This window comes from Chenopodium album, chromosome 17, assembly GCF_948465745.1.
Source record: "Chenopodium album chromosome 17, dcCheAlbu1.1, whole genome shotgun sequence".
NCBI lineage: Eukaryota > Viridiplantae > Streptophyta > Magnoliopsida > Caryophyllales > Amaranthaceae > Chenopodium > Chenopodium album.
This window is the reverse complement of record NC_137850.1, coordinates 48,601,958-48,745,406: the sequence shown is the minus strand read 5'-3', so window position 1 is coordinate 48,745,406 and position 143,449 is coordinate 48,601,958. Positions and strand designations below refer to the sequence as shown.

The 143,449-nt window shown below is 35.2% G+C and overlaps 13 protein-coding genes and 2 pseudogenes across 18 annotated transcripts; 7 read left to right on the top strand and 8 right to left on the bottom strand.

Moving 5' to 3' along the window:
* Positions 1-231: 231 nt before the first annotated feature.
* On the bottom strand, positions 232-4,844 carry LOC145588346 (basic leucine zipper 23-like). Of its 2 annotated transcripts, none has more exons than XM_081644987.1 (3): positions 4,418-4,844; positions 3,177-4,031; positions 232-630 (listed from the first exon to the last, which is right to left on the bottom strand). In XM_081644987.1, exons 2-3 carry the CDS (start codon positions 4,015-4,017, stop codon positions 575-577), a joined length of 897 nt encoding a protein of 298 aa, XP_081501113.1. In that variant the 5' UTR covers positions 4,018-4,031; positions 4,418-4,844; the 3' UTR covers positions 232-574. The 2 variants fall into 2 exon arrangements, with proteins under 2 accessions (XP_081501113.1, XP_081501114.1); XM_081644988.1 differs by having other exon boundaries at positions 3,158-4,031; positions 4,418-4,841.
* Positions 4,845-10,001: 5,157 nt separating this feature from the next.
* LOC145588345 (protein kinase STUNTED-like) lies at positions 10,002-14,360 on the bottom strand. 2 transcript variants are annotated; one of them, XM_081644985.1, is made up of 10 exons: positions 13,874-14,360; positions 13,709-13,782; positions 13,504-13,622; positions 13,170-13,288; positions 12,438-13,052; positions 12,071-12,319; positions 11,808-11,971; positions 11,278-11,499; positions 10,978-11,130; positions 10,002-10,486 (listed from the first exon to the last, which is right to left on the bottom strand). In XM_081644985.1, the coding sequence occupies exons 1-10, from the start codon at positions 14,031-14,033 to the stop codon at positions 10,220-10,222; spliced, it is 2,142 nt and encodes a 713-aa protein (XP_081501111.1). In that variant the 5' UTR covers positions 14,034-14,360; the 3' UTR covers positions 10,002-10,219. The 2 variants fall into 2 exon arrangements, with proteins under 2 accessions (XP_081501111.1, XP_081501112.1); XM_081644986.1 differs by lacking the exons at positions 13,709-13,782; positions 13,874-14,360 and having other exon boundaries at positions 13,170-13,302; positions 13,504-13,611.
* Positions 14,361-23,390: 9,030 nt separating this feature from the next.
* Positions 23,391-26,286, top strand: LOC145589224 (uncharacterized). Its single transcript, XM_081645769.1, has 7 exons — positions 23,391-24,385; positions 24,497-24,556; positions 24,646-24,687; positions 24,770-24,841; positions 25,503-25,632; positions 25,774-26,008; positions 26,132-26,286. The coding sequence occupies exons 2-7, from the start codon at positions 24,510-24,512 to the stop codon at positions 26,284-26,286; spliced, it is 681 nt and encodes a 226-aa protein (XP_081501895.1). The 5' UTR covers positions 23,391-24,385; positions 24,497-24,509.
* A 6,146-nt stretch (positions 26,287-32,432) lies between these two features.
* Positions 32,433-37,848, bottom strand: LOC145589223 (uncharacterized). The gene is made up of 10 exons (XM_081645768.1): positions 37,405-37,848; positions 36,675-37,241; positions 36,457-36,490; positions 35,301-36,364; positions 35,084-35,135; positions 34,977-35,038; positions 34,776-34,883; positions 34,191-34,733; positions 33,260-34,142; positions 32,433-32,911 (listed from the first exon to the last, which is right to left on the bottom strand). Exons 1-10 carry the CDS (start codon positions 37,846-37,848, stop codon positions 32,433-32,435), a joined length of 4,236 nt encoding a protein of 1,411 aa, XP_081501894.1.
* Positions 37,849-59,419: 21,571 nt separating this feature from the next.
* LOC145590048 (ubiquitin-conjugating enzyme E2-17 kDa-like) lies at positions 59,420-61,749 on the bottom strand. Its single transcript, XM_081646782.1, has 4 exons — positions 61,487-61,749; positions 61,247-61,374; positions 60,968-61,072; positions 59,420-60,083 (listed from the first exon to the last, which is right to left on the bottom strand). Exons 1-4 carry the CDS (start codon positions 61,554-61,556, stop codon positions 59,940-59,942), a joined length of 447 nt encoding a protein of 148 aa, XP_081502908.1. The 5' UTR covers positions 61,557-61,749; the 3' UTR covers positions 59,420-59,939.
* Positions 61,750-62,641: 892 nt separating this feature from the next.
* LOC145590047 (rac-like GTP-binding protein 5) lies at positions 62,642-68,593 on the bottom strand. Of its 3 annotated transcripts, none has more exons than XM_081646780.1 (8): positions 68,499-68,593; positions 68,140-68,354; positions 66,639-66,726; positions 66,448-66,557; positions 66,291-66,354; positions 63,457-63,521; positions 63,295-63,360; positions 62,642-63,207 (listed from the first exon to the last, which is right to left on the bottom strand). In XM_081646780.1, the coding sequence occupies exons 2-8, from the start codon at positions 68,236-68,238 to the stop codon at positions 63,103-63,105; spliced, it is 597 nt and encodes a 198-aa protein (XP_081502906.1). In that variant the 5' UTR covers positions 68,239-68,354; positions 68,499-68,593; the 3' UTR covers positions 62,642-63,102. The 3 variants fall into 3 exon arrangements, with proteins under 3 accessions (XP_081502906.1, XP_081502907.1, XP_081502905.1); XM_081646781.1 differs by having other exon boundaries at positions 68,140-68,311; positions 68,499-68,519; XM_081646779.1 differs by lacking the exon at positions 68,499-68,593 and having other exon boundaries at positions 68,140-68,492.
* A 1,803-nt stretch (positions 68,594-70,396) lies between these two features.
* Positions 70,397-72,007, top strand: LOC145589222 (uncharacterized). Its single transcript, XM_081645767.1, has one exon. It carries the CDS (start codon positions 70,397-70,399, stop codon positions 72,005-72,007), a length of 1,611 nt encoding a protein of 536 aa, XP_081501893.1.
* A 3,410-nt stretch (positions 72,008-75,417) lies between these two features.
* Positions 75,418-79,020, bottom strand: LOC145588344 (uncharacterized). The gene is made up of 11 exons (XM_081644983.1): positions 78,772-79,020; positions 78,355-78,535; positions 78,166-78,240; positions 77,835-78,072; positions 77,623-77,747; positions 76,998-77,031; positions 76,858-76,904; positions 76,334-76,471; positions 75,985-76,049; positions 75,822-75,894; positions 75,418-75,722 (listed from the first exon to the last, which is right to left on the bottom strand). Exons 1-11 carry the CDS (start codon positions 78,875-78,877, stop codon positions 75,548-75,550), a joined length of 1,257 nt encoding a protein of 418 aa, XP_081501109.1. The 5' UTR covers positions 78,878-79,020; the 3' UTR covers positions 75,418-75,547.
* A 1,288-nt stretch (positions 79,021-80,308) lies between these two features.
* LOC145589221 (beta-galactosidase 14-like) lies at positions 80,309-92,508 on the top strand. The gene is made up of 19 exons (XM_081645766.1): positions 80,309-80,521; positions 80,622-80,717; positions 80,936-81,048; positions 81,159-81,225; positions 81,347-81,439; positions 81,631-81,774; positions 81,870-81,964; positions 82,058-82,163; positions 82,371-82,455; positions 82,570-82,688; positions 82,869-83,030; positions 83,136-83,308; positions 83,561-83,670; positions 83,948-84,057; positions 84,170-84,223; positions 88,187-88,282; positions 88,460-88,605; positions 88,891-89,236; positions 92,386-92,508. Exons 1-19 carry the CDS (start codon positions 80,309-80,311, stop codon positions 92,506-92,508), a joined length of 2,451 nt encoding a protein of 816 aa, XP_081501892.1.
* LOC145590178 (uncharacterized) lies at positions 90,035-91,848 on the top strand. Its single transcript, XM_081646934.1, has 4 exons — positions 90,035-90,067; positions 91,157-91,330; positions 91,408-91,502; positions 91,588-91,848. Exons 1-4 carry the CDS (start codon positions 90,035-90,037, stop codon positions 91,646-91,648), a joined length of 363 nt encoding a protein of 120 aa, XP_081503060.1. The 3' UTR covers positions 91,649-91,848.
* Positions 92,509-95,305: 2,797 nt separating the features above from the next.
* Positions 95,306-100,963, bottom strand: LOC145589220 (beta-galactosidase 14-like; annotated as a pseudogene).
* Positions 100,964-101,806: 843 nt separating this feature from the next.
* Positions 101,807-108,741, top strand: LOC145589219 (beta-galactosidase 14-like; annotated as a pseudogene).
* Positions 108,419-119,246, bottom strand: LOC145590046 (E3 ubiquitin-protein ligase UPL3-like). Of its 2 annotated transcripts, XM_081646778.1 has the most exons (18): positions 119,121-119,222; positions 117,842-118,928; positions 116,912-117,022; positions 116,689-116,805; positions 116,401-116,571; positions 116,163-116,324; positions 115,277-115,525; positions 115,069-115,190; positions 113,536-114,964; positions 113,148-113,243; positions 111,249-112,811; positions 110,922-111,146; positions 110,721-110,825; positions 109,725-109,805; positions 109,568-109,636; positions 109,355-109,483; positions 109,150-109,269; positions 108,419-109,036 (listed from the first exon to the last, which is right to left on the bottom strand). In XM_081646778.1, exons 2-18 carry the CDS (start codon positions 118,661-118,663, stop codon positions 108,971-108,973), a joined length of 5,637 nt encoding a protein of 1,878 aa, XP_081502904.1. In that variant the 5' UTR covers positions 118,664-118,928; positions 119,121-119,222; the 3' UTR covers positions 108,419-108,970. The 2 variants fall into 2 exon arrangements, with proteins under 2 accessions (XP_081502904.1, XP_081502903.1); XM_081646777.1 differs by having other exon boundaries at positions 117,842-119,246.
* A 5,179-nt stretch (positions 119,247-124,425) lies between these two features.
* Positions 124,426-134,079, top strand: LOC145588343 (synaptotagmin-2-like). The gene is made up of 12 exons (XM_081644982.1): positions 124,426-124,930; positions 127,085-127,183; positions 127,280-127,330; positions 127,420-127,543; positions 129,243-129,361; positions 129,488-129,589; positions 130,205-130,279; positions 131,313-131,389; positions 131,491-131,737; positions 131,825-132,169; positions 132,660-132,788; positions 133,099-134,079. The coding sequence occupies exons 1-12, from the start codon at positions 124,799-124,801 to the stop codon at positions 133,237-133,239; spliced, it is 1,641 nt and encodes a 546-aa protein (XP_081501108.1). The 5' UTR covers positions 124,426-124,798; the 3' UTR covers positions 133,240-134,079.
* Positions 134,080-136,706: 2,627 nt separating this feature from the next.
* Positions 136,707-143,172, top strand: LOC145590045 (L-ascorbate peroxidase 3-like). The gene is made up of 9 exons (XM_081646775.1): positions 136,707-136,922; positions 136,998-137,122; positions 139,202-139,251; positions 140,537-140,602; positions 140,682-140,730; positions 141,496-141,578; positions 141,661-141,740; positions 141,862-141,964; positions 142,731-143,172. Exons 1-9 carry the CDS (start codon positions 136,810-136,812, stop codon positions 142,920-142,922), a joined length of 861 nt encoding a protein of 286 aa, XP_081502901.1. The 5' UTR covers positions 136,707-136,809; the 3' UTR covers positions 142,923-143,172.
* The last annotated feature ends 277 nt before the right edge of the window (positions 143,173-143,449 follow it).

The window sequence follows — 143,449 nt, the reverse complement described above, 5'->3', positions numbered from 1 at the left end:
GCTTCGTGATGAAGAGAGATACGACTCATAGCCCATTGTGATGAGGAGATAGATTGAACCCAAATCTAGCAAGTAATGTCACGACTTTTTTTGAGCATGGGACAGAGCCCAGGCATCAACTTTCAAACTAGAAACTCGGATTCACTCAAATTTATCAAGCTGCAAACCTTTCGCCAAAATGTGATCTTTGCGCATTCAAGGTAATCGCAAAACCTACAGGTCACAAAAGGATGAAAATCTTGGAACTTCTTGATAGATTATAAGTTCTAATCTCAAGTCATACAAACATATTATTCACGGAAGACATAAAGATATTATCAAAAGAAAAGGAAAAAAAAAACTGAACGAACCAGCAACTACGAGTCCTAAGCATTAAGTATGTTCTAAGATTACAAAAAAGGGTGGATAAACAACTCCACGAAACAAAAGAACATAGTACAGAAGATAGATCCACATGAACAGAAGAAAAGAGGATAATCAGAGAACAAGAGTGAGCTAAATATAGAGCTCTATTGAGCAATGAAAGCATTCCCAGCTCACCAACACGTGCTTTCATAAGATACATGTCTCAACTTCACATCTCCTTGGCATCAACAGTAACCAAATAGCTTGCAAGTGCGGCATGATTAGCTGTACAATGAACAAAGCAGTTCATGTTAGCCTCTGCAAAAATCATAATTTATAAATCAATAGTAGACAGCAGCAAACAATGCCATTAAAACAATTAACATGATAAGATACATGGTACCCTCATAAAAAGCATGAAAAGAATCCTGCATGCAGCAATCCTAAGAATATTATATCTCCAGTTGTCAATACAAGCATCCGAATCAAATGAGAACACATACAATAGTAATACAGTCATCTCAGTGGATAGCATCAAGCAAATATCAGTAACCACTGTTCAGCCACCCCTTCATTCCACACCCCACATTTAAAAGCTATTAAATCTAAGTTCTAAACTAAACACAGGAGCAACAAGTATTCAGAAATTAAAGCCAACAACCTTACAGATTTAGAGGATAAGAGGAGAGAAAAACGTGTGAGATATATCATACATAATATAAGCAACCAAGAATAAATGGCTTTAGTTCTCAGAACTATTTTTCAGTTTTCAATGTACCTGCTCCAACTGAAGTCTATTAAGTCCATACAAATGGCGAACAAACGTTAATACCAACTTAAAAAGAGTGAGAACAAGCCCAAAAAAAAAAAAAAAAAAAAAAAAAAAAAAAAAAAAAAACTTCCTTCATCCAGAATTAACAATCAGTTACACTATTTTGGGAATTCGCTCACGCTTCCTAGAAAAGAATAGTATGATCAGTTTCCCAAACATAAACCCTCATAAAAGGAGTAATGGAGAGAATATGAAAAGGAGATAGCTAATATTCAGAATATTTTAAGTAAATCATGATGAACGACAGGAGCGATATAATGATTAATTTGGGACAATAGAAATGTCAAAAATTAGATCATTGAAAGCTGAAACAAGTACATGGAAGAGAGAGAGTAGGGAAACTGTGAAATTGTTGGTCATCCTTTTATGGAAGAGAGAAAACGAAATACCAATGACCAAAAAATTGTTTGTCAAGCCAGTAACCCTTGCCTATGCTCTATAAGTCTATAGCTCTTAAGCCATCAATAAGTCACTAGCTCCTCATTTAGAAATTCTAAATAAAATGCTTATTCCCAAAATCCATCATGAGTCCACTAAGTTCATCATATCCAATTGTTAAGTCCTCCTTACTAAAGACATTCAATCATCAAACCTAACACTAGGGGTTGATACTTCAAACAACTCAATTTCCCTGGCTGCACTAATGTCAAACCTATATGGCCATATGGCCATTTCCAACACTCCATTCATGCACAATAGTATCAATGTATGATCCTTCAATATATCCAGAAATTGACACCCATCCCACTCATTTTCAGCATATTGGACACACTTCTCTGCCAAGAGCTTGGTATAAGAAACCATAATATAAACTTGTGTGTCACAAGTCTCAAAGGAAGTTCAACCTCAAATATGTGTATGAAGAGTGCAACAAGATTCTCTGCAGTCTGCCAAGAGCTTCGTATAAGAAATCATAAAATACACTTGTGTGTCACAAGTCTCAGAAGAAGTTCAACCTCAAATATGTGTATGAAGAGTGCAACACGATTAACATGCATATCAATGTAATGATCCAATGACCAATTACAAGTGAACTGGTAAGAAAATGGAGAGACTGAGATCAGAAATTAGAAGCAAGATAATAGTGGAGAGGGTGGAGAGAATAAATTTGCAAAGGAAAAAAAAAAAAAAAAAAAACAGTTTTATAGGTGAAAGAGGAAAGGAATTCTTGCTTGGATATTTTTCTATGCCACCCCCCCCCCCCCCTCCACCACAAAAAAAAAAACAAAAAAAAAAAAAAAAACTCCCCAACCCCGGTTGGTAGTTTGGTAAATGCAATTATGCCAAGTCAACACACACTTAAAACAACAATTCTTGTATTTGCATATTATTTCATCCTATCAGCACCATTTAGGTTGCATTACAAGATAATTTATTCTAATGGCAACTTTCACACATTAACCATTTCAAACTGCTAAATCAGCAGCAGCACAGCTATTACATTATGAGAGTACTTTTGCTTAATTCTGCACAAAGCATCACAATTTACACAAAGCACAGCATCAAACATAACAAAGGAGGGCAAAAATAACAAAAACCAGGTCACCAAATCTGATATCACTATAAATTGGTCAGTAGGATATAAGTAAATGTACTTCAATTAGACAAACATCATTGTGCAAACAGGAAACGCTTGCCTCAATACAACACCAGTAGATGTACATATAATCTAATTTCCTCTTACGGCTGAGTTGGATAAATCAGGGGTAATGGGGAATTGTTGATCATACATACGAGATGCAGAAATCAGGATATATCAGGGGAAATGGGGAATCGTCCATCATACATATGAGATGCAGAAATCAAATGACAATATGAATATTGGAAACCCAAGCAATGAATTCATGAAATTAACATCTTCACTGTACATATTAAAGATATAAAAAGCATGATAGAATCAAACCAAAGACTCTGCTAAAAGTTTGATTCAAGCAAAGAAACATTCAATCCCAAAAAAAAAAAAAAAAAAAAAAAAATCACCTTTTTCTCCTAGCATTACCAGATGAAACACCAGTGGATGTTACATTTGTTGTGCCACAACTTAAAAGGTCCTTTGGTGCAGATCCCAGGCTAGCCATGCAATTCTCATACTCACACTGAGCATCTATGTTTGCCCCTTCCCCAGATTTTCCATCGACACCTGGGTGGAGACAATAAATTTGATCACCACACTGAGCATTGCATGGAATCATGTACGAACCAGGAAAGTTATTATTGCTGGCAATATTCTGATACATATCCCCACTCTTGACTGGCCTTTGGTATGGAAAAGAGCCTATTTCCCCTTCAATTCTTCCCCTAATGTCAACAAGCAGACACTTAAGCCTGGCAATCTCAGCTTCCAATGCAGCCTGACCCTGTAACCTCTTTATCAATTGCTGGTTCAAAGCCCTCAATTTCACAACCTCGTCCTCCAACGAGGCTGCATGTGCTTTCTTCTTTTGCCGATACTTGCGAACAGCTTCTCTATTACCCCCTCTCTCCCTCCCACGTTTCCTAGATTTCTGTTCCCCGGATTCAGCAGAATCATCATTGTTCCCACTTTTCTCTTCACTAGAAGGGGGCAAGATTTTTGTGTGCACATGAAAACAGGTGTGCGTATGAGATAAATCAGGCCCGGGGGGATTACAGGTGTGGGTATGAGTACAAGCGTGAGTATCCCTCAGTAGTTCGTCAAAGAAACTATCCATTGATCCACTACTGGGAATCTCGCCAATGTTTGCACTAGAAAGGAGCTCTTGGTTTGAAAATTCAAGCTCTCCATCATCCATTAAAGGAACTCGATTGCTATTACTACTGTTATTGTTGTTGCAATTAATCTGGTTGGTACCTTCCATCATTGCCAAAATTCACCCTAGAAAAAGCCCAAATTGTAAAAATTCAATTCAATCCAGATGAAATTTCCCCACCAAGTATCCAAATTGAGCAAAAATTCACAAAAATTAATCAATATTACTCCAAACCCTAAAACCAAATTATCCAAATTGCCAAAACTAATCATTCAATGATCGCAAATTCAACTGACACCCAATTACATTAACCCAATTAAAAGACATAGTACATTAAGAAAACACACATACACTAATCAATTCCCCAAAAAAGAGCGCAAATTTACTCAACCTAAACACGAATTGCACCAAAACAGCACTATCAACCAAAATTAAAACAAACCCAAAAACAAAAATCATAAATCATACAGTAAAATTACAATAAAACGCAAAATTAAACAGCAATTCTTACCGACAATCAGGCAAGGAATCGTACTACTTCTGGGTAAAATGAACAATCTTCACCCTAAAAGAAACTGAATTGAAAACAAAAATTGAATGCTGACGACCGAACGAGAGGAGAGAGAAAGAGAAGAGTATCGCCGATGAGAAAAGGGGCGAAAAAACCCTAGAAGAGGAGAGAGAAAGTAATAAGGTTGTTTAAACGAAAATGGCAAGAAAATTGAGTGGAGGGGGCAGAAGTGAGGACATAGCCAGGCCAAATAGTTTGACGAGGCAATCGCAGAATCTATCACCTCTGGTTTTTCATTGAAATCACTTCAAGACCCTTTTCCTGGGAATTTGTACTTAATTCAAGGGCTTCCTTGCAATTTTTGATTAATTTTTTAGAATCTAATCATTTCATAATTTTGCACTCATCATCTTGTTTAGAATGTAGATGTTTACTCGTTGACACAAGTCATTAACTCATTCATATACCTAGTGCTCTGCCAAAAAAAACAAAAAAAAAAAAAAAAAGTCATTCTCCATAAAAAATCATAATTTCTATTTTTTTTTTTCTCTCCTTTTTATATCATTCTCCATAAATGATGGTTTTACTTTTAAGAGCGCATTTGCTAAATAATGTTATTGTATTAAATCATTCTTTTAAAAAAAAAACAGTTTCTTTCGGTACATATTGAAGTAGCGGTTTTCAGATTAATTAGTAACTAAGCCTATGTTTAAGAAAATATTAAATTGTTACTTCAAGTAGCAATTAAAAGATATAGTTCTCCTTATGTTTCGAAGGAATCTGCTACAAGAGAACTATGAACAAAGTGCTTTTCTCCCCTTTTTGCCCGACTCATTAGTCTAAAAAATGTTGATTTTAAGGTTTTAAAAATGGATGATTGCCCTTCCTCGACCCATACAACCCAACCTGGGAGTGCGCCCTTTTCCCATGCATTATTAAGGGAAAACATCGTGCTTTTGATATATATTCAATTTACACATTAAAATGTGAATCTAACAAATTTCATTTGATTATATTGATATAAATAGATGAAACTTTTTGAATAAAGTTTGACTAAAATTGAGTTGGGATGAGTAAAGTATGTTCAATAAATTAAAGTTTGACCAATATCAATTTTGGAGGAGTGAAGTATGCTTTTGTTTGAGTGTGGATAATGAACCACCTTAGCTATTTTGATTCATGAGTGATTCATTTTGATTTTAAATTAGATGAGATCATACATGAGTTTAATGACAATTACTCCATAACTTGTTATTTTTTGGTGTTTAGATAGTCATAAGAACGAATGATGAGACTCAATCTCAAGATTCTCTAAAATTGAAAGAGAAGCTCTAACCAACTAATATCTCTTACTCTTTCACCATCGAGATGTGATAACAATATAAATCATGTTAAGTTTTCGATTAGGAAGAAGCAATCTTAGTAACAGAAGATATTAAAGTTTCGTAATTCTAAACTATAACACAATTTGGATTATTCAAATAGTTGGGTACAAGTAGTAAAATTAGTCAAATATAGATTATTATTTATGTCTTTATTTTCATGATTTTAACATCACTTTCTCTCTATAAAAGTCAAACAATAACAATTACTTTGTCCAATTATATTGATTAAGATTTTAAATAGAATCATAAAACTATTTTTTTTCCCCTAGGGAATTCATAATACTAGTAATACTTCTGATTAAGGATATCAAATATATGATGCAATATTAGTTTATTGAAGAAGAATTGAAAAATGACACTGAGAGCATATTCATATTTATAAATGTATAAGAAATAAAGAGGAAGTAATAATTTGACATTGATGCTTGATCTAAATTATACATACTTCACTTATCACCAGTACAACTTACACATTACTCGTCCAAATACATAGGCAATCCGTACTCATTATTCTTCCATATTTTCCCAATGGAAAAGGATGTAATAAAGACTTTATATAAATGGAATATTTATTTCAGAATAAATTCAACCTGATAGGATATCAAATGTAAAACCTTTTTATTTATTTTTTTTGTAATTGTTTATCATTTATTTATTTTAGGCTTAGTCTTGTTTATTTTTTTATTATAGGAATCTCAACATGAAAATATACCGTACTTATAAAAAATTAAAAACGGATTTGTTTTGGACCACTTGATAAACCCCCAAAAATAATGTATTTTCATGCTAAGTCCTAATCTCAGAAGACTAGTCTCAAATTTAATTTATTAAAATTTATAAAATTAATAAATGAATGAATGGTTTTAAAATTTTAATTTACATATTAATACGCGGCAAGTTGTGAGTAGAGGTTTAGTTGTCTATCTTTTAATGTTCTGATTATATTCATATTATAAACAAAGAGATTCATTATTCTTTCTATACTTCATACATTGGTTTCAAAAACAGATTCATGATATAAAATGCTCAGGTTGCAAGAACTTTGGCTTTTGAAGAATTTGATTGGCCAAGTTGTTAGAAGGAGAAAATTAGATGTTTTGCCTATAAATATTAAAATAATATGTCACGTTTGACTTTAACACCATATAATCTTTTCGTTTTTCTAATTATTTTTCTGTATTAATATACGAAGTAGCAAATTTCAGTCTGCTAGTTTCTTTGATCCCACGTACTCGGTGTTCCTTTTCCATTTTCTGATAAGGAGATAAGTAATTAGCTAAAAATAAGTCTACTCTTTTTTATTTTTTGATTGAAATACTTTGTACACAATATATTAGAGGCATGGTGTTTTTGATATATTGAGTAGATTTGTAAATTAGCTAAAAATGAGAAGTTTTAGTTGTTATATAAAGAATAAAGTGATTTCCATTTTGTTTTAATTTTGGTTGTCATAAATATTGGATTTAAGTTTTTTTTATTTTTTTTAAAATTTTTTTTTTTAATTTTGGAAAAAATATTGGATTTAGTTTTTTGAGAAGAATGGGGGAGGGAGCATTTTTTTTTTTTTTTTCTCTTATTGGGTTTAGTTCAGATTACCTTAATATTTGTAATCATGATAAAGTCCAATAAATATAAATTTGTAACTATTCAATGTATATAGTACAATCACTTAGGGTCTGTTCACATTTATTGAATTGAGCTGAACTGAACTGAACTGAACTGATTGGAGCTGAATTGAACTGAACTGAAATGGATATTTTATGAGAAAAGGAAATTAGGCTTTGAACTGAATTGAAACGAACTGAAATTAAGTTGAAGTGAACAGACCCTAATGCAATCGAGGATAGTTTAGCCTAGTACTCCATGAGTCCTTGTTACTCGATATTTTTAACAAAAAATCCAGCATAATTCTGGGAAACACTAACAGAAATGTAAAATGTTGGAATGTAAAAGGTCGGAAATCATAGTTGGTTATTCTAATCTCAGAACTCAGAATAAGTTGAGATGTTGACAGTCATAGTCATACAATAGATGCTCCTAAAAGTAAAATTTGCGGAAGAACGTACGTGCATCTTCTGTTGGTCGAAATATATAGTATAAAATAATGTTTGGAATAAATACTCCAACTTTTATTTTGAGAAGAGAAGATGCATGTAACGCTTTTGGCACAATAGACGGTCAAGACGGACGCCTTTATTTTGAATGAATGATGGACCGCCTTACTTTACATTCTACTCTATTTTTTCCAATGGCCTATATTTCTTGGGTGAGCTAGAGTGAAAGTGACCTTAAGACACGTGTCAAGTGATGGACCTATTGGAATACTCCTTGTTATTATTACTTTCTCCGTTTTTTTACTTGACCTGTTTATTTTATCACGCTTGTCAATGTAAAACTCTAATTATCAATAACTTTAATTCTCCACAAGTAAAAATTATAAAAATTATATATTATGATAGTATTTATTGAGACGAATTCAAAAAGATCTCACATGAATATTTTTTTCCTTATGTATTATTCACAAAAGACGGTCAAAGGAGGGGTGGTGAATAGTGTAAAAATCAAAGCAGGTCAAGTAAAAAAGAACGAAGGAAGTATTAGTTACGAAGTACTAGTATTTGTTTTATTTTGCGTAATAATAATACAAAGTAATACTTGTGTTTTGTAATAATTGCAGTCGTTTGACTTTTACTTTATTCATACATTTATTTTGATTATATTTTTTTATTAATATAAAAAATCAATATTGGCAATTTGACATGTAAAATATTTTTGGATTAATCTTTATTCATATGTTTGCATATGTACTGTAACATATTTTTTTTTTTCACATATAGATACTACGGAGTATTATCTCTGAAAAAAGGGTATGATCTCCGATCTTTAAAAATGTCCTCACTTTCTTTACACTATGTGAAATTGTAAATACTAATGTCCCATGGAAACTAATAAAAATGAAATCCATCTCTTAAAATAGATACTCGTACAAGTATATATGAAAAGCGCTCTTCCCATTTCATATTTACAAGTAACATAACACTTTAACATACATTTGAAGGACAAAATTTGAGCGTGTAGACAATTAGATTAATCAAAATAACATTACCATCAATAACATATAATTTGTTTTTTGAAATACTTGTCAATTGCTTATTTGTAATACTCTATATGACTCTTCTCTAAATATAATTTCAAAATATCAATTTTTAAATGATTTTATTTATATTGATAATGAATACTTCATGCAATGAAAATTGTAAATAAATAAATAAACAAATCACATATGGTTTACATTTCAAACCATCAACTCAGCCAATTGGACTAGACTCACTAGAGGGTCCAGATTGCACATGGCCCTTTTAAATAAAAATCTTGAATGCCGCCGGATTGGGCCCATATGTCATATGTTAATATCAAGTTGATTTGCAAAAATCAATTATTCCGTACAAACTTTTAGTGATTGAGAAATCCTAATCTCTAAATTTTATCATCATAAAGTAAGTGGTAACTCTGGTAAGTACTCCCATTTACATGCTTAAATACTTCTTAATTTCCCACATGTGAGTACTATATGTTAATTTAGAAGTAAACATGCGAGAAAAATGCTTTCATACATCTACATAAAACTGATATAAAGTATAATTTAAGGCTGAATCAGACTATTAAAATATGGACAGTAACGAACATAGGTACTTATGTACTGACCCATACTCTGTATCTAGGAGTAGAAGAAATTTATCTGACCTAAACATAAAGATATTGGACTAGATCGAAACAGATCAAGCATAAGCCCTAAACAATAAAGATTACAGAGTACTACTCTAGTTAAGCCACACCCAAAAATAGAAGCTCAAATCTAGTCTAAGGGTATGTTCTCATTTACTGAACTGAACTGAGTTGAACTGAACTGAACTGTTTATGAGAGAAGGAAATTAGGAACTGAACTGAATTGAAATTAAGCTGAAGTGAACAGGCCCTTAGTCAAGCTAGGTCATACTCAACCGACTCTACGCGACTACCTTCAAAGTCTCAATGATATCCTTCAATTAAAACCATACCAATCAATTTGATACTGATCGAACTTATAATCATGCTCTACTAAAGGATAAATAATACACTTTGCATCATTGCATATACGAAGTATAATTTATAAAAAGTAAAAGCTGCATTAGGGTCATATATAATGAATAATTGCCACATTGAGAACAAGAAGCTAACTCGCCAAAAATGCTTTTAATCGCCTCAAATCTCAATAACATGCAATCATGCATGCATGATGCATATATATAGTGTACATTTATCCAAACCACCACATAAAACAAGGGGGTGCAAACTTAGACTTATAATTTCTCAAAACTATACAAAGGAAAATGTTAACTTAAGGATAATTACAAATGGAGGAAGGAAGACGTCCGTGCTAGTCGAAACTAGAGGACCTCCTGCAACTTCCAGTTAAGAAATCCCCTAGAGTATGAGGACTGTTGCTCCGGTCACCACTACTGCACGACGTGTGATCATCTTCTAAGTCTAGGAGTGCAAGACTTAAGTGTGATTTCTTAGCACTCGAGTTTTGGTAAAACTCTTCTTCATTACCATCAAAGTGTTCTTCTTCTTCTTGTTCATCATATACATGTGACTTTGCCCATGTATCCATAGTTTCCTCTCCTTTAAGAAGTTTTAGTATCTGGAAAAATTTAAAAGAAATGTCATATGCTTTGTCTATAATGGTATGGTTAGTCAAACAAGCCACGTCAATTAAGTAATAACTGATTGTCGATCAAACAAGACCATGGTTTTTAAAAGGTGTTACTGACACATTTCAATTAGTAGCTTTTTAAAACAACAAAATTTATACTCCAAAACTTTTTCTCAGTTAGATTTACAACTCAAGTTACTATGCAATAATACACATTATTGTTAAAGCTATTCAATTTTACCACATTAGTCAATTAACAAAAGTTAACTCAATCTAAAATCTAACTTGAGCCTAGCCAAAAACTTTAAACAGGAACTTGGAATAGAATAGTTTACAAAAAATTATAACTAATCCAAAATTAATCGATCCAAATCGATTTGCTTCGAATTTAAGTTAAAGTATTCGATTTAAAACCGACTTGACTACACTTTGGTAAGGGGGAGTAATATTCCATTTCGGGGTCCATGAAGCAAACATACCTGGTCCATATTAGGACGAAGCCTAGTTGCCCTTGTCAAGCAAAGTTTAGCTGCTAGGACCATTCTTTGCATTTGGGGCTCATCAACACTCCCCTCCAAACTAGGGTCTAGAATTCCTTTTATTAGCTTCCCACTTTGTAGCCTTGGTTTTGCCTGAAATTCATCAAACCCATACCAACATTTTACATGTTATAATCTCAATAAAGTAAATGACACGCAACATCAAAAGGTCGCATTCTTTTTTTGAATAATGCAGATGTCAATCAGTTACACGTATTAAAAAATCGAGGAAGTACTTACCCACATGACCAAGCTCTCTTGGCCTTTGGAAGAATTAATGGGCTTTCGTCCAGTAAGTAATTCAAGAAGCACCACCCCAAATGAGTAGACGTCTAACTTGTCGGTGACCTTACCATACATGAAATATTCGGGTGCTAGATATCCAAATGTGCCCACCACATCAGTGTAGGTCTCAACACTTTTTGCATTTGGACCCCATATTGCAAGCCCAAAATCAGACAACTACAGCCAAAATCAATCAAAAGATATCACATTAGAGTACTATTATTGGCCAAAACTCATCTTTATTGAAATGATTCAAAATTTTAAATTGTTACATTGCATGCACCATAGAAAAAAGAAGTAGGGGTGATACCAATTTTCTTTATCGAGGTCTTGTCCTCATCGATATTTATTATATTAAACTGATTGTTACAGGTCAATAATAAATAGATTTTTGCGGATTAAAACTGATTTTTTTTATTACGTATGCAAAATGAAGAAAACATGATCTAAATCGTTCTTTACTCGTTATGAGAGGGTAGGTATACCTGAGGTTCAAAGTTGTCTGACAAAAGAATATTGGAAGTTTTGACATCTCTATGAATAACAGGCCTTGAGCAACCTTGGTGCAAATAAACAAGGGCTTCTGCTATTCCAACTGCTACTGTAAACCTTGCATCCCATGACACCAAAGATTTTTCTCTGTTTTCAGCTGTTACAAACATAAATCACACAACAAAATCTTAATTCCCAATTACTCAATTAATTCAATCAAATGAAAATTGAAGCAGAATTAGGAGTTGGAGTTTACCATGCAAGTTGTCCTCTAAGCTGCCCTTGGACATGAACTCATAGACAGAGATTAGCTCGCTGTTGTCGATACAAACACCAAGCAACGTTGTAATGTTTTTGTGGCGCATTGTGGACATTATATTAACTTCTTGAGAGAAATCTTTCCATGTTTGTTTCGACGATTTTAGTACCTTTACAGCCACTTCCTTACCATCAAGAAAAGTTCCCTTGTAAACTTGGCTGCATCCTCCTTTGCCTATTAAGTTCCCTGCATATACATATACACAAACAGTTTTAATCAGTACGACAGGTTTGTAAAAATGAGGTGAAGTGAATAGAGCCTTATATCATTAACACGAAGTAAAAATGAAATAAATTGTAATAACCTGCAGAGAAATTAGATGTTGCGTGTCTCAAAACCTCGTAACTAAACCAAGTGAACTCCAAAAAATTCAATTCAAATGGAAGCCCGGGTTCCTGATCAAGGAACTCACTCCAAAGAGACTGACTGCTTTTGCTACTAAACGCGAAATTACTTGCATTATCATTTTCCCTTCCTAGGGGACTCTCGGACTTGGTAGAACTCGAGTCTACATTACTACTACCACAACTTTGAGGAGTATCAGGTGGTGAACGATCAGGGAAGTTCATAACCCATTGAACTACCGACATTTTCCTCGAGTCTAAAGCCTTCTGAGTCGGAAGGCTAGACCTTCGAAGCAAAGGCCAACCGGGTTTTTGCTCCGTTACATTATCCTCTTTGTTAAAACTAACTGTTCTTTGAGGAATTTTCTTACTGTCAATACAAGTATTTTTAGGAGTTTCAACTTCTGCAAGCTCTTCACAACTGATATCTGTTGTTGATTCAGATTCCGAGTTCTGACAGTTCTGTTTTGAGCTATTAGAATCCACTTCTGATACTTCTGAATCTCCAAAATCAGACTGATTTCCATTCGATTTTCCGGGTTTATGGAAGCTCGGCCTCGGATCTTCTTGAAGTCCTAGCATAAATTTCATACAATATCAAACAATTTAGCATACAGTAACAACAACCAAATGAAAGAAAAAATAAAATATAAAAATTCAAGCATTATTTATAAATAGATTAAGAAATTAACCTTGTATATGATCATCATTGGAGAGTCTTTGAAATACAACTTTGCCATTATGAACAGTGAAGATTTCAGTGGCTAAAGGCAATTGTTTTGCACAATATTTTGCAGTTGACATTCTACCCCTGAAATTAATTTACTGTTCACAGTAATCAGATAGAACGACTACACGGAATAATCAAATTTGGTTCATGTTAGCCGACCCCACTTTTGGGATTAAGGCTTTGATTGATTGATTGATTGATTGATTGAGTAATCAGATAGAACCAATGACATGTATAATTTAAATACAGAAATTTGAAATTACTATGATTTTAATAAATTAGTCAAAATTTCTTACCTAATAGAACCAGGTTTTGTTATTCCAACAATTACAGCAGCAGCACCACACCCTTTTGCTTCACTTACTAGACTTTTTCTTATTGATTTTCCTGTCAATATCTTTCCACTCAACTTTACCTGAAATTTATTTCACATAAAATTTAATTCATTAAAAAAAAAATCCTATATTTAAAAAAAAAAAATAAATAATAGAGGAAAGTTACCTTCTTGATATCACATAAATTCTTGAAAATATCTAGATAATCATCCAGCTGTTTCTTCTCCTTTGCTACATCATCTACATCATAAAGTAAAGTAATTACTAATAATTTGAAAATAACCCTAAATTTTTGAAAATAAAAAAAGTTTTTTTGTAAAAAATAGTGTACCTGAATTTCTGCAAACATGAAGAACAACAACATGATCAAGAGGCTCAGCAACCTTAACAATGGCCCAACCAAGAAGCTCTTTGCATTCGGTATCGAATCGAATTCCAACCAATACTTTTCTGGTTTGATCAATCCCCATTTCTTCTTTCTCAATCCTCATTTTTTTTTGAAAATATATATTTGCTTGGACTTCTGGTTGGGAAAAAAATTTCTCTTTCACCTTAAAAAAATATAAAATCTTCAAATGTTGATCATCTTTATCTCAAGAAAATTGAGCTCCAAAAGCAGAGCACCCTGATAAATTTAAAGAACTCTAATAAGAATTATTATACCCTACTTTTTAATTAGATAACAAAAAAGGGGCCTCCTTAGATTAGGTAATAATAATACTATGTGTGGTCAATTAAGAGAAAATAACAAAACATTAAGGGACAAAATATATTAACCTAAAACTTGTAAACAATAAAAATAATTTGAATCGATTGTAATAATAATAATAAAGCGTATATTCATAATCGCAAATTAGATCCTACACACGAAAGAAAACATGGTGTGTTTTATTTAAATGAAGAGAATGTACCGCCAAATACTCATTTGTGGATGAACTCCAACCACTTTTGCAACTAGAATTTGGACCCATTATGTATACCATCACTTTATTATATGATGTTGAAAAAGATGGCTTATTATATGATGATGATATCATTAAATGTAATTTAAAAAATAATAAAAATAATTTATTTGATTAATTAATTAATTTGTGTTGCTAGTTAAGTGTTGAAATGAAAGAAAGGGGGAAAAAATCGTCGGTAACGAAGAGGAGGAAAGACGAAGGAAACGGGCTAAAAGGTGGCGGGAAACCCATGATATCCGGTCACTGAGTACAGAAAAACACATGACAATTAAAACTGATACCGGCTGTTCAGGGTTGACACCCGATTTTTAAGAGTGAATTAAATTATGGAATTAGTAAAGAAAAATTAAAATTAACTGTGGGTTATTGGGAATTGAGAGAGAACAAGAAATCCATGGAACATGCCTTACGTAAAGGAGGGACCCTCAGTAAAATTAGGAAAAATAATTTTTGAGTTTTGACCCCCTTTTTAATAGGAGTGTTATTATTGATGAAGAATCTTAAGCCATTTTCTTAGGTGAAAGTTTGTTGACATTCAAACTTTTATTCAAATCCTACCTAAAATCATATCTTAATTAGCTGAGGTGTATGTATTTGTATTTCTTATATTCCTTGTTGAATTCAAAACATAATACATCTTACAAAAGTTTATGCTACTTTGATTGTGGAAATGGTTTCTTTAGGTACAGGTACACAATCAATCAATTTATTAACTTTATTTTTTTCCGTTTATATATCACTTAGATACTCACATAAGGTATTCATATAAGATATGCGTGCACGTAGAAGTGATAAGAGCGATACATGCACGCATGTCAAATCTCAAAGGTACATCGGGTAATCTCTTTATAATCGTTTCGTTGCAAATTTTCCTTTTTTTTAGTTGTGCGTTATAGATAAATGCTTGAAGATAATATGATGCATAATGAGGTAAGGTCATATATTCGGGCTATGATATATTTAAACGCATAATTCCATTCAAACTCAAGTAAAATCATGATGTTGACCAGCGGATTAGTAAAAGTTTGGCTCCTTAAAATGTGATTGAAAATTAAAAAGAAGAATAAGATTATATCTTTATTAGTCAAATTGTCTGCTACTTTTAGTCATCTGCAGTCGCAAACAACAAGTAAATGAGTCATGGTGCGCATCCTTTATCTCCCAATTGCATCATTTTGGAAAATTTTGGAAGTGGCTTATCTTTTAAATAAGTGCACCTAACATTGTACATTTGTACAGTACTATTTGCTTTCTCCATCAAAATTATCTCATTAATTGCATCATTATCCATCCAAAACTTTGTAAATATTTTGGCTGACGCAAAATTTATCTTTTGTGAGTAGGTTTTTTTTAGGACTACGTAATTCTTAGCATGCTATGAATACAACTATACGGAGTACAAGTAAAACAAGGTTAGTGAGATCATGCCATTCTATGAAATTTATCAATGGTGAGACACTTGGGATCTGTTCTTTTCAGCTTAATTTCAGATTAGTTCAGATCAATTCAGTGCAATTTAGTTCCAATCAGTTCAGTTCCTAATTTTCATCTCTTATAAACAACTCATTTCAACTCTATATATTTAATTCAGTTCAGTTCAGTTCCAATCAGTCTAGTTCAGTTCAGTAAATCAGAACAAGCCATAAGACTCATACAAGAGTAAAGAGTTGTGTTACCGGTTTAATTATTGTTGTACGGAGTATATAATATGGGAAATTTATTATAGCACACCCTTAGTTGATTTTAGCACATCTCTATATGAGAAGAGCATAGAAAGCTGTACTCTCACATAGAAGTGTGTCAAAATCATTTCCCATAATATGTTGTAATTGTAGAAATAGAAGAATGTATGAAGTATAAAAAATGAGGAAAATGATATAAATAATTTTAAGAGTTTCATATAAAATGTCAAAATTGATCAATTAATCATGGTAGTCAATTAACACGTAATTTTATCATGTATTTTCAAATCAATCAAGAATGTAATGCTTTTCTCCTTTTATTGCCCATAATAATTAGACAAATTAGTGTGGAAACCTACATCAGTAAGGTAGTTGAGTACCCGCCAGTTTTGTTAGTAGGTTGCAAAACAAATTAAAATGCTTTTCCCGCATTTATGTAAACTTTTTGAAATAGGTGCCCTTTAGTTTCAAGGTCATGTGGAAGTCCTAATTGCATCTTCAATTAAGCTCTATTTTCTATACTTAACACTTTGACAAGCACGTGACCACATTTACATCTTAATTATTACGGCATTCATCACAACCGTAATCAACCTGAGCCTTGAATTCCTCACTGCTATGTTGAAGCTTCTTTCTCCCCTCCTCCCGGTTTTCCCGACAAATAAAAAGTGTCACTTTATATTGCCGCAAATTCTATCATACACACACGGTTAAACAATAAAAAAAAAACTTACACTATAATTTCAGTTCAGTTTAGTTCTGTTCGGTTTCAATCAGTTCAGTGAGTTCAGCTCCTAATTTCTTTCTCTCATAAAATATTCGTTTCAGCTCTATTCAGTTCAGTTCAGCTCCAATTAGTTCAGTTCAGTTTAACCCAACTCAATTCAGTAAATATCAACAGGTGCTAAGTGCAATGACTTCTCTCACACTGATTAAGATGATCGGAGGAACAAAAAATATCTAGTGGAATATTTTACGTATTATTTTGACATAGTAGATCGACGCATGTTGTGAAGTTGTCCCCCATTTGGCAAAATGCAATGAGTGAACTGAAATAATAACATAGTTTTTCATACCATATTATGTAAATGTTTTGGTTACAAACAATGAGATAAAAGTAACAGGAGACAAGGTTTAATTAAGTAAGCAATGGAATATATTGGTAAATTAAAATATAGCCTTTAAATTGTTTAGCGGCGGGCAATCCGTCAAATATGCGAAGTAAATATTAAGGGAATGGAACAAGTGGATATTATAGTAATTTCTTACGGAATGAGTTAATATCTTCCTACATATAGTAGTTAGTCATTGTCGGCAGCGTGCAGGGAATTAAGGATATATCATCAAATTAAATTATGTGATAATCGTTCATGATAGTCTGTAATTCTTAAACTACGGAGTAGATCTATCTGTAGAGTATGGACTATATAAATAAAGATAGTTATAACTTATAATGTACTACGGAGTACATATCCGATTATATCGATCATATGAATTAGAGGCCACATTTGAATTTATCTTAAATTTAGAAACTAAATTTTTTCTAAGGTGAGATTTCACGGTAGCAAGTTAGGTTGACCTATGAAAAAACATAGATTTGAGATGAGTCATCTCCTTAATATTCAAAACAGAGTTATTATAAAGATTAGATAGTAAATTACATACGGAGTACTACGAAAAAGGATGCATAATGTGGATTTTAGTCAATGACTAACTTATTTATGACTTAATACTGTTTATCTATGACGACTTAGGCCCTATTCTTTTGAGCTTCTGAGCAGAGCAGAGCAGATTTCAGCAGAGCAGAGCAGAGCAGAGCAGAGCAGATTGAAGCAGAGCAGAGCAGAGCCGAGCAGATATTATTATTATTATTATTATTAGTTATAAGTATTATAATTACTATTATTATCATTATTATAATTACTATTATTATTAAATATTAATTATTATAATATTATTATTAATTATTAAATATTAATTATTATTATTATTAAATATTATATATTATTATTATTAAATATTAATTATTATTATTAAAATATTAGTTAGTTATTATTAAATATTAATTATTTATTATTATTATTTTTATTAAATATTAATAATAATAACAATTATTATTATTAAATATTAATTAATTATTATTATTATTATTATTAAAAATTAATTATTATTAAATATTAATTATTATTATTAAATATTAATTATTTATTATTATTAAATAGTAATTATTATTATTATTATTAAAAATTAATTATTATTAAATATTAATTATTATTATTAAATATTAAAAATTAATTATTAAATATTATTTATTTATTATTATTATTATTAAAAATTAATTATTATTAAATATTAATTATTTATTATTATTATTAAATATTAATTATTATTATTATTATTAAATATTAATTATTATTATTAAATATCAATTATTATTATTATTAAATATTAAATATTAATTATTATTATTAAATATTAATTATTATTATTAAATATCAATTATTATTATTATTAAATATTAAATATTAATTATTATTATTAAATATTAATTATTATTATTAAATATCAATTATTATTATTATTAAATATTAAATATTAATTATTATTATTAAATATTAATTATTATTATTAAATATCAATTATTATTATTATTAAATATTAAATATTAATTATTATTATTATTATTGAATATTAATTATTATCATTATTAAATATTAATTATTATTATTATTAAACATTAATTATTATTATTATTAAATATTAATTATTTATTATTATTAAATATTATTTATTTATTATTATTATTATTAAATATTAATTATTATTATTATAATAATTCAATATTAAGTATTAATTTTAAGCAGAGCAGGGCAGAGCAGAGCAGAGTAGATTGAAGCAGAGCAGAGCAAATTTCAGCAGAGCAGAGCAGAACAAAGCAAAGCAGAGCAGATTTCAGCAGAGCAGAGCAAAGCAAAGCAGCTCTAAAGAACGGGGCCTTAGTAATTAAATGGTAAAGTTTTATTCTTACCGCCTTAAACTTTTAATTTCCTTGAAATTCACGACCTACGCGTGATGTTATGTTTTCATATATATTCTTTGAAATTTGTTGGCATAATTGCAATTAATATCTGAATTAGGAATACCTAATATCCATAGAGGCATAGAGGGACAAAGAGTCCAAGCCTTTTAGGTTGTGAGAAGTAATAATATTTTTTCATGGCCATTTATCGTTCAAATGTCTTATTCGAAAATTTTGTAGACCCATATGCAATCATGTCACCATATCATATTACATGCTGATATTTTTTTAACATGAAATAAAGAAGGATCTTTGTTCATTTGACACGTGTCAATTTTCTTCTGACAAATTCATAAATATTAGAAGTTCATGGGTCTATTTCTTTGTGCGCAGGGTCAATATTGTATGTAATGCATTATTGCATAAAGCTTCTTCTACCAATTATATTCAGATTTATGCATGGTTGTTAACTAGATTTAGGAAGTTTTGTGTAATATTATTATTTCTATAATTATTGAATGAGATGGGAAAAATTAATGGCCCCACTCATATTTCGATCTACATATTAAACTATAAAGTATTACGTAGTATATAATAAGGCGTGTTGTATGATAAACAATACCTCCAAGAAACATTTTAGCAGTGTTTCAATAAAATATCAGAATAATGAGAGTGAGGGATAACTCAAGTGGTTAAAGCTTCCTTCCCGATTCCAGAAGATCCTGGAATCGATTCTCACCCCCGCCCTTGTGGCTCTCTAAACACCAAAAAAATAAAATATTGGAATAATTAGTGAATCAATGACGGTACAATTTGTTGAATTCTTCCTTTTTGTTCAATAAGTATTGCTTAAAAACTATTGTAAGTCACTACAATTCAATAACGGACCAAAAAACTATTATAGAAGAGCAATCCCATAATAATAACTAGGTTAGTATCGTGCGATGCACGATTTAATATTTGTTTTGCTTATTTATTTGTATGTAATACATATTTAAGAAAAACACTAATGAATCGTGTGTCTTCTTATTAGATTAAATTGAGCTATTACGAAAGATATTATGTTAAATATAGAGTATTATAATCATATATTATACTATATGCTTCGTAATTTAAATAAAATTTAAAACTTATTTATAAGATGTTAGCATTAATTCATTGGTTTATCTTTCATTAACTTTTTTTTTTATTTTTTTTTTAAAGAACTAATAAGGAATGGAAATACCAAAAACAACACTATAAATGTATAAAGTAGGGGGAGATAAAATGTTTCTAGAAAAATGAAATAGTCCAACCACTAACTTTTAATTTTAATCCATGGAAAAATTGTATAGTTAGTCAATTTTAGCATAAAATATTTTAGGAAATGTGCAATTAATTTACTATTTCCAAACATTTTTTTTATCTTGAAAAAAAAAAAAAGATAATGTTCCAAAATTTTGGAAGGAAAATTTTGTATAAGAAGTTGACACTTGTAAATGATGATGCCAGCGGTTATTTCTTTAGTTATATTTATAGAAGATTAATTAATTGCAATGCAAAGATGTAAGGATGTCACAATGATAACAAGACAAACAGAAAATTTGCTATTCTAGTAAACCAGAACAGTAAACAATTTTTTACAGTGACAAGTAAAGTTTTTATGTAAAGCAGATTAGATTATCAATCCAATTGACCGACCAAAATTCACATTAAAAGGAAGAGCGTAAAAAATGTTGCAAAAGTTGTGATGCCACTTGTTTTTTTCCCCTCAAATTATGAGACCACTTGATTAGGTTAAGGCTAATAAAGAATACTAAGAGTACTATCGTTACTGTACAATGTTGGTGTCAATGACTGTTTATGCATCATAATCATAATTAAGAGGGATCTTTTGTTGTGTTCAACAAGGTAGTATACATATAACACTTCACGTGAGAGATCATTTGTTACATCTTTAATGATGGCCCTCAGATCAGGGTTAACAAATGTGTTGATTACGAATTATAGTTGGTTAAATTTAAGGTCTTAAGGAAGAGATCATTTGTTACGTCTTTAACGTTAGAGCGAGGTTAGATGTGTTGGAAACATTGATATGTAGTGATTGGAGCGAGGAATGGAGAAAAAGAAAAAATGATAGGATTAATAAATAATAATTCTGTATGATGGAGCTGTATGATAATAAATAATAATCCTGTACGACGGAGCTGTATGATAATAAGACTAAAAGAGGTTAATACACCTACCCTAAACTTCTAGTGATTAAATTTAATTATAAACAGTAGTATATCTGCTACAAGAATTAGATAATGCATGCTTTTTGTTCCATATCATTGTATCAACTTTCCACCGTGATAAAATTTGAGTCACGGATGACACACTAACCATATTTAAAAAAAAAAAAAAAAAAAAAAAAAAAAGGATTAGTATTTTGGTGAGAAACGTGAAGGGCTTGCTCACCTGCTTGAGGATCCATTCACGGCAAGTTCCACAATATGTGAATGTTGATATTTATAATACAAAGGTGTTGTTGCTTTTAATGAAATATGTTATCTAATACGGAGTAATAGAGAAGTTAAACCACAACTATTCAAAACCTCTATTTTCAAAAACTATACACATATTCACACTAAATTTAAAGCTGTACGTCTTTAAAGCTATATACGGAGTACTCCGTATACATTAACATGAATACGAATATATGACCTAGTGTCGTATCAAATAAAATTTATGAAACCTTAAGAAAAAGGAGTCTATTACTTCCGTACGGAGTATTAGATTTGGCATACTTTTCCCAATTGTAAACTAACGCCTTTACTCCATATTATATTACTCGAGCAGCGCATGTGGTTCAAGTATGGCATATACATTTCGATGTTAGTATAGTGTACAATACCTCCTCATATAAATGGAACAACAATAAAATACGCGGTTGTATTCTAAGATAACAATTGTCACAATTGAATTTATTTATTGTACCAATTTTGATTTTATCCTCACAAATATATGCTAATAAATTTCAGCAAGATATGTACTATACTATAGATTGATATGATGAGGACCAAGCAAATCTTTAATTTGGCCGGTGATATGTCTAGGACATACAATATATTGGGAGTACGTATGAAGCATTGACGACGTAATAATTGCAATTGAAGTGTAAGTTGAATAATTTGTTGATATTACTTTTGTTCAAGTGGATGAAATCTCACGTAATGCTGCATTTACATTTATTTATATGCATGCTTGTTAAAGGATTGGAAATAATTGTATTGATTGATGAGTGTGAGGCCATAATTCGTTAACTCCTCAATTTGAAGTAAGATCAACTAACGTAAGAATCTCAACGTGTTAAGAATTGGAAATTTTTGTGTAATTATATCGAAGCTAAGGTAAGTTTCACTCTCTATTCTATTGATCTTTCCTTTCACCTTCAATCTCCAAGGTAAGTTTTATGAGTTAAGTATAAATTTGGGGACTAACCTTTTTATTTTTTCACCTTTTGAGACCTCTCACTTTTTTTTTTCACCTTTTTAGACCTCTAGTTAAGTTTCCGGCCATTTAGCCCAACTTAAACTCACCTGAGCAAAAGTCAGTCCCCTATTTTAATTTTTATCCAAAAAAAGTTAGTCCCCTCATTGGAATTTGTACGAAATAAGTGAGTCCCTTCATTGGTTTAAGCATGCATATCCAAAACATGAGTATATTAACCAAATATTAAACTGAAAATTAATTCCCAAAAATTAAAGCTGCAGCATTAACTAGCCGTTTAAATTCAAAAAAATTAAAATCCATAACAACAGCAGCAACAGCTAGCCTTCAGCCCTTCAAATCTCTTCTCCAATCTAAATTAATGTACACAACTATGAACACATCCGACATCTAAATTCAACATAAATTTGCATAACTGAAGCAATAAGAAAAAAAAAATTACCATATTTGGGAGCCACCAAAGATGAAGAATATTCAGAAGAAGAGGGAATTTGCAGAGCTTTAGCAGGGAAGTAAAATGAGAAAATGGCGCCTAAAATGAGTAAATACCCACAAGATTCCAAACGCTGTGTTTGGTTTCTTTTATTTTTATTTTTAAATTCGGTTTTTAATTTGGACCACTCATTTACAAACCTTGCAGCAGAAGTTTTGCCTTTCCCGTGCACACGTGTCTGTCATTTACATGCCCCCATCCAATCATTCTCAAAAGCATTAAATAGGGGACTAACTTATTTGAGGGGATTTTATTTCTTTTGTCACTTTTTAAGGGAGTAACTTTTTAACCCAAGGGACTCACTTATTTAACCCAAGGGACAAACTTTTTGGCCGGATTTTTCCCATGAGGTCCCAAACGGTTGAAAAAAAGGTAGGAGGTCCCAAAAGGTGAAAAAATGAAAAGGTTAGTCCCCATCTTATACTTAACTCATTTTGATTATTATTATAATCTGGAAATTTTGACAATTATCACCTACTATTGTTTCCATTTTAGCAATTATCACATACTATTATTTTTTTTTGAAAATTACCATTTTCTTTTTTTCTGAAACACCAAAAAATTATTTGAATTTTGAACAACCCATTTGTGTTAGTTTTTTTTTTTTTTTTTTTTTTTTTTTTTTTTTTTGAGCCAAGTTAGCCAACGGGACAACCCTGATCCAACTACACACCAATTTACGGGTTAAGTGAGTCCGGGTCAAAGGTTAAAATTTAAAAATTGTGTTGAAAACGAAAGAATGGGTCGGGATTCGGGAGTCCAGTTTGATAGGTCTGTCTAGGTCGCCGGGATAAAAATCCTTAATTAAATGGATTGGGAACGAAAGAAGTATGAACAAGTACGGAGTGCTACGTATTCCAGATCAAGATGCAGTAGGGCAAAAGAAAACCCTAGAAAAGCAACTTTCCCTAAACAACCCATTTTACCTCTCTGTCTTTTTTTTTTTTTTTTTTTTGAGGAAAAGCTCCGAAGGAGCAACTATCTTTCATTCATCGGGAGATCATTGTTCAAAAGAGATACAATACATGACGGGAAATCTGTTAACCAAAAACTACTACCAATCTCCCATGGCAAACGATGAGCTAGACCATGGGCGACTTTATTTCCTTCCCTCCGAATAAAGCTCCACGAAACATCATTAAGAAACGAACACACATGATAAATATCATTGCTTCTTCCCCGCTCTGTCTTATTTTCTTTTTCAATCTCCAAGGTAATTTTGATTCTTATATTAATTAATTAATTAATTAATTAATTACTTCTTTACTCTACGTGGATTAAATAATAATTAATTAGAGATTAAATTGTTGTTTTTTTCTTTCAGATATCCGATTCCAATGGCGGAGGTGCCTCGATCTAGTTCATCAGAAGGAGATCGTCAAAGGTAAACTGTCAAAAAAATACAAGTAATAATTTGTATGTTTTCCCGAACTTTATTAATCTAATAAGGTGAAATCTTTAATTTTGTATTAGGCCTGCTACTCCTAAACATGGATCGTCTTTTAAGCGTCTAAGGTAAATTGTTTCTTTGTATTATAAATTAATTAATTATTTTTAAATATAATTTTTCTAATTTTTTTATTTTTAATATAAATAGATTTGGAAGTGATCTGGCTCCTGAAGAAGAAACCGCCTTCAGCCTTCCAGATGATGATAAGGGTAGTACAAGGTAAATTCTTTGTTATAATCTGTTTACCAAATCAAACCAAAATTAAACAATAATCTGTTTTTTTATTATATAATTGATCTTCAACTGATATATGATTTTACATGGATTTGTTTTTTTTTTTTTTAATTTTTTATTTATTGATTTGTTAATATTGTAGTAAACACTAAACAACAACGCTGCTGTTCTATTGTTTCCATACCATTGATTTAAATTGTCTTATTATTGACTTTTTATGTGTTCTGTACTTGAATAACTTTGATTAAATTTAATATTATGTTCTATGCTATGGTATTGCGTTGAATAGAGAGTTATGTTATTGAAAATAAAAACGAGAATAATAATAGCTAAGTTGACTAAAACATTCTAATAACAATAAAATTAATGAAATTTGATATTAGTAGATTCATGTATATTCATATATCGAATAACTATTCATGTGATGAAATGCAAACAAAAATTGTAGACAATCAATTAAGGCTTTTTGTTTCAAAAATAGCATTTAGAGTGAACGACATGAATTTTTGCATTTGCTGTTGTGATTTTGCTTCACCTGTGTTTTGTGTTTTGTTTGGCTCGCATAGGAGTTGAAATTTTGCTAACTATTATTCATAACAATTATAGTCATAGTAATAGTAATGTGAAATCTCCAATTGTGTATCAGTTTTGACTTTACTCCATCGGTTTGGTTTGAGCCGGATGCGATTAATGACAACAAAGTAGTTTTAGAGGTGACGGAGAACGATCATCGTTTCAGATGTCAAGACGTTTTGAATCATTACAGAGATACCAAGGTCTTTATTTTATATTTTTTGCAAACACAATTTTATTTATCTTGAAATATGCATTCAATTTTTTTGTTCCATTCAATTCCACTGATGTGTATGTAATCTCTTTCTTTTGGTTTTTGTATTGTTGGTGTGGTTGATTTTAAGGGGCCTGATTATGATTATGAACTGGTGGAGCTTATCAAGCATATGGATTTCCCCATTTTGCCCCGGAAACACTTTCATTACAACTTTAAGGCTAAGAAAAGAGAGAGAGATGATGATGATGATGATGATGATGGTTCACCAAAGTTATTCTATGCTGATGTCATTGAAGAAGACTATGGTACATACCGGCTTATATCCGTGATTCAGTGCGATATTCTGGATCCTTCTGGCCCTGGTAAGGATTGGTTTGTGTTTTTACATTGAATCTTGAATCTTGATTGCTTGCAAACTAACTACAAGTTGATATGTATATTTATATCTAGCATAAAACTGACAATTGGGTGCATTTCTGTCGCAGTGGGAAATTGTCGAGGTTGTACGAATGGTGTTCTTCACCCAACAGATTTGGTCTACTGTTATGAACCTTCTATTTGGATGCACGTGGGTCCATTACCATATTTCAATGTTCCTTCTCTTACCGAGACAGACTTGGAGAATGCACCCGGGGTTTAGTTTGCAAGGTTATTAATATATATATATATATATATATATATATATATATATATATATATATATATATATATATATATATATATATATATGTATGTATGTATGTATGTATGTATGTATGTATTTTGGAGACCTGGAATTGGCTGTGTTAAGCACCAGTGCTAACATTATAGCTAGGTCAGATCAACCATCCCGAGACAGACTTGGTGAATGCACCCGGGGTTAGTTTATATATGTATTTTGGAGACTTTGAATTGGCTGTGTTAAGCACCCCATGTTAGTGTTTAAGGTTATTAATATATATATTATATATGTATGTATTTTGGAGACTTGGAATTGGACGTGTTAAGCACCAGTGCTAACATGTTAGCAAGGTCAGATCAACCATCGGATTGTTGGAGAATGTGTGTTCGTTTTCAACAATTTTAGTTTTCCTATTGTTTCTGTCTGAATCTGATTTCCCCAAGAACTCGGACCTGAGATCCTGATACTCCTATCGGCAAGCTGAGAACCTACACAATGATAAGAAGTTAGCTAACCCCGGGGTGGTTCGGGGATAACCACTCCGATGACAAAGTCAGAAAGTGTTTAAGAGAAGAAGATAAGTAAGAGAGAGAAAGTAGAGAGAGAGAGAGTAATTTATGGCCTCATTAATGAGGTCTTACCTACTATTTATAATAATCCACCTTGACAGGTGGCTCTCATCCATGCAAAGCCTCCTGCGCCAAGTGTCGAGCTTCTGTTGCCACGTGCCGAATTCCGACAAGCCGATATGTTTGCTTTCTGGCGCATATCGGCGCCTTCTCACAATTGTTCAGAGTTTGGTCACGTGCTTTTACAAGATATCGGTCATACCCAGATATCATCCCATACAATTAGCCCCCCAAGTGAGGACGCATGATCATACATCATCGTTCTCAGTTAATGTAGCCAACAAACTTAACCTAACTAGACAAACTTTGGGTTCCACTTCTCATTCTTCAAATTTTACCTTATGTTCGAAGTTTCATGTGATAACGTTTCTGGTACTCTGTCAAGCACTGTGCATTAACAAAACTTTATTGCCGACCTTGCCGTTGCTGCAGTTCGTTATACCCGCTTGGCTTATACTCAAACACTGCATCGGATGAAGCTTGAGGATACCTCAGAGACTCACATCTTTTGCTGAGAAGATTTGCCTCTATTTTTAAGCTCTATATTCTTTTACTGAGAAGATTTATTTTAATTTATTATTATTAATTTTTTGTTGTAACTTTCAGGACAACTTTTGTATAGTATTATAATCCCATATTGTATTCATTTGCATTATCTTTGGCATTAGCTCTTAAATTTATACTTTTTATACCTCCTCGACGCATTACTCTGTTATGTTCTAGTGACTCCTTTTGTTCCCCCCCCAAGTGACCTTGTGTGCTGATAGCAGACAAGGTGTACTTGTTACGAAATATATGGGAGCGAAAAACTCCGTTTTCCCCCCCAAGTGACCTTGTGTGCTGATAGCAGACAAGGTGTACTTGTTACGAAATATATGGGAGCGAAAAACTCCGTTTTCCCCCCCAAGTGACCTTGTGTGCCGATAGCAGACAAGGTCCACTTGTTACAAAATATATGGGAGCGAAAAACTCCGTTTCCCCCCCAAGTGACCTTGTGTGCCGATAGCAGACAAGGTCCACTTGTTACAAAATACATGGGAGCGAAAAACTTCGTTTTCTCCCCCAAGTGACCTTGTGTGCCGATAGCAGACAAGGTCCACTTGTTACAAAATACATGGGAACGAAAAACTCCGTTTTCCCCCCCAAGTGACCTTGTGTGCCGATAGCAGACAAGGTCCACTTTTTACAAAATATATGGAAGCGTAACCGTTTTTTTTTTTTTTTTTTTGAAGCGGGAAAATTAGTACACGTGTCATAAATCCTACCGCTACTTTTTGAAATTGGTTGTCGATTCAGGGCCGTTGGATTTCTGAACCGCCTTTCTCCTCAACTGACTTTTCAGTTTCTTCTTTTAGATCAAAATTCCGCCATTTTTCGTTTCATTTCTCATTTTTCCAAAGCTTTTTCTCAGTCTCAATTGTTTTTCAACCAAAGGTTTACTTTTCTGACTTTTCTCGATTTCGGTCTGCACTTCTCAGTATATTAGGCGTGCTTTTCTTCTTCGTCACTTCTCACCTTTAGGTACATCGTATCAGCGACTTTCGTCGAAGGTATTGCCGCTCCCTAACCCCTGATTTTGCATGTTTATTTTATTTTCTCGTTTTTGAATTAAATGTCTGAAGATAGTGTCGAAGAGAATTTCCCTAACCTTAGTACTGCTAGGCGTCGTTTAATTAGGCAATCCCTAGGCAAAGAAATCGGTAGTAATCAGGGTAATTCATCTTCCTTTTCTGATAATATTGATTATCCATTTGAGACGTTATCTTCTGAAGAAGAGAAACGTGCTTTTATGCTACATAGGACTATTGCCCACCGCGAACGTGCCTATTATCCCACTAACCCTGATATTTCTGCCGATACTGAAATTCTTGACGTTGAGCCTGTTAGTGTTCGTTATCACTTACGCAGCTTTGCTGGGAAACGCTATTTTAATCAATACGGCACTAACGTTGGCAATATAGGTATAAACACCATGCCAAGGGTAAAGAGTACCAGTTATCAGCCTCGAGCTGCTGCCCGTGAGGCTGCTGAGGCCGCCAAAGCAGCTAAGGCAGCCGAGGCCGCTAAGGCAGCTGAATCCAGCAAAAGACCTGGGCAAGGTCAGGTTGTGAGTTCTTCCGAAGAAGAACCAGTGGCTGATATCCCTGCAAACCCCCAGGAAGGTCCGTCATCCCCCGTTCATGATTCAGCCGTCAACTCGGTTTTAGGAGATGACGAGACTCAAGAAGGTAGTATCAATAATGAGAGCAGGGAAGACATTGTTGACATGACGGCAGAGGTTATCCAGGAAGAGAATCTGGACGAGGGATATAACTCTGAAACTGACGGAGCTGAATTCCGACAACCCATTACCCTTGCCAGAGATGGAAAAGTGGCCAAGGCAAAAATAAATGACGATTTTAGGAAAACGGCAATTGAAAAAGATTACTGCCGTCGCGCTAAGAAATTTTTCAACTTACCTGACGGGTATGAGCTGTCAATTCCCCCTTCTGGAACCTCGGTATTAGATTGCCCAGCAGGTTCCGTGGCCGTTTATATGAAGCATTTAGACTTCAGCCTCCGCTTTCCTTTACATCCCTTTGTGGCAAAAATCCTGAGGGCCTGGAACGTCTATTTAGTTCAGGTTACTCCTCCCACTATTCGGGCCGTTATTGCCACCATCTGGGTCATGCTATATCGAAACTATCCCCTAACCCTTAACGTTTTTACACGACTGATTACTCTGAAGAGAGACGGTCAGTCGGATGGATGGTGGTCTTTGTATACCCAACCTCACAAATATACTGTCCACCCCAAACTGACAAGTTGTAAGGGCTGACAAGTGAGGTTCTTTTTCATGTCGGTTCCTGAGGACTTTCCTCTAAGAAGAACCTTTTACCAGCCTCATCCTCGCTTTGACTCAGTTCCCGAGAGGGATCTCGGTAAACATGAAGAGAGAGTCGTCAATCATTTTGACGTCTCAGAATTTGATGAAGGTGACGGCAAGGTCCGCATAGTTTCTAAGGTGTGGGTGCCGAATGTGAGTTACATTCTGGGCAACGCGCCGTTGTCTCGTGTCGGTCTCTGTTGGACTGACCATTATGGTACTGTTTATTTTATTGAATTTCTCTTTCTTTTTTTTTTCTTTTTTTTTTTTTTAAAATTATCTGTACCTAGCTGATTGAACTTACATTCTTTGCTCTCAGGTATTGACAAGTTGGACAATAGGCAACTCGGCTTATCTTCCGACAGGAGAAGAGTTCTCAGACGTTGCCCTAAAGCTTCAAGCCCCTACGATACTCTTGCTACCGTTTGCGGCCGCGCTCCAGCTATCAGTGCTAAAAGAAGAGCTGAGATCATGGCCGATGACAATTCCAAGAAGAGAAAGACGACATCTCTGGCCAATCGGCGAGGTGAAATTGTGATCTCCAGCCCTAGACAATCTGAAGGGCGTGGTGGGAAGAAGAAGGACCAATCGGAGTCCGAGAAGACTCCACCCATCACCAAAACTAAGAGCCCTGAGGCCATTGTGAAGAAGGTTATTCAGGGGATTGAGATCGAAGATCTCACTTCCGCCGAGTCCCCTCGTCAGCTTCAGCCAACCGTCACAGTTGCCCCTACTACGGTTGGCTCTGATTCAAGTATTCCGGCCCTGACGTATCGGTCCAATCAATGGATTGAACGAGTCTCTGGAAGGTTTCCAGACGAAGTTCTGAAGGGTTTCGCCGTCCCTACTGGTCATTCCGGAGACCGTTGGCAACCCAACATGGATGTCGGCCAGAATGAGTCTATGATTACCGATGACCCAATGCAAGGTGGGAATCTCGGTTATCGGCTTTTGAGCAATCTCACTCTGCCGATGGACAGGCCTGCTGGTCCAATCGGCCCCCTTGCTGCTACTCACATGCATAACATGATGAAGGTACCCTAACTCTTCCTTTATATATTTTTACATTTGGTGTACGGCTTCGATATAGACTTATTCTGTTTATCTTATTCTTAACTGTTCATATATTTTTTTTAAGGCTGTCATGTCTGGTACAGAGCTCGTTGAGATGTACCGTTATTATCAGGAGAAACATCATCAGGCCTCTTCCAGCCAAAGTGCCATGCAGGAAATAATCAATAATGCTGAAAGAGCCTTAGATGACTTGAAGAAAATAAAAGAGAGATATGACAAGGAGATGTCGGAGCTGAAGGTTAAGGCGGAGAAGGTCGCCAGTCTTGAGCTAGAGGTGCAGAGTCTGAAGACTCAGATCACCGAGAAGAATAAGGCCATTGAGCGCCTTCCCTCGGTTGAAAAAGATCTCCGCGATGCCATAGTTAAAATTAAGAGCCTTGAAGAAAAGGTTCAAAAAATGGAAGCTGACAAACCTGGTATTCGTCAGAGAGCGGTTGGCCGTTATATAGCTTCCAATGAGTTTTGCTCCAAGCTCCAAGATCGTTTCGATGGAGGTTGGACAGCTGCTCAGAGATGTGTCGCCCACGTTGCCGGTTGGAAGAAGGAAGATTGGGCTAAGGTTGAAAAGACTTTCAACGAGGAAGCCTACAAGATCCCTTCCGGCTTCGAGGCACATCAATTCTCTGAAGAGGACTTGTTCAATCTGGTGCCAAGTGCTGATGACGGCCCCAAAGATCCCAGCATTTTGGATTCCCCAGTGCCTGAGAATGCACAAGCTTGAAGGGGCGGGCAGTCATCACCGACATCTTCTTGTGGGTCTTGTATTATTGGACCTTATCAGCTATAACTCCCCTTTTATCGTCTTTTGTATGTTTCAACATTTATTTCGACAATGCTGTTTTATCGGCATATACCCCTTTTTTGTGGTGATGCCTGTCGATTGTCAACTTTGTTGTTATGTAAACTTAGCTCATTTTCATTATATTCTGTCATTTATCAGTTGTTTACAAATTTAAACATCTCTTATCATACTAATTAGGGATAAAATACATAAAACAATTCACAAAAGATAGGAATTTACTTGACACCCAACAGAGAGTTGTCTGATATCTGACAACTTCCAGCAATTATCAAACTTGACAATATCATAATCATACTACAACGGCCTTAACAACTATCACGTAAAAATTACCAAAGCATGATATCTATCTCATTCCTTACTCCCCCAGTGTACATAGTTTGTATTAGAACTATGTATACTAAGTAGTAATCATTTGTTGCTGGTCCAGATTATAACATTGGTCACCTACTGCTTTGTTGTTTCAGCCAGTTAGGTATCCTCTCGGCGATCTCTTTCTGAGCTACGCCTCATATCGGCGTATACTCGAATTGATTTTGCCGGTATTATATTTTGAACCAACAACCTCGTGAGTTAACGTATACAGCTGATCAGGTTGTATATCTATTAACTTCACGGAAGCGGTTTTGAGCTGTCCGTCCCATTTAACGTTGTTCTGTTAAATGGAGGATGCCTATTTCCAACACATATTGTCTGAATACTTCTTCATTCATCACTGATACCCTTTTTGATATCAGCTTCACATGAAAATTGTACATTACACATAGTATTTCTTCAATACAGCCGAGTTCCATACATTCTTCAGGGGTGCCCCATCCAAAGTTTCTAGATAAAACGATCCTTGGATGACGGCATCTCTAATTCGATAAGGTCCTTCCCAACTTGCAGTCAGCTTTCCATCTTCCTTTCCCTTACCGGTTGCCGCTGTTCTTCGCAGTACCAGATCTCCCACACTTAACGGCCGATGAGATACTCTTCTGTTGTAGGCCCTTGACATTCTTTCCTTAAATGCAGCTGACTTAACTGCTGCCTTTTCTCTGAGCTCTGGCAAGAAGTCTAACTGTTGTCGTAGGAGTAAATCATTTTGGTCTTCACAGTAATGCTGAATCCTAAATGTCGGTAACCCAACTTCTGCTGGTATGACTGCTTCTGTTCCAAAAACTAAAGTATAAGGTGATTCACCTGTGGCCTCTCTAATTGTTGTCCTATTTGCCCACAATATCTCTGGTATCAAATCTGCCCACAAACCCTTTGCATCTTCGATCTTCTTTTTAATTGCCGTTATTATTTGCTTATTTGCTGCTTCTGCCTGGCCGTTAGACTGTGGATGGCATACTGCTGCATAAGCAAATTTCACCTTGTACATCGTTAAGAGATCTTTGACTGGCTTACAGTCAAATTGGGTTCCATGATCAAAAACCATCGCCATCGGCAACCCAAATCTTGTGAAGATGCTTTTCCATATAAACTTCTTCACTTCTGATGCCGTTATCTTCGCTACCGGTTCTGCCTCAATCCACTTTGTGAAGTAGTCAATCCCCACTATCAGAAATTTTCTTCCACCCGTGGCCGATGGGAACGGGCCTATTATATCCATTCCCCATTGGGCAAAAGGGATTGGATTTAATATCGGAGTCAGGTCATTAGGGGGCAAGCTGATAACTGGGGCAAACTTTTGACACTTCTCGCATTTTTTGACATAAGCTATTGCATCTGCATTCATTGTCGGCCAGTAGTATCCCCTTCTCATTGCTTCTCTGGACAAGGCTCTTGCTCCGAGATGGTTACCACAACTACCTTCATGCAATTCTTCTAACAATCTTGCTGACTCAAAGTCCGTTATACACCTTTGCAATGGCAGTGAAAACCCCCTTTTGTATAACTGGCCTTGGTGCATGACAAACCATACACTATCTTTCCTCAATCTTTTCAACCCCCCCTTGTCCATCGGCCCTGCACCATGCATGAGGTATGCTAGTATTTTATCATACCACTGGTCCCCAATATCAACACACAAAACTTCTGCCGACACCTCATCTATGCTTCTCTGCTTTAAAACCTCCACCATGACCGTCCTTTCCAAGTCGTTAAAACTTGAACTTGCCAATCTTGCCAGCGCGTCTGCTTGAGCATTTTTCAATCTCGGAACCAATTTTATCTCAAAGTATTGCAACTGCGCCGCTAACTGTTTCATCTTCTCCAAATACTTCACTATTGCCGGCTCTCGAGTTTCATACTCCCCACTGAATTGACTTGATACCAGCTGAGAGTCAGTTATTAAAACCAGCCGTTTTGCCTCTGCCGCTATTGACAACTGCATTCCAGCTATTGCAGCTTCGTACTCGGCTTCATTATTTGTTGCCTTGAACTTAAATTTCATGGCATATTCAAACATTTTCCCGTCTGGAGCCGTTATCACAATTCCAGCCCCTGCCCCCGTTGCTGTAACTGAACCATCAACTGATACCTGCCATGTTCCCAATTCTCCCTCTTCATCGGTGTATGTGGTTTCAACAATGAAATCCGACAGTGGTTGAGCCTTAATTGATGTTCTAGGCTTGTAGCTTATTTCGTACTCCGACAACTCAACTGCCCATGCCAATAATCTACCAGATGTATCCATTTTATGCAATGATTTCTCCAAAGGGTGATTGGTTAACACCTCTATTGGATGTGCATCAAAGTAAGGCCTCAACTTCCTAGCTGCCACTACTACTGCTAACGCCATTTTCTCTATCACTGGATATCTGCGTTCTGCCGCATTCAATACATGACTGACAAAGTATATCGGCTGCTGTTGCTTCTTCCTTTCCACTGACAAAACGGCTGCCACCGTTTTTGGCGATGCCGAGATATATAACTGCAACACTTCTCCCTTCTCGGACCTGGCAATTGTGGGAAGAGATCTAAGATGATTCCTTACTACTTCCAAGGCGTCTCTTTGTTCCTTTCCCCACTCGAATGCTTTATTCTTTCTTAGTACCATGAAAAACGGAAGTGCCTTATCAGCTGACTTGCTGATAAATCTGGTCAATCCTGCCATCCTGCCAGTCAATCTCTGTATATCACGAATGGTTTTTGGTTGTTTCATTTGAAGTACCGCATTCACCTTATCTGGATTTGCATCTATTCCCCGTTCGCTGACCATAAAGCCCAAAAACTTCCCTGATCTGACCCCAAACACACACTTCTCCGGATTCAGCTTCATCTGGTATTTCCTTAACGTCTCAAATGTTTCCCTCAGATCCGCTATATGGTCCCCTTTTTCTTTACTTTTCACTATCGTATCATCCACATACACCTCAACATTCCGGCCTTTCTGCTTCTCAAATATCTTGTCCACCAACTTCTGATAGGTTGCCCCTGCATTTTTCAATCCAAACGGCATTGCCTTATAACAATACACACCGACATCTGTTATAAAAGCCGTTTTATTCCTGTCAGCCTTATGCATGCTGACCTGATGATATCCTGAAAACGCATCCAGAAAACTAAGCATTGCATGACCAGAGGTTGAGTCTACCAGCCTGTCTATCCGGGGTAATGGGTAGCAATCCTTAGGGCAAGCTTTATTTAAATCTGTAAAATCCACACACATTCGCCACTTCCCTGTCGGCTTTCTCACCATTACTACATTAGCCAACCACTCGGGATATGTACAAGGCTCAATGAACCCGGCCGCTAAGAGCTTGTTCACCTCAGCCTGGATTGCTTCTATTTTTTCAGTTGAGAAATTGCGTTTCTTTTGCCTTATTGGTCTGAATTTTCTATCAACATTCAGCTTATGCTCCATCACCTCTGGATGTATTCCTGACATTTCACTTGCTGAAAACGCAAAGACATCTGCATTCTCTCGCAGCAGGCTTATCAAATTACATCTTGTATCTACGTCCATATCGGCCCCAACCTTCACTGTTCTACTTGGATTGCCCGGTTGCAACTCAACCTGGACAGTTTCTCCCCCTGGTAACGGCCATGGGGTTTCCTCAGGCCTTGCATCAAAGTTTTTCATTGTCAAATCTTGAACCGTTGGTTGATCTTCCTTTATCGGATTACACGGTGTCGGAGCACTGCCAACCGGATTCTTCAAAGCTGTTACATAGCAGGCCTTTGACATCACCTGACCCCCATACACCTTCTCTACAGCTCCTAAATTCGACACATAAGCTATTGCCAGATGATAAGTTGACACAACGACCTGCATATCATGTATTATCGGTCTGCCGATAATTGCGTTGTAGGCTGACTTAACATCCACCACCAGGAACTCTGCCATCACATCTCTTGCTTGTGGCCCATCACCCAACTTAACCGGTAACACGATGCTCCCTTCTGGCCTTACAGTTGACCCATTGAAGCCAATCACGGGATATGATACCGGCTTCAGGTACTGCCTTCCTATATTCATCTCTTTAAAAGCCTGCATGAATAACACATTTGCTGAACTACCTCCATCCACCAGCACTCTTTTGATGTCAGCCCCATTTATCTTAGTTATTAGGACTAATGGGTCATCATGTGGGAACACTACACCCCTTGCATCTTCTTCTGTGAACATCACCTGAGGTATCGATGCTGGCCGGGGACGATTGTCTACATCCAAAGCACAAACTAGATGACGGTGCTCAGCCAAATGCTTCTTTGCTCCACTAATTGTCCCTCCATGAATTGGTCCCCCCGTTATCACATCTACCCTTCCAGTTGATAACGGTGGTATTCCTGCATCCCCTTGTCGGACTATTCCTCCTTGCGCCCTTTCAGGCCTTGCCTCTATCCGTTGCCTCTCAACTGCTTGTGCCGGTTGCTGATTCCTGCCTGCATTCAACCGTTACTGTGTTAAATGCCCTTTTCTGATCAATTCCTCAATGTTGTCCTTCGATTGCGTACACTCCTCCGTATAATTCCCCACATCCATATGGAACATACAATACTTCTTCACATCCCTTGGCCTTGCCTTCATGGGAATCGGCCTTGACCAATCCTCTCTGTTCTGATTTACTGAGTAGATTGCTGCCCTTGGTGTATTCAGGGGAGTGTAGGTGCTATATCTCATTGGCAGCCTTGTCGGTTTGGAATCTTGCCGGCTTCCTCCTCCCCTTCCCAGGGCAGGAGCTCTCGGCCTACTTCCCCCAGACGATGTCCCTTCATACTGACTTTGCCCCTTTCCGGCAACGACATGTCTGCTACCTGTCTTCATTAATTCTTCACTCTTTATGTAATCATGAGCTTTGCTAAACGCCGTTGCTAATGTCGGCATGTTTTTCCTTGTAAGGTACCGTTTGAAATCAGAATCAACCAAGCCATTCATTAAAGCCATCACAGCTATTTCTTGTTGCAGTTTTGGGATGGTGTTTGCCTCATTGTTAAATCGCCTAATGTAATCCCTCAAAGATTCATCCGGTTTCTGCTCCACGGCCATTAATTCTCCAGAGGTTCTCTGCCTCACACTGTTGCTGACATACTGACCCACAAACATCTCGGTCAATCTTTCAAAACTATCTACTGACCCAACTTCAAGGTTGTTAAACCAATCGGCTGCAGCCCTAATCAAAGTGGTTGGAAAGACCTTACACCAGAGTGCATCCGAGTTGGTATACAGCATCATGTGCCCCTCATAGGACGTTATGAATCTTGCCGGATCCCCTCTTCCATCATACCTACAAGTCGGCATTTTCACCTTTTCCATTGGCCGGTCCAAAATATGCTGGGCAAATGGGGACGCCCTTAACTGCACCACTGTTCGCACTGCCTGCCCATCTACTTGCGATCTGCTGCTGGGTTCTGGTACTCACGGTGCGACTTGAGGATTGTTCAACCCGCCGTGACATTGTGTGCGATCTTATCGGCGATTCATGTCGGGATCTCCTCGGCGAGTTCATCAACTGATTGTGTTGCTCCTCTTGGTTACGGTGCGGTGCTCCTATATCGGCCTGAGCGGCCCCCCTTTCAGCCTGTGCCGCCTCAGCCTCCTTTCTCTTCCTACTCATTGCACTCATCACCCTTGCTGCCGTTTCTAATTCATCTGGCGTGAATGCCGCCATAGGATCCTCTGCCTCCCCTCCACCTGCGGGGGAGGTTATCGGCATGTGAAACTGGTTACCCTCTAAGGTATGGGTTTCATCCACTATTTCCACCCGAGGTTGTTCTACTGGTATTTCATTGTTTCCGGCCATGATTATCGTTGTTATATATATGTTTTGTGTGAGGTTCTTAGGCGATAGAAGTGATCAATGTCCCCTCCTTCTAGCGCCAAATTATTTCTGTCTGAATCTGATTTCCCCAAGAACTCGGACCTGAGATCCTGATACTCCTATCGGCAAGCTGAGAACCTACACAATGATAAGAAGTTAGCTAACCCCGGGGTGGTCCGGGGATAACCACTCCGATGACAAAGTCAGAAAGTGTTTAAGAGAAGAAGATAAGTAAGAGAGAGAAAGTAGAGAGAGAGAGAGTAATTTATGGCCTCATTAATGAGGTCTTACCTACTATTTATAATAATCCACCTTGACAGGTGGCTCTCATCCATGCAAAGCCTCATGCGCCAAGTGTCGAGCTTCTGTTGTCACGTGCCGAATTCCGACAAGCCGATATGTTTGCTTTCTGGCGCATATCGGCGCCTTCTCACAATTGTTCAGAGTTTGGTCACGTGCTTTTACAAGATATCGGTCATACCCAGATATCATCCATACACCTATATTTAGCCGTCCTTGAGCCATATGGCTTTGAGATGTTCTGACTTGAAAATTGAAAGTAATAATCTTCTTAAGTTGTACAAGAAATATGATCATACTTAATTTACTATAATGGACCTTAACAGTCTACAGCAGAAATCAGAATATTCCGGTCTTAAGTTTTTTTTAGCCATTTTCAAGCTTTTTCCTTTCTCTCTCCTTCCATTTATGAACCTTCTATTTGGATGCGCGTGGGTCCATTACCGGATTACGATCTTCCTTCTCTCAACCATGGTTGACGGTAACAATGTATTTTGGTGAGAGAAACGTCAAGGGCTTGCTCATCTGCTTAACAATATAACTATGCACCTACACTTTATCTAAAACTGTTTTTAAAGTCATGTACATTAGCATGTATACGAGTATAGAACATAGTGTCCTATCAAATACTCACTCCGTTTTTAAATACTTGCTTCACTTTCCTTTTTCGGCCGTTTTTAAATACTTGTTCCATTTCTTTATTTGGAAAGCTTTAACAATATTTAATTAGTTTCTCTTACCTAGTGGACCTACCATAAACTATATATTATTAATTTCATATTCTCTCTCTTCCAATTCTCTCCACTACTTTTGCTTTTATATTCTTTTTATTCTTCCACCAACCCCACTACCTCCATATTTTATTACTTTCTCCAATTTTTCCTAAAACTCCGTGCATGGAGAAATGGAGCAAATGTTTAAAAATGGAACGAATAATATTTATGAAACCTTAACTTCGTACGGAGTATATATTAGCTAGATTTGGAATACTTTTCTCAATTGTATACCAACGCCTTTACTCCATATCATATTACTCGAGCAACGCATGTGGTTCAAGTATGGCATGTACATTTCGATGTTAGTATAGTGTACAATACCTCCTCATAAAAATGAAACAATAATAAAATTTGCGGTTATATTCAAAGATAACAATTGAATTAATTGTACCAATTTTAATTTTATCCTCACAAATATATGCTACTCCGTGATAAATTTTAGCATGATATGTACTATACTAAAGATTGATATGATGATGAGGACCAAGCAAATTTTTAATTTGGCCGGTGATATGTCTATGACATACAATTAGAGTTGTAAAAAGTTGACTTGACACGAATTACCGACTCAAATCCGATTATTAACCGACCCATTTGAACCCGAAAAAATGGTGACCCAAACCTGACCTGACCCGACCTGAAACCAACCCTAGACTTGAGTTGATCCGAGTATGTGAGACATGAACCCGAACATGAACTGACTTGGAGATGACCCCACCTGAATGTAACTCGTAAATTATTGACCTAAACCGAACTCAACTTGAATCGAAATTGACCCAAACCCGTTTTAACCCGTCAAAACCTGAATTTAACCCGACTCATTACTAACCTGACCTGAATTCAACCCGACCCGTTCCTAATCCGACCCGAATTTAACCCAACCTGTTACAAACCCGACCCGAAATCAACCCGACTTGTTATTGACCTGACCCAAATTCAACCCGACTTGTTATTGACCCGACTTGAATTTTACCAGACCTATTACTAACCCAATCTAAAAATTCAACCCGATCTGTTACTAGCCCGACTCGAAATCAACACGACTTGTTATTGACCCGACCTAAATTCAACCCAAATTGTTCCTGACCCGATTTCAAATCACCTTAAATGCAATTTAGACCACCTTATTATTGTTGATCAAAGCATTTTGTCTAGGGAGACCAAGTCGGTCCAGGCCAGCAAAAGAAAAGAGTATCATCCTCAAATTTAAGAATTAAATATAGTATATATTTGTTGTATGGTCAAAGGAGATAATTATCTTCCTAAATTATAGACTATAGTTCCCTAGTATATTGCCATATATTATAGTCAAAGGAAATAATTAGCTTGATAAAAATGATAATTATCTATTTATAGTTAGTTCGTTGAACCCGAATATGACCTGACTTGGAAATGACCCGACCTGATTGTAACCTGCAAATTATTGACTTGAACATAACCCGACTTGAATCCGAGAATGACCCGACTTGGAAATGACCTAACCTGATTATAACCCGCAAATTATTGACTTGAACCGAACACAACTTGAACCCGAGAATGACCCGACTTGAAAATGACCCGAACTGATTATAACCCGCAAATTATTGACTTGAACCGAACCCGACTCAAACCCGAGAATGACTCGACCAGATTCTAACCGGCAAATTATTGACTTAAACCGAACCCGACTCGAAACCGAGAATTACCCTAACCCGTTTTAACACGTGAAAACCCGAATTACAACCGACCTATTGTTCACCCGACCCGAATGTAACCCGACCTGTTATTCACCCGACCTAAACCTGATAAGAATTATGACCTGACGTGACTCGACTCAAGCATGACCAAACCCAAACCCGACCCGCATAGGTTATGGAATTAATCTGAATTGACCCGACCCACTCTTACCGACCCAAACCCGACTCGTTTACCTGAATTGAAAAATCTACCTGAAACCTCCAAAATTTCTCAAAAAGCATGGATATTAGCCTTCAATTTTGGAATTTTTTGACTTTTTTTCACCCGGATATAAAAATTGGTGAAATGTTTAACATAGTCCCTAATACCCTCCGAGAGTCCAATTGGCTGGGTGGAACCATCCAATTTGCCTTTAAACAACCAATTTACCGGTTTACAACTTGCACTGATTTCATTAACTCAACCTTACCACAAACATTTATAACAACATATAATGATCATATATGGATCCAAACGGCATTATATGACCCTGAGATGTATCCCCTGAAATCTTAATGTTTTTCGACACTAGGCCCTGAAACATTCTAAATTTCTCAAAAGCGTGGATATTAGCCTTCAATTTTGGAATTTTTTGTCTTTTTTTCACCCAGATATAAAAATTGCCAAAATGTTTAACATGGTCCCTAATAACCTTCGGGAGTCCAATTGGGTGGGTGGAACCATCCAATTTTCCTTTAATCGACCAATTTACCGGTTTACAATTTGCACCGATTTCATTAATTCAAGCCTACCACGAACTTTTATGACAACAAATAATGATCATATATGGTTCCAAACGACATTATATTAAAGGATTTATGTCTTCTTCGTGTGCAATTACTAGATATATAAATGGATCAAATTATGGAGATAATTAAGTTCATACATTTTGGGTCGTCGTTTTATCATAGCTAGAGGTACTAACGATCTTTGGGCTAGTAAAATAGCCCAAAGCCCAATTGGACGGATCCTATAAGGTCACACAAAGGGTCTAAATCGGGCACGAGAGGACAAGGCCCATGATGGGCCTCATCCTCTAGTATGGCCGGTCATGTAGAGTAAGTTTGAGGGTTTTAGGCTTCCTAACCCTAGTCTAATTATAATATGATTATAAATAGACTAGGTGCCTAGGGTTTGCTGAGATGTATGCAATTAACTGATCAGTGTGATCAAACCCTAATTAGCAAACACGAGACCAACCCCTCTCATACTCCTCTCTATCTCACGGCTCTCTCCTCCTCCCTTGGCGCCAGTGTGGTGGTTCGTGGTGGTGGTAGATCGTGGTGGTCGGTTAGTCCAATAAAGGTGGTGATCGCGGTTTTCCTCAATCACTCGACCAATCTAGTATTGGTGGACGGCTCGTTCGAAGCTCGTGGACTAAGTAGAGTAGCAACGCTTGAGGCTCTATTTTCTCCCTGATTTGTTAATCAAATTGCTACGTGGAATTAACGCTTCAAAGGTATGATTATGTGTCTTGTGTGTTATGCATGTGTTCTTGGGATTAGGTACTTTTATGAATATGGTTCATGATTTTCCGCTGCGTAGTACCTATAAACTCCAACAATGGTATCAATTAGCCTCTTGCATGAACGCGCTTAATCATATTTATACAATTAATTTGAAGTCCATGTTAATTTTATAATCAATTAAGAGGGAGAAATTAATTTAATTATGGTTCAATTATTATATTTAATGTGATTAAACTTTTGGAATTGATTAAATATGATTTAATTATGCTCAAAATAGCCATGAAGAGGACCGAATTAAGCCCTAGATCATTCGAAATTTTCGAACCCTAGAACCCTAATTCGAATTATTTCAAAAATTCATAGCCCTAAAATATGATTTTGTGCTTGATTTTTGATTTAATTCGAATTGTTTTATGCTTCATAATTTTAATTGGATTGATTTATGCATAAAAATGTTTTGTGTATGATCATCGATTTAATTTTAAGAGTTAGAATTAAATTGGGATTAATTTTATGATGAACCCTAATTTTAATATTGAATGATGATTTAATTTTAATTTCTGGACTGATTTAATTTAATAAAAGTTATTTTAATTAAATTAAAACACAAAAAAAAAATTATTTAGAGGCGGCAGCCACGGTGGTTGCCGCCGCTGCTGGTCCAAGAGGGAGGGGAAGGGGAGGGCAGAGGTCGGAGGGTGGCTGTGGGCAGCAGCGTGCAAGCGTTGCACGGCTGCTGCCACGGCTGCCAGTGCTGCTGCCCTTGCGGCAGTGGCTGCCGTTAAGGCAGTCAGCCACCGTGGCTAGCTTCGGCTAGCTAACCACGGTAGCCGGCGGTGGTGGCTCACGGTTTTCAAAAAAAAAAAATTTAATTTTATAATTATATCAAGATAAATATGATTTATTTTGGATAAGATAAAATATTTTGAAAAATATGATCTTTTATTTTAAAAGATAAAATCAGTTTTATTTGGATAAAATCTTTTATTTTAGGATAAAATCAAATATTCAAAAGTTGTTATATTTGATATTATCCATATTTAAAATTGTTAAATTAGTAATTATCCATAATTAAAGTGGTTAATTTTGGATAAGATTGATTAGGATATTCTGAGCATATTCCAAAAGGATAATAATTGATTTAAATAATGTGATTATCCCATAATTAGATTAGGATAATTGATTTTAAAATTATTTGATTGGCTAATAATTAGGATAGAATCTCCTAAAGTTGTTAGGATAATCATGGAAGATTAAATATGATTTATCTTTCTAAATTAAAATAAGATTTGATTCTATCTCATGCCTAAATTAAAATATATGATATTTTATGATTGGTCATGAATAATACATGATATTATCTAATTATGATTTAAAGTATATGATATTTTAGGAAATGCGTTGCCTTAATTATAAACCATTCGATGTTGTAGTTTAGACAAGCATGTTGAGTGATTTATTATATTGCACTTTTATAATATATGATATTATGTTGCTATATATAGATAGTATGACCCATAGATTCTGAAATACGATCTGTGCATCGTGATGTATTTTTGTAATCTAAATACGGTCTGCGTACTGTTAAGTATTTTTGTAACTTTTATTTAAAGTAAATAGATTAGTTATTTAAATAGTGTTAGTCCAAAGAAGCCCATGAAGTGAAGGCCCAAATGAGCAAGGTGGATGGAGATCCATGATGATTCAAGTGGGAGCTTTTCATTTCTAGTTATCTTACGACTAAGGGGCCATACTAAGTCATGTTTTATTGCATTAGTAGATTATGCATGTTAGATTTTATTTATGTTGATTGATGATGCGCTAGAGTTCACTAAATAATCACAACATAAATGAATCTAGGACCCAGTAATATTGAGATTGGTTTTCCAATTAAAAAACCAATGAAACCTTCGATATTTATGATGGGTCATGCCAAAGCTGGGTGTCATATTATATCTTGGGAAAGTTGGGGTAAATCAAGTTTTACAATTTTAATTGGTTATGCTCAACAAGGTTACCTAAAGAGTTTAGAACCTTGAAGCAAAGGGAAATAATTAAACATGTGATGGTTAATTATTCAACCAAGAGTTACAAGAGTTGTAATCAGTAAAGAGTTTACTCACCTTGAAAATTTAATGGTTGATGGTAGGGCCAAAGTCCGGTCAATTATTGCACGAATAAAGGGTCTTGGAATCACTTAAAATTCAATTGGGATCATTTAATTATTGAATAAAGTGCTTTAAAGTTACCTATATAAATCATTTATGGTACTTTAATGTTAAATTAAACATAATTATTAAACTTTGCCTTATTTTGACATAGATGGGTAGCCATAATCAGAATGACAACATCATTTACAATCTTCGACCATTCCTTGAGAAGGATAGGTTGACAGGAGAAAACTTTTCCACTTGGGAAAGAATGCTAAGGCTCGTTCTGAAATCTGAAGGTAGAGAGGATGTCATTGACACCCCATTGCCAAGACCTCTGCTAGAAAATACAACTACGGCAGAAGTCAAGAGGCACAAGGAAGCTCATGATAGAGCTGTGCCTATCACTTGCTTGATGATTGCTACCATGGAACCTAGTCTTCAAAAGCGTTTTGAGGATCAGGATGCGTACACAATCATGCAAGAACTCAAATCCTTGTTTAAGAAACAAGCAAGAATTGAAAGGTACGAGCTTCATCGTGAGATTCTAGATTGTAGGATTCTCAATTCGGGAGGAAGAACCGGTAATAGACACAAAATCATCCATTCTGGTTCTATATTTATTCGAATAAAATTCAGAAGGGTGCCATAGTTCATGATCATGTTTTCAAAATGATCGGCCTTATTCAAAGTATGGAGAAACTGGGGCACCCATACAGTGATGAGATGGCAACAAACATCATTCTCCACTCACTTCCAGAAAGTTTTAACCAGTTTATCATGAATTTTAACATGACTGCGACTGCAAAGACTATGAATCAATTGCACGCAATGCTGGTTAGTGCTGAAAAGCAAATCCCTAAGGAACCTAAGAAGGAAGTTCTTATGATTCAAAAGGGAAAGGGGTTCAAGAAAAAGGGGCAAAAGGTTAGTGCCAAGAGCAAGGGCAAGCAAGTTGCCAAGGCTCTTGAGAAGCCTAAGGCGAATCCAAAACCCAAAGTTGCAAGTGAAAGTGAATGCTTTTACTGCAAGAAGAAGGGGCATTGGAAACACAATTGCCAGAAATACCTAGACTCCCTCAAGAAGAATGGAGCATCAACCTCAGGTATTATGTTATAAACATTTTAACTTTCACTTAGGTATGTGATACCAAGTTGCAGTGCTTGACATTGTGAATGTTGCGCAGGAACTGCAACCAAGTCAGGCTAGCATGGAAATGGAGCTTGAAGGTGCACTAGAAGTGTTCGAGTGGCCAAAGATAGCTTCATAGTTTTAATTTCTGAATTTTATGATGATTTTAGAACAATTTCCAGTTTTTTATGAGATAATTTTTCAGTGTTACTTTGAATACTGATTCGTTTTTTACTTGGCCTGGACAAGTGTTGATCCATGACCAAGGTAATAAATTGTTTTCATTTTGCTAGATATGAGTTATTTTGCTTTATGACATTGATAAAAGTAGATCACAAAAGCAATTTTAGATGATTAAAGTAAACTTGCTTATAACAAAGTAAGATTAGGTCACATAAACCATTTGCACATCCAAAGTTACATTGGATGGACTTTTATTCTTATATGATTATGAATCACTTGAGAATTAGAAGTCATGCTTGATAAGGTAAAATGACCAAGTTGCCTTTTAGCTGAAAGGGTGAAAGAGCTAATGACCTTTTGGAACACAAACATATGATGTGTGTGGACCATAAGTTCAAGAATTAGCAAAGAGATTTAACTATTTTATTGCTCTTACTGACGATTTAAGTAACTATATCGATAATTACTTAATGAAGTAAAGCTTGGAATCATTGAAAAGTTCAAAAATTCCAAAATGAAATGTAAAATTAGTTTGAGATAAACAATTTAACACCACAATATGATTGTTGTGATAAATATTAAACTCAAAAAGTAAATGATCATCTAAAAGGGAATTGTTGAATTAGTTCACAATCTAGAAACATTACATTCAAAGTGTATGTTGAAAGAAGGAATCAAACTTTGCTTGCCATGGTTCGATCCTAGATTAGCTTTAATGATTTACAAATATCGTTTTGAGATATGATTTACAACAACAATTGCGAATATGCTAAACAGAAACTTAACCAAAGCAGTAGAAAAGATGTCATAAGAGTTATAGACTGGAAATGTTCCAAAGTTATCTTTTCTAAACAAGATTGAGGGAATATGAAATCCATGTAAAATGTTTACATAGATGACATAATAAACCCAAAATCAGAGGTATTATTCCTACAATCGCGTAGAAACAAATTGTTTGTTGCTCGCGATAATGTCTTTATAGAAAGAAATCTCTTCCTACAAAGCCAAGTGGGAGTAAAGTTAGATCTCGATGAGATTCGAGACGAGCAACAAATGGATGTGGATAACACTACATCAGAGACGAAGGCATATGAAATCAGCTAATTTGATAAACCATATGTCGAAGCAAGCTAATTCTACTAGCGAGGCTTCTATCGTCCCACTTGAATGAAAGAATTCAAAGAGTTGAAGAGAATAATTCTATTGTTGCTCATACCTATTGTAGGTTACTTAGGATCAAAACAAACAGTTTGTTGAAATTCTGATAAAAGGTGGATTCTAAAATTTTCCTATTGGAATGGTTAGAACCCATGCCCTGCAAGCAAGCTTTGGATAAGTGTTAACTCAGGAAATGGCTTAAGGCTATTAAATCCAGAATGGACTCCATGTCTGTAAAGATGTGTTAGTTCATGATAGTGTTACAAATAGGGTCAAACCTATTAGATGCGTAAGCCTATTCGGATTATTCTAGTTATGGATATCAAAATCACCTTCTTGAAATGTTCTTGATGGAGGATATGTATATGATACAATCTAAGAATTTTGAAATCCAGAAATCCTAGAAAGTTTTGCAAATTTCAGAAATTCATTTAATGGATTGAAGTAAGCATAAGGGAGTTGAAACATTCGTTTCGATTAGTCAATCAAATAGTTTGATTTCCTCAAAGAACGAAAAGGAATCTTGTAGAGACAAGAAGTTTAGTGGGAGCAATTGGTCTTCTTGGTCATGTATGTAGATGACATACAGTTCATTTGAAATGACATATCAATGCTTGAATAAGTCAAGCAATGGTTAGAAAGTTGTTTCTATATGAAAGACTTAGGAGATGTTGAGTACATATTGGGAATCATGATCCACGAAGTGAATCTTGAAGAATGATTGGACAACATCGAGAGACTTATGTTGATAAGGATCTCGACAAGTTCATGAAGCAAGACTCTAAGAGAGGATGTTTTCCCATGTTTCATGGTAGTACGCTCAGTAAAACTCAGTGCTTTCAAAAGCTTGTAGAGTTGAGTTGTATGGATAGTGTACCTTATGCTTTTGCAGAAGGGTCCATTATATGTACCATGATATGTACAAAGCAAGATGTTACATATGACTTGTGCATATGTAGCAAGTTTTCAAGTAAATTCAGAACAAGCATACTGAAAGTTGCAAAGAGAAAATCCTTAAGTACTTAAGAAGAACTAAAGGAATTTTTCTAGCTAATGGTGTTAAAAGTGAATAAGTTGTCAAAAGGTTATACGGATGCAAGTTTCCAAACAGGCAAGATGACTTTTGATAGTGATCTAGATACATTTTGTGTCTGTATGAAGAAGGACAGTAAGCTTGAAAGAGTTCAAAGCAGAATACTGTTGCATACTCATTGTCAGAATATGTGTTTTAGCTGTAGTAAGAGTAGTTAAGGAGGAAGTTTGGATCAAATTGTCTTGTGACTAAAATGACACCTTTGCCAAAACAAAGGAGTCAGGGTCACATCACAAATCCAAACAAATAGATATGAGATATCACCTCATTTATGAGATCAATGACAGGTGGAATGTCATGATTTGCAAAGTTTTATTATGAGTGAGAAATCACTAAACCCCTTCCATAGACTAAGATATGAGAGTCATATTAAAGACTTGGATTGAAGCAAGTTATGTAATTAAAGTTGTATATGTTTTGAGAAAACATATTACATAAGGAATGCATATACTTGCAGAATTATGTTTAAAATAGAAATTTCATTTCTCTTATTTAATTATGGTTTTGGAAATTAAACAAAATGTCCAAAATAATTATGAATTGATGGGCTCATCAGGTTAATTTATTTAAATAACCTGGTAAATGAAACCCCACAGGTGAACAAAATTCATATATTATTTAAGTTCCTAGTTCGAAATCATTAAAGTGGACATAAATGATTTCAATAAATGGACTAGCATGTAAGATTGATTGGATAGCGCAGTTTCATGGGCTATAGGGGCATAGAGATGCTCGGTCAATCACTTGGATATGCATAAATGATGCATGATCAAACTATTGACCTACGTTGAAGTTCAAGTATAGAGCTTCCGGATATATTAGTGGATTCCTTTGACATGAGTGGAACATTGATTTCATTCAATGATTGATTTAACTGCGGTACACTCAAACGTTTACCCGTAACTGGAGATTATAAAGTGTGTTTTCCGGTTATTTCAAAAGTTGAGTGGGAGCCTTGTTGCCACAAGATTGGATTGAGTCTACCTATTAAATTAGGAAATGTGTCATGGCCACTTGAAGAGGAAGAATTCAGAAAATACGTGGCCGCGTTCAAATGCATTACCCAGTAGATTTCAAGAAACGATTTGTAGATTAATATGATCTCGACATGTGATGCAATCATATTATCAAATCGACATATATTGAATTAAGGAATTTGAATATTGCACACTTGTCTCAGACAAGTGGGAGATTGAAGGATTTATGTCTTCGTCGTGTGCAATTTCTAGATATATAAATGGATTAAATTATGGAGATAATTAAGTTCGTACATTTGGGTCGTCGTTTTATCATAGCTAGAGGTACTAACGATCTTTGGGCTAGTAAAATAGCCCAAAGCCCAATTGACGGATCCTATAAGGTCACACAAAGGGTCTAGATCGGGCACGAGAGGACAAGGCCCATGATGGGCCTCATCCTCTAGTATGGCCGGCCATGTAGAGTAAGTTTGAGGGTTTTGGGCTTCCTAACCGTCTAATTATAATATGATTATAAATAGACTAGGTGCCTAGGGTTTGCTGAGATGTATGCAATTAACTGATCAGTGTGATCAAACCCTAATTAGCAAACACGAGACCAACCCCTCTCATACTCCTCTCTATCTCACGACTCTTTCCTCCTCCCTTGCCGCGAGTGTGGTGGTTTGTGGTGGTGGTAGATCGTGGTGGTCGGTTAGTCCAATAAAGGTGGTGATCGCGGTTTTCCTCAATCACTCGACCAATCTAGTATTGGTGGACGGCTCATTCGAAACTCGTGGACTAAGTAGAGGAGCAATGGTTGGGGCTCTATTTTCTCCTTGATTTGTTAATCAAATTGCTACGTGGAATTCACGCTTCAAAGGTATGATTATGTGTCTTGTGTGTTATGCATGTGTTCTTGGGATTAGGTACTTTTATGAATATGATTCATGATTTTCCGCTGCGTAGTACGTATAAACTCCAACATATATGACCCCGAGATGTATTCCCTAGAATTTCAAGACTTTTCGACACTGGGACTCGAAGACTCCAAAAATTCTCAAAAAGCGTGGATATAGCTAAAGATGGGCAACGGCCGTGCCGTGCCTAAATTTAGCACACCCCAGCCCAAGGCACGGCACGGCCCACGAGCCTGGCGGGGCGTGCCGGGCCGGGCCGTGGGCCAGACCATGGCACTTTTTATTTTTATTTATTTATTTTTTTTTTAAAAAAAAAATGTAAATAAAAAACGATATATATATTTTAGTACAACTTAATTTTATATAAATAATGTTATTAATTTATGTTTATGTTAATTAATGTTAATATATTTTGTTTTAAACAACTTTATTTTAATTAAGGTTATATAAATTATTTATCTAATTATGTTTAAGTTTATATAAATAATTCTATTAATTTAGCAAAAAAACAACAATACATATAATAAAATAAAAATTATGAGTGCCGGACCGTGCCACGTGCCGTGCTCTCGTGCCACGTGCCGTGCCGGCGTGCCGACCCACGGGCCGGCCACCGTGCTACCCGCTGTGCCTCGTGCCGTGCCCGTGCCGATTCCCAGATTTTTGTTCACGGCACGGCCCACAGGTGGGCCGCCGTGCCGGAATCGTGCCGGCACGGCTTGTGCCCATATTTAGACATAGCCTTCAACTTATGAATTTTTTAATTTTTTTTCGCCCGAAAATAAAAATTGCCGAAATGTTTACCATGTTCCCTAATACCCTCCGTGACTCCAATTGGGTGGGTGGAACCATCCAATTTACCTTTAAACGGCCAATTTTCCGATTTACATCTTGCACCGATTTCATTAAATCAAGCTTACCACGAACATTTATGACAACATATAATGATCATATATGGTTCCAAACGGCATTATATGACCCCGAAATTTGTCCCCTAAAATCACAAGTCTTTTCGACACCGGCCCCGAAACCTCCAAAATTTCTCAAAAATCGTGGATATTAGCCTTCAATTTTGAAATATTTTGACTTTTTTTATCTCCCGAAAATAAAAATTGCCGAAATTTTTACCATGGTCCCAAACACCCTCCGGGAGTCCAATTGGTTGGGTGGAACCATCCAATTGGCCTTTAAACAGCTAATTTACCGGTTTACAACTTGCACCGATTTCATTAACTCAACCCTACCACGAACATTTATGACAACATATAATGATCATATATGGTTCCAAACGACATTATATGACTCCGAGATGTATCCCCTAAAATCTCAAGAATTTTCGACATCAGGACTCGAAACCTCTAAAATTTATCAAAAAGCGTGGATATTAGCCTTAAATTTTGGAATATTTTGACTTTTTTTCGCCTGTAAATAAAAATTGCCGAAATATTTACCATGTTCCCTAATACCCTCCAGGAGTCCAATTAGGTGGGTGGAACCATCCAATTTGCATTTAAATGGCGAATTTACAGATTTACAATGACTTGCACCGATTTGATTAACTCAAGCCTACCACAAACATTTATGGAACATATAATGATCATTTATGGTTTAAAACAGTATTATATGACCCCGAGATATATCCCCTAAAATCACTAACCTTTTCGACACCAGGTCCCAAAACCTCAAAAATTTCTCAAACAGCGTGGATATTAGCCTTCAATTTTGGAATTTTTTGACATTTTTTCGCCCGAAAATTAAAATTGCCGAAATGTCTACCATGGTTCTTAATACCCTCCGGGAGTCCAATTGGTGTGGTGGAACCATCCAATTTGCATTTAAACGACCAATTTACCGGTTTACAACTTGCACTGATTACATTAACTCAAGCCTACCACGAACATTTATGACAACATATAATGGTCATTTATGGTTTCAAACGGCATTATATGACCCCAAGATGTATCTCAAAAAGGTGGATATTAGCGTTCAATTTTTGAATTTTTTGACTTTTTTTTCGCCTAGAAATAAAAAATTGCCGAAATGTTTATCATGGTCCCTAATACCCTCCGGCAGTCCACACTACTAGAATAAAGGCTAGTTCCGACTTAAAAAATCCCTCGAAAACACCTTTTTTCCGTCGGAAAACGTGTTTTCGACGAAATTCCGTCGGAAAGTGGCGTCATAAAAGTGTTTGTAGGAAAATCGACTTCTTTCGACGGAAATTTCCGTCGGTAGAGGGTTTTCAGGTCCCGAAACGTCCGTGGGAAATTTCCGACGGAATTGCAATTCCGTCGAAAATTCCCGACAGAAATTCCGTCGGAAAATCCTGTAAAAAAATAAAAAAAAAATGCCGAAACCACCCCATACCACCACCAGCCCCCACCGCAAAACCACCACCTCCACCGCAACAAATAAAATTAAAACAACTCGTCGAAACCACCGATAACCACAACCCACCACCTCATAACTCGCCAAAACCACCCATAACCACCACCCACCACCCCAATCGACCCACCACCCTACTCGACCCACCTAAACCTAAATCTGACCCAGATCCACCCACCAAAACCCACCTATAACTAAAACCGACACTAACCCACCCACATAAAACTGACCCTGACCCTGACCCATCCACCACAACCACTCACAACCCCAATCGACCTACCACAACCCACGTGATACATAAAACCGTCCCAGACCCACCCATTACAACCCACTTAAACCTAAAACCGTCCCAGACCCACCCACTACAACCCACCTAAAACCAACCCAGATCTACCACCCACCTAAAACCACCACCATCGCCACTGAAAACCACAATCACAGCCCATAAATTAACAAAAAAAAATTAAAAACAAGAAAACATACCTTTATTTCCACCGAAGCTTTGAATTTCACTCGAATTTGGTTGAATACGGTCAAATTCGACCATGAAACCTTTAGATCTAAGGATGTCAAGCTCGAATTTGACCATAACAACCATAAATTAGACCGTGACAACCATAAATTACCCAGATCTAATGATTTCAAGGTAAAGAAAGGAGTGAGAAAGAGAAACAAGTAGAGGAGAAGAAGTAGAGGAGAGAGAAAGAGAATAGGAGAGGCGTGAAATCTGAGGAAGAGGATGAGAGAGGAAGAGAAGATATGGTTTTGTTCTTTTTTTAAAGAGAGGAATGAGTGGTGTGATTTTAAAAGGAGCAGGAGAAATTTTAAAAAAAATATATTCCGACAGAATTTTCCACCGGGAATTTCCGACGGATTTGAATTCCGTCGGAAAGTTAAGTTACGACGGAATATTCCGTCGGAAAATGCATATATTCCAACTGATTTATTTTCCGTCGGAAACTTCCAACGGATTTTCAACGAATTATTTGAATTCGTCGGAAATTTCCGACAGAATAAAAATTCGTCGGAAATTTCGAATTTTCCGACGGAATTATGCATCCGTCGGAACCAATCCGTCGCTATTTGCCTGTTTTCTAGTAGTGCCAGTTGGGTGGGTGGTACCATCCAATTTGCCTTAAAACGACCAATTTACCGGTTTACACCTTGCACTGATTCCATTAACTCAATCCTACTACGAACATTTATGGCAACGTATAATGATTATATATGATTCCAAAAGGCATTATATGACCTCGAGATGTATCCCTTAAATCTTAGCCTTCAATTTTGGAATTTTTTGACTTTTTTCCGCCCGAAAATAAATATTGTCGAGATTTTTACCATGGTCCCTAATACGCTCCGAGAGTCCAATTGGCTGGGTGGAACCATCAAATTTGCCTTTAAACGGCCAATTACCGATTTACAACTTGCATCGATTTCATTAATTTAAGCCTACCATGAACATTTATGACAACATATAATAATCATATATGGTTCTAAACGACATTATATGACTCCGAGATATATCCCCTAAAATCTCATTGCTTTTCGACACCAGGTCCCGAAACCTTCGAAATTTCTAAAAAAGCTCAGTTATTAGCCTTCAATTTTGGAAAATTTTGACTTTTTTTTGCCTGGAAATAAAAATTGCCAAAATGTTTACCATGGTCCCTAATATCCTCCGGGGGTCCAATTGGGTGGGTAGAACCATCCAATTTGTCTTTAAACGACCAATTTACCTATTTATAACTTGCACCGATTTCATTAACTCAAGCCTACCACGAACATTTATGACAACATATAATGATCATATATGGTTCCAAACGACATTATATGACCCTGAGAAGTATCTCCTAAAATCTCAAGGCTTTTCGACATCGGGCCTCGAAACCTCCAAAATTTCTCAAAAAGCGTGGTTATTAGCGTTAAATTTTGGAATTTTTAGACTTATTTTCGCCCGAAAATAAAAATTGCCGAAATGTTTACCATGGTCACTAATACCCTGTGGAGTCCAATTGGGTGGGTTGAACTATCCAATTTCCCGAGATGTATCCCCTAGAATTTCAAGACTTTTCGATACTAGTACCGAAACCTCAAAAATTTCGCAAAATGCGTGGATTTAATTCTGGAATTTTTTTACTTTTCTTCGCCCGGAAATAAAAATTGTAAAATGTTTAACATGATCCCTAATACCCTCCGAGAGTTCAATTAGATGGGTGAAACCATCCAATTTGCTTTTAAACAACCAATTTACCGGTTTACAACTTGCATCAATTTCATTAACTCAAGCCTACTATGAACATTTATGACAACAAATAATGATCATATATGGTTCCAAACGACATTATATGTCCCCGAGATTTATTTTCTAAAATTTCAAGACTTTTCCACACCGGGCCCCGAAACCTCAAAAATTTCTTAAAAAGCGTGGATATTAGACTTTAATTTTGGAATTTTTTGACTTTTTTTCGCTTGAAAATAAAAATTGCCGAAATGTTTACTATGGTCCCTAATATCCTCCGGAAGACAAATTGGGTGGGTGGAACCATCCAATTTGCTTGTAAACGACCAATTTACCAATTTACAACTTGCACTGATTTCATTAACTCAAGCCTAGCTACCACGAACATTTATGACAACATGTAATGATCATATATGGTTCTAAACGGCATTATATGACTCTGATATGTATCCCCTAAAATCTTAAGGCTTTTTGACACCGGGCCCTGAAACCTTCAAAATTACTCAAAAAGCGTGGATATTAGCCTTTAATTTTGGAATTTTTTTGACTTATTTTCTCCCGGAAATAAAAATTTCCGAAATGTTTACCATGGTCCCTAATACCGTCCGGGCGTCCAATTTGGTGGGTGGAACTATCCAATTTACCTTTAAACGGTCATATTATCGGTTTACAACTTGCACCGATTACATTAACTCAAGCCTACCACGAACATTTATGACAACAAATAATGATCATATATGGTTCCAATACGACATTATATGACCCTGAGATGTATCCCTTAAAATATCAAGACTTTTCCACACCGGGCCCCAAAACCTTCAAAATTTCTCAAAAAACGTGGATATTAATTAGCCTTTAATTTTGGAATTTTTTGACTTTTTTTGGTCAGGAAATAAAAATTGCCGAAATGTTTATCATGGTCCTAAAACCCTCCGGGAGTCCAATTCGGTGGGTGGAACCATCCAATTTTCTTTTAAACGACCAATTTACCGGTTTACAACTTGCACCGATTTCATTAATTCAAGCCTACCACGAACATTTATGACAACAAATAATGATTATATATGATTCCAAACGGCGTTATATGACCCCGAGATGTATCCCTAAAATTTTCGACGCTTTTCGACACCGGGCTTCAAAACCTTCGAAATTTCTCAAAAAGCGTGGATATTAGCCTTCAATTCTGGGAGTCCAATTGGGTGGGTGGAACCATCCAATTTGCCTTTAAACAGGCCAATTTACCGATTTAAACCTTGCACTGATTTCTTTAACTCAAGCCTACCACGAACGTTTATGACAACATATAATGATCATATATGGTTCCAAACGCCATTATATGACCCCGAGATGTATTCCCTAAAATCTCAAGGCTTTTCAACACCGTGCCTCGAAACCTCCAAAATTTCTCAAAAAGCGTAGATATAACCTTTAATTTTGGAATTTTTTGACTTTTTTTCGCCCGGAAATAAAAATTGCCAAAATTTTTACCATGTTCCCTAATACCCTCCGAGAGTCCAATTGGATGGGTGCATCCATCCAATTTGCTTTTAAACAGCCAATTTATCGGTTTACAACTTGCACTAATTTCATTAAATCAAGCCTACCACGAACGTTTATGACAACATATAATTATCATAAATGGTTCCAAACGGTATTATATGACCCCGAGATGTATCCCCTAAAATTTCAAGGCTTTTCGACACAGGGCCTCGAAACCTCCAAAATTTCTCAAGAAGCGTGGATCTTAGCCTTCAAATTTGGAATTTTTTTACTTTTTTCCCCCGAAATAAAAATTGCCGAAATATTTACCATGGTTCCTAATATCCTCCGCGAGTCCAATTGGGTGGGTGGAACCATCCAATTTGCCTTTAAACAACCAATTTAAGGGTTTACAACTTGCACCGATTTCATTAACTTGCCTACCACGAACATCTATGACAACATATAATGATCATATATGGTTCCAAACGGCATTATATGACACCTCAGATGTATTCCTTAAAATATGAAAACTTTGCGACACCGGGCCCTGAAACCTCAAAAATTTCTCAAAAAGTGTGGACATTAGCCTTCAATTTTGGAAAATTTTGACTTTTTTTCGGCTCTAAAATGAAAATTGCCGAAATGTTTACCATGATCCATTATACCTTCCGGTAGTCCAATTGGGTGGGTGGAACCATCCAATTTTCCATTAAACGGCCAATTTACCGATTTACAACTTGCACCGATTTCATTAACTCAAGCCTACCACGAACATTTATGACAACAAATAATGATCATATATGGTTCCAAACGCATTATATGACCCCAAGATGTATTCCTTAAAATCTAAAGGCTTTTCGATATAGGGCCCCGAAACCTCCAAAATTTCTCAAAAAGCATGGACATTAGCCTTTATTTTTGGAATTTTTAGACTTTTTTCACCCGAAAATAATAATTGCCGAAATTTTTACCATGGTCCCTAATACCCTTCAGGAGTCCAATTGGGTGGGTGGAACCATCCTACTTGCCTTTAAATGGCCTATTTACTTGTTTATAACTTGCACCGATTTCATTATATGCCTACCACGAACATTTATGACAACAAATAATGATCAAATATGGTTCAAAACGGTATTATATGACCCCGAGATTTATCCCCTTGAATTTCAAGACTTTTCGACACCGGGCTCCGAATCCTCCAAAATTTCTCAAAAAGCATGGATATTTGCCTTCAATTTTGAAATTTTTTACCTTTTTCGCCCGGAAATAAAAATTGCCGAAATGTTTATCATGGTCCTAAAACCCTCCGGGAGTCCAATTCGGTGGGTGGAACCATCCAATTTTCTTTTAAACGACCAATTTACCGGTTTACAACTTGCACCGATTTCATTAATTCAAGCCTACCACGAACATTTATGACAACAAATAATGATCATATATGGTTCCAAACGGCATTATATGACCCCGAGGTGTATGTCATAGAATTTTAAGACTTTTCGACACCGGCCCCCGAAACCTCCATAATTTCTCTAAAAACGTGGATATTAGCCTTCAATTTTGGAATTTTTTGACTTATTTTCGCCCGAAAATAAAAATTGCCGAAATGTTTACCATGATCCCTAATACCCTCCGGGAGTCCAATTGGGTGTGTAGAACCATCCAATTTGCTTTTAAACGGCCAATTTATCGGTTTACAACTTGCACCGATTTATCGGTTTACAACGGCCAATTTAATTAACTTGCACCGAACCCGATTTGAACCGAAATTGACTCAAACCCTTTTTAACCCGTCAAAACCCGAAGTTAACCCGACTTGTTACTAACCTGAACTGAATTCAACCCGACCCGTTCCTTACCCGACCCGAATTTAACCCAACCTGTTACAAACCCGATCCGAAATCAACCCGACTTGTTATTGACCAGACCCAAATTCAACCTGACTTTTTATTGACCCGATCCGAATTTTACCAGACCTATTACTTACCCGACCCAAAATTTCAACCCGATCTGTTAGTAACCCGACTCGAAATTAACACGACTTGTTATTGACCCGACCTAAATTCAACCCAAATTGATCCTGACCCGATTTCAAATCACCTTAAATGCAATTTAGACCACCTTATTATTGTTGATCAAAACATTTTGTCTAGGGAGACCAAGTTGATCCAGGCCAGCAAAAGAAAGGAGCATCATCCTCAAATTTAAGAGTTAAATATAGTATATATTTGTTGTATGGTCAAAGGAGTTAATTATCTTCCTAAATTATAGACTATAGTTCCCTAATATATTGTCATATATATTATAGTCAAAGGAAATAGTTAGCTTGATAAAAATGATAATTATCTATTTATAGTTAGTTGAACCCGAATATGACCTGACTTGGAAATGACACGACCTGATTGTAACCTGCAAATTATTGACTTGAACATAACCCGACTTGAATTCGAGAATGACCCGACTTGAAAATGACCCGACCTGATTATAATCCGCAAATTATTGACTTGAACCGAGCCCGACTCAAACCCGAGAATGACCTGACTTGATTCTCACCTGCAAATTATTGATTTGAACCGAACTCGACTCAAACCCGAGAATTACCCTAATCCGGTTTAACCCATGAAAACCCTAATTAAACCCGACCTATTGTTCACCCGACCCGAATGTATCCTGATCTGTTATTAACCCGACCTAAACCCGACCCAAACCCGATAAGAAGTATGACCCGACGTGACCCGACTCAAGCATGACCTAACCCAAACCCAACCCGCATAGGTTATGGAATTAATCCGAATTAACCCAACCCGAGTTGACCCGACCCACTCTTACCGACCCAAATCCGACCCGTTTACCCGAATTAACAGCTCTACATACAATATATTGGGAGTACGTATGAAGCATTGACGACGTAATAATTGCAATTGAAGTGTAAGTTGAATAATTTGATGATATTACTTTTGTTCAAGTGGATGAAATCTCACGTAATGTACATTTACATTTATTTATATGCATGCTTGTTAAAGGATTGGAAATAATTGTATTGATTGATGAGTGTGAGGCCATACCGCCATAATTCGTTAACTCCTCAATTTGAAGTAATAATCAACTAACGTAAGAATCTCAACGTGTTAAGAATTGGAAATTTTTGTGCAATTTTATTGAAGCTAAGGATCTAGACGACCCCCAACTACATATCCAAAACACTGCACGCACACTAATCAATATATTTAGTTATTTCTATTAAATAACATCGCTTTTGACTTTCAAATTGTATTGATTTAAATATTTACTTCATAGATTTGGTGGTAACGTTTTTCACATATACTAATGCATAAGTTAAACCATTGATATCATTAAATTATCGATAAGTTTTTTTACAAAATTTATTTTTATACTTTTCAAGACTGAACTTTGATTATAATCTCTCTCACAATGTATTGAAAGACATTGTGTAAGTACTTGTGTAATAATAGCTTGAACTTGAAGAGTGAAAATCTTTAATGAATAAAAAGGAAGGGAGCATCAATCATGAGGTGATTTGTGTAAAATGAAGAAAAAGAATGATGACAATGAAAATCATTCACCAAAGAATCACTTTTTGCACAAAGGAAAGTTGTATTGGAGAATTAAGGATCATTCAATATTGGAAACTTGATGTGATTGAACAAACATTTTACTTTGTTTCAAGGACATCACTAGGACAATGAAAAAGCTTAAACTTCTCAACAATACTCGAGGCTAAAGATTATGAACTTTCATAGTGAATAAGGATATCAAATTAAAAAGCGTTTCACATTTTTTGTAGCCTAAATAATACATACTATTAATAAGTTATGCTATTTGAGCTCTTCATTTCACCTAAAGTATCTTTGTCTTACAATTGGGCACGTTGGTACCAATTATCCTAACAAAACAATTTTATTGATACACGTTTGGCTGAATGTTTTGTGTGGTGCCTTCAGTAATTGTATGCTCCAAATGAGTTACAAATTCATAATTAGTTTTAGATTTCAGAAAATATAAATTTCGGACTAATTTTTTTGAGCCTTGACATTATTTACTCGGGTTCATTACAGAAAATAATCTGTTATACTAATGTCAAGGCTAAACAAGGCTCAGACCATTGCATACTTCTGAGTCCAGCTACGAGCCATGGTTTCGTATGCAGTTCGATCAGTCTTGTACAAGTGAGCAAACTCTGGAACCAATGGATCATCTGGATTTGGATCCGTCAGCAGAGAACATATTGACAGCAGAACCTACACAACAATTGCCAACAATATTTATGGCTAATTCTTATAAGAAAAAAAAAAAAAAAAAAAAAAAAAAAAACAGAACAAAAATACAAACTATATTACAAATCAAAGAAATAAGAGGTGTACGTAAATGAGTTCAGATGAAATAGTAGTCGAGTTAAGTACCTAAATCTAATACAAACAATATCAAATCAATACCCTTTCTTTATGGTCTCTGTTTATTGAAAACATAGGGTCAAACCAAAGCTTAATCCACACATTTCACTAAAACATTATGGTCTGTCTTAATTATAACTACTACAAACTAACGACTGTCAGCTGTGAAATTTTCTTCATGGAGGCGTATGTACCAAGCATGGTAAAAAAAATTGAAATCGTTACAAGAACATGCTATATTTGATGAACCTGAAGTAGGTGAGGGATTAAGTCAGCGGTTACAGAATCATGTAAGAAGTTTTACTGGTGTAATGAAATTATTTGTTTGTTGTAAAAGCAGATTTGCATAATTTTTTTCCTATATTAATGGGTCTGTAAGAGTGTAAGGGGTAAGAGAAACTATCATAACATCCAAAGAATGAATGAAAAACGGAGAAGAAAGGAGCATGGTACTGAAATCTTGGAAAGAGCAGCTTTGAAAGCTAGTAGGATAAGTGCATCAGATATTTTAGAATTGCACAAATATGACAAGGCTTGTTTGGAACCTATGTTACTTGGACTATTTCACTTCAAGTACCCATGTCAAATCCTCAACGCTACAACACCGGTGACTGTGGTGAGAGTCTTCATAAATTATAAGTGATCAGACTATCAGAGTAAATATTACAGGGTATATGTTATATTTTCATGCATATGTATTTTGTCAGAAAAAAAAAAACAGGGATGATAACCTTGGATATGGTGAGTGCAGGGCTCCATTGCTCCTTTAGTATATCAAGGCAAATACTCCCATTGCTATTAATATTTGGGTGGAATACCTTCGTCTTAAAGGCTACCTGCAGATATATTTTATAATTTTAAGCTCGTGGTAACAATAACTATTATTGTACATCAGAAATGAAATTTAATACCCTGTACTTAAATTCGAGAAATATGTAATGAAATAGTAATATACTTCATACATGGATTACAAAATTAAATAATAAAATACTCGTATGTATATGAATTACCTTAGGAGGCTTAAAGGGATAATCAGGTGGAAAATGGATGTTCACAAGGAAAACACCTCCTGCATAAGGACTCTCATTTGGACCATAAATTGTTGCTTGCCAATGGAACATATCTTGTGCAATTGGACCTATATTTGTCACCAACTAATGAGATTAAAACGACGAAAAAAACCTGAAAAAGATTAATGAATAAGGACTAGTTAGACAAAGTAGAACTTCACATCTCATATTTTTGATTACCTGCACTGCAAGAACTAGGTGGATCTCTTTCCAGTTCCTTGAGCTCCTTTACAATTCTTCTAGATGCCATTTTGAGTTTTCTAACACAAAAAACTGCAAAATAATAATTATTCAATGCATTTGAAGTTTATAAGAGAAATGTGGTAATGGAGATGATGGAAGGAAAAGTGTCACAGCTTCTGTTTACACTACTGAAAGTGGGCATAGAACAAATTCCAGAAAAAGAAAGGAACAAGGAAAGAATCCAACTAGCAAAACTTTATAGCACACCTTCTAAATTGGCACTAATAAAGTATAAAGAGGTGCGAACAAGCTGTTGATTACTTGATTTACATGTTCGGCAAAACTAGCTTTTATAGCATTTGTTAGCTGTAACAGTGGTTGTTAATGGTAGCAATTGTTGATTATTGTACGTGTTTAGCATAACTATCTATTGAAATAGAATTATGACTTTATTTAAAAAGAATAAAGGCTATCTTAAGCTAAATACACCCGTAATTTTCAAACACGGGTCTAAAATAGTTATTACTTGACATGATAACATACCCGAATAATAATATCTAACAAATTGAAATTGAATTTCGAAATGTCATTTAGTTATAAAACAATAACCTTGAGAGGTAAAAAATACAGTTGAAGAATAGAGCATACTTTTAATACAGTGTTCACCACAGCATGAATAAAGGAGAAGTATGGCTGTTCTAAGTTTTTTTAGCCAAGCATTTCTCTAGGAATCTTGGACTAATTACTGGACATGGACTATGGGAGTGAAGCATCAGATCTCCTTGCGTAACCAATTCTAAAGAGAAAATCCCATCAACTCGATGAATCTTTTCTTTTTATCATTGGTCCTAACAGAGGTTTCATCTGCAACTTTGCCAGTGGAATACGGGCTAGACAGTCCCTATCCAGAATCATCGGGGATAAGAGCGACTTCGCCAGTAAATTACAGAAGGAACACCCTCCAGAGGAACACATTAGCCAAGCCAAGTTGCTCGGACTCTTCATTTCACCTCATAAGACTAGTACAGATACACTGACCACATCATTTTAGACCAAAATCATGAATATCCTAGTCTGCAATGCAAAAGGAATTCAACAAGACAAGCAAATATAAGCAATGTTAGTCAGAAATTAATCATGAGAGTTTGAATCTTAACACTTGGACAAAAACTCGCATTGGACACATGTACCCGAGTTTTAGTAACATTGCACATAAGCATGCAAGCAACCAAACCAGAGGGGCTAAGATTTCTTAAGTGTTTCCAAGTTACAATTGAACATATAATACAACCAAATGCAATATTGTATGTCTAAGCCTCTTAAAGCTTAGTTTACACACTTCTATTACTACATCCTCATAAAACACACAAATTTTACAGAGAACTCTTCTCTCTCTGGTTTAGAAACATAGAGTGAATAATGATATACATATTACAACAAATTTGATTAACGAATCCACCACCTGATACCGCTAATAAGAGCGAGAGCCCCTCAGTTCTGTCAGTCAAACTATTAGCATCTAAAGAACATCCCACTACTCTAATATGATGATAGATGAGTAGGAAAATGTAACAGAAACTGGTAAGTGGACTTCTTAAGCCAATATCTCCTTGTTATAATATTGAACAGCCTTTCTGAGACTTTCGCTTCTTTCTCTTCTTCTGCTTTGGTGGCTGGAGGACAACTTTGATTGCAGCATCAAACACAGCCTTTATGTTCTGCAATCAAAAACCAGTAGCAAGACATGTCAATAAAAGGTTCAGAACAGCTTCAATACACAAGATTATGCAAGCATGAAACATTACCTGCTGTGTTTTTGCACTACACTCAATATAAGCGGCTGCTCCAATCTGCTTTTTCAGATCTTCTCCCTTAAAAAATCATTGAAACATGGACATCCTTGTTAAAAAAAGATCAGACAACCGGCAACTAAGAGATTTGATACAGCATAGACATCATCTATTTACCTGAGCTGTTGTGATCGGCACTGCACCAGGATGGTCTAGAAAAAATTGCTTATCATCTCGAAGATCTGGGAAAATAAAGAAACAGAGAAAAAACCCAAGTTAGGATGCATTAGAAGTGGACCAAATCAAAAAAGGCCCACAGATACATGAAGTGAATTCTGAAATCCTCCCCCTTCATGTAACCTTACTGGCAAGATGTTTTAGCCTATACGGGGGTACACGCATGTGCCAAGTGTCATTCATGACCATCTCTGGCAGCATATTGAGTTGAAAAATACTAGTATGGCACTATTATGATTTCTAAGACTAAATTTGTTCTCTTTGGAGATTGACTTGTCCTTGCTACAATACACTCTCATGTGTGATTGGTGTGTGCCTGGTATCATTCCTGTAGGGTGGTAGCTTATTATTTGTTCCACCAGGATATTAAGTTAAATTTAAATTGCTATACTGAATTCAAAATTGGCTCTGCCCTTGCCACAATACACTTTCTCAAAAGGTTAGCTTCAATCACATCCAAAAGTGACATCTAATCTCTTCCCCTCCCCCACAAAAAAAAAAAAAAAAAAAAAAAAAAAAAAAAAAAAAAAACACTTCTCAAACCCCAAAACAACAAGTTCCTTACTTCGTTACACTCCAATAATCACTCAGCTTTACAATTGAAATCTCTTGATTCCATGTTAAACTGAGCAGTATATGGTGGGATCATCCCAGCTTCCCCATTATGAATTATGATGAGGGAAAAGACCACATAATGACATTAGTCAACTATTCAGTGGGAATCAAATATTGATCCTCCTTGGCCCTGGCAAAGTTGCATCACAAAACTCAAGTTTTCCAGGGATGGTACGTAAGACATTAAACCACAAAGCTTATATTTCCTCTTTGCTCCAAATCACTTCAAAATTTGCACAGCGGTACAGAGCAAAATATGAAATTGAGCTCCAAGTTCCCCCTTCCCCTAAATTTTCCATTAGATAAATTTTCATCATTATACATTTTAAGCTATTGTTACAAGTTTCCAAGGCAATATTCGACCTTTTTGCTTGATGCAATGGCAATGACATTCTCACTATTTCCTTCATTTCTCATTTGCTCTACAAAAAACCTCATTTTAACGCATAAAACTTAAGAAGTAATCCGAATTTTCTCATAAAGATCAGTGACCAATTAGCTAGCAAAGCAACTCAGAAAACAGAAAGAAGTATTGTTAACTTTCCATTCACTTTGATCAAAGATGATAAAAAATCACCAGTTCATCACAACCGAAGCAATTAGGCTTTGTAGATCATATCATGTTCATAGGAAAGGTGTCTAGGTGAGAAGGACTGCCTCAAAGGTCAAAGCAACTCATTGGTCCATATAGCTTCAAGCTAGTCAAAGTTCACATTAATCCTCAGTTTGTTTTCTCTGAGTTGATGCCATCAAAGGTCATCACTCTAATCTCTAAGTAAGAGGAATGAAAATACATGCAAACACTAAAGAAATCACATGTGCCAACATGATCCGCAATATGGAGAAAGACTAGTGACTTAGCCTAAGGGGAAGGGTAGTCTAATTAGTTGTTGGAAGTAAGCTAGCACCTTAGCAGTAGCTTGAGCAACAAGAAGAGGGCAGTGAGTTAGCCTACATATAGTGGAGTTCAAGAAAACAGAAAGCATGTTGAATATTGATGATAATTTTGTGTTTGTTGAATAGTGATGCTTTCCTTCAGAGTTTTTACTGCCACTCTGCAAGAAGCCATTGGGGTTCTCATAGGCAATGTTTACAGTCTTCAAAATAGGAGACCACTTGTGAAGAAGACATTCCTATCTTCTTTCTAGATTTTTTAAAGGTGTACAAAACCAATACCCTCCATAATCTATTTCCTTTTCTGAAATAAATGTCATAAATCAACCTCACACAGGTATCATATACTGCCTCAGTGGCCTTTAGATGATGGGTGGGAGGTTCTACTATAAAGACCTCAAAGTATAACTACAAGCACGAATTATCTCCATAAGGCATAAGCTATTAAGAGTAGTGTCAAAATAACCAATATGGATACAGAGCAATCCAAGGGGTCTACAGTAGCACAGGAAAACTCCATCTGTCCCCCCCCCCCCCCCCCCCTAGTTTGAGCAGAAACTTAGCATTGAATCTGAAAATGACTCCCTTAATTTTTACTCTTATGTTTGGTTGCTAATGCTAGAGGAAAGAGATGGGAGATACCTAAATTTTTGGATCAAACCATTGCTTACAACAGTTAAGAGGGTGCTTGGAAGTCAAGCGGAATTCATAACTTCTATCAAGACTTTCATATTTCCCTCCTTCCACAATAATTGTCTTGATGTGTGTATTTCCCTACAATAAACTTAATGAGTATCACAAATTTTTTTGGAATGTTTACCTATCCCCATACAAGCCCACAAAAGACTTTCCTCTTAACTCTTTCAAGTTCAACTACAACTTGTTCTTCCCATTGTTTTATAATTTCATATAGCTTTGTTTAGGAAAAATTCAATACTTGAACAATCATTATTTGAGTTTCCAGACCCCAACCACCTACTTAAATAGAGGATATAGTTGGACATATTAAGCAATCTTCAATGACAAATACAAAACTGTTCTTTTGCGATACTCAACAAAAATAATTGTCAACTCATTTATATAACATTGGTCCAATAGCAAGCTAATTCCCCCCCCCCCCCCCAAATTCAAATTAAAGTGATACTGGACAAGAAATATGACCATGTGTCATTATTGTAGAGTAAAAACAAAGAAAAGAAGCACAAGATAGAGAAACAGGCGATACAAGATATATTATAATCTGTGGACAAGTTATAGCATTATACCTAGCTTTGTTCCAACAAGAATAATTGGCACACCGGGAGCATAATGCCTTAATTCAGGAATCCACTGAAATTTATTAGACAAAGGAGACAAACATCAAGAGGATGCACTCTGAACTCTGGAGATTATCTTACAAATACTATTAATAAGATATCTTACTTTCTTCGAAACATTTTCATAACTGGCTTTGCTGATAAGAGAAAATGCAAGAAGAAATACATCTGCCCCTCTATAGCTCAATGGTCTCAGTCTATTGTAATCTTCCTGACCTGTCATAAAATAAACCAAAGATCAGAACATATTCACCAAATATTCCATCAAAATGGAGAGATAGCACACCGCAGACATACCAGCAGTATCCCACAATCCTAGATTTACTGTGCTCCCATCTACTACCACATTGGCGCTGAAATTGTCAAACACTGTTGGTACATAATCCTGATCAAGTGAGAAAGGAGACAAATATTAAAAACATCTTTTCATAGCATTCATGGAACAAAGAAGACTGTCTACTCGACGCATGGAAACATTATACTGTAAATCCAACAACAGGAAAAAAAAAAAAAAAAAAAGGTTTTTGAAAATTTGGCAACTGGCTTCATCTGTACAGAACAGAGGATATACAAACACATAATCTAAGTGCATATGCTTCCTTGAGAAGAATAAGCAGTATCCCAGATAGACAATTAAGAAGAGCAAGATAAAGCTCCAATCCACCCCACCCCACACCCAGGTAAAAAACCAAAAATTAAAAGAGTTACAGCAACTCTTCTGTCTATACAAGTAAGTTGTAACATCCAAACAACAAGACTACGTTGTACCATGCAAGTGTAATATGCGAATTAGATAATTTAACTTGTTCAACTCTTTCAAAATTTCCAGAGACTTGGTGGTTGCAGTTTGGTGCTCAGCTTTTGCTCAAAGGGACGCCACATACATAAAGAGACTCCCTTTAGTTTAATTAAGACAGCGAGTTTCCAAGCAGCTACTTCACAAATGCCCTTCACAAAAGACCACAAGGGCCAAGTTGAAGCCTACTTGTCAATTGTTCCACTTCAGAATTTAGATTATCTGGCTCTTAAGTTTTTATGTAACAAATGACATGATACATAAAAGCAATAGATAGCTCGAGTTTACTAATACCCAGCATTGTGCACCTTAATAATTATTGTCACCTACACTTTGTCAATTGACTATCTTTAACATCGTGCAAAATATTATCTAGCAATCAACGACCAAATTCCAACGAACCAAATCTCAATTATATGCCTATAGCTCCGATGAGAAATCATAACCACAACTATTCTAACATGGTAGGCAAAACATTCGAGCAACTTACGGGTAATGAGGGCTAAACAAGAAAGACTTAGGGTTTCGAAAAAATTCAGGAACGAAAAAAAGCTACCATTTTCACTACTAAGATTAACCACCTACTGACCTACTACATTGTCATTCCTCATACAACAAGTAACCCATCTTCAAAACTAAGGCCTTTTCCTCAAGAAGATCAAAGCACAACCCAGATGACAAAGAATCCCATAATAATCAAACTACCACAAGGGTGATTCAACTAGCTTAACAGCTAAAATTAACACTGTCTTAATCTGATCATAGTTTTAGTGAAAATATATAAGTTTAATTGCAATGAACAAGCAGCACAGAAAAATTGCGATGATAATAAAAATAAATTAAAAATAATTGAAAAAAAAAAACCATAAAAACCCATGAAAGAAAAATACAGAAAATTGAAACCCATGAAACTCAAAATTCATATTTAAGGAAATTCAAAAAAATAAGTGAAATAAAAAAATAAATTAAATAAAACAATTAAATAAAAGAGAGAAAACTTACAGTGGGGAAAGTGTTGCTGGTGTAAGAAATGAGCATACAAGTTTTTCCGACGGCTCCGTCGCCGACGGTGACACACTTAATAAACCTAGAAGCACTCATCCTATTACCGGCGCCGGAAAACTCAAAAACGGCGTCGTAAAACTCCTTCAGTTGCTGCTGTTAATTTCAAACGCTTTTGAAATTGAAGGGTACTTCGCTTTAGTTTATCATCAAATCTAGACGCATTTTTTTTTTTTTACAAAAAAAATTAAAGCTTGAAAAATGGTCAAAAGCGACGAAGAAAAAGTGTCAATGAAGTAGAAGCAGCAGTTAACATTTGAAGAGAGATAAAGAGAAAGATAGAGAGAGAGAGAGTCTACCTTTGGAATTTGGAGTTTTGAGGGATTATGAGAGTATTGAAGAAGACAGATATTCACAACTTTAATTTATTTATTTATTAAATTAATTTTGTACAACAAGAACAAAAAAATTAAATAAAGTTGGCTTCTTTAATTTGCTTTTTGTATGTGAGGTCTTCAAATATTGGACCCAACCCAACTCACCCACCAATAAGCTACCCACTCCAATTATATAACACACTTGAACCAACCCATTTCTAGATTTTGAATTTGAATTTTTTATTTCAATTTCATATCTATTAAAGTTGAAGGATTTGGTTTTCTTTTCAAATACTTTGGAGGGATGGGGATCTTTAATTCTTGGACATATATGGATAGAAGCATATGTGACATGATCTCGATTTTTTTGTACGTAGAATTAAAGTATATTAGTCGATATGTATATTGATAAGACTTTATTGGTATGAAACTTATAACTAATATAGCGCAATAATAAATGAAAATAGTGAACATAAAGTTTTATGTAATTCGGTAAGAAGTCATATGTCAATGTCTATGCCAAGTTCATCTCCCAACTATCATTTTTTTTCCTTTCGAGAATTTAGATTACCACTTGAGTTTCAAGGAGTGATATTGAGTGTAAATAGAAATTTATGAAGAAAATACAAGTTTGGGAATTAGATTGCATTATCAATACTATGGACCAAATTATTGCACTTACAACAATAGGTTAGCATTAAATATATTCTTAGAAGAGTATTGAGATAAAAAGTTACGACAATAATATGCATTTGTCAATGCTATTAAATGTTACTCTATACTTCATTAAACTTTGCTCATACCTTGTGATTTTGTCTAGCATCATCTAATGCTAGAATGCCTAGAAGAGACATTTGAGTGCAAAATTATGAAACTAGTAACTTCATATAAAATAATACCTAATGTTTTAAAGTCAACCTAACACACATTATGTATAACGTAGTTTAAAGACTACAAGTAGACTTTAATGTTAAGGTTAGATGGAAAGTAACAACTAACATGAATAAATAATGAAGCATATTATGGAGTATTAATCAAGAAATATTACATTCATTACTTAACAATTTAACAGAGAGTAAAATACTACCACTGAGATTATAGATATGTGGCGTTAGTTCATCATATTATATGCCTTATTTATGAAGCGAAGATCGAATTTCGATTTGCAAAAGTATGAGGAATCTTGACTTTTAAGAACTCTAACCAAGCTTATTATAGTATTAGACTATTAGTCATATGTACTGTATGAATATAGGTTAAATTTAGGTATCATTTAAATTGCAACACAACAAATTTGCATAATTAAACTAATTAGGTCAGCGACATCATAATTTCATTTGTCATATTAGATTAATATTTTCTAGGTTATGTTGTCACTCCCTAGTAGGGAAGCTCAAGGAGAGTTGAATTTTAAGAGCAAAGTTGTTATAAGGGAAATAGTAGTAATTCGTTTATGCATTTAACTTTAATGATTAAAACCTACTCGTACTAATTGATGATGAAATACACAAAAATAAGGTTATAACAAAGTAACAACAAAACAAATGTAATTTTTAGATAATATTGCTATTCGGTACAATATGTAGAATAGTACTATATCAAAATGACAAAAATTAATAGTCAAATATTAGATTATGTAAATTATTGTGTATTCCCTAAGTGTATATTCTCTAGGTTCACCCCCCTTTCACCTTTGCATTAATTATTTCTATGTTCACACTCCTTAATCATAGCTTAGTGTCTTGTGTAATCTTTGTATTTATACACTTACCAATAATGGAATACTCAAGGGGATTATTTCTTATATGGTATCAGGCTAGGTTTTCTCCCTCTAGCTTCTCTTCTCTCTCTAACCGTCTCTCTGTTTTCCATTTTTCACCATGGGTGACTCACCAAAAACTCCAAAAGCTTCCCCCTTCCATCCTGCTTTTACCGTCACCAACATCAAGAGCGTAATTCCAATTATCCTCCAGATGGACCGTGCTCAGTACATCTCTTGGGGTGAGCTCTTCACAATCAACGCACGAGCCCATCAAGTGTTAGAACACATCCTACCCTCCCCTGACAAAACTGACGATTCTTCTTCTCTTTCAAACACTGACCCTGAACTTTGGACTCGCCTCGACGCTCTCGTTCTTCAATGGATATACAACACCATCTCCAATGACCTCCTCAATGCCATTCTCGAACCAAACTCCACCGCCGAGGCCGCGTGGGGGAGATTGAAAGATGTCTTCCAAGACAATCAAACAAATCGTGCCGTTCAACTCGAAACCGAATTCTCACAAATCGATTTGAACAATTTTCCTAATATCTCTGCTTATTGCCAACACATTAAGATGCTTGCGGATCAACTTGCAAATGTTGGTGCCAAGGTCTCCGAGCATCGCCTCGTCATTACTCTCGTGCGTGGCCTTCCAAAGGCATACGACAATGTGGCTGCTCTTCTTCAGCAATCCGACCCCCCTGTTCCGTTTCAGAAAGCACGTTCCATGCTCTTATTGGAAGAATCTCGACAGGCGAATCAAGCCACCAATGAAGCAAATGCTTCGGGCTCCGCTCTTCTTGTTGCGGGTAACTCTTCACCCAACCATGAATTTCACTCAACCCCTGCTAATCATGGAAATCGCAACCAACAAAAACAATACAATGGTGGTCGTGGTGGTAGTCGCGGCGACAACAACAACAAAGGCCGCAACAATGGTGGCCGGAATAACAAAGGCCGCGGCGGCCGTGGCTCCGGGCAGCAGCCGCAACACCAACAGCCACCGCAATGGAATGGCACCCAAGGGTGGCAATTCCCACCTTGGGCTGCCTGGGGTCCTACTCCATGGGCCGTCCCTCCATGCCCATACCCAACTTCTCAATGGGCCCGACCTCCTACTGGGCCACGGACTCACCAACCAGGCATCTTAGGCCCACGACCACAGCAACACCAACAATCTGCCTTCTCTGCTCAAGCTCCCTCATCAGTCGGGTATGCTCCTACGGATGTCGAAGCGGCTCTTCACACTCTCTCTTTGACTCCTCCCGATGAGAATTGGTACATGGACACCGGAGCTACATCTCACATGACTTCTCAACAAGGTACTCTCTCGTCTTATTTTAATTTGAGCAATAATCGAAATATTATAGTTGGTAATGGTAGTGGCATTCCTATTCGTGGTTTTGGGCAAACTTCCCTCCCTCCCTTTACTTTAAAAAATGTTCTCCATGCCCCTAATCTCATAAAAAATCTTATCTCTGTCCGAAAATTCACTTGTGATAATTTAGTTTCAATTGAGTTTGATCCGTTTGGTTTTACTGTGAAGGACCTCCGGACGGGGACCATTCGTATGAGATGTAATAGCTCGGGGGAGCTATATCCTTTCACTTCCACCACTACTCACGCCTCACCACCCACCGCCCTTGCCGCCATCTCCTCTACTTTGTGGCATGATCGGCCTAGGTCACCCCGGCTCTCTTGTTTTGGACTCTCTCAAGAAGAATAATTTTATTCAATGTAATAGGAATTTGAAATCTACTGTTTGTTCTTCTTGTATTTTTGGGAAACATGTCAAACTTCCTTTTTATTCATCCACTACATGTACTACTTTGCCATTTGATATTTTGCATAGTGACATTTGGACTTCCCCCAAACTTAGTAGTGCGGGACATCACTATTATGTGTTATTTTTGGATGATTTCTCTAATTTTCTTTGGACTTTTCCAATTGCTAGAAAGTCTCAAGTCCATTCTCTCTTCCTCCAATTAAATGCTTATGCTAATACTCAATTTGAGCGTCATATTAAGTGTTTTCAATGTGATAATGGTAAAGAATATGATAATTATTCTTTTCGTAATTTTTGTGTCTCTAATGGTATGGTCTTCCGCTTCTCTTGTCCCCACACTTCACCTCAAAACGGCAAAGCCGAAAGAAAGACTCGTACCATAAATAACACAATCCGCACTCTCCTTTCTCACTCTTCCATGCCACCTTCTTTTTGGCATCATGCACTCCAAATGGCCACTTATCTTCACAACATACTTCCCACAAAACTTCTAGCCTATGACTCACCCACAAACATTCTATTTCAACAAAACCCCTCTTACTCTCACTTACGGGTTTTTGGGTGTCTTTGCTACCCTCTCTTTCCCTCTACTACTATCAACAAACTCCAACCTCGTTCCACACCTTGTGTATTTTTAGGCTATCCTCCTAATCACCGTGGCTATAAGTGTTATGACATGTCCACTCGAAAAATTTTCATCTCCCGTCATGTGATTTTTGATGAAAATCAATTTCCCTTTGCTAAAATTCACTCCCCATTACCTACTGATTACGACTTCCTCGATGACAGTCTTCCTCCAATTTTAGCTCATCAAATTCACTCTCAGTCCAGCCCAAACTCCACGGCCCAGTCGCCTCCCCTTCCTCTCTCTCCTACGGTCCAAAACACTCCAGCCCAAACTCCCCTTATTTTTGGCTCTCCACACTGCCACACTCCTTCATCTTCAGTGGGCTCACCATCCCCTAGGCCCACCAGACGCCACTCCAACCCAACTCACTTTGGGTCATTCCCCATCTCTACCCCCATTAGCCCAACTGATCAGGCCCAACCTACACCTCCTCCTCCTCCTACTACAGCCCAATCTCAGTTGGGCCAGCAACCAAGCAAGCCCGTCCCTCCCCCTTTAGCTGTACGGACCAGGGCTTCTCATGGGATATACAAACCCAAAAATATTTTTGATCTTAGTTGTCAAGCTACTCCATTCCCTTTACCCAAAAATCCAATTGCTGCCCTTTCCGACCCGAATTGGAAAAATGCCATGATGATTGAATTCGATGCTCTAATTAAAACTAAGACGTGGGAGTTGGTGCCCCGTCCTCCTAATGTTAATGTTATTCCTTGCGTGTGGCTTTATAAACATAAAAAGGATACTAATGGTGTTTTTGAGAGGCACAAAGCTCGTCTTGTGGTTAATGGCAGGAATCAACAGGTGGGAGTTGATTGCGATGAAACTTTTAGCCCGGTGGTCAAACCGGCAACAATTAGAACTGTTCTCAGCATTGCTCTTTCCAAGTCATGGTCCATTCATCAAATGGATGTCAAGAATGCCTTCTTGAATGGTGATATTTCTGAAACTGTCTACATGCATCAACCACCGGGCCTCCGTGACAAAACCAAACCGGGTCATGTGTGTCTCCTAAAGAGGGCTCTCTATGGGCTCAAACAGGCTCCGCGGGCTTGGTATCACCGATTTGCCTCTTTTGTTGCTACAATTGGCTTCTCTCACAGTAAATCGGATAATTCTCTCTTCATTTATTCTCATGGCAAGGATTTGGCATACATCCTTCTCTATGTCGACGACATTGTTCTCACCTCCTCTTCCGATGATCTTCGACTATCTATTATGGCTCGCTTGTGCTCCGAATTTTCTATGACTGATCTCCGGCCCTTAAGCTCCTTTCTTGGTATCTCGGTTGTTCGGCATTCGGGTGGTATGTTTTTATCTCAAAAATCCTATGCTCAAGATATTCTAGCTCGGGCGAATATGTCTTCGTGTAAACCATCAGCAACACCGGTAGACACCAAGGCAAAGTTAAGCTCCACTTCCGGACCCCCCACCGACGATCCGACACTATATCGAAGCCTTGCCGGAGCTCTTCAATACTTGACTTTCACTCGCCCCGACATCTCCTACGCCGTCCAACAAATTTGCTTGTATATGCACGACCCTAGGAAGGAACACATGGCTGCCATTCGCCGCATTTTACGATACATCCAAGGCACCATATCCTACGGGCTGCACCTGTACAACTCACCCACCACCGACCTTATCTCTTACTCGGACGCGGACTGGGGTGGCTGCCCAGATACGCGTCGATCCACCTCCGGGTATTGCGTGTATCTTGGGGAAAATTTGATCTCATGGTCCGCAAAACGGCAACCCACTCTCTCAAAGTCAAGTGCCGAAGCCGAATACCGTGGCGTTGCAAACGTGGTTGCCGAATCTTGTTGGCTTCGCAACCTCCTTCTCGAGCTTCACTGTCCCATAAAGAAAGCCACAATTGTTTATTGTGACAATGTTAGTGCCGTTTATCTCTCGGGTAATCCGGTTCAACACCAACGAACCAAACATATCGAGATGGACATCCATTTTGTGCGTGAAAAGGTTGCTCTTGGTCAAGTTCGTGTTCTTCATGTTCCCTCTCGATATCAAATTGCGGACATCTTCACCAAAGGTCTTCCGCAACTCCTCTTTGAAGACTTTCGAAACAGTCTTAGCGTCCGACCATCTCCCGCTTCGACTGCGGGGGTATATTAGATTATGTAAATTATTGTGTATTCCCTAAGTGTATATTCTCTAGGTTCACTCCCCTTTCACCTTTGCATTAATTATTTCTATGTTCACACTCCTTAATCATAGCTTAGTGTCTTGTGTAATCTTTGTATTTATACACTTACCAATAATGGAATACTCAAGGGGATTATTTCTTATATCAAACTTGAAAAGTATCACAGAAATCATTTTGACTTACAAAATGAATAATTCGTATTATTTTAGGACATATGGATGGATGAATATTATGTAGTGTAAAAATGACAAGTAGTTTGGCACTATTCAAATTAAGAAATATTGATTGGAAAATAATCATTTTTGAGATTATGTAGTAAAAATGACAAAAGGAGATAAACAAAGAGGGGGGGGGGGGGGGGGGGGGGAAGGTTTGTACTCTTTTGCTTTACATCTTTTCAAAGTTTCACTCATCTTCAAGACTTCATACACAAAAACACAATGCACACTTCAGAATAATTTACTACTGAAATTAGTACCCCAACTATGGCACATACAATTCTTTTGAAATTTCAAAATTTTTATCTCAAAAAGTTCCTTCAGAAGTTCAGTTTTTTACATAGATTACTTCTTTCAGGTGTCAATCTTAGATATGATGCGAAGAATGAATTCTGCTTCCACTTCATTGACTAATGAGTATATTAGGTCAACCATAACTGGGGTATGTAGTGCTACTCTGTCTTTGCTACTACTTACAGTACAAAACAATCGTCCTCTGAACTGACATAATCTAATTCAATCATCTTATTTGTGGTCTCCTTGAGCTTCTGAGATGAGATCTTCCTTGGCTCCGGTCTCACTCTTTTTGAATCTGGTAGTGAATTTTTTTGCGTGACAGATGAGCCTGAAATTGATGTGGGCAGTGACCTGAAAAGTGGGCAAATCCCTTAGATCCACGTACGAAAAGAGGCAAGAGCTGGCAGAAAACTGTACAAAGCTTATTTAGTTAGATGGTTCCTTCTGTACCTTTTCATTGAGCCAACCTTCACTTGGTTTTTCTGAGCATTTTCACTTTTTGCTGTTTTTGCTCTCATACTGACTGCAAGTGCAAGGAAAAAATTAAGCAAGTTAGAGAAACTGTAAGCATGTAGACTTCCAAGTACGAGAGGATTGAGGAAGATCACAAAACCTGTAATTTCATTGAGAAATCGTATCCCTTGGGAGTGCGAATTTGTCGTCACGTGACCTGCATTGCTGTTCAATTAAAGAGAAATAAGTTCTTTGCATATTTTGGTGTTACTAAACTGCAATAACCCTTTAAGCAATATAGTTGCTTAAGGATTTTTAATTTTCAAGTTTTTCCCTCTATGTGCAGCAAGGGAAAAAAAATCAAGTGTTTAAAATCCCCCCTATGATTGTCATATGTGATGAGGCAGAGTGAATTGAGTTCAAAAAATGATTATTACAGTAAACATTTATACTCTTATGATGCAAAAGAATATATAAGAGACAGATGCAATTTGGCCAACTTTTAATACCTCAAGGCTTGCTTTAATCCATCAACAGACAACACCTTTGAAGATTTAGACTTTTTTCTATTCGCTTTGTCTGCCATTGGATCAAACATATAAACTCCTTCTGGTTGACGTGGATTCCTGAAAGCCGTTCTTAGATTCCTAAAAGAAAAAACTTATTAGTGCTGAATATAAGCAAGGAAATAGTCTCATACCATTAGGCCTTCCCAATCCCTTCAGTAGCAAAATATAAAAGGGTTTCAGAGACGCACAAAGAAGGTAGCTGAGCCAGATCATCAGTCAAACAATATATGGAGTAATTTAATTTGGTCAAGCAAGTTAGTTTCCTTATATTGAAGATGGAGATAGCTGCTATCTCTTATACACAGAATTGTGACCATAAGTCAGATGAAAGAAGTAAAGCGCAAATTTGAAAATGTTACAGGAGATTCATCTTCTCAAATGAAGAGAGAACTCAGCTCTAGTTAGTTTATTAAACGGGAAAACTCCTCATATGGCAAGGAAAGTTATGCAAGAATTTAGCTTACCCTCCTTTGAGCTCACCACGTTGAACAGTATATTTCTCTGATGTTTTCTGCATGAAGAGTTCCATAAAATCAATTATGAATTACTCAATTCTGTATATTAATGTAAAAAAATTCAGTCCATATTTACAGCTCAAACTTACCACTCTATGGAAGCTGCAGTATATTCCAAGGCGTCTGAAATCACAGAAGAAGAAATTGATGTTCACGCTTTGTATGCTAATTAACAGTATCAAATTCAATAGCAAATCAAAGTGACTTAACCCACTGTTTGGTAAAGAAGATTAAGCAAAACAGGTAAAGAGTGAAGCTCAAAAGGTTCACGAGTTTTATATGCAAAAGAAGGCAACCACATAACATACAATTTTAAAATTGAACTTCTTCCTTATCATGAGTAATGCCATATTGACAATTTTAAAATCTAAGCTCCATAACGGTGATTGGAGATAAGTGCAGGGCCTTGTACTCTCATTTAGATAGCATGAAGCAAGAGGCTCCTACAACCCTTATGTTTTAAAAGCCCGATTACATGAGAATTCATTTCATAGACCAATCATCTGTTTACCCTATTAGGTTAGTGTATAAATCATGCATATAGTGAAACTAAGGAGCAACATAAGCTAATAAATTCTCTAGGTGGAACCATAAACAGAGAAGACAATATAAATTTAGGCTGAAGCAGGCCATTCATATATGAAATAAAACATAACAAAACAGCTAAGAAACAACATCCTTGGTCATTGCTGTCACGGAGGAGAGGCAACATACTTATTTACTACAATTGAACAAGGCACACCATCTTTCCTCCGTCCTTTGCAAACTCCATAATCAATAGAAGTACCAATCTTCAAGATTTGATTTGAATTAAAAACACTCAATTGGAAACCCGGACCCTGCAAACACAAAAATTCAAACAAACTCATAAACTACTAAACTTAACAGTGATAGAAGCTATCCATTTGCAAATGACAGTTTCATACAGAAGAATCTTTGCGAACACCGGCATTGAAGAAGGCAAAAACCGTTGAAGCTGTCTCTTTGCTGTGCTGCTTGTAAGCATCACCAAACAAGAAAACAGTTACAAGCTGCCCATCCAAACACCCAATCTTCCATATGCTATAGCTCTTCCCAGTAGAGCTTGTCTTTGGACTTCCTTTTTCGGTTAAAACACCAACAGTTGCCCAACTACCTGATAGAGTGTCCCCTTTAATTACATTCCTATTAACACCAACACATTAAAATCCAAAGTTAGCAGCTTTTTCAGACACAATGATGCCTAATACTCAATTATTCTCTAATTAAAGGGATTACTTTATGGTAGACAATCGGACAAATCGAATATCTGAAAACTGGTTGCTCAGCTCTGCTGACGAAATCACTTGATTCCTGTATCAACCCCCACAAAAAAAGGGTCAATTTTTTCCCTAAAATTGTTCATAATTAATCCAAATGACCAAAGATAGTCAAAATACTAGTTGGGGTATCCAAGAATAAGCATACCGGATTCGAAGACCAGAAAATTTTTCAACATCAAGATCAGTTGGCTTCTTTGAATGATTTGATTTGAGAGCCTTCGTAGCAGTTTCAACATCATAATCCATACAATCCTCAACAGCAGTCTTGAAGGCAGACAAGTCCACATTTCCACTTGGCCGTCGCACTTCATCGTCTGATTGATACCCTGCAAAATTACACTCAAGCGATGCTCAGATAAAGATGAATTGAATGAAAAATAAAAACCCTAAAATCAGAATGTCTGCCAAGTATTTGTGTAAATGCGTCAGTGAAAATTGAAGCAGAACATGTGCAAATCACAAATACCCATAAAATGACAGAAGAAAAATTATAACTTGGATTGAAGAAAAAAAGTGATATAATCGAATTTAACAGAAATTGATTGAAAGAAAGATTGATTACCAGGGGATCTGGGGTGGGAAGAAGACGGAGAAGAAGGAGGGGTTTCAATAACACGATCTTGAAGAGAGAGAAGGAGATCGAGGTCATCTTGATTCTCAGTTGACATCGTTGCTGCTTCTTCTTAGGAGATACTTAAACGATTTCCCGAAAAAAAATTGGAACTTTAGATAGTTGCTGGTTTTAATGGTGATAATTTTGCAGAAATTGGAGGGAGAATTCATGTTCGGCGGGATTTTTGAAAACGATGAAAAAATTAGGGCACTATTGACTAATGACTATACTAATACTGGACTACTAGTAGTGTGCAACTGTGCAACACCAACGGTCCCATTGACCCCATAATAAATCACAAGCTCATAAGTCATAACAAGCTAAGGCTCAAGTAAAGACGTTAAACACTAATACAACCGACCCAAATTCAATCTATTTGAAAATACCCTATTTAAATTTAGACTCACATAAACACAATAATTTAGCATGACTCAACTTTTAAATACACGCAACCTAACCTGATCAACCTCACTAAACCCGATCCGAGTACCTGATTTATACAGACTTACAAGGCTACATTGTCAATCACAATCAAGCACACTTCCACCAACATTTGAAGTTAGTTATGGAGTGATAGATTACTCTAAAGAGCATGGATGAGCCATAATATGGATCGCTTCATTAGCCTCTCTTAGTACATGAGAAAATATACTTATAATTTTGTTTCATTTTTGTTAAGAATTGTGTAACAAATTAGCTACGGAGTAGTACTCTGTTAGTTTAAATTACTAGTTTCGTTCTCAATTTTACCTTTTCATGGTTTATTACTTAATCATTCACAGAATTACTCACATTACATAGAACGATGACTCTAAGTAGCCAAATAAAACAACTTATTTAAGATTAAGGGTCTGTTCTCTTCAGCTTAATTTCAATTCAGTTCAGTTCCTAATTCTCTTCTCTCATAAACAATTCATTTAACCTCTATTCAGTTCAACTTAATTTAATAAATCAGAACATGCCCTAAGAGAATATGATTTTATGCAAACTTTTACCTAGTAATTCATCACAAGTTCATAAAGAAGTAGAAGGGCTAAGAAAATAGCTAGGTTGACATATTTGTAAATGTTGGACCAACAATAGATGCAACAAGATTTTTATTTATTAACCCGTGAAGTTCGTATGGTATATGTTGTTCTTATAAATTATTCATCCATAGATGCTTCCATTCCAATTCAATGGTCAAAATTACCGTTCATCCTTGTAATACTAATTTTAGGGTGCATTATAATGAATTACATCCTTGTTTAACATTTACCAACCAATAAATTAAGGAAAGTAAAACCATATTTTCAAAATACAGCACTAAACCATCTATTTTCTCCCTTAATTTTCTCGTCAGAAAACACCAATATGAGCTTCGTTACGTTGTACATGATCAAATCTTTTTTCTCCTCTTCCTAGCAAATAAGGGAGAGTAAGATTTCTATAATTCATCTTTCCCTTGTTCGTAGGAAGAACAAAAAAATTAGTGTTTGGGACAATCATGGCAAAATGTAGTAAATACATGGTTATGTATATGCTAGCCGTTCTCTTCTTGTTTGTCACCGTACGTTGTGATGAAGAGAATGTTGAAGATGATGTACCGAAACCAGGAACGCCTTCTAGCATTACCTTTGATGGGCGATCCTTGTTTATCAATGGAAAACGGGAGCTCATCTTCTCCGGATCAATCCATTACCCTCGTGTTCCTGTTGCGGTATGCATGATATGATACTTTTGTACTCTTTTCATAACTAGGGCAATTTAATTATATAATGCGTACTGATGGTAATGTCACATTTTGGGGTTTAATTTAGTTGTGGGATAGCGTCCTTGACAAAGCTAAAGAGGGTGGCCTAAATGCAATCCAAACTTACGTCTTTTGGAATATTCATGAGCCAATTAAAGGACAGGTAACTCACTAATATCATACAAAGTATATAATGCTTTTTAACATTACAATCATTACATTTGTACCCCGAATTATACATACTTTATATAATTCCATGCACCTTAGCTTCATATAACGGAGGTCATAATATTTTCATTACAATGTACGACGTGTTCATTTTTGGTCCAATGTACCATCAATGATCGATTTGGTAAAGTTTATTTCATATCCCTTTTGCAGTACAATTTCACAGGCAATTATGATTTGGTAAAATTCATGAAACTAATACGTGAAAAGGGAATGTGGGCAGTTCTTAGGGTTGGACCATTCATCCAAGCTGAATGGAATCATGGGTAATAATACTTAAGTATAATTAAATTACCAATGTTTTTCAACATAATTTAGTAATTTTACTATATAAATGCTTATCTTAGTACTGTATGAAATATTGGCCTTGTGACAGTGGACTTCCATATTGGTTAAGAGAGGAGCCTAATATCACATACCGAACCGATAATCCGGCATACAAGGTGATCAATCACAATAACACTGTTACTTATTATATACTAGTACATGATTTTTATCTTAATTAATTGGTATTATATTATGCAAAATAAAAACTAACTAATCTAGTGTATGCAATATATGCAGATGAATATGGAGAAATGGGTGACCCAGGTGGTTAACCTGATGAAGGACAACAACTTATTTGCTCCACAAGGAGGTCCTATTATGATGGCTCAGGTATTAAATTTACCACAATGGTTAGTTAATATTCCCTTTGTACATCTGTACGTACGAAATTATTTAGTTGATACGTATTGTGATTTAAACTAGCAATAACATGACAACTAAATTTAATTTGGTATATGAGTTTGTATATAATACTTTGTATGAAATTTATTTTCCAATCGCCCTTCTCGATCTTTGTGTAGATTGAGAACGAGTACGATCATATAAGAGATGCCTTCGATGAAGCAGCAGATAGATACATCAAATGGGCAGGACAAATGGCTGTTGGCCTCAAAACTGATGTACCATGGCTTATGTGCAAATCTAAAGATGCACCCGGCGAAGTGGTAACATATAGTAAATTTAGCTCACAAACTATTGAAAATAGCAGTTGATATCTTGTTTAATTTGTGTACTTTGTATGTTTTTTTTGGCGAGGCAGATCAATGCATGTAATGGTAGGCATTGTGGAGATACATTCAAAGGTCCAAATACTCCTGGAAAGCCTTATTTGTGGACCGAGAATTGGACTGCTCAGTAAGAAGTTTTACCCTGTAAATGTATCAAAAATTAAAATAGCCTAGTTAACTCGATCTATACATGATTAACATACTCCGTGTTTGTTTACAGGTATAGAGTTTTCGGAGATGCACCTTCTCAAAGGGCGGCTGAAGATATCGCCTTTTCAGTGGCTCGTTGGTTCTCAAGAAATGGAAGCCATGTCAACTATTACATGGTAAGCTTGTTGATCAATATTCTTATCACTATACTTGCATCTTCTTTTAAGTATGTGTTTTTTTTTTAATCAAATTAAAGTGTACATTCTTAATTGAATGAAGATAGGATACAGTGTTACATTTAAACTTATGCGGAGTATTATTCTACTGGTTTATGAAATAATTTGCGACCTTATATACTAATCGTTTAGTTGTCATATATATAGTATCATGGTGGTACAAATTATGGAAGAACTGCTGCCTCCTTTGTCACCACTCGCTACTACGATGAAGCTCCAATTGATGAATTTGGTAATAAGCCTTTTTAATTTTTCCCCTGTTACGTGAATATATAGTGTATATAGTACGTTCATCACATAGATGATATATAATTTGGATTCTTTTTCTCTGAATGATGATTGTTAGGTCTAATAAGAGAGCCCAAATGGGGTCACTTGAAGGATTTGCACCAGGCTCTTGTGCTAGCCAAGAAGCCCATTCTTGAAGGAAAGCTTCGTGTCAAAAAGAACGGTTTTGATTTTGAGGTATGTATAGCCTAGAATAAAATTAAATAATAGTTTTAATTCCGTGTGAATTTAGTTCATTGTCACATTATCAATTCAAATAACTTTAATGTGTGATAATTTTTGGACTTACATAAGAGTAGTTGGCTTAGAAGTTAACAAATCAATACGATTTTAAATAATCATGCATGTAATGGGCAGGCAAATTTCTATGAGAAGGGTGACCTTTGTGCTGCATTCCTATGGAACAACCACACCCATGAAGTAAAAACAATGAAATTCAGAGGCAAAGAGCATGTAGTTCCACCCAAGTCCATCAGCATCCTACCAGATTGCAAGACTCTTGTCTATAATACCGACTATGTGAGTAGTAACTTATAATATCAAAACATATATATGGTTGTTTATCAACCTCTTTAATTTATGTTATATGAAACGAAAATCGTTTTCTCTTAATTGGACAAACAGATGGTAGCTCAACATAGTGCAAGAGAATTTGTCAAGTCTGAGGTAGCGCATAGGAACCTTAGATGGGAGAAAACGACAGAGAGCATACCAAGAGATGGCGTCTTCTCAAGGGAACCTAAAGAACAATACTTTGTTACCAAAGATAAAAGTGACTATTTGTGGTACAGAACCAGGTAAAAAATATTAAAAGCTATCGATGTTATATTTCCTCTAATTGATACACATAGAGACATAAGAGTATTGCTCTTGTTGTTTGAAATTAGTTGTCACATTGACTTTGACTCTAATTAAAGGAGCAACGTGACCATTACCTTGAACTAACACAATATTTTGTTTGAAATTAGTTTTCACATGTTTAATTGAACTAACACAATATTTTGTTTTGTGTTTGTGTGTTTTTTTCCTCGCTCATTGGCACTTTTCAGTGTAGATCTAGATAGTTCAGACTTGCCATTTAAAAAGTCCCTTCGACCAGTTTTGCAAGTGCTCAGTCTTGGCCACGCTTTGGTCGCCTATGTCAACGGAGAATTTGTTGGTATGCTTATGGAAAGTGCATGATTTTGTTTCTTAAATTACCACCAATACATGTTTAAAAACTGATTTCAATCAATATGCTCTAATCTTGACACACTAGATTTTATAATGCTTTCATTAAAAAAAACAAAACGTAAATAGAAACACGTCACAAGTCGTCTAATAACCTTGGTACGGTGCAAAAAGTGTAGTGAATAAGTTAACAAGAACAACGTACTTTAATAATTTGACATGCAATTTGTCCTTTAATAAACCTCATTCTATTTTCATTTTTATAGGAACTGGACATGGAGTAAAGAGAGAATACAACTTCCCATTTTCAGTAGCCATAAGATTGAAGGAAGGATTAAACAATATTTCAATTTTGGGATGCACAGTTGGAATGCCGGTAATTAAGCACAAAACACACTTGAATTTTCATTCTTATTTATAATTTAATTTTTAATATAGCATGTATGTCAACTGATCATAATGCATGAATACACTTAAACCTTATGAAGGATAGTGGAAGCTATATGGAACGTAGGTTTACCGGGATGGAAAATTCTACTATGGTCCTCTTTATTTGGACCACCACTATACTTAATTATCATTGGTCGATTTTTTATTTTTTTTTTACCTTGGTCAAACCTTAATTTTGGTATTTTCCTTTTTTAATTCATTTTTTATTTTCCAAAATTTAATTACTGAATTTACAAAAATCATTCTAATTACATTTTCAAAATTTATTTATTAAAATCAGATTTAAATTAAATCAAAAAAACAATTAAATCAAAAAACGATTAAATTAAAAAAATCAAAATCAAAAAATTGTTCATCATGTTCTTCATAGTTCATCAATGTTCTTCAAGTTTTTTCATCCATGGATGAGATAAAACACGAACATATGATCTATGTCCATTAAATTCACTCGCGCATCGAAAGCGATTTACAATATGGCTCGATTCAAAAAGCTAAGCAAATGCGAAATTTTAATATTCAAAAAATTTGGGATCTTTGCGAATTTGGGCAGCGATTGAAATCCCAAAATAATAGGTTTGGATTGTACAATATCAGTCAAAGTTTGCAAAAACGATGATTTTATGTAATCAAAATCACAATTTTTAAGTTTTACGATAATTGGGGTTCGTCATGAACATCTGAATATAATACCGCATCAATTTTTGGTCGAAACCTTGTTTGATCCAAAAAACACGAAAAAACGAATTTAAAACTTGTTTGTGTAAAATGTTTTACCCCAAAAAAGGATAGGACATTACCTATTATGAAAATTGTAATTATTAACAACATATGACATTAGGTTCTTTTGGACATTACCCATTATTGATTTATAATTCACTAATATTTTGTTATGCTCTTTATTGGTACGGAGTAGTAAATATGAATGTGGTCTTCAGTGGACAACCACATTATCATGTTAATCAGGTTTGGTATGATGGTAACTAATATATATTTATTACTGTGGTTTGCTTTATGTATGCATATACTATAAAAAAAAAATATTATGGAATCAATATCTTTTAACATTAGAAATATTATTTAAAAAACATTTCAATCACCAATTATAATAAGGATAGTTTCCTAATTTCTTATCTTATTATTATTGTATGAAAGATTTTTAAATCAGTATAATTTTCAAATTTCAAAAGATTATATTCTCATATTTTCTAAATATTAGAATATATATCTTACTGATTTTGTCGACATATCCTATGATTTTGTAAAATTATTGATTTTTATTACAACTAGAATTATGGTAATATATATCTATAATAATGCAATAAACATGAAATGTTTGATAAAAAAATCGTGTAAAATGAATTTAAAAAGAGGATAAATTTTGGTAAATAGAATATTAATAAATCTTAGGATAATAGCTGATTTACTTTCCATCAAATTTTAGATTTTTCTAAGATTTTGTTAGTTCTTCACGCGATTTGGTTAATATAATATTAACAAAATCTTAGGATTAAAACTTGCTTATTTTCCCTCAAAAAAAGGATAAAATTAGGAAAATACCATAATTTAATTAAGGCTTATTATGATTTAAAATCTATCTTATTTTTTTAAGGAAATACTTTAAGTCTTTTTTTTCTAAAATAAGATCAGATTTTCAAAAAAGATTTTGACATGCATATCGTAAAATAAAATCAAAATGTTTGTTTCCCTCAACTCCACATCGAAAAAATCATAAAGTTGGAATTTTTACAATATCCAAATACATATCGTCATTCGTCAAACTCAATAAACTTTCTTTTTTAGGTAATAACCAAAGTACACATAAGTTAATTCCTGAGCTATAAACAGATCACAAAATTCACACTTGTGTTCTACGTATTAAACAACGTTTATAAGAAGAAAATTAAAAAAAAATTGCATCTTCTTCCTCTAATCGATTTGCTCATTATATAGCTTTGTATCCTAAAATTGCATCTACTTCCTTTGATCGATTTGCTCATTATATTGGTTTGGACATTAATTTTGTTTTTTGGTTTGTGTAATTTGAAATTTAAATCATCTTTTTATAAGGTAAAAAAATCATGTATTTAAAGCAACCAATCAATATTGAAATTTAGATTAACAATGGAATGTGTTAGATTTAAAATCTATTTGAAGAATATTGTCTATATGATGGCTGTTGATTGCTTATTTTTAGGATATATTGTTACTAACTGATACATCAGTTAAACCATATAAATTGTCGTCCAAATCTTTTTCAAATATTTTATTATAATATCTAACATACTATTTAAGAAATAAATCAATGATATACAATAATGTTGTTATCATTTACTTTTTGTGGCACATAAAAGATAGACTATAAATTAAAAATGAAACTAAACTGATCAAAAAATGAACTCGTAGAGTCGTAGTACTAACCATTGGGTAAAAAACTAGATACAAATAATCACATGTAACATGTAACGCTATTTTGACAAATAGGAAAAATAATATTTTTGATTATCATTAACATAACTAGAATATGTGTATATACAAAACAGAAGCATGGTATGTCCTAATTATAAGGAATACAACTACCAATAGTAGCATGTATTTAGCCTAAATATAAGGGGTTGAATATTGGCTAACCTAATTATAAATACAAAAATATATTTACTATATTTAACAATTTGTCATTGTATTCTTTCAAAAAAAAAAAAAAAAAAAAAAAAAAAGTTTGGCATGTAATTGCTCACCTCCACGTTTTTTTTCCATTTGGTTATTATATGGGATTCATCCAATATTAGGATATGACATTACTTATATATTTAGAATTGGTCTTAATCTCCTTAATTATTGTAAAAATATAATAATAATCAATGACAGATCATTATTTTAATTAATAACAAACTAGTATCCAAGTAATCCAACCATTGGGTCACACGATAGATAAGAAGATAATCATCTAATTTGATAATTAGGTTGCCATTAGAAAATCTCTAAAGGTGGTTTGATTGAGAGTTAATTTAATTTTGAGGAATATGCATACGAAAATCAAACCACAATAGCTGATATATAAGTGATTTGGCTAGTGAATGAGGATTGAAAACTATATCCAAAATAACGTCCAAATTAAATGTATGGTCGTAGACCAAATAAACAATAATATTGCTTTTTATAGGTAATGTCCTATTAACATTTGGGTTAATGCCTTATATGCAAACAGAATTGAAAACTATATCCTTTTTTTCGGATCAAACAAGTATTCCAAAACAAAAATCGTTGTCTTCTTCAATTTGCTCACAAACCCAGATTTCGAAAAATTGTTAATTTTTTTAATTTTTGCATACATATAATGACCGATTTTACATCCCTTGTTTGCGATTATCCAATTAACATATATTGTTTAGGATTAAAAACAATCCCAGATTCAAACATGAATACAAATTTCGAATGAACTTTTCACATATAATATGTAAATCGATGCATATTTTCAATTTTCATTGATGTGCGAGTGTATTTACGGGACAAAGATTACCAGGCCATAATGGTTGTTAATCTCATCCATGAATGAATAAACAAACTTCTTGAAGAACAATGATGATTAATGAAGAACATTGATGAACAATTTTTTGATTTTGATTTTTTAAATTTAATGTTATTTTTTTATTTAATTTAAAACTGATTTTAATAAATAAATTTCGAAAATTATAAAATAATTTTCAGAATTTCAGTAATTATATTTTGGAAAATAAAAAAGAATTAAAAAAGGAAAATACTATAATTAAGGTTTGACCAAGCTTTAAAAAAAATAAAAAATCGACCAATGACAATTAAGTATAGTGGTAGTCCAAATAAAGTGGACCACAGTAGAATCATCCTTACTGGGATCAGATCAGTAGAGCTCTTAGGTCTCGGTACCGGAAACCTTGATATCTCCTTCAATGGCTGGCATCACTCGGTAAACAAACATCGTACAAAGAAAATAAATTTCATTTTTTAAGTCTTTAGTCAAAATAGATATATAACATCTTGTATAATGTAATGTATGGTTCAATCTACAAATTAAAATGCAGGTTGGTTTGGAAGGGGAGAGGCTCCAGTACTTCACTGACGAAGGAGTATCAAGGGCTAAATGGACCCCTGCTTGTGAACCTCTTACTTGGTATAAGGTACGACTCGTAGAGTAATAATAATAAAAACATTTTGTGACATAAGGATATATGATCATGATTACTTCCCAAGTTTATTGTTACATTAGTAGTTCAAATTGTACGTATATTCAATCTTTTTGAGCTTTCCCGTGAGCAAGAAATTGAAGTATAACTTATTTGAGCAACTATTTTTAGGCCTACTTTGATGCACCAGAGGGAGATGAACCACTAACTATTAGACTACAAAACATGACCAAAGGTATCGCTTGGATCAATGGCCAAAGCATTGGGCGTTTCTGGTCATCCTACCTTACAGTCATGCAAAGCCCTTCTCAAAACGAGTAAGTGATCAAATTAAACATAAAACTACTCCAAAATAGCAAAAGATTTATAAGTTTTACTTAAGTGAATTTATCACCACATACATTGATCGCATACATGTTTGATGAGTATGAAACTAATCTTGGGACTTTAACCATCAACTTCACGATTGGTTTTATACTCTACTCTATCAGTATAAGTATATGTACCATTGTGCCGATCAAATGTATGCTAATATAGTGTCAATAAAATTCACTACCAAATAAAACATTATTGAATTAAGATTGAGAAAAATAATGTTGTAGGTACCACATCCCAAGATCGTTCCTAAGGCCTAAGGACAACTTGTTGGTGATCTTCGACGAGGCTGGAGGAAACATTGACACAGTTCAAATCGAAACAGTGAATAGGGATAGTGTTTGCAGCTTCATAGAGGAAGATTGGCCAGCCGATGTGTGGTCTTGGAAGAGAAATGGGAACGAAATTGTGCCTACAGGCGATACCCCTCAACTTAAGGCCTCCCTCAAGTGCCCTAAGGACAAAGTCATCAATCGCGTTGAGTTTGCTAGTTTTGGCAACCCTAAAGGTGTTTGTGGCTACTTCCTTCTTGGTGATTGCAACTCTCCCAACACCGTTAAAGTCGTTCAACAGGTGAATATAATCATTTACATATAGTCTTTACAAATCTATATCTATACTTATATATTAAAAAGCGTTCCTACAAATGTCTATGTGCAACGTCATCCCCCCTATTTTTATGCCACGTCATCTTTACTCACCTTAGCATAGGGCCACATCACCACATAACAATGTGTCATCACCACTTCACAAATTATTATTCCACTTTAATTAAAAAAAAAAAAAAGAGGTTGGGTTTCAAACACTGTATCTTTGGGACAAAAGCCAAGACTACTAACCACCTTAGCTAATACTCATTTCATGAGATATATCTAGATGAATACACTTATATCTCTAAATAAAATGACAAGAAAATCAACAAATTAAAGCAATGTGGGCCATGTGATCCACCGACTTGCCGGCCCATCTCTCCGTGACACACTCCTCTACACATTCTCTCATCTCTACCATCCATCATCCAATCCCATAAATCAACGGCTAAAACTCAACCCCACACTAACTCCTACCATACACCCTACCGCACCATATCCCTACACTTTAGAGTTTATTACACCTGTCAAATTATTTATTCATTTTATTATTACCAAAAAAATAAAAGAAAACAAATTGTAGATCATAAGAATGCATGTTCTCAGCTTCAAAGTGATGATGAAACGCTCATGGTGGCGGACGAACCAACTAGCAATCAATTATCATACATTCATACAATATATGATGATGGAAATTGAAGTTACACTAAGATTCGAAAGAGGGCTTGATTTATGATTGGTGGTTACAAATCACCAATTAAATTACCGCCACGGCGCCACCATGACGGCACACCGCCATAAATTTTCTGTTGAGGTAGGCAATTATAAATACCCCTTAATTCTCCCTGAATATATTGTAATTGAGTATGCAATTATTTCAAACCAATTAATTGTAATTCTTTCACATTCCTTTGGTGCAATTAATTCATAAATTAATTAATATCCACGTAAATAAGATGTAAAGTTTGTAACTGAAATGTAAATTATACAATGATTTTTGAATTGAAGTTCCGAATATATATATATATATATATGTTCTGTTTTCTTGCAATTTCCACAAAGCTTGCTTATTTCCCTCAAAAGAAAGGTTATTAGCTTATTAGTGTGTTTTTATGTTTTCCTGAATAAATTTTGATTCCTCAATTTAATCAGTTTTTTTAATCTTCAATATCTAATTGGTTTATCTATAGATTCTGATTTATTTTGTTTTGTTTTGTTTTTTTTTTTTTTTTGGGTATTGTTGCATAACTGAGCCTCAGGGTTCTTATAGTCATTGTGGAAGTCAGGAAAGCTTATTGGTAAGTCAATTTATTTGTGAATAGCAGTTTTGGTTATTTTTAGCAATATATTTGTTAAGTAATGGAGTACTAAGATAAAAGAATAGATTATTTCATATATGAATCAAATTTTTTTTTTCTATTCCAAAGCTGAACTTCTTCCTGTGATGTGAATAGGCCTCCTATGATTAATATTTGATGTAGTTGTCTTTGAGGATTGGGGTTGTATGTTAGTAGGGAGGTTGAGAAATTACAATGTTGAGTATTGATCTATGTGTCTTGAGGTTTTAATTCTTTCTGAAAATTCTGATTTTGATGTATAATTAATTTTCCCTACTGTGGTAGTTAATTAAAATTAGCTTAATGTAGTCATACTGACTTTTCTGAATTAATGTATAATATGGCAATTGTTCCATGAATGTCTTGGTCAATTGCAAGTTCTACTTTGATTTACTTCTGAATTATGATATGAGAGGACAAGGTTTTGTAGACATATGTTTAAACTTTATCGTGAAAGTTCGACAGTAGTGCAGTCATTAAGGTTTAAATTCTTTAATTACATGGGCAGAAAGAATAGAATGTGTATCCTTTGACCCATTCTAATTTGGTTCAACATCAAAATGTAGGAAAATGGCAAAGAAAAGGTGCTGCAGCGATTGGAGCATTGTGTTGGCAAACAATTCGTTTTCAAGGTCAAGCTAAGCACAACAAGTAACAAAACTGAACTCATTTGCCAAAAGACATACGACATCAACTACAAATTAGAAAAGGCTTACAAAGAGCAACAACATCAAAACCAGGTATGTTGAAACATATTTGCAAATGACACTGCCTAAATCTAATACCTACACACTAATAAAATCACTGCAATTTGCAGGAAGCCAACACACACCAACCAGAACAACTTGAGGATGACAACACGGGAATTACTGAAACCCAAACAACTCCAAAAAAGAGGAATCGAGATGAGATGTAAGTCACACATCTCAACACAATGAATAACAATTACTAAAAAATGACCCACAATAACAAGGAAAACATAATCTTTGAAATACAGGGAGAACGAGAAAGAAGATGGAGCACCAACAACCCAAACAGTTGTAGCAGCTGAACAGTGAATGGAACACAAAAATGCCCAGAAAAAAACAGAGAAACAACAAGCGCAAAATGGAAGTAAAATTAGAGGAGCATAATCAACAACTTGCAAAGAATGGAGCGTTACATATTGTTTTCCAATACTCTGTGTTCGAAAGATAATCTTTAGCAAATTTAAAGACCAAAAATAATAATGCTATTTCTATTTGGTAGAAAGAAGCTCTTTAAAAAAATCAAAACATTTGCTATATCAAAAAAAAATATTGTTTACCAATACTTTGTGTTCGAAAGATAATCTTTAGCAACTTTGAAAAACAAAAAAAATGACGACCACGCCATTTGCACGAACAAAAAAAAATAAAATAAAAAAAAACCAAAGTAATTGCTGTTGTCTTCCAACACTATCTGGCCGAACAATATCTGTAACAAATTTGGAATACACAACACCATAATGGACAAACCAATTGCTCACTAAAAAAAAAAAAAAGAAGAAGAAAAACAGGAACCTGGGGCATCGCCCGGATGACACACTAGTTATAAATTAAATAGTCTCATTAGTGATCATATTAATAGTAACGAACTGCGTGGGCGTGTGATACGTACATATTTACTAATTTAGTCAAACATTCTCTAATATATGACTAAATTAGTAAATATGACTAAATTAGATAGGAATTATCAATTGTTCATAGTTCATACATAATACGGAGTACTATATATATAGTGACAAATTCTTTTTTTTTTTTTTTTTTTTGAGCAGAATTGTTTGGGAAAAGAGAGTTGCACGATACCAATAAATGAGAAAACATTCGACAAGGAGACTTGCCCAAACGTAGCAAAGAAGACATTTGCCGTGCAAGTGAAATGTGGCCGTAGAGGATAGAAGCCTTGCATGTTGATTTTATATATGGGTGTGGTATATGATTGTCATTGTAATTTTTTTTACCCTCTTTTTGGCTAGATATACGGTAGATACTTGTATCATATAATGTATTTATTAGATAGGAATTGAAATTTCAGAAGCCATTAGAATCCAACTCAAAAGCAGAGCTTTGCATGTCTTACAATCAATTCTTATCTGTTAGATAATATAAACTCCTCAATCAGAGTGATTTCCATTGATTAATATTTATTGATTACAATCAGTAACTATAAGATATGTATAAATATTAAAGATAATCTTATACAAAATATATCCTCCTAAACCTAGGATGAGAATATCCTAGGGATAATTCTCTATCACACCCCCGCAGTCGGAGCGGGAGAAAAATCGAATGCTCAGACTGGATCTGAATCTTGCATCGAACAGTAAAGGATATTATGGTAACCCACGATCAAAAGAGAAGCAGCCAAAGAGTGCCAATGATGATGAGGAGAAGCAATAGCCACAATATACGCATAAGAGAAAAGAATGCTGCTGGGCCAAGTAGAGATTGGCCATATTGCAGATCCAGAGAAAAGGAGAAGATCGTACCACCGTCGAAAGAGAGAGCACTAATGCTGCGGGAAATCACAATTGAATAAAAGCAAATAAAATTGCTTGGGAATATACTAAATTCCCACCACTAAACCACTTGGAAACATCTACCTCTTAAAAAAAATGACCACACGAAGAGATAAATCCCACCAAAAACTAATACAAAGTAGTGGGTGCATTTAGAGAATGACAAAGCCCACCGTATATATGCATTAGTAAGAAAATTAAAATCAATTTAAAAGGTCAAAATTTATTGGCGATTTGAGCAAAAATAATCTAACAACTCCCCTCTCTTTATATTGTACGTGAACATGATTCCAAAGAGGAAAGATGGCCACTGTTTAAATACTGATAGATGATGATTTAACAACTCCCCTCTCTTTATACTGTTTAAAATGTGTTTTTGTGTAATTGTTTGTAAATCACGCCGGTGGGTTTAATTTTCTAACCCACCGACAGGGGAAGAGAAAATTTTAGATCTAAACAATCCCAATATCTAACCTAAGTTGTGATACCATGCCAGATAATATAAACTCCTCAATCAGAGTGATTTTCATTGATTAATATTTATAGGTTACAATCAGAAACCTAATCATATTAGGTAACTATAAGATATGTATAAATATTAAAGATAATCTTATACAAAATATATCCTCCTAAACCTAGGATGAGAATATCCTAGGGATATTCTCTATCATTATCATCATCTAGCCATATGATATATCTACTTATCTAGTGAATTGGTACTCGTATCTATTACGGAGTAAAAAGTAAAGGAAAGAGTTGAGTGCAATCCGACTTGATTGGTTGTACCCTCCACGTCATCAGAAATGACTTTTTTTTTTTTTTTCCTGACACAAGAATGGCTTAAACTCATACCATGAGATACATTTAATATTATCTAAAAAAAAAACCATACGTACCATCAAGCTAGAAGACGAATAGTGGCATTAGTGGTGTGGTAACGAATTATTTTATTTATTTTTTAATTAGTTCTAGACTTCTAGATAACATTATACTAGCTAACTAGTACAAAGACCACAAACCCATACCAAGATATATACTTTTACCAATTATAATTTCAAAAAAAAAAAAAAATGACATGTTTTTCAACAACAATCATTCAAATTAAACAAGTTGGATATTCACAATCTAATTAATTTCATGATATTAGGAGGTTGCCTAAGTAGGCTTAGTTTTTTGTTTTTTTGTTTTTTTTTTTTTTTTTTTTTGGGGGGGGGGGGTGGGGATTGGGGGTGGTACAACAAGAGGTTGCATAATGCTTAACCATTATTGATCAACTATCATTTTTCATTTTTATGGTCAAATAAATTTTATAAACTCTGACCATAAACTGTTAATAGTATATAAGAGAAATCAAAACTAAGTGAAATTTTGTTAGAAGTGTGTTAAGGTGCATTCTATTCTCTTGAATTTCACTAATCTAAAAATATTAGCTTAACTCAGCCTAACTAATCTAAACTTATTTGAACTTATCTGAATTTATTAAGTTAGAACTTTATGGACCTTATTGGCTTATTAGAATTTATTTTAGTTGTTATATGTAAAATGGCGAATAGCATAACTATTTTGCAACAGATATAGTATTATTAGCTCCAACCAATGAAGTAAATAGCTATCAGTTCATTATTAGATTAGTCATGCGCTCATGAATTCATGATGAATCAAAACAAAAGTACCATTTTTTACTTCAAATCTCAAAAGAAGATTCTAATAAACAAGTGTCAAATCTCAAATGTGTTTGGGCGCATAACATTGATCAAGATTTGTAAAGAGAACGATATAGTACCACTTTTATCCTCTAAATAATGAATTGAAGAATGAAAGAGCCCAATGTTCGTTTCTTCTATGTCACAAATCCTTTTGAAACATACTTGTATGTTAGTATGTAAAAGATAACACCATTAAGATTCTTTTTAAAAGATGAAAGTGAAAGAAACTAACATAATTAATTAAGAAGTACTTCGTATAAAGATATGATGCTTAAATAATAGATACACTTCTGCATTTTTTCAAATGATGAGAATCAAGTAGGAGAGTATTAATAATGTAATACAAGGTACATGAGAATAAGAATGTTTCGAAAACAAAAGTTTGTACAAACGTATTTTTGAACAATCTAAAATATATCTCATCTCACTACTTGATGCCTACTTACTACGTACACAAGGCCTATAAGTTTTCATTCCTTGGGGCTGCACCTCACTTGTACGGCCAACACTTTGGCTGTTTCCTTAGGACAATTGTTATCGCCTTTGTCGAATAGGTTTCTATCAACTGGAATCGTGCAACTATCTTTTCCCAAACAATGCTGCTCGTAACAAAAGAAACAAGAATATTAATTATTGTTTTGGTTATAAAACAATCATCAAGCTACGGGTTGAATTGGCACCCAAACAATATAATTATCATATATGCATTGTTGTTAATATAAACGTAACACAAAAAATAAGGTGTAAAAAAATGCTTGCCTGCTCGACAATCTTTTGGGAGTGTGGAGAGTTGCAAGTGCCAAGGATGAAGAAGCCACAAACACCATAAGGGTTGCCAAAGCTAGCAAACTCGACGTGACTGATGACTTTGTTGTTAGGGCATCTGAGTGATGCCTTCAGCTTTGGGTCATCAACCGCGGCAATTATGTCATGGGCATCCCTTTTCCATGATGTTACGCTTGGTGGCATGTTTTCGGATATGTAGCTGCAAATCACATCACGGTGTACTGTCTCAATTTGGACTGTGTCTATGTTCCCTCCTGCCTCGTCGAAGATCACCAACAAGTTGTCCTTAGGCTTAAGGTATGATCTTGGAATGTGGTACCTGTAACATTTTTAATCATTCAATTGCGTTGCATGAACATGCTTCGGTAACAATAACTTGTATATATGTCATATTTTCCCTTTTAAAGGTTAAACAAAGTTAATTTTGACCGTCTCTAATACACAAGGGAAAAATGGTGTGTAACTTTGTTAGATTGATGTCATAGTGCATGTTATAATATTAACCCTAAAAAGATTATCTTATATATTCATGGATAGTCAACACTAAAAGTATTTAATTTCTAGACTCTTGGAGATCATGAAATAAAATTGAATTAATTTAAAAGGGATAAAGAGTACTATATTTATTTCTTAAAACTTACTCGCTTTGAGAAGGTGTGTCCCGTATGGTGAGGAAGGTCGACCAGTAACGTCCTATGCTTCTCCCATTGACCCAAATCACTCCTTTAGTCATGTTCTCCATTCTGATAGCTACTGGATCATTTCCCTCTGGGGCATCAAAGTGTGTCTACAAACAAGTTTAGCTTGCTCATTATTACAGCCAATTCAACAATTATATTACGGATTTTTAATATTGTCATAGACTAATTAATCCAAAAAATCATTTGTGTTCTGAATTTTTGTTCATCCTATGCAAAGAATCGCATTCATCTCTATCCCACTTTATGTGTAACACTTTATACACGTGACAGTGTGTACGGCACTTTTTGACAAGATTAAAGATTTTGGTACTGAATTTTTAGTCAAGGTAAACGAAAAATATAATTTTACCTTATACCAAGTAAGTAATTCACCAGGTCCCTTTGCCGGTGTCCAATGTGTCTTACTAGCTCCTTCCTCAGTGAAGTACTGAAGCTTCTCTCCATGCAAACCAACCTACATGATGCATTATATAATTAAAATTTCTATTCAACATTTAACAAAATCAGTACAAATTATAGACGTAACGAGTCGTTTATACCGTGTGATGCCACCCATTGGAAGAAAGATCAAGTTCTCCAGTACCTAAACCTTGGATTTCAAGGAATTTTAGCCCTGTCCATCTTCTCTCCATATAGCTTCCACTATCCTTCATACCAATAGATTAATAGAGTTTGATTAATACATATATTTTGTCTATATTATATTCGAGTTTATAACACATTTATACAAGAAACGGTTCATTTAGTCAATTACCTTGGTACGTACTTAGGCTATAAATAAGCAAATTGTAGTTAAATTTGGGTTAGGGGAAGTTAGAAAACTATGGACATTTCACCCCCTATTGGTTGCCGTAATTGTAAGCAATTAGCCGGACTCTATACAACTACATAATTAGCCACAGTATGCTCTTACCGGCATTCCCATTGTGTTGCTCAAAATTGATATATTGTTGACACCTTCTGTCAAATGTACAGGTGCTTGGAAAGTGAAAGCAGGAGCTCTATGGAATCCGTGGCTTGATCCTTTGAAAGGTAAAACAAAGATTACGAGCAAGAAATTAAACAATGAACAAATAGCTCTTTTATCAAATTTGTCTAATATACAACCATTGTGTATAACAAAAGTCAATTTTTGATGAAGTTGACTTTTATGTGATTGGGGGTGACTTGTATACAAGTACACTCGACCTATTAATTGTATATAATTTCTGCTCGAGTTTATTTATTTTAATAAAAAAACCAAAGGCTAATACCATACCTATGTATTTTCCATTGACAAAGGCTTGCAAGGAGTGACCAAGATGGTAAAGCTGTAAGACTGGTTGGAGGGACTTTCTAAAAGGCAAGTCAACATTGTCCAATTCTACACTGAAATTCAAAGTTTCATTCATTATTTAATCCTCATTAGTAACGAAGAAATCAAAGTAATACATTTGTTTAAATTAATTAAGCAACATTATTATGTTACCTTGTTCTGTACCACAAATAGTCAGTTTTGTCCTCTGCAGTATGAAACTGTTCCATTGGAGCCCTTGAGTAGACATCAGATTTAGGTGAGATGATTTCATTAGTCTTCTCCCATTTCAAATCCTTGTTAGATTTCTCGGATCTAACAAACTCTCTTGAACTATGTTGCGCGATCATCTGTTTTTCAGATTAAATGCCAGGAGTGTATGTATGTTAGCATCAAAAGAATTGATGCAGAATAATATATTAATCAAGCTAGCACTCTGATCTTCCTAGTGACAATTTACTCGATTTGGATCGATTGATTATGCAAGTAGGAAACACTTACAGAGTCTGTATTGAGCACAACAGTCTTGCAATCAGGCAAGATACTGATGTATGAGTGCGGTTATTCCACAGGAAAGCTGCGCAAAGGTTATTCTTCTCGTAGTAACGTGCCTGATCATTGCATAAATTTACAGGTAATTAGCTAACATGTCATGTGTGACAAGAATTGTTACATCATAATTGTTAAACAACATAAATTTGCATCCCATACATGGTGTTTATGTTCATTCTTTCTCGCATCTGTTATAACATAAACCTGTCGGTCATATGAGTCTAAGGTCCATCTTAAATAAAGCTTACCTCCAAATTTGGGCCGAATATCTCAATACCATATCTCCCATTGACAATAGCCTTCTTGCTCAACATTAAAGCACGGTGTAGATCCCTCAAGTGTCCCCATTTGGGTTCTCTAATCAAGCCTGACAGTAAGTAAAGCAATCAGTAGTCATCCTTTATAATTGCACTATGAATACCTCTAGGCTCAACAAGAGTAATGGGCTCACCAAATTCATCAAGTGGAGCTTCATCATAGTAGCGAGTGGTGGTAAAGGCGGCAGCAGTTCTTCCATAGTTTGTGCCACCATGATACTGCAGCAACAACAAATATATACATAAAGAATTAAGGGAAGAATAGAAGTAAAATCAGGCCTTTTTCTCAAGATTCAATGCAAGGATTTTTATTTTCTTCTTTAACTATGATTAGTGTAGGATACCATGTAATAGTTAGAATGGCTTCCATTTTTGGAGAACCAGCGCGCCACAGCAAAAGCAGTATCCTCAGCTGACCTTTGAGAAGGTACATCTCCGAAAACTCTGAACCTGTATTTCCAGAAGGAAGGAAACTTTGTTTACCATATGATCATTTGATAGACAATTAGTAATGATAGAGTAATAGTATCAACTACTTACTGAGCAGTCCAGTTCTCAGTCCACAAAGACGGCTTGTGAGGTGCATTAGGACCTTCAAATGTTTCTCCACAATGTCTACCATTGCAAGCATTGATCTATCCACCAAAAAAAGAAATATTGTATTAGACTGTTTCAAGACTTGCAACAAGTTAAGGTGAGGCAGGGCGGCTTGAACTTTTGACCATTTTGAGATAAATTAATGTGAAACGACCTCATCTAAAACATACTCTTAGCTTAAATTGCTAAAAAAATTACAAAAGATGGCACTAAAAGAGAACAATCAAAGTACCACTTCGCCAGGGGCATCTTTTTGCTCACACATGATCCATGGTACACCAGTTTTCAGACCAAGAGCCATGGTTCCTGCCCAATTAATATACCTCTCTGCAGCGCCGTCTCTGAATGCTCCTCTAACGTGATCATACTCGTTCTCAATCTGAGCAAGCACGACTAGGAAGGTTAGACTAGATCTACATGTAACATTAACGCGTTGATATTGTTATTTTGTTAAATACATTATCCTAATTGTGTTACTAGCTACAACATTTCTAGTAGATGGTCACCTGAGATAATATAATAGGACCTCCTTGTGAGGCATATAAATCGTTATCCTTCATCAATGATACAATCTTCGTGACCCATCTCTCTGTATTCATCTGCATAAAAATACATACAAAATGTCGTAAGACACTTGAAAGCATACTCCTACGTTTCTTATAATTGATCGTAAAGTTATGGTTAATTACCTTGAATATTGGATTATCAGTTCGATATGTGATGTTAGGCTCCTTTCTTAACCAAAATGGGTATCCTCTGCCATAGGATCACATCATAGGAGGGGTGTAAGAATAAATTGTGATTAAGTATGAATAAGTATTACTGTTTTTAGGAACATTTTATGATCCTATGAATTTCGTTGTCAAAATCATACGAGTAATGATTATAAAGTTGAATTTCATATTATAGTAACATGGTATTCCTATTAATTACCCGTTATTCCATTCACCTTGAATGAATGGCCCGACTCGTAGTGTTGCCCACATGCCTCTCTCAGCAACCAGTTTAATGAACCTTACAATATCATTTTGGCCTGTAAAATTGAACTGCAAAAGCAATGCATATGGTTAATCGCTAGGGAATCGATTGATTTTCACATATTCAAATATATAAACTCGGTCTTTTATGAGAGAAACGTTGAAAACCATGCTCTCTAAAGTAAACACTTAAATTTTCGAATGTTAATTACCTCCCCCTTGACAGGCTCATGTACGTTCCAAAAGACGTAAGTTTGGATCACATTTAGGCCCCCTTCTTTGCATTTGTCAAGGACATCTTCCCATTCCTAATTTACCAAAAAAGAAAAGAACATTAGCCACTCCCATATTATTTCATAAGAATTTTGTTTATTAACAATGTCTAATATTAGTAGGTATATTGACTTAGGAAAATATATACCATAGTTACTTCTTGACTTTTAGTATGATATGTTTTCCTAGGCAAATCAAGATTAGGTCATCAATATGAATATGAATCTAAGATTATTCTTCCAACAAGCAAAAACCTTAACAACATGGTATCAAAGCCATACAATAAAAATTTCGAATTGAATCTATACACTTGCAAGGTCGAGAGTCACAAACAAGGCCTAAACACATTTCCTACACAATTTTCACATAAAAGATGTGATTTTCATGATCCGAATTCATAAGAATTTGTTGTAAGAAAACACTAGATCAAGTTTTCATTTGTATGTACCTCAACCGGGACATGAGGATAATGTACTGATCCAGAGAAGAGGAGCTCCCTATTGCCATGAATCTTCAAGGATCGTGAATCATACGTAACATTAAATTCATTTCTTTCCTTGTCCTTCTTACAGTGCACCGTGACCAAAAACAAAAGGCCTGTGATAAGTACATATTTATAACATTCCGTCATGATTGGCCTTTTCCTCGTACCTTAAAAATAAAACAACAAAGCAATTAGATTGAAACCTAAATAAGTAGGAAAAAGAATACATGGGTGTCTAAAATATTTCGAGTAGTAACGTTTTTTCTAGATAATATCTAGAAGATAAAAAATCGAAAATTTCATTCAAACTTACCCTGTGTAGGAAACACCAAAACCAGTAAATGATTGATTTTGGTTCTTAAATATTTGTTATCTGTCCAAACATCATTTTGATCCTCTTTTTTCTCTCTTCTTTGCAATATATCCTATTTATAGTTAGATCAACAGACAAAACTTTGGTCTAATTAAAGGCTTTTTGACTTGTTCTTTTTATCGTGCATTGCATCTAGAAACATTGTAAAACATACTAACTATATATAGCAGTTATATTAACATTGTAACTAATAGTCATGTATGCAGGACTTGAATGGCAAATAAATTGGACTCGTAGTGTCGAATTCAAATGATATGCAGAACATGCTTATCATACATGATTTAAAACGTTAACTCGACGTAATTCATTCTTAATAAACAGCTAATCATACATGATTTTTATAAAAAAAAACAGAGAGTACCAGGTAATAATCAATCAAATATCCTAACAACCAGGAACTAATTATTCATTTATTTGCTTAATTGGGGATTTCCTAAGTTGTATCATTGGTTTTGTGTATATATACCCTTTGAGTTGTATTAATCAAATCTTTTGCATTGGGCTCTTTCTTGGCCATGTCCTCTTCCTGTCCATGGAAGAGTGACTACTTGCAATAATTACGAAAACCCGGGCCCTGCTTATCCCCTGTTCTTCCCTTTATTTTTGAGAATATATAGATGAAAAGGGAAGTTATGGTGGAATTTCATAAATATGTACTTATATTAGCCCTTGTGTTCTTCATCACCGTGCATGGTGGAGAGAAAAAAACCCGTGGTGTTACATATGATGCACGGTCATTGATAATCAATGGCAGTAGAGAGCTCCTCTACTCTGGTTCAGTACATTACCCTCGTGTACCTGTTGAGGTACCGAAAATAATCTGTCAGTTGTACCTATCTATGATTCTATGTGAAACCGGGATTTATTGAAATTGAGTAATTTTATTGAGAAGTTGGCTATGCAACACTAAGACATGAATCGTGTAAAAATTGACTTAACATAAAGTGTTTTCTTAAACATGTCCTAATTCGTGGCGAATGTGATCGTGGTTTTTGGTAAAATAGGAATGGAAGGATATCCTAGACAGGTGCAAAGACGGAGGCCTAAATGTGATACAAACTTATGTGTTTTGGAGCCAGCATGAGCCTGTTAAGGGCCAGGTGAGATAAAATATAGTATAACATAAACTTATAAGAAATAATTATCTTTAATTATATTGTTATTGCAGTAGAATGATATTGTTAGATTCATCAAACTGATTGCTGAGAGAGGCATGTGGGTGACCCTCAGGGTTGGACCTTTCGTTCAAGCTGAATGGAACAATGGGTAGGGTTCTTATTTTAATTTTGTTACGAAACATCACATGACAATGTTACCAGCCTCTTACATCTTCCTTAAAAGACGATATAGTTAAAGGGTAACACCATATCATCTATGTTACGCAGTATATTACATTACTTTTTTGGCAATTTTACAAATCCTCTAGATGTGTTCCAAACAATTTTGTCATATGCAAATGATAAGCCAGTAATAATGGCCTTGTTGCAGAGGATATCCATTTTGGCTAAGAAAAGAGCCCAATATTGCATACAGAACAGATAACCAAGTGTTTAAGGTAACTATGATGATTTCAATCACTAATCTTACACAATTTTGTCGAAATCAATAAGAAATTTTCACAAATTTGAACGTAAACAGGCAAATATGGAGAAATGGGTCAACAAGATCATTGGCTTAATGAAGAAACACAATTTATTTGCCTCGCAGGGGGGTCCTATTATCCTGTCTCAGGTGAATATTTTTAACAATGTGTTGATAAGTTATGGATTGATGTTGTTAGTTGGAGAGCTAGCTAGCTTAGCACTCTTTAACACTTCATCACATCCTTTTGTCAGGTGGAAAATGAGTATGATACTATCAGAGAAGCTTACAGATTTGGTGCTGCGGAGAGATATATCCATTGGGCTGCAGACTTAGCTGTTGGACAGAAAACTGGTGTGCCATGGATCATGTGCAAGCAAAAAGACGCGCCTGGTGAAGTGGTAAACTTTACTCCCAAATTAATACTTATATATACAGGAGAAATTTTAAGAGGTTTCATAACTTACCCATTTCTTTACTACAGATCCATGCTTGCAATGGTAGACATTGTGGAGAGACATTTGCAGGTCCAAATGCACCTAACAAGCCATCTCTGTGGACTAAAAACTGGACTGCACAGTAAGTAGTTCTTACTAGTTACTATTAGTAATAACAATGATTTTCTCAATTATAATCTAGACTAAGAGTTATGTACATATTTATTCTCCTAGATTATCTCTGGCTCCTTTACATGATTTAATACTAACCAAAATCTTTGTGTTTTGTTTGTTAATAATGTAACTACACAGGTACAGAGTTTTCGGAGATGTACCTTCTCAGAGATCAGCTGAGGATACTGCCTTTGGTGTGGCACGCTGGTTCGACAAGACAGGAAGCCACACTAACTATTACATGGTATATAACCAGCTAAACTAATGAGCAAAAACTCAAGTTTGGTGCTCTGTTGTCCCATATTTTATACTACTTCTAGTATTAGTCTTTTTGGGATGTCCAACTTTTTTCTTCTCCATCTCCTGAAACAATATTTGTGTCACCATTCCTACACTTCAGTTACTTCTATTTCTCTCTATCAACACCTACGTTACTACTATTCTTAACGTGATAGTCCAAATTTTTGTAAAAAATACATAATATAATATGGGACGAAGGGAGTACAATCTAGGACAGTTTAAGGATAACCCTATTTACTTTTTACCATCTTATATAATCTGTGGGTTGGCGTAGTACTATGGTGGTACAAACTATGGAAGAACAGCAGCAGCCTTTACTACCACTCGCTACTATGATGAAGCTCCACTTGATGAATATGGTAAATACCTTCCCCTGGATCTTAGCAGAACTCCTATAGAGCAAATGATCAGTATAACACCAAAAACAAAAATCATCATTTGAACATGAATTGCTATGCATGCTTGATTAGTTCTGAAAAGGGAACCTAAATGGGGACATTTGAGGGACTTGCACCGTGCTATAGCTCTAAGCAAGAAGGCTATTCTTGCAGGGAGATATGGTGTCAAGAAATACGGTCCAGATTTGGAGGTAATTTAGCTTATAACAAAAAAAAAAAAAAAAAAAAAAAAAAACTAACAGCATGTTTGATGCAACTTTGTAGTAAAAAAATGTGTTTCTTCCTAGATTTTTATTGCAAACGCATATTTAGTTATCGCATTGATTGGGGAGGGAGATGCATTACCATTGCCTGCTAAACAGCTAGACTGTTAGGATCAAACGTGGTTATTGGCTAATTGGCTTCATTGTCTTCTTGATATATGCAACGATCAGGCACGTTACTTCGAGAAAGGCAACCTTTGTGCAGCTTTTCTGTGGAACAACAAAACACATTTGTCAGAAACCATGAAATTTAAAGGCATAGAGCAAACCCTCCCACCCAAATCCATCAGCATCTTGCCAGACTGCAAGAATGTTGTCTTCAATACAGATCAGGTCAGTTTTTTTTTTTTAAACATTAAACCAAACATAAACATGTACACTTCAATGATTCACTTAAGAAATTCCAAGTAATTTGAGAAACAGATGGTAAGTCAACATAGTGCAAGAGAATTTGTAAGGTCTGAAAGAGCCAACAAGGGTCTGAAATGGGAGAAGACTGTTGAGCACTTGCCGACTAAGCATGATCTCTACGCGAGGGATCCACAGGAACAATTTTATATTGGACAGGACAAAACTGACTACTTTTAGTACACAACCAGGTGATCAAAATAAAAGACCAAATGAGCATCAGTTGATATTTGCTAGTAGATGTTTACTTAATCAGCCAATATTACCATCCTAATGATTTTGTTTATTTTTGGTGTGAATCTTCTATTGTAATTCCAGGACAGATTTGGACAATGTCGACTTGCCTTTTAAAAAATCTCTCCAGCCAGTCTTATGGGAAAAACATCTTGGGCACGCGATGCATGCCTTTGTCAATGGTGAATTTGTAGGTATGTTTAATTTTTTTCAACTTAATTAGATATGTTACCAAGGATAACACTCTTTGGTGACCATTTCTACCCATTTTCTTTCTTAAGGTACCAAACATGGAATCCACAGAGAACCAAGTTTTTCTTTCCAGGCACCCATAAGATTGAAGGAAGGCGTCAACAATATAACAATCTTGAGCAGTGTGGTTGGAATGCTGGTAAGAGCAAAGGTACAAGGGTGAAGCAGAATTTTTCTTCATTTTAAGGCCCGTTTTCTTCAACTGTAACAGTTTCAATCAGTCAAAAACAGTAATTGCATATACCTTAAAACACCAGGGGATCAACAAAAGTTTGTTTTAATCAGTAAAAATAATTCAGTTATTTTATTAAAATAAAATGAAGAGAACAGGACTCGGCCATTAATTGTACTAAATAGTAGTATATACGTAGTAGAATAGTAGATATAATATACTGTATCAAACTACTCCCAACGAAGATGAAGAAGAGACTGATCAAATTATAATTGCTTCATTTGATGTAAAGGATAGCGGAAGCAATATGGAAAAGAGGTGGACAGGGTTGAAAAATCTAGCAATCTTAGGTTTAGGTACAGGAGATCTTGATCTGTCATTAAATGGATGGCACCACAAGGTACATTACTGACTTAATGTTGATTTGTATAACTTCTACTGGTGTAATTTACTCTTTGAACATAAAAATTAAAGACCTGAAAACTGTACTCAAATGCAGATTGGTATGGAAGGAGAGAAACACCAGTACTTCACCGAGGAAGGCGCAAAGAAGGTGAAATGGACCCCGGCAAAAGGACCTGGGAAACTTTTCAGTTGGCCGTTCAAGTGAGATGCAGCCTCAAGAACTAAAGCGACTATCTTTTTTTTCATTTTTTGAAGGAAAAACAATGGCAATCAAAGGCATATAGCTATACAATATGTTTTTGGGGGAAAATCAATTTACTAGAGTGCTCACTCCATAGGCTGGAGCCTGGAGCAAAGAACAATATTCGAAATAAATAAAAATTGGTCTTACTTACAAATTTGTATGTCTTTTTCGTAATTTTAAATGGCCAAAATATTATTTGAGCTCATATATATTAAGGAAAATTTTGTAATTGAAATTATACATTTAGATAAACACTACATCTTGCATATTGCCCAATAAGAATCATATACAGTACTAAGTAACTAAGCAGAACTTATATGTTATACACGAAGTATGCGTTTAAATATGGAACCTTGAAGGTAAAGTTGCCATAAATAATTATGGGTTCGAGGTAAAATAAAAGTTACATTTTTTATTCATAAAATAAAATTCCTCTTTTTTAAAAAAATTAAAATAGGAAAAAAAAAAACCCGCAAAAATCGCACCAAAGTCCATTTAAATGCGAGTTAAGTCTAAAATAGGTGACTCAATTCTTGCAAAATATAGGAAAAGGGGACTCAATTTATTTTAAAGAGGAAAAGGGGACTGGGCTAGAACGGGCTTGGGTTATCGGTGGGTTTTAATTAATTAAGGGGAAAGAATTGAGTCCCTTGGTTAAACAATTGAGTCCCTTTGGTTAACCAATTAAAAAAAAGTATGTTTTTTTTTTGTTAATATTTTAATTTGTAAAGAATTGAGTTCCTGATTTTTTATTTTAATACAGTCCATAATTTATTTTTAATTTCAGGGCTCTGCAAGTATTTATTGAAACTACTGATGTGTGCTTCTGCTACAAAAGAAAGACAAATAAGCTATAACCATGAAGATGAAGAACATGCTTTGGTTTTTTTTTGTTAAGAAATTATTATTGAAAGAATTATTTTTTAGGATAACAAATTTTAAAAAAACAAAGCTTTTGTTGTTGCACTCTCTTAATTTCAAACGATTATATTTCAGATCATATAATGTTGCTGTCTCGGGTGGACATGGAGGTGTAAGAGCTGAGTGTGCACTGTGCAGCGAGGGGAGTGTTATCTCGTAATGGAAGAACTCCTACTGATCTAGTTCTTGAAGATATTGATGTTTTGATATTTCAAAAAAAAAAAAAAAAAAGATATTGATGTTTGAATGGTGGCTTTAATGCCTTTTCTTGAAGAAAGGGGGGAATGTTGTTGCACACTTAGTTGCTAGGCTAGTTTCTATGGGTGGGGTTGAACAATTGTTTCTGAGTTCTTTTCCGCATAGTGTATCCACTATTGCGGACCTGGATGTAATTTAACTCCTTGATTAATATTAAGCCTCATGTTTCTTTCAAAAAAAAAAAAAAAAAAAAAAAACAAGAATGATTAATGAAGGTATTAAATTCATTTGGTTTAATCAAGACAATAATGAGAGACTTAATTCTTTACAAGGGACTTAATTCTTCTTGGGTTAAATGTGAGTTAAGTCACCTAAAAACACCCCTTTAACTGGAAATTTAACCTCAGTCCCCTTTTCCTCCATAAAATAAATTGAGTCCTCTTTCCCCATACTTTGCAACAATTGAGTCCCCTGTTTTATACTTAACTCATTTAAATGCATTTATGTAAACATATTACTCTTTATAAGATTAATTTCCAAAATACTTAACCTACAACTAGGGTCTTTTTTTTTTTTTTTTTTTGACAAAACAAAAAAAAAAACAAAAAGTTCTTGAGTGGTAAAACACTTGGTAATTAAATCAAATCAGAAATAACTTTTCAATAATTCTATTAAACTACATACTCCCTCCGTCCTGTAATATAGTTCATGTTTTTTTTTTCACAATATTTAAGAAATGGGAGGTGAAAATGGACGAAGTACATTAATAAAAGGAAAAAGTAGACAAAAGTTAGAGAAAAACAGTTGAAAAAGATAGTGCAAATTTCAAAGATAAATTAGAAAGTATAATATATAAAGTTAAAAAAAATTAGAGTATAATGATATTTACATACTATCCAAAAATAAAAACAAGAATAACATTTTAAAACTCCAAATTAGGAAAACAAGAATTATATTATGAGACGGAGGAAATTGTAGATTTGCAGAAACATTTGAACCCGGGTGGTCTTATAAATTAACCTAATACGAAGTACTTACTCTACTTGGTAAATTTATCAGATCTCATTAGGCAAACTAGAATCGCATCAGCCATAACATTCCCAGTAACATAAGTTAAAAATTTTAAGGCTGTGGTAGTGCAATATGTCAAGTGTCGTGACAATAAAAAGATTCAAAGGCAGGAAAAACACACATTATAAACCAATCTTATAAAAACTTGATGAACTAATTATAAGAGATGACTAAGAACAAATTATTTCCTATTTTCTTTGTTTGAAGTACATCAACTGTTCTCAGAAAATGTATGAAAATCTCAAGCACAGAAACTAATATATACATGCCCGAAAGGCAGGGCAGTAACAAAAGAACCCATTCCATTCAAAAGCCGCCGATCCAAAGAAGTCACCCTAAATCACTTTTCCTTAGCAACTGAAATTGAGTAGATGTTTATAGTTACTAAAATGCAGATGCTGAAACGATGGAAAACAGCAAGAAACTTGGAAGACCACCAGAATCTGTGTGAGGTTGGAGAAGGAATTATATACAAAATGTACGACAGATCTTAAACATGTTTCAAATACCTAAACGAACCCACATCAGAACCCCAAAATTCAACCACGCCGTCTCCAAAAGTAAAAACTTCCTATAAGCCACCACTTTCACAAGGCATTATTTCATCACAATAACACAATCTACTTCAAAGATCATATTCAGCCCAAGCAAGAATGTCTTTAGCCACCCAAACCTTATGTTGAATTCACAAACCTCATTTGGATAACTTGACAGACCCATAAATCATGACAAATCAAATGATCCTTGTCCTTCGTTGATAGCATAAAGCAACTTCTTGAACATAATTTCCTGCTCAACAAATATCCAAGCCCGGTATTTATCTCAAGGGATAGAGAACCAACAAAATATATCTGATACAAAGATCCCATAAAACAAAAGTTCAGATGAGATTTTTGTAGTACCTTTGTCGAGTAAGGAGGAAGCTTAAGGTAATTAGCGCAGGTCATGACACTTGGCAAGTCATCATCTGCAGATTCTGAAGGCCCTGTTCCATTTGAAGCTGTGGTGGTGGTTGAAGAATGCTGTAATAAGACAGGCAGCAAATTTAGAAGTTCTTGATAGAGACCAGATATTGAAATATATCAGAGTTTAGCATGAAAATATTACCTTCCTCACAATTGTCAACTTGGGGCTCAGCACAGCCAAACCACCAGGTGGAAGGCGCGGCGCACCAGTGACAAATTGACAAAAAGCACGTTGCTGTTCTGGTGTGAACTCACCCATAATCTCAAGCAACTGAAATAAGTAGATGATTCAGCTTTGTATTGATAGTACAAATAACACAAGCTGGTAGGAGTTGATTCAAGTAAAGAAACGTACATAAACAATGGCAGGGCTTTTGGCTGTGTATCCATGATCAAATTTAATGTGATCAACAAGCATATCAGGCTGCAAATGATGAAAATTATCAGCCCATATGTAAAAGACCCTCATTGAGCACAATGGCCAGAAGTTAACAACCAAAGTTAAATGTTACCTTCCACAACTCTCTACGGCCACAAAGCAAGCAATCTAATTCATCTGGAGAAAATATCTGTAAAGATGTGACGTCGAAAACCTGATCACAAGCACATGAAAATTAGTTACTACAAGCCACAAGGCCCACAATACAAAATAATATCCTAAATGCAAGGGAGTAGTCCAAGTAACAACTCAACAAACCATAATAACACATCAGCCCCTGCAAACACTAAAATATGGACTTCAGCAACATAGCTGAAACACAATAAGAAACAATTAACAAGCACCAGACAAGTTGAAAAAGAGAGACATTTCAGAGCCATCAAACAAACTGGTTATATCAATCTTGAAGCCAATATTGCAGGAAAAGCCTAACCAGAGATTGATACGAAAGACAACAAGCTAGCAGTGTGAGTGCAGGCAACAAGCTAGCAGTGCAAGTGCGGCCATAGTAAACTCATCAAACTAATTTTCATAATTAATACTAGGTAGGCTTTAACAAAGATTGTGGCCCAAATTCTTAGAAAGGCCTTAATGAATAGTTAAGACAATCAATTTTTTTAAAAAAAAAAAAAAAAGTTGATACGGAGCATTAACTAAGAGAGCATTTGGTTAGGTGTAGAACAATACCCGGAAAAACATATTCCCATTTTCCTTTGTTTAAATTGTTAGTTTGTAAAGGAGTGAAAAACAACTCACCCAATGGTGAAAAGCATTTCCCAATTCTACAAAAAGGGAAGCCACAATCTCCTCCCCACTCCTTACCACCCTTATTCACTCCCATCAATCCTCTTCATTCTACTTCCATATCACTTTTCTCGATAACTTTTGTTGCAAGAAATCAAACAAAGGAGACCTAGTTTGCAATTGTGTTTTCCCTTGAAAGATTGTTTGCATGGAAAAAGTATATTTGATTAAAAATGTTTTCCATCAACCCAAATGGAGGCAAGAATACCATTTTTCCCAAAACCGGATGTTACACAGAAAAATAGCAAGACAGATAAATCCTAACCTGGTTGAACCCTGCCCTAAAAGCTTCCATTTGCCTTATAATTCCAGACTTAACAGTGGCATCCACCACCAATGATATGTATTCCTCCAAATTATTGATATCCACCTGCAATAATAACCACAGAAGAACTTAGAATGCCCGGGACACAAGTAAACAAAGTAGAGGAAACCTAGAATGAAAAAGAGATTCATTTAACTTTACATTTTCATCCCCTGGTTTCAAGACGTAATCTGGATATCCAGGAAGCGTAAAATCTAAACATAGATCCTCAATTGGAGTTCCACGAAAGCACAACTCCGCAATCACATCTGGATGATCACCACCTATTGACTCTAAATACTGCTTTCTGCAGACTAAGGCTTGTAATTCTCGTAAAGTTTTCCCAACCTCTGGATCAAATGAAAGGATATCATGCAAATCAAGCTCCTACAGTACAAATGAACCAGGTTAACAAGAGCAACAATAGAACCAAGAAAATTGGTTAAAAAGAATATCTCTGAAACAGCAAACATCCAATATAACTGTTACCTGTCCAAGCACAAGTTTGTAAAATGCTGTTGATAATGGAAGATCCAAAAGTCTTCCATCTTGAAGAGCTTTGGCCATGATTCGTCCAAGAAGTCGAAAATGTTCTACAACTTTGCTGAAATGGCTGCTCTCTGAAGCATCAGCACTTGGCGACCACGGTCGAGGAAACAAACCAAGAGGGGATTGAACAAGATTTGCATTTTCCCCATAATTCAATCCTGAGGTGTCTTCAGATTTCCCGTCTTTGCTCCGATTATCACTATCAATTTCCATAGAAGACTTGTCAAATGAACTTGTTCTCCACATTTTCAAATCCACTTTCTGCAGGTCGTGACTCAAAAGGGTGTAAAACTCCAACGTTGGACCCAATCCTGTCCCAACCTCACCAAAATACTCTACTTCAAGGACAGCCTTCTGGCTGGAATACATTTCCATAACTTTCGCTGCAGAATCTAAAATGCGATTTCGTGAAACACGAACCTTCTGGCGCTGTAGCCTCCCAACTCGAACTTCCCTTTCACTAGACCCTTGACCCTCACCCTGTTGTTGCTGCAAACGATACAAGGCCCTAGACAATCCAAATGCAGTTGAATAGAAAAACTGCCGACGAGTTTCAAAAGGAAACAAAAATGGACATGCTTTTGTCAGCTGGTAGCACCAAGACGGCAGACTACCACTGCATAATGCAAGTGCATCTTGTATCTGTCTAGCCAATTTAGGGGTAAGTTTGCTGTTAACAAATTCTGAAGTAAGAACCCTAGCTCCAGCAACAGTCAACTCATTTAAATCTGAAATCATCCCTTCTGAGAATTTATCAGAAGCTGTTTGAACCCTCAAACGAGGGGCAAGTTGATTCAAACCTTCCAGTACACGAAGCAGTGACAAAATATTATACGTTGGATTATTTTTCTCCATATCACAGGGAAGTTCCCCTTGCAAAATACTGTCCAGAGGTGACCGGTGTGAAGCAGCAACAGCATTTGAAGCGGAAGCAGCTCCAGATTTGGTGGACTTTGATGGAGAGGCAGAATTCACAGCCCCATGGGACTTCTCAACCTGGCTATCAGCCCGTTGATAGTTGATTGTATAAATATCACTCCATAGCCTGCTACCATCACTAGTCACAAGATCACTACCATTGTACCTCTCATCCTCCTCTTCATCGGTCACGAGCTGTCGCTGGATAGCCTGATAGATTGTCAAGTTTGGATTAAGTTGCTTGCCACCAGCAGAGAAAACTAACTTAGGAGGGTCACTGGAACCACCAAGAGGACGTCCGTGACGATCTCTGCCTCCCCTAATTCCTCTTCCGTTAGAAGCAAGCCCAGCCATGGCAGCAGCTGCAAATGACATTGCACCCCTAGAGCCATAAGAGCTCCCACTCCGAAAATCTGTAGAATCTGACCCCCTTACAGTGGCAGCTCTACTACTGGAACCTGAAGCAGGATTATTCTGACTATCACTGGTTGCAGGGGCAGCAGCACCGTCTTCAGCAGAATCACTCAATTTCACATCATGCACTTTATCAGCCATACAAGCAGGAAGAGAATCATCCCTCAGTACCTGCAGAATAAAGATGAAACAAATTAGGAAACATGAAAAAAACAAAAACGACCTCATAACAGTGAATAACAAATTTTCAATAATCTCGTCCTTATACAACACTTCACTTCTCAGGTACCCTCTGTTTGTAGATCAAGGGAACAAAGCATAGCCAAATCAGCTTTTGAGCTATCATAGTATCAAAATGAACTAGAAGTTCAAGAAAGATATCAAATTAGGTGAATCAAAACATGTTAAATGTTCACCACACAAATAAGTACTTGTATACTTTAAAAAGTTCATAACTTTGCTAAATGCAAAATAATCATAAATAATAAAAATTCCAAGTTTACATACATCATCCTGGTCATCATCTTCATCATCAGAGATATCATCATCTTCAATTACCAATGCATCATCAATGTCAACAGGAGACATCTCTAAATCTTCATCCTGCAAGAACAGATAAAGGAGAACAAAAAATATTTAGTACTGGAAAATTTGGAAGAGCTATGCATCCCAAGTTGCTAGTGATACAATAATAAAGAAATTACACAGAACAAACTTTTCTAAAGTCTAATCACACAGTAAATCAAAAGTTACAGGCCAGCCTAAAAAGCAAGGGATCATGGGGGAATGCAGGTTGCTGCTGGCACTATAAAAAAAAAACTCATAAGGGATTTCGGTTCAATTGACATGCATTTATAAAAAAAAAAGCAGATGCATAATTAAACAAAGAACACACCTCAGAACTAGATTCTCCAGTGGGTGATTTTATTTGGGCATCTTTATCTGAGGCAGCTCTCCTACGAACAGCATTTCTTGTTTGAGGACCTTTACTTTCCTCTGGTGATGGTTTTAATATAGCTTTGCCCTTCCCCTTTGACGAGCTAGTAGTTTTGTCCTGAGAAGTATCTTTTTTAGAAGTGTCCCCTATATTAACACCTGATCTGGATCTGGATGACTGGCGGCGAGTGCTAGCAGCAGGGGTGGAGGCAGCGGGTGATGAAGCACCAGCTCCTGTAGGTGAAGGTCCTGATTCAGAATTTCCCACAGAAGTGGATGCCTTCTGCCCAGATTCACTTCGTTGAACTCGGGGCCAAAGGAAGTCCTCAACAGCTGCTAAACTTGCTAATGGATCAATGAGTACAACAGTATTAGAGTAATCACGAAGAGACTTCTCTCCTGGAGCTCTACATAGGCGCAACTTAAATGGTTGAGAAAGTGCACTTAAACCTGATGAAAGCCGTGCACTCCCACCTGATGACCTAGCTGAATGACTTAATACAACTGGAAACCTTTCCAGTGAGGATAAAGCATTTTGAAGCTTTTGGACTAAAACAGTCATAGGAGTATCATTCCCTCCACTGCCACTAGTAGGAAGGGCAATGGAGATAAACAATTTATATCTTTTGAGTGCCTGCTGTCTAAGCTTAGGAAGATTCACCTCTGAAATTTTCTCTTTATTAAAGTAACCACAGGAAAAATAGTTCAGTAAGGCCGCGACAACCCCACTGCCAATGAATTCAAACGTAGAAACACCATCCCCTTTGCTAAGTTCTGCTAGCATCTCAGAAACAATTCCAACTAAGCTATCCTCTTTGCCAGTTACAAAATCTGCAACATAAGCATTAGCAGTCTTCGATTTTCCTTTCACTTTAGACTTTTGCTCCTCAACATCAGCATTCAGTTTTGCACATAAATTCTTCAGATGCAAGAGATCATCCGAAATACCAACATCAACAGTCCCAGGATCAGAAGGAAAGAACTTATCCTTGAAAGACTTTGCACAACCACTGACAGTTGTGCGAAGATTAGAACTGGCAGTTGGAATTTCAACGGAGGTAGGAGGCGAACCAACATTAACTGAAACTGAATTCCTCAACTCTTCCAGAGAGTTGGCATCTTGCTGCTGGTTTCCACTTCGTCTCCTTAAACGTCTAGCACGTGCAGATGTTACCAAAGCTGAATCACTATCTTTTTCAGGGGTAGCAGTTTGAGCTAAAATAGAGTTTGATGGAGAAGCTATGAGCGAATCCACAGCATGAACTACACCTTCTCTCACAAACATCTTGGAGAATGTCTCAGGGAGTTTTTCCATCAATATCTCTGCAATTTGTAGAGCCGGAACTAATACTTGTGGATCCTTCCAAGCCAAAACACCAGAAAGAAAACTGAGAAAAAAAACATAACATGGAGTGAGTGCGAAGACAAACCATGCAGAAGTGCAGGTGGTAGGAATACTAACATGAAAACAAAGCAAACTTAAAACAGGCACCTTGATATATTTGTTGAGCTGTTCAGAGATGATATCATTTCTGCACTGCTGAAAAACATAAGTTTACCAATCACAGAAAGGCATTTGTGACGGACAGGACCATTCACACTTGAACCATGAATCTGCTTAGCAAAAGTACATAATGAATTAATGCTACCGTATTGAACATATAGAGCTAGAAACTAAACAGCAATTAAGCAACTGAAACCTGTATCAACACGGGAAGAAGGTCAATTCCAAATTGCTGTAGAAGCTCAGGCTGATCATTCATGAGTTTTTCTCTTGCTGACACGTCTTGCACATTTCCATTTGTTTCCTCTTGCTTCCCAGAACTGCTCATTGGTGACTTCTTAAAAAGAGGTCCTCTTACAAACAAGTTAGAGCTTGCTGGAAGGGAGATGGTTCCTTGCGGAAGCGGAGGAAGCAGTTCATTTGCAAGGTTGACAATCTCAAATATCTAGTAGGAACAGAACAAAAATCAACAAGTAGTCCCAAAAGTAAAGGCTCCTTATATAGTGTACCACGCAAAACATTAATATGCCATGCTAAGTATCACGGCTATTAGGTCACCGAATCATGCATACAAGTATAGAACCACTATTAGGTCACCTAATCAAAAGATAACACATAGCTTTTCTTACAGCTCTCCATAAGAAATGGAAACCTAACAATTTAAGAGCAAGAATTGGCAGAACACTCATATGGTCATTACTAAATAGCACAACAGGACAGGACATGAAGTTGGCTTACCAACATCAATAGTTCATAAGTCATAACACATCACAAATCACTGTGAATTCAAGTCTACAATAGCATACACTTTTAGTCAGCAGCCAATCCCGGACAGCTTGAGACAAAATCACATAAAAGATACATGAGATTCAACTAACAGGCTGGCAATAAAATTACATTCCAACACACAATAAAAAATAATCACATACGGAGTATTTTTTTTAGTATAGCTATAAACTTCCACTAGATCCAGCCAACTACCCTCAAGCCAAGGAAACAACCCAGCTAGAAGCAGGCATTGGAACTTTCCAGCTCCATAAATGGGAAATTTTATTTATATCCACAAGGACCAATAAGCATACCTGCTCTGGAGGCCTGCTAAGAGCAGGGGATACAGACATATTTCCCACAAGTCCAGATCCAGCCAAAATATCTTTGAGAATTCCACTTATACCTAGCAACAGCAACGTCTTGGCTCCCACAGTAGACCCACTTGCACATGTAGCAAGAAGTCGGATCAAACCCTACAGAATAACCAAAATCACATTAAAACCATATTCAAGAACACAGCTTATACAATTGAAGAATCACAGCACATACTGTGTAAGTAGACGTGGTCAAGGAGGCCTGGCCCCCACCAGAATTACTGGTTGAAATAAGTGAAGCAGCCTGGGTGACCAGACCATGATTGCAAAGCTCATCAAGCTTATCAGAAGATGAAGCAAAGGCCTCAACAATTCGAGTAAGGCAAACAGAAGCATGCTCTAGAACCTGCAAAATCATAAAAGCGAAGATGGATAAAAAAAAAATTGACAAAAACCAGAATAGCTTTAATTCCTTTGCATAAAATGCTCAAGAGGTCCGAATTTTATGATCTTGCAATCCAACCTTTGCATCATGATACTGAAGGAGATTAGTTAGGTGAGGAACAGCTTCCATTACAAAATCAGCAGCATCCGAAGGGAGCTTCTTGCACATATTTGCAGCAGTAGCTAATGCCACTCGCTGAAATCAGATAAAATATACATTATGAATATGAAAAGGAACGATCATAGCCACATCTACATCGCATAACAACCAAAAAACATGAAATGAAGGTAAATAAGCTTACCTGAACTCCAGTTGAAAAGAAATCAAGATAAGAAAGCACTGCCATTAGTGCACCAGCTCGCAAACACGCAGTTGGGTGCTCTTGAGATATCTTCTTTAGTGCTTGCAGAGACTATCCCATTCCAAAAAAAATAACAATAAATAAATAAATAATTCAAAAATCATCCCATAATCACTCATTTATTCATCCAATCATTTATTTTAACACATCACATACATATTCATTGGCATATCCAGTAAGGAACATCTAGATGCTAAGCTTCAAACAAAACAAAGTAAAACTAAAATTATATTTAAAAAATCTAGAAAAAAAAAGAAATTGAAAGAGTTGGGAGAGGAAGAAGCGAAATATGCTCCACTGGCCCCTTGCCTTTACACAGAGGTGCTTTCAGTTCCTTCCTCCATAGACTATCTCTCCGAAAAGGTAAGATCTAAATTCTAAATGCATTGCTTCCTACTTCCATTCAGATCAGATGAAACATGTGCTTTCATTATTGCCAAAATAACTTGATAGACATTATCTCCAAAAACTAAAATCAATATCCACTAAATTGGATAGATTGGTCATTATTATTGTCTAATACTCCGTATCTCACTCATGTCGCATTTGTTGCAACGCTGCTGACAGGATAGATTGTTGTCAGCAGTATGGTTGGACTAATGTCATCTAAAAACTAGTCTCTATAATCTAAATCAATGTGTGTTTTTAAGAAAACCTGAATTGGACTATTTGGTAAACATGAAGCACTATTGAGTACAACCATTCAAGATACGATTTTTACTCACAATAATGCTGCCAGAAAGACTAGTTGCAATTTAATATTAAAAGTGTTTCAGTTGGTCCCCAATTCAGAATTCCTGGATCAACCCAGGTTTAAGTTTCCATGTTACGAAATTCATACAAGCTGTAATAAAAACAAGAGTGTAATACCTGCTCAGCCAAGTCCATATATTCAATCGTCAACAGCCTAGCACAGAAACAATTAACCGCGCCATAATGAACAACAGCAGCACAAGAAGAAGGCAATACATCAACCAAGTGAGTAATTGCTCTCGCAGCAAGAAGCATTATATCAGGATTACTCTCGTGATTAAGCAACCCCACGAGCACGGGAACGAACGAATCAACAGAGAATGTACTGAGTGAATCCTCAGTCCCAATTGACAGCAACTCACACAACTGAGTCAATGCTTCAACCTGCTTCCCATCCTCACCATCAGCCCTCAATCCAGAAAGTATCTTCTTGAGCCTTCCACTCTGGTGGGACGAAGAGGAGGCCGAACCCATAGCAGACGACGGGAGCAAATCATCGAGCCCAGCACCGAGTTTTCGTAACAAACCCTGAAGGGCACTGCTAGCAGAGGTAAGATTCTGGTGCAAAAGCCCCACACCACCTCCTCCTTCACTATCATCATTGTCATTATCATCGTCGTCGTCATCGAAAACATTCATCCCTAACTCATTCTCCCTCTCTTTCTCAACCTCATGTTCCTTCTCTTTACCCTTGTCATTGTCCTTATCAGAAGGATGGTTTCTACCTCTTCGGCCGCCACGGGACGACGACTCATCCATGGTTACAGGGGTCACAGTTACGTTAGAGCGAGTTCGAGAGCGAGTTGCCGGAGTAGTGGTGGTAGACGAGGAGGAAGAAGAAAGACGAGTGCGTTTCGCGGCGCGAGTTGTGGGACCTACAGACGACGAAGAAGGGGCTGATGAGGACGCCTCCGCCCGCTTCCGGCTGCGAGTTTCCATACAAATCAAAACCCACCCTCTCTAAAGGTTTCAATCAATCGTTCGGCGATCCGACGATGATTTCCACCATTTCCAAACGAATTCTTTCTGATTAAAAATCGAAATAAAAAAACCCTAATCGAATCCGAATCGCTTAATCACCCAACTTTATAAACCCTAGATTCCCTTTTTCCTTTCCTCGAAAACAAAGAACGATTCTATGCTTGATTAATCAAATTAGAATTTGAATCAATCTTAATCCGATCAACTCCGTTCGTCGCGAATTCTGTTCAGAGTGGCGTTTAGAGTGTGAAACAAATTGGATAATTAAAAACAAAAACCTAAGTAAAAAAACAAAATTGAATTAAAAAAAAAAAAAAAAAAAAGAGAAAAGGAATTGAGGAAATGAAAGTAGGGTTTGGGAATTGAAGTATGAAATTAGAATATAAAAGAAGAGAAGAAGGAGGAAGAAGGTTACTTTAATGGCGGTGAATAAAACGTGAAGGGGTGCGGAAGGATGCGTAAATATCGGGAAGTTTTAAGGGAAGGACTGAGGAGGAGGGGCTGCCAAGTACTCTCTAATAATGTTGCAATTTTTTGGTTTTAATAATCAATGAATGAATACAGCCCTAATTATGTACTCGTAACTTACACCTAAATGACCTAACAACAATTTGTGTGTTGTTTTCGAATTAAGTTTTTATTGAAGGAGGTTATCATGATTCCACTTGTACAGCTGATTTCGATGTTGATTTGGAATATAATGTTGAATTGAATCGATAAATTTAGAGTTCGTTTGGCATTACTATACTTTTCTGTTTTTTGGTTTTTTGTTTTTTAAAAGTATATTATATATATGTCACATAATGAATCAAAAATTATTTAGACTTATTAAAATCATGATAATTTTGAAAACTAACAACAGAAAAGTGAAAACACCTTTTTCTTGTTTCCTGTTTTTAGTTTTAAAAAAAAAAAAAAAAAACTGAAAACCAAAAATAATGTCAAACAAGCCCTTAGATGTAAAGTTTTTACATATAATTAACATTGGGTGATTTATGCGTTTTTAATGGTTGTTAGGCTAGTACACTTGTAATTTGACCTTACACGTCATATATTTATTGTTGCATTTTTCTTTAGCATAGTATTCTCACACAGTGGGTTACATCACTTATAGAGGGGACATATATTAGGTTGTGTCAAGCCACTAGTTCGTACATAAGACAGGCTAAGATAAATTTATGCTAAGTTCGTGTTGATTTTTCATATATATATATATATATATGGCTCATGTTTGAACATATCTCCTTTTTATTTTAGTTTACATATTTTTTAATAAATAATAATTATTAGTCAATCCAATTGAGTTTGTGCTAATTTTGAACGCCTATAGTTGTACCAAAATAAGTTGTTATTTATTTTTCCAATGGAATGTGTAACAGAGTTGTGTGAAAATGTCAAAACAACTCCTTTCTTTTGTATCAATAACTTTTGCGATGACATGTATACTAATAGTTGGGTCACTAATTATCAATCATGTGAGATGTTTAATGTCATATTTGATGTAAACATAGATTTTCACCAATTTAAGAATTTTGATGAGCTTCAATATTTTATGTAGGCAACTGACAAAGTAACTCATTGTTTACTAAAGTCATTTTTGCTTGTCTCTCGTGTAGATGTATTGCCTCAAAAGTCAAACCTAAGATATGACACTTTTCCAACACCTTGGTTAAAATTCATAAGAGGTAAACACATAAATGGAAAAAACATTTTCTAAAAGGTTTGTTATCGCTTATGCACAATACATCTTATTTTACTAATGTATAAGTTGGTAATATATGTTGACATGATAAGTTGGTTGTCATGATTTTCACAATTGAGCAATTACAAACTTGTGAAACAATATTTTGGTGTCTTTTTATTAAGAAAAGTCCATCATTTTGTAGAGGCCTCACTTATCGTATGACCAAGGGCCATCAACATACATTAATATGTCATAACCTCTTAAACTTTTTGGCCGTTTTGGGTTGGATATTACGAATGGATCTTACACCTACTCTGTTATAAGTTATACGTAAGCACGATTGTGTAGCTTCAAAACTCGAACAATTTTCTTTTGCATGTGTGTAGTAGGATGAAGGATTTGGGTGATTATGTAGTTATTGAATTTCATAGATTACCTTTACCAAAACTAATTGTTGTTCCTGATGTCAATTTCGATAAAAGTTTTCTATGGCTTTTCTATTTAAGTAAGAGCGAAGTAGATGAAAATATATAATAATACAGGTACATGCCTTGTTTGGTTTGAACACCTTTTGAAAAAAAAAATAGAGGTTTGAGAATTCTAAAAAGCTAATATGGGTGTATGAAAAACATCTTATTGGAAGAGGTTTTTGAGCTCAAGGTTATCTTTTTAAAAAATCTCATATATATTAGGAGCTTTTTGAAATTAGCTTATTGAGCAATACATCTAGCTTGCTTTTGGTTATTACATACACTAATCACAAACTAATACCTAATAGTTATATACCAAACACTCTTATACAAACCAGCTAGTCAAACAAGTTGATACAACTAGTGATAGGCTAAAGTCATATCACCTAATCAAAAAAATAACCTAAAACCACTAACTAATAATAGATAGGGAAGTAGGGTTGAATCCACGGGAAAACAGTGTTCTTCTATTCCTAATTAATTATTATAATCGAAACTATCAAGTAACCAAATTTGTTGCTATTAAAAGGGAATTAAACTACGAAAATTAAGAAAAGGGATAAATCAATTAATAAAAGGTTTAGGGTCACACGTTCACCAATAATTAATATTTCGGGATAAAATATAACAATCAATAATAAACATTGCACGTATAACATGATTAACAGACTCTCGCAATTTATTAATCAACATAGATCTAACAGGCCCTCGCAATTTATTAGATCTAAGTTCCTATTGAAAATAGCCTTTAATATCAAATTAACATCTGCTCTATTCATCAATTCAATATTGCTATACTTTTACAATCAATCACATCTGCTCGATTCATAATCTAATTGTAAAGAATTAAAACAATTCAATAAGAAATCATCATGCAATATCATTAATCAATAATAACAAATTATCCCTTCATATTAATTATGGATCCCCCAAAACCCTAGAATTAAACTACTCACACATAATTAAATATAAACTAATCAAATCAAATAAAGAAGACATAATTAAGATCAAAGCAAGAAAATAAACAATAAAGAGAGAAGAAAGAATACCGAAAGAAGGAAAATTGGAATTGCACTAAAAAGGTAGAACCTTGAGTTTACGAATAAAACACCAACTAAAAAGTTCTCTAGAGTTTGAGTATGAGAGAAAGAATAATGAAAAAACGTAGTTAAGAAAGATTACAAAAGAGTATTAAAACAAGCTCAACAAATTAGCCAAATCGAACTTCCTAAACGGCTGCAAACACACGCGCCCGATCGGGCCCGCCTTTTTTCACGTACGCTTGATTCTGGGCAGCCGCCCGATCGGGCCCGACTTACTTTGGCCGAGGCTTGACCTTCACTTCTATTTCCTTGGGCTTCAAACGAGGAGGCCCAATCTCTTTTCTTGGTCCATCATTTCATGAACCGAGCCCTTAATCACCGATACGATCGGTCTTGGGCTACGATCAACAGTCATGATGTGTTTCAAGCTCCAATATCTCGTAGTGGCCGGAAATCCATAGAAAATACCGTCAAATCCGGGAAAATCCTACAAAACAAATGTCAACTCTACAAAACACTAGAAACCGCACATTAGTACCAAAAATAGCTCCGAAGAGGTCAAATATGCATGTAAATGACCATTGGCTGAGGGATAAAATAGCATATTAAACATGAATATCAACTAGCTATATTAATCAATTACCATTGTAGGCACGTGAAATTTATATGAGTGCCACATCGGATATTATACGGGTTAAAAGTCAAATTATTGACTTAATGGTTTGACTATTAATTTAGATTATTTAACTAGTTTGGTGGCCCGTTTGATGCCCGGGTTGTTTGTTTATTTAAATTTTTTTTTATATATCTATGTACCAAGTTTTTAAAATGTATCATTAATACAAAATTAGTAAGGAATTGATGTGGTTTTATAAAATTTTTAATTGTCAGAAATTAGATAATAATGATCAGATATTAAGTTATAAATATCAGATATTAGATTAAAAGTGTCAGAAATTAGATAATAATGGTCAGATATTATATTATAATAATCAGATATTAGGTATTAATTGTCATAAATTAGATAATAATAGTCAGATATTAGATTATAAATATCAGATATTAGATTATAAGTGTCATAAATTAGATAATAATGGTCAAATATTAAATTATATTTATCAGGTATTGGATTATAATTGTCAGATATTAGATCTTAATGTCAGAAATTAGATTATGTAGCTCTAGCAAATCCTCTTTGTATCCACCCTTTTTCTCTCTCCTCTTTTTGCTATCAATTCAACTAAATTATAATTTGTTTCATTGTTTTTCTCTAACAGTGGCGGATGTTAAAGAGGCTAATGATCGAATTGCCCTTCATTTCGCGGCCAGAGAAGGGCAGACTGAAGTTTGCAAGTATTTATTTGAAGAATTGAAACTTGATGTTAATGTGAAAGATGCAGATGGTATTGATAATTTATATTCTCAATTCTAACAATTGCAATTCAGTGAATCATAAGTGTTTGTGCTTGAAAGTTGTCGAATTATTCGGTGTAGTTATCGTCCCGGCACCGGGGGGTGGGAGGGAGAAGGTCGCATCGGCAAGGTCTGGGCAGTGACAGTGGGTAGGGGATGAGAGTATGCATTATAACCCGTATTTACATGAAACGGATTCACACAAAACCTTATGTTAAATTTGTGTTTACACCCATCTAATCACCAAATAGAGCTATATATTTTCTCCTTTTAAGCACGTTATCTTCAACAGTAGTCCACCATGTGTCATCTTCAAACATTATGTGAAGTGTTGCCTCATTGAACATAATGATTATATGTCGTCATTTTGATGTCATATTACAAAACATATATGACTTGGAATTATCCGGTTTATACACTGATTTTTGTATCATTGAAGAGTTTTAACTACAAGTTAGTAGCTAGTTGATTAAGTAATATCTGCTATATTGATTATGTAGCAAAATCAATATATTTTTTTGTAATCAAAGAAAAAAGAGCACAATTACATTATTGGTTAACATTAGCCATTACAATTATTTTGATCCTAAATTTCTAGCCGAGCCTAGCAGGCATTTTGAGTCGGGTTAGAAAAATGTGTAATATACTTTGTATTTGTCTTCGGCCTGTCCATAAAAAAATATTTGGGTCGAGCCAAACCCAACCCGTCAATAACCCAAAATCAACCCAGGTTAGACCGACGGACAAGTTCTTGTTAATCATGTTTGTTTGTTTTTTTTTTTTTTCCTCGAACTTACGTTGATTAGTGGAGGAAAGCACAACCCTTCACCAAAAATAGACAACCAAAGAAACATCAATACGGGTAGATTTACCTGGCCTACAAAATCATGATCTTATTTTAGGTTTCTAATTTGTCCTAATCAAATCGATTAAAAACTTTCTAATTAGAGATGGTGGGCCCTTTTTTTTTTTTTTTTTTTTTTCTGTGAGGGGAGAGATGGTGGGCCCTTAGCCCCCAGCAAAAAACCATGAAATGAACAAGCACGTTTCAGCATCTACCTTTCTCAATTTCATGAACCGCTCCATTTTCCGACCTCCTAAACTGCCGTATTAATGCCGTTTTTTTACATCTCCATTAATTACTTTCTATCTCTTTCTCTCTCCTCTGTTAAACGTTGATCATCTTCCTTAGAAAAAGCTAGCGTTTCACCCAAAAAAAGTTGGTAATATTGCCAATTTAGAAAGTAATCAAATTTCATTAAAGAATCATTATACTTGTGCTTGGTAATTACATTTCACGTTGTTAAGAGAGAGAAAGAGGAAACAACTTTTTGGGTGTCATCTATTCTTCTAATCTTGCCTATGGAGTAACGGATTTGATTCGAAAGTTTGTCTTCTGATTTGGGTTTCTGCTGAATTTTTCTGAGTTTTGTTTGTTTTTTACAAATACGGAGAAAATTCATAGAGACTTGGGAAGAAGAAGATGGGTTTGTGGAGTCCGATACTTCGGATTTTTAGTGTGATTTTTGGGTTTGTCGGATTTGGTTTAGGGATTACGATTGGTCTTACTGTTGGGTATTATCTCTTCATTTACTTTCAGCCTACCGATGTCAAGGTAATTTCCTTTGATTTTTTTTTTTTGAATTTCTGGGTTTAATATATGATGAAATTGTTACTGTAATGTTTATTTGATGCAACAGTAGATTGTAATGTGTTATGAAACATGTGGGGTTTTTCGATTTTGTCTTATTGATTGTTTTGAGGTATCATGCAGAGTTCTGAGATTGATTATGGACCATAATATTAGTTTGTCATTATCAAAGGAATCCATGTTATAAGGTCTATGTATGTCCATTTTTTCTTAATTTTGGGTGTTAATGCCAACTAGTGATTGATGTTGATGTTTTTTAGAAGAATATTGCACATTTTGTGTGAGGTTCTTGTGATTATAATTTTGGATTGAGAATCGACAACTGGGTGGCATGAGGAGGGTTTATTGTTTGAGTCCTTTGAGAGGACTAGCTGAGTTGCTGGACACAATTACGGTTATTCGGACCTCAATTTGTGCTGGTTCTTACAAGGCACCTTCTGTTGGATTGGGTGGGTTAATATAAGGCTTTTCGGGTTGATGAAGGACAATGCCCCTTGATCACTTATGATGAGACTTTGTCATGCTGTACTTTGTATATTGAGGAGTGGGCATTTTAAACCAATTATCCTTTTGGTTTCCATAGGTTAGGATTTAGGAGTTGGTTTATGTCCACTTGGAACCCAAATTGGCTTAATGTTGTCGCTGTTGCTACTCTCATGAATGTAGTAAAATGTGTTCTATCTTAAATTTTTAAGTATAGATTTCCATTTGCTGAGGAAAGATTCACTTTGTTGGCTATATGTTCCCTTTACTTGAGGTTAATTAGTTGCTGATAGGGTGAGAAGTATTTCTATGGGCATGAGCTTCTTGCTGTTACCTTGCTGGGTACTTGGTATGGTAGAAATGGATGGAGGGTTCTTTGCTGACCACCAAAGTTAAATTCTTTGGTTCATGCAATCGACCTCATACTAGTTTATTAAGGCTTTGATGTTGTTTTCACTGTTGGGTATGGTTTTTTAACACAAGGATATCTTGTTGCACGGGAAGATATGGTCATATGGACATATAGTCACTAAGATTAATTTTTCTACCACTATTGGAAATGGAGTGTTTGGGATGTTGAAATTTAATTTTCAATTTATGAGATTATTATGGTAATATATTTTCGGTCTTGATAATTCCATGACCCATAATGTTTAATTTGAACTGGGATAATTTTTTTTGGGTCTACAACCTTACACTTACAGTTCTATAATGTCAAGTGATAACCCACCAATCACAGCGACTAGATATCCTGAGGATGTAGGGAGGGTAAGTAAATTTTACCCAAAGTGCGTTTAGTGGAATTAACATAGACCAAGTAATAGATTTTGAATTAGGATATATGTTTGTTTGTAATTTAATACTTGTAAGCTTCTATACATGCATTTCATCGAAGATTTGTAGGAGTGCCTTTTGCTGTAGATTGGTGATGTTAAATACATCTGGATTTAAGTAGTTGGTGCTTTGATGTTTTGCCAAAAAATTCTCTTGATAGGCTACTGGAAAAATATTATTTAATGTTTGATAGAAATAAAGAGGGGGACAAATTTATCAATTTGCTTCTCTCATACACTACTAAAACAATTTATGGAGACAGCTGAGTGACATCAAAGGTGACTTAGCTTAAATATTAGTATTTTTGCAATTTGTCTGGATCTGACTCCGCACTATTTACTGAATGATCAACAGTTTTACCCTTGGATGGGAGCCTCTTTAGGTAGCAGTCAAACTACTGATATAATCTTGTACATCTCATGAGTTGGTACTGACCTGATATGCTCTAATGGTCTGCTTATTAGTATTTGCTTTCTGATGATTAGTTATGCACTTTAATGTGACTCCATCCATGACTATGAGTGTTCTATACTGTTAAAGATTGCAAGTGAATGGTTTGTTGGTGGGCTATAAGTTATTTTGGTTTCTTCTTTTGCATTTTATTTCCATTTGCAATTGGCGTTTGTAATTATCCACGTACTTTTTTATGATGCTGATGTCTTCTCGGAAGGAAGAAGTAGGCAGTGTTGATGGATGGACAGCGGAGTAGCTGACTATTCTTGTGCTGTGAAATGTTGATATTTGTGTCTTAGTTATATGTTGGCATCCTCTCCTCCTGTAGTGATATCTTGATTTTGATAGGATCCCGATATCCGTCCACTGGCTGAGCAAGAATCTGATAAACTTCAGCAATTACTTCCTGAAATACCTCATTGGGTGAAAAACCCTGATTATGAACGTGTATGTATTTAATATTTCTGGCCCTCTTTGTTGTCATTGATTGTTACTGAATAGTTTATGGTTCTGACCTGTGTTTTTCCTTATCTTTTATGAAAGATGGACTGGCTGAACAAGTTTATTGCCCAGATGTGGCCCTATCTGGACAAGGTATATGCCTATTCATTTCAATATATTTACTCCCTTTATTTCATTGTTGCTCTTTATGTTGGCTAATAGAGGGTTACTACTGTACACAGGCAATATGCAAAACTGCAAAGGATATTGCAACACCTATCATAGCTGAGCAAATTCCAAAATACAAAATTGATAATGTCGAATTCGAGAAGCTGACTTTAGGGTCCCTTCCACCAACCTTCCAAGGTCAATTTTACTCTTTACTTTGAATGTGGTGAATGGTGATGCAAGAGAATAGATCTTAGAAGCTTAAAAATTGTCTTAAAAGCTGAGTAAAGAAATTTATGGTTATTAACGCTAAGATATCAGAAATACCACTACTAAGGGTTTGGTTAAGCTTAATAAAATGTCTCAAAAGCTGAGTATAAAAATTTATGGTTATAATGCTATGTGAGTTTTAACTTTTAGTTTTTTTTGTTCATCCCTTGTTTTAGATTTTTGCACTTTAATATTAGAAAAAATTGGTTTGCTTGTGGCTGTTGAGGGTTATGGGAGGTCAAAAATAAGGTTGTTTATTTATTTATTTTATTTTTTATTTTTATGTAATGGATGATGGGTAAAAGTGAGTGCTAATTGATTTGTAATTACCCACAAATTAACAATAATGAAGCCAATTAAGCAAGCAACTTAGTGATTTTACTAGGGGAAACCCAAGAACTTGTTGTAATTAGAGAATAACCCACCAATCCACTATGGAGTAAGAATTTGATGATGAATGATGAAGAATACAAACTTTCCGGACATCATGGAAGCTTCCACCTCAATACCCACTCTCTTCCACTTAATCTCTAAGTTTTTTTTTTTTTTTTTTTTTTTTTTTTTTTTTTTTTTTTTTTGGTAGTTGGATAAAGGTCTTCCTTTCTACTGGATAAGGTTTATTAAAATGTTTTTTAAGCTCCACTTTTGGGTTCTCCTATGATGTCTCATCTGTGTATAGTTTGTCATATCCTATATATTTTACATAGTTTTATCATTTGTTTAAGGTGAGTGAAAGTTCTTTGTTGGTATTGTGATATTTGATAAAATGGTTAAATAAGAACAACTTGAATGGATGTGGTTTATGTGTTAGCATTACCAGGGGCCAGGGCTATGCTTGTGACTTGTGATACCATATATTAGCCAGGGTGTTTATGCTTATGAGCTGCGCCTCTTCACTTGACTATTATAGTAATGGTGTAGCTTAATGGTTATGTGAAGTACATGGGCTATTAGTGTCACTTATTTTTTTTCTTTCTACGTGACAAGTTATGAGCTCTACTATGTTTACTTGCTCTTATGATGTTACTCTGCCTTGTAATATGCGAGATATGCTGAGGGACTAAATTCCATGATTATTTAGTGCCGTCCTTTCATTATAAGTGTACAAAGCTGAAAGTTTTTAGCACAGCTTTATTTCTTTTCTTTTCTTTTCCCCCTTTTTTCATTGTAGATGGTGGGGGTGGAAAAGTGGTCTTGACTTAGAAAATATGCAATAAAGAATTTTTGTGTCAAGTTTGTCATTGTAGTGTATTCTTTTATTACTATGGTTTCTGTGATTGATTATGTCGGTTAGACGAAATTCTAAGATAATTATGGACTTTTGTGCCAGCCTGATATTCAGGTTTCTGTTATCTTCACTCACTTATCCAATAATGATATTCATTGGTTTACTTGATTAGAAATGACTAAAATTTGTGTACTTGTTATCTTGGTGGGTCCCTAGTAGCCTGTAATAAAGTTGCAGCTGTATTTTAAAATCTCCCTCTAACCGAAACTCAAACAATAAATAAAGATTTTTTTAATAATTGCATATGCTGTTTGATGATATGGTGGCACCAGAAGCTTTATGTATGTATATAGTCTGTTTTAACTCTGTAGTTTGGTATTCATCCTTCCTCTACTGTAGGTATGAAAGTCTATGTGACAGATGAGAAGGAGTTGATAATGGAACCATCGCTGAAGTGGGCAGGAAATCCTAACATCATTGTTGGTATAAAAGCATTTGGCTTGAAGGCAACAGCTCAGGTACTTGGTTTATTGTGAAACTGGTAAAGGTGCATTTTAGTATAGTGTATGAGATGATCAGAGCAGAGATTTGTTGAATTTCATTGCTACTTTGTTAGTGAGTTAATTTATTTGGATTAATTTCAGGTGTTAGATCTTCAAGTATTTGCTTCTCCTCGTATTACTTTCAAGCCCCTGGTACCAAGTTTCCCATGTTTTGCCAACATATATGTTTCTCTTATGGAGAAGGTATGCGATATTTTGACATTTGTTAGTTTTATTTATCTTGTTTTCTTTTTACTCATTTTTTTTCCTAATGTATACAATTAGTTGGGGGTGGGGTGTAATACAATTTCAACGTTGGAATTAGCTGTTTTTGTTGGAAAAAGTGATTAAACAATAATACAATTTCAACGTTGGAAAAAATGATTATTGTTGGAAAAAGTGATTAATACAATTTCAACGTTGGAAAAAGTGATTATTGTTGTTTTTGTTGATTTTTTTTCCCCTCTAATATCAGAAGTCCTGCTTCTGAAGAAGTTGTTTTCATCTTAAACAATAATGGAGTATATTAAGATTGGAAAACACAAATTTTCTAAACTAATATCAATAATAGTTACTTAGCTATGAATTCTCCACATCTTATCATATTTGAACTCCATTCTTATTGTCATTATGAGGGTGTGTGCAGTTTGGGATGCATCTTGTTGAAAGGGTGCCGATTAAAATTTCCTTAGTTGCTCTTTGGTCATTGTTATCTTATACTTTTTTTTGTAATTGCTAATTTTAAGCTTTCTTATTATTTGTTTTAAATATTTGTGCAAGTGTGGAAAACATAGAAATTACTCATGTATTATCTTGCAGCCGCATGTTGACTTTGGACTGAAGGTTCTGGGAGCTGATCTTATGTCAATTCCAGGTCTGTACAGGTTTGTCCAGGTACGTTGTCCTTCATTTTTACCCTTTTGTTTATTTTGTGCATTCTATGAGCATGTTTGGGTCTTTAAATAAAATTGAGCAAGCTGTCTCATTGCGGGTCTCAATTAAATCCTATATAACCATAGGAAAGTTCCTGTCATGCAGCCCTTCAGCTGATCTATCATATTAGCGGTATGATATTGAATATGTCTGGACTGATCTTTTTAAAGTCCCCTTCTTTGCACTTTGATCCTTTCATGGAATTATAGGAGGGAAATGTAAGATAATGTTGGTGTATATGATTGCTACTATAGGCTTTATAGCCATGAATAGCTTTAATTTTTTAAGACACTGCAATGTATATTTCTTCATATACTTTTTTTTATTATTGCATTCTTTGTAAGGACATACTTTAATCTTTGGAAGCTTTTTTGCGGATTCTGGACTTGTGATGCTTCCGTAGCTGTATGTCTTTGCGTTGCCATATGACCATCTTTGAGGGAGTAGGCTGATGGCAGATGGTATTTTTGTAATTTAGAGTACTGTCATCCTCTACCATCTCCGTCTTTTATGTTTCCTTGTAGAAGTCCTTCATAATTCTTTCCATTTCTTGTTTAAGCAGGCTTTAAAAATATTAATTTAGAGCATGTAAAGCACATGGATTTTGTCTGCCGACAAAATGAGTTTGCCATGATGGTATATAGACACAGCATTGCGTTTTGTGCACAAAATTACTTGTTTAAGTTTTAAAAGTGCTTAGTGCTACAGTTTTTTTCTTCTAAAGATTTAGAGCTACAATGTAGAATAGCTAAATCTTTTGGTGCTCCATCAATTTATTTTCAATTCTAGTGTTGAACTTTGGATATCAATTTAGTCCTTTGCTGATTTTAGATATAGTACTTTGGGTCCTACTTTTTCATTGTTATTCTCATAAACACCATTATAAATGCAATATTTCTGGCTGTAAGAAAGTTTTAGTGCATTTTAGTTTCGATCGTTTTTGTATTCCAGATCAACATATGAACCTGTTTCAGTTTTGTTTCTCTTGCTTCAGGAGCAAATTAAAGATCAAGTGGCTAATATGTATCTTTGGCCTCGTACACTTGAAGTACCTATTCTGGATCTTGCAAAGTATGCTCTTATATGTGACACCTATTATTCTATTGTATTTTGAGATGTCTATGCCATTGTTGCCATTGACCTCTGTTATGTATGTGCTGCAAACTTTTCAGAGCTCTGAGGAAGCCTGTAGGAATTTTACATGTAAAGGTTGTAAGAGCAATGAAGCTGAAAAAGAAAGATCTCCTGGGTGCATCAGACCCATATGTAAAACTGAAGCTCACCGATGATAAAACTCCATCAAAAAAAACCACAGTGAAGCACAAGAACTTGAACCCTGAATGGAATGAAGAGTTTAATTTGACAGTCAGAGATCCACAGACCCAGACTTTAGAAATTAATGTGTATGATTGGGAGCAGGTATTCCTGGGCTGTTTGATATACTTATATGGTTGTATGTCTATCTCTGTGCTGATAATTTCTGAAGTTATTTCCTGTCCATATTAGGTCGGCAAACATGAGAAAATGGGTATCAATGCTGTTCCTTTGAAAGACCTTACTCCTGATGAGCCAAAGGAGTTCACTCTTGATCTCCTTAAAAAGATTGACCCAAATGATCCTCAAAACGAGAAGTCACGGGGACAGATTGTGTTAGAATTGACATTTAAAGCTTTTAAAGAGGAGGATCTTGGAAAAGATTTTGAAGATTCAGTGCAACAAGCACCTGCAGGAACACCTGCTGGTGGTGGTGTACTTGTTGTGAATCTACAGGAGGCTCAAGATTTGGAAGGAAAGCACCATACAAACCCGTATGCACGTGTCATTTTCAGAGGAGAGGAGAGAAAGACCAAGGTAGTATATTGTAGTTAGATTTTTATTTTTATTTTAAGGTGATTAGTTATTTAATATTCGTATGGACTTTATTCTACAAAAATATCACAGACTCTTTTAATCAATTTAAGTTTGAAATTTTGTGTGGGGTGGGGGTGTGGGGGGGGGGGGGGGGGGAGGGGGGAAAGGGTTGCGTCCATGTTGACTGCTCCGTTGCTCTCATTATGTGATTTTTTGTGGAGGCACTGTGACTATGGTATGGTATGTTATGGATTCATTTGACGGGTAGTTTACTAGTTTGTCATGATATATGAAATAACTGTCAATTTTCCTTGTATTTCTGGCCTCATGATCATGTTTGTCTCAAATATGTGTTGTTTAAGGAGGAATTAGAGAAGAGAAAGGCCAAGGTCGTATATGCATTTTTACTGATGAGTATTTTAGGTCCTCATGGAATAGGTACAATCTTCTTTGAAGACGTATAATAACCTGCCTGACTATGCTATTGCAGACTATCAAGAAGAATAGAGATCCAAGATGGGATGAGCAGTTTCAGTTTGTTCTAGAAGAACCTCCAACAAATGATAAGCTGCATATTGAAGTTTATAGTACCTCGGCAAGAAGTTTACTGCATCAAAAGGTAATTATTTTTTAGTCCTATTTCTTTAACTATTAGGCTCTTATCTTAATTTACTCCATCCATCTAGAATTAATATTTACACACAAATGCAAACTATATTTAGGAGGCTTGGGAAAATTGATCACCTTTTTTTAAAATAGTAATGACTTAGTAAATTGGATTTACTAATTTGCCATTATGGTCTTAAAGAGACAGTAAGTGATATGGAAAGATTCGAGATAGCACAACTAAGTGTTTTTTGGGCAATTTTGATTTGTTTGCATTGCCTGGTTATGAATTATGATATGAACAAAATTCCATTGTTTTTCAGGAATCTTTGGGATACATTGATATCAATCTCAGTGATGTCGTCAGCAACAAGCGGATAAACGAAAAGTATAACCTGATAGACTCGAAGAATGGCCTCATCTTGGTCGAGCTCATTTGGAGAGCTGCCCCTCCAAAGTCGTAAACTCCTTTTCTTTTATATACAGAGTAGAAAATATTCTGCTGATTTTTTTTACATTACTACTGAAAGGTGATCTGCTTCTGTAAATGTTGAACATAATGGTAGTTCTGTTACTATGAATAGCAGAATAGTCTCTTTATTTGGTAAATGATTGTTTTTAGGGAAATTCTACAATGTAACCCGCTATTTTTAGAAATTTTACGCTGTGCCCTTGCTTTTTAAAACTTCTATATAGTAACCCGCAAGTTTATTTAGTGACTATATAGTAACCTTGCCGTTATCTCACTGTTAATAAATTCCATTAGTGGGGCCCACTCTCCAATTTTTAATATATTTTATTGATTTTTGCGCGTCGTAAAATGTTTTGTTAAAGGTTTTGGGGGCTATTTTGGTCCTAAAGGGTCCAAATTGAGTTTAGATTTGCCAAAAACACAAACGTAAATATCTCGTTTTACATATTAAAATGTAAACACGCAAATCGAGACATTTCTTAGTATGCAAAACGAGGTATTTACGTTTCATATTTGCCAAATCTAAGCTCAATTTGGACCCTTTAGAACCAAAATAGCCCTCAAATCCTTTAAAGGAACATTTTACAACGTGCAAAAATCAATAAAAAATATTAAAAATTGGAGAGTGGGCCCACTAACGGAATTTATTAACGGTGAGATAACGACAAGATTATTATATAGTCACGAAATAAACTTGCGGGTTACTATATAGAAGTTTTAAAAAAAGTAAGGACATGGCGTAGAATTTCTAAAAGTAACGGGTTATATTGTAGAATTTCCCTTATTTTTATTTGCAAGACTAATTTACACTTCGTTACTTGTGATGTTTGTATCATATGGAGTAATGTGGGTTGGACTTGGGTCAAGCAAGCTGATGTCAAGTGTCTTTTTTACCCACTTAATACAACTCTTAAGCCCCGTTCTTTAGAGCTGCTATGCTCAAATCAAATCAAATCTGCTCTGCTCAAATCAAATCTGCTCTGCTCAAAAGAAATTAATAATAATAATAATTAATATTCAATAATAATAATTAATATTGTTTTGATGATAATAATTTATTATTTTGAATAATTATAATTATTAATATTAAAAATAAATTTAATAATTATTAATATTAATAATAATTAATATTTATTAATCATAATAATAATAACAATAACAATTATCAATAATAATATTTAATAATTCAAACTATTAAGAATTAATATTTAATAATATTATTAATTAATAATTTCTAATAATTATAACAATTCTTTCAAAAAAATAAATAATAAAATAACAATTTCTTTTTATAAACATTTGATATTAGAATCACAATGTGTAAAAACATTTTATATGGGTATTGATTGTTAGTTCATTGACTTGAATTATTTTTCAAATCTTTTCATACAATTTAAGAATTTAAAAAAAGAGGTTTTTTTCAAGTAGTACTTTGTATATCATTATTATTTTGAGGGTTAAAAATATATGATTAAGACAAATTTTATAAGTAAAATCATTATTACTCATTAAATCATTTTATTTTAAAATTTTTGTGAAATAAATATAAGTAAACCGTTGTCTTTTATCTTTCTACTATTATCATAAGTTAAATATGGTACACATTTATTTATGTTTTCACTCACCTAAATCAATGGTATATGCACTTAATAATAATAATAATAATAATAATAATAATAATAATAATAATAATAATAATAACAACAACAACAACAACAACATTAATAATAATAACATTAATAATAGTATTAATAATAATGTTGAAATCTGCTCGGCTCGGCTCTACTGTGCTATCCTGAAATCTGCTCTGCTGAAATTTAATCTACTCTACTCTGCTCTGCCAGAAGCTCAAAAGAACAGGGCCTTATTAAACTACTACATAAATAAAAAAATTCTAAGCTTTAGGACATATAAAGAAGGGGAAATATAAAATCAAATCCAATAAATCTTATTAATATGTCATTTTAAGGTTTTTTAAAAACAGTTTATGTAATTCTATTTAGGCCCCGTTCTTTAGAGCTGCTCTGCTCTGCTTTGCTCTACTCTGCTTTGCTCTACTGAAATTTGCTCTGCTTCAATCTGCTCTGCTCTGCTCTGCTCTGCCCTGCCCTGCTCTGCTCTACTTAAAATGCCCTGCTCTGCTCTACTTAAAATTAATACTTAATATTGAATTATTATAATAATAATGTATATTTAATAATAATAATAAATAAATAATACTTAATGATAATAATAATTAATATTTAATAATAATAGTAAATAAATAATATTTAATATTTAATAATAATAATAATAATATATAATTAATATTTAATAATAATAATATAATTAATATTTAATAATAATATTAATAATAATATAATTAATATTTAATAATAATAATATTAATAATAATATAATTAATATTTAATAATAATAATAATATAATTAATATTTAATAATAATATTAATAATAATATAATTAATATTTAATAATAATAATATTAATAATAATATAATTAATATTTAATAATATTAATATTATTAATAATAATTAATTTTTAATAATAAAATTTAATGATTATAATAATAGTAATAATAGTAGTAGTAGTAGTAGTAATAATAATAATAATAATAATAATAATAATAATAATAATAATAATAATAATAATAATAATAATAATAATAATATTTAATAAAAATAATAAATCATTACTATTATCATTATAGTATTAGTAGTAGTAGTAGTAGTAGTAATAATAATAATAATAATAATAATAATAATAATAATAATAATAATAGTAATAATAATAATAGTAATAATAATAATGATGATGATGATGATGATAATAATAATAATAATAATAATAATAATAATAATAATAATAATGAAATCTGATCTGCTCTGCTCTGCTCGGCTCGGCTCTGCTCTGCTTGCTGAAATCTGCTATGCTCTGCTGAAATCTGCTCTGCTCTACCTAGAAGCTCAAAAGAACAGGGCCTTAGCCAATTTCAAATGCAAACATACTCGCATAATTTTCAAAGCATTAACAACCTTGGAGTTTTGCTCACTCAAGGTGGTTCATGCTTAAACGATAAACCTTGACATTCTATAGGATTTAAAGAGTTTATGCATGGGTTTCCTATGTACAAACACTTAATCAAAGCTAATTTCTTGTGCATATTGGATTATAATATACTATCAATTACTTTAGCAAAACAAATACAACGCTTGTAAATAACATTTATAACACTTTGTAATCTCTAAAAGTCGAACTATTTATAATATCCTTATCTTTTAATTCTCATAAACTAACTATTCTCAACCTCATTATCTAATTAGAGAGTCAAAGATCCATATTATCATCACCCGTATATATACTAATTGAAACAAATGAAGTTTGATTATTTTAAGCATTATCCAAGGTGTAATAAGAGAGCCAACAGGCAACAGCCCATGCCTAAAGCGTCAGTGATTTATGACATGTTATCTAAAAACTAAACAAATCACCAAATACCAATAGTAGCAATTTTGTCAAAATCTCCGCTCTCTAAAGAAACTGTGACCACTGAAGCTCCAACAATGGCGATGCCTGTCGTCGACACAGAATACCTCAAGGAAGTCGACAAAGCTCGTCGCGATCTCCGCGCTCTCATCTCTGGTCGCAACTGCGCTCCTATCATGCTTCGTCTCGCGTAATTCTCTCTCCTTTGACTTCGTCAACCTCCTTCAAAATTCACCTTGATTTCGATTTCGAATTCTCTCTGTAGGTGGCATGATGCTGGGACATATTGCGCGAAGACGAAGACCGGTGGTCCGAATGGTTCGATTAGGAATGAGGAAGAGTGCGCTCATGCTGCCAACAGTGGTTTGAAGAAAGCTGTTGATTGGTGTGGTATGGAATTTCTTGTTTTTGTCAAATAATTTCTGTATATTTGGTCCTATGTTGCCAAAAACTTTACAAATTAGGTAGAAATTGAGCTTAGATTAAGAATTACCTCCATTTTCTGGTGTTTAATATAAGGTATATGTTCTACACATTTTGATGTTCACATATGAATTGAACATGAAGGTGCACTAGGTTTTGCCTAATCGGACTGCTTGATGCTAAGTTGCTAACGTAGTTTGACCAATTTTACTTCTGTTTAGTAGTATAATTTTTTTTATTTTTTTGATTTGCCTGAAAACCTAATTTCGTATCAAAGTGTCGGATGTTGTATGGAATGTCTGTTTGTTGTCTAATTTTGCAAGAATGAGATGATTTTTTTCTTCTTCATCTCATTTGATCATCATTTTGAAGTGTAGAGGTAATTTGGGAAGTGGTTGAGTGATAGAAAGTGTCTAGTAATAATCCTGTTCCAAAATTGTGTTGGTATGTTGGCATTTGGCAGGTTAAGTGTAGGATATTGTTGAATTATTGATATGTATAAAACCATACTAGACATTGGCTGTGAGGCCTGCTGATTCTTTGGAGATTGAAAACTTTCACATGCCTGAGAAACAAAAGAAACATCTAATCGAGCATGTCATATCTGTGAACCGTGCATTTTGTTGGTCACGAGATTCGCAGGCATGGAACTATGGCATTGATTGACACATAAAATTCTGTTTCTTGCGTAGTTAATACTTTCCTTGCTGTGGTGTTGCCGAAAGAGTTTTTCCTTGCTGAAGATCTTGCTTCCGGAGAAACCAAATTAGATAGTGGACATAGATTATTATTGATGTAGATGACTAAGACATTGTTTAAAAAAGATGTATCATATGTATTGACAACCAGTTTTGTGGTTTTTAGCACTTAGAGGTAGGCTTGCTTGAATATATATTAGACAGCATAGAATGATTCATTATAGGTATTATAACTGAAAGACTTATTTGAACTTGAATTAATACTCTTATATGCTCTTCTTTTCCTCTTTCCTCTCTTGTTTTTCTGTCCTCAGTAGTTGAATTTGAATTTGAGCCCTTGAAGCATCTTAGGATTTTGGAGAAGGTTTGGGTACAGTAAAATTTGGGGTTGTTATAGAGCCTACTAGTAGATTTAAATTTGAATTGTGATAATTGCTTGCTTACATGAAGAAGTTTTTCAAAGGTTCATACCTTAATGCTGACAGACCAAAGTTACTTGGTATGCTTTATGATATAATGTGTAGTACAGGAACGTGAAATGCTACCTGTGGTGGATTGGGTATGTGGAATAAACAAAAACCCCTCCTATTATGCGGTCATTGCCCATCGGCTTATTGAACTAGGTCACAGGGCTCTCCGAATTAGGACCTGTTTTGGAACATATGAATATGGTTTGAGTAACAGGGGTCTGTACCACATTCACAACATTTTTTTTCTCTTTGCATTTAGTAGCAAGCATTTTTTGAATAAGGCCAGATTGCCCGGTTGTCCATAATGTCATAAAGACCTTCTGTTACATTAAATAAATGCTGATCTGTAAGAAAAAAAATCTTCTTTAACTACACAAAATGGTGCTATATTCAAGCTGCTGAAGGCATGAGTATATTCTTGCGTTTGCCTAGTGAAGTATAAGTTTCAGAAATTACTTGATTTGAACAGCCAGGATGGTGGAGATGACCAAGCATCCTCATAAATTGAAGAGCCCCGAATTCCATGTAAAGAAAAAATGATACAAGCAAGTTGGCGCAACATTAATAATTGATATTAAATTCTTGATCCTGCTTGGTTCCTCTCTTGTATACTCTCCTTGGCCCTTCAGAAATTACCACTTTTATAGTCTTTGACTAAGAGGGGCCTGAGGGGTAAAGCTGCATACATTTAAATTTCCTAAGATCCTGCTTCAGCTAGATTACGATCAATACTAGATGTTTTATTGTTGTTCTGGAGTACATACCTACCACGCATATGCTTGTTTTACTTGTTGTCATTCTATCTTTATCTTCTCATTACTTTTATGGCTCAATACATCTCATTGATTTTGTCTCCTTTCTCTTTTGCTTAATTTCAGAGGAGGTGAAGGCTAAACACCCAAAGATTACATATGCAGACCTCTATCAGGTGATTACCCATCTATAGATGTAGAGACTTGAAAAGTTAAAAGAATGTTTTATGCTTACTGCCTCACCACCCAACCCCTCAATGAAATGGAATTCTGAGATTTAGGAGATGTTTAATGCAGTAAAAGTTGGTATCACAATCACATTAGTTTCATATACCCTTCGTCTATAAATAATATTCAGATTGTACCTCGTATTTAAACATATAACACAATTTTACCTTTTGCATTCCAATATTCTTTTCCTTACTCAATATCTACAACGCTATATTAGTAAGACTAATGGCAAATCACTGCCAATTTAAGACATGCGACAAGTCACCACATCCAAATTTTAGTGTGCTTGACAATGAATTCTTGATGGAGGGAGTATATTAATATATGCTTTTTTAGTTTACTATGGAATAGAATGTGTGTTCTTGGTAATTGTAGTGAGTGATGATAAACTGCTCTCCCCTTCCCAATCAATTCCCTCTTAAGTCCAGCCTAGTTTAATTGTCGCACTTATGGTATGGACCCCTAGTATTTTATTACCTCCAAGAGTTGGGAAAATTATGACTTATACATACTCCATCCATATATAATTGTCACAGCCACTTTTCAGAGTGTTTCATGCAATAAGCTATTGTTGGATTATCATAATTCTAATGTAAAATGGATGTAATGGAAGATAGTGAATGAGAGAGTGTGGGATCCTAACTCTTGGAGGTAATAAAACACTTTGAAAAGGTGGTTGTGACACTATATAGGGACAGAGACAAGTCATTATAGCCAAATTATAATGTTGGAACTATATGCTCTCTATATGTCATGTAATCTTACATGTCTAATTACTTTTTTACATCTAATTTAATCATCCTCTAAGTATCCGTATAATGGTCAAATAATAAAATGCCTTGTGTTCAAAATGGAGTATTTGTTAGTGACTACTAAATCAAACAAGGGGGTTCTAGGTCTAATGGTTTATTTGAGGTAGTAAGAAACAAAGATATAGCTTTCAAGCCATACAAATGCCTTCCCTGTAGTTTTGGTACATTTTTTTTGTGCCTTTGTGGGGTTTGCTTTATGGGCATCATTGGTGCAGAAGCTGGAAAAAATGTCGTGGTGTTGACTGGTAGATTGGGCTTTGTGCTACTTTGCTTGCTGACTGATTTTTAGCATGTCTGGCTCTCAGCTATTACTGAACTGTGCCCTTTATCCCTCTTTTATATCTAGAATTATGCATAGAATATTTTTAGGTATAAATTTCAGAAATGTGTAGTTGAAATTTTCTTTTTTCCTTTGCAGCTTGCTGGTGTTGTTGCAGTTGAGGTCACTGGAGGACCTACAATTGACTTTGTTCCTGGTAGAAAGGTGTGTAATTTTGGAATTAAAAACAGAACTAGTTATAGGATCTCTTCAGTTTGCTAAGATTTCCGTTAATGCATTCCAGGACTCAAATGTGTGTCCCAAGGAAGGGCGACTTCCAGATGCCAAACAAGGTTTTGAAGAAATTTCTTTCAGCATTTTAATCTGTTGGGTTTCTAGTGTTAAGAATGCATATAGAGTGATGTTATGTCCATGGTCTATTGATCTGTGTGAATTACATGAAATCTAACATTAGTGATAATTGGGATTTGGGAAACACAGATTTTCTTTGAGGTACTCACTATTCAGTATTGTCATGCAACATGCACTCCTCTTCAGCCAGTGTAAAGTACGCCAATATTGCATTCTTCTCTTTGGCTATAAAAGGAGTATCAGGAATGGATAAATTTTGCTGCTTTCTTAAGGATACTGTTTTCACTTCTGTAGCTTATTCTGTTTTCTGTTTCTGTGTAGTAATGGGTGTTTTTTTTTAATTGTTTCTTACATTGTCTCGAAGAAGTGTGTCCAGACTACAGGATCTTAAGCAACTTGTTATTCACCTTTTACTTGCTTCACATTGTAAGTAAAAGATGATATACAGTCTATTTTAACAAATAAAATAAAATGGAATATTTTCTATCAATTTGGATTGTTGAAAGTGGTAGAAATTGTGTAAATGACATTGTTACAGTCGTTTATGCTTCATTGGGGCTGTAGAAAATTGTGGCAGCACTGTACTTGATTACTAGCTTGGAAATTTCTTATTAAAACAAATACTCCGTATGATATGTACGGTGTGTTTTGAGAATGTCACATTCTCGTTGCTACTTATTTTTTTTACTGAATCAGCTTTCCTCACTGGTTGATGATTCATTTTGTTGATGATGCATTCATTATAGGTGCACCACATCTGAGGGACATTTTTTACAGGATGGGTCTCTCTGACAAAGATATTGTGGCCCTATCAGGGGCTCATACCCTGGTAATACTCTTGCTAGCTTTATCTCAATTTGTTTGCCATAGGGATATGCACTTACACTTTGGCTTTGCTATTGGTGACTTAGGGAAGGGCACATCCAGATAGATCAGGCTTTGATGGCCCGTGGACCCAGGAGCCACTCAAGTTTGATAACTCCTATTTTGTGTAAGAGATGTTTTTGTAAATATTTTTGTGTAGACCTTTCCATTAGTGAAGTGGGCAATTTGTCGAGTATCTGCTGTTCTTTGTACATAGTGCAATGCCATTTAACATCTCTTCTCAACAGGGAGCTTTTGAAAGGAGAATCAGAGGAACTATTGAAACTTCCTACTGATAAAACTTTGGTGGAGGATCCTGCATTTCGCCCTTTTGTGGAATTGTATGCTAAGGTATATATTATTACTTTATGAATTTTATATTTGAGTTGTTTGTATATGGTTTATTAAAGAGATCACATGGAATTTACAGAATATTGTTCAATGCTTGTTTGCATAAAGTGTTTGTTGAGCTTAAGTATTACTAGCTGGTTGAAAAAAAAAGGTTTTGTTTGACAGTCATGTTTATCAATAAAATCATATTTGCGCTCTAATGTTTTTGATATAAAAACGGTTCTCATCTCAATTTGGTGATGAAATATCTTGAATTAGGATGCTGCTAACACCCCCCAAGAAGTAATTAATATTTGTCTTTAAAGCTCAAAGTGCTTTTACTACTTATTTGGGACATGAGTTGCAATTGCATTCTGTCGTACTGATAGATATCTTCCATTGTTTTTTATCCATAAATTTTGAAACCATGAATTCCCTAGAAAAGCCTTATATTATTTTTAGCTACCATGCTATTGTTTTTAAGGTGATTGGTTGATCTTCTTCTGTTTAACTGATTTGACCTTGTCCCAATCTATTCAAAGACTAGGATTTTTATATAGTTGCTAATACTGGATTAAATAACACTACTATGACAACAAATATTTTCATTTTCAGCCTCTTTTATTATCTGCATTAGATTTTAGGTTGTTCTATGCTTTGATTGGAGCGCCCTTCTAAAGAAGTTATTATCCTGAGCTGATATGTCTGGACTTGCTATATCTGAAAGTGTATATGTAAATTCTGCCCGATTTCTTGATAATCATACTCATTGTTTTTGGACTTTCAGGATGAGGATGCCTTCTTCCGCGACTACACAGCCTCGCACAAGAAACTTTCAGAACTAGGATTCACTCCAAGCGGGGCCAAGTCATGCTGTCCCGACTCCACTGTACTCGCTCAGAGTGCAGTTGGAATTGCAGTTGCTGCGGCAGTGGTCATCTGTAGCTACATCTATGAAATTCGCAAACGTGCAAAGTAAAGAGACTTCACAAGTAAACATTATTCATATCCTATTGCATACCTACCAATCTGTATGAACTAGTATTCATCATACATGTGAGATTTATTGCTCATATCATGTTCATCTAGGAATATCTATCATATCAGTACAACAGTACTCGCTAACCTTCTATCTTTAATTTAAGTGGATGTATGAACTGGCTAGAAACTATAAGTGAAACGATTTAAAGAGTAAAATAAGTTTGCTTTGGGGGGTTCCCATACTATTATATATGTTTTTCTTCTGTTATTTCCAGGAAACCGGGTAATATCGACACACCCTGTGATCCTACTGCGAACATCTCATTTGTTCATGTATGATCTAGCTCAAGTATGATTTGTTCTCCCCCTACCCTCTTTGGAATATAAAAATAAGTAATCATACTCGTTGGCGAATGATTAGGAGAAGCTTAAGAGATGATTAAAGGGGAGTATAATTGGTAAAGCAGAGTTGGAAGGTGAATGAATGATAAGTGAGGTGGACTAAAGAAGAGTGAGATTGAAATG

Coding starts and splice junctions, on each gene's coding strand:
- LOC145588346 (XM_081644987.1), bottom strand. CDS start 4,017: ATGATGGAAGGTACCAACCAGATTAATTGCAACAACAATAACAGTAGT. Junction 631..3,176: donor ATCCACTGGTGTTTCATCTG/GTAATGCTAGGA, acceptor TTCATTGTACAG/CTAATCATGCCGCACTTGCA.
- LOC145588345 (XM_081644985.1), bottom strand. CDS start 14,033: ATGAGGATTGAGAAAGAAGAAATGGGGATTGATCAAACCAGAAAAGTA. Junction 13,783..13,873: donor TCATGTTTGCAGAAATTCAG/GTACACTATTTT, acceptor TTTATGATGTAG/ATGATGTAGCAAAGGAGAAG. Junction 13,623..13,708: donor ATTTATGTGATATCAAGAAG/GTAACTTTCCTC, acceptor AATAAATTTCAG/GTAAAGTTGAGTGGAAAGAT.
- LOC145589224 (XM_081645769.1), top strand. CDS start 24,510: ATGGCGGAGGTGCCTCGATCTAGTTCATCAGAAGGAGATCGTCAAAG. Junction 24,688..24,769: donor TCGTCTTTTAAGCGTCTAAG/GTAAATTGTTTC, acceptor TAATATAAATAG/ATTTGGAAGTGATCTGGCTC. Junction 25,633..25,773: donor ATCATTACAGAGATACCAAG/GTCTTTATTTTA, acceptor GTTGATTTTAAG/GGGCCTGATTATGATTATGA.
- LOC145589223 (XM_081645768.1), bottom strand. CDS start 37,848: ATGGCCGGAAACAATGAAATACCAGTAGAACAACCTCGGGTGGAAATA. Junction 36,491..36,674: donor CAAGGGCAGCAATCTACTCA/GTAAATCAGAAC, acceptor GGTTGAATGCAG/GCAGGAATCAGCAACCGGCA. Junction 36,365..36,456: donor CCGGCACAAGCAGTTGAGAG/GCAACGGATAGA, acceptor CTGGAAGGGTAG/ATGTGATAACGGGGGGACCA.
- LOC145590048 (XM_081646782.1), bottom strand. CDS start 61,556: ATGGCATCTAGAAGAATTGTAAAGGAGCTCAAGGAACTGGAAAGAGAT. Junction 61,375..61,486: donor ACCTAGTTCTTGCAGTGCAG/GTAATCAAAAAT, acceptor TGACAAATATAG/GTCCAATTGCACAAGATATG. Junction 61,073..61,246: donor ATCCCTTTAAGCCTCCTAAG/GTAATTCATATA, acceptor ATATATCTGCAG/GTAGCCTTTAAGACGAAGGT.
- LOC145590047 (XM_081646780.1), bottom strand. CDS start 68,238: ATGAGTGCTTCTAGGTTTATTAAGTGTGTCACCGTCGGCGACGGAGCC. Junction 66,558..66,638: donor AGGATTGTGGGATACTGCTG/GTATGTCTGCGG, acceptor ATTTTATGACAG/GTCAGGAAGATTACAATAGA. Junction 63,522..66,290: donor TCTTGTTGGAACAAAGCTAG/GTATAATGCTAT, acceptor TTATTTTCCCAG/ATCTTCGAGATGATAAGCAA.
- LOC145589222 (XM_081645767.1), top strand. CDS start 70,397: ATGGGTGACTCACCAAAAACTCCAAAAGCTTCCCCCTTCCATCCTGCT.
- LOC145588344 (XM_081644983.1), bottom strand. CDS start 78,877: ATGTCAACTGAGAATCAAGATGACCTCGATCTCCTTCTCTCTCTTCAA. Junction 77,032..77,622: donor TGTTCAATTGTAGTAAATAA/GTATGTTGCCTC, acceptor CTGTGATTTCAG/ACGCCTTGGAATATACTGCA. Junction 75,895..75,984: donor ATTTCTCAATGAAATTACAG/GTTTTGTGATCT, acceptor TTGCACTTGCAG/TCAGTATGAGAGCAAAAACA.
- LOC145589221 (XM_081645766.1), top strand. CDS start 80,309: ATGGCAAAATGTAGTAAATACATGGTTATGTATATGCTAGCCGTTCTC. Junction 80,718..80,935: donor ATGAGCCAATTAAAGGACAG/GTAACTCACTAA, acceptor TCCCTTTTGCAG/TACAATTTCACAGGCAATTA. Junction 81,440..81,630: donor GTCCTATTATGATGGCTCAG/GTATTAAATTTA, acceptor ATCTTTGTGTAG/ATTGAGAACGAGTACGATCA.
- LOC145590178 (XM_081646934.1), top strand. CDS start 90,035: ATGACGGCACACCGCCATAAATTTTCTGTTGAG. Junction 90,068..91,156: donor GCCATAAATTTTCTGTTGAG/GTAGGCAATTAT, acceptor ATCAAAATGTAG/GAAAATGGCAAAGAAAAGGT. Junction 91,503..91,587: donor AAGAGGAATCGAGATGAGAT/GTAAGTCACACA, acceptor TTTGAAATACAG/GGAGAACGAGAAAGAAGATG.
- LOC145590046 (XM_081646777.1), bottom strand. CDS start 118,663: ATGGAAACTCGCAGCCGGAAGCGGGCGGAGGCGTCCTCATCAGCCCCT. Junction 115,526..116,162: donor TTAGCAGGCCTCCAGAGCAG/GTATGCTTATTG, acceptor TGTTCCTACTAG/ATATTTGAGATTGTCAACCT. Junction 109,806..110,720: donor TTAGGGCAGGGTTCAACCAG/GTTAGGATTTAT, acceptor GCTTGTGATCAG/GTTTTCGACGTCACATCTTT.
- LOC145588343 (XM_081644982.1), top strand. CDS start 124,799: ATGGGTTTGTGGAGTCCGATACTTCGGATTTTTAGTGTGATTTTTGGG. Junction 130,280..131,312: donor GTCTGTACAGGTTTGTCCAG/GTACGTTGTCCT, acceptor CTCTTGCTTCAG/GAGCAAATTAAAGATCAAGT. Junction 131,390..131,490: donor CCTATTCTGGATCTTGCAAA/GTATGCTCTTAT, acceptor CAAACTTTTCAG/AGCTCTGAGGAAGCCTGTAG.
- LOC145590045 (XM_081646775.1), top strand. CDS start 136,810: ATGGCGATGCCTGTCGTCGACACAGAATACCTCAAGGAAGTCGACAAA. Junction 136,923..136,997: donor CCTATCATGCTTCGTCTCGC/GTAATTCTCTCT, acceptor TTCTCTCTGTAG/GTGGCATGATGCTGGGACAT. Junction 139,252..140,536: donor CATATGCAGACCTCTATCAG/GTGATTACCCAT, acceptor TTTCCTTTGCAG/CTTGCTGGTGTTGTTGCAGT.